The following is a 102,770-nucleotide window of genomic DNA, read 5'->3' on the forward strand; positions in this document are numbered from 1 at the left end:
ATGCGATCTGCCTCCCGTATTGTTTCAGGCTGGCTGTCCAGCCAGGTTTGTCAATGCCCTCATCACTTACTGCACCAGGGTGAATGGATCCAACCCCTCCTGCTGGGAAGGAAGATCAGCATGCAGGTTTTGTGGTGCTTTTGTGAAACAAGCTCAATCCCTGATTGTGTGGTGGAAACTGTGCTGTGCTGATCTGTTAGCAGCCTCTGTCCAGATTTTTTCCTATCAAGGGGGTTCATGTAAGAGCAGAGTTGCTGCCTCTTATCACAGGGTTAGCAAGAACACCTCTGTTGCTTCCCCTGTCGCAGAGATACGGTCGATACAACTGCTCATTACCTTGAAACAGGTATGTACTTAAGTAGCTTGTCGGAGCTCAATGCAAAGTATTTTATATCAATAACATAATTTGTTATAAGTGTGAAAAGCTTTACCAGGATTGAGAACCCCTCTTTTGAGTACTTTATTGCTGCTTGGGAGCAGAACCAGTAGTACTGGTGCCGGGCATAATTTTACTCATATTCCTGGCATGCACGTGACACTCTCAGTTTTATTGAGCCTACTGTCAGAAAAGTGATCAGTTTAGTGCAACAACGGAGTGAACAGGAAAGAAAAGATGCTTTTGGACACGAATTCTAGGCAGGTAAAAGCCCTTCTGAAGGCTTTCTTCATAAACAGGTAAGGCTTTTTTTTTTAAGTTCTCTTCTTACTAGTCTTGGGCTTACTTGAAGAGTTCACTTTGCTATTATGTCCCAAAGATCTACTCTGGGCTGCAGGAGCCCTGGGTACTCCAGCTGGAGATGACAGTATGAGCACAAACCTACTCAGGCTGCGGAGATACACATTGCCCTGGACGTGGCAGTGGGTGCAGTGGATCGACCATGCTTCATGGTCCTCGTGCATGCTGCTCAGGGCTGCGTGGGTCAAAACGCTGCACTCTTTGAAGGTGCTGGGAACCGGTGCTGATGGTGGTCTTTGCCTTGCATGCTTAGGTCTTGGCGGCTTGTTGGTAATGTGTAATTGTGCTCATGATGTTGCCTTTAAGTAGTGGATTTTGTTCGACTAATGAAATATAGTCCTTGAGTAGTGGTGAAGTACTGCTTATTTTGCTACACTGATAAAATGTAAGGAGGGGAGGATGGCTAAGAGGCTGCTTGCTGACCTTCAAAGATAAGGGGATGGTAAAACAAATGGGCAGGCACAAAATAGGAGAACCTGGCTAAGAGGTAATTTGGGCAGGGGGAGATGGTGACCACTGACCTGATAAGGACTGAAGCAAGTACCCCCGCACACGCTCCTCCCGTGCAAGCGCAGTGAGTTAAAAAGACATATGGCTTTGAAGACTGGCTGAGTAAACTTAACCTATGAAGATGAGCGCATGAAGACAAGTTAAGGATTATGTATTAGAAAGGTGTGGAAATTGTAAATTCAATGTATAAATAAGGGAATGGAATCCAAACTCGGTGTGCTTGATTTGTGGAATGGCTCCACCTCACACCCTGTGCAGAATAAAGCAATACCTGCTTTTAACACCATTTTTGGTTTTGGGAGCTTTATCTCCAGGTAGCAAAGGCAGCAAACAAAGCTGTCAAGGGCCAGACCCTACTCCTCAGCAGTGTTGCTGCACTGCTGGCAGCACTTAGCGTTGAGAAGGTGCCTTTTCCCCACCTAACTGGGGGGTGTGATGCAGCTGGGGGGAGCGCGGGGTCACTGTGCTGCAGGGGCACGGTGCAAGTGAGGAGGGGAACGGGATGGGAAAACTGCCGGGAGGAAGCTGTGCTCCCTAACCGCGAGCGGCGCGGTGTGACCGTGGGCAGGGCCCCCGGGGCTCTGTCGGGCACAGGGGGGTGCCCGGCTGCGCCCTCCCCCGCCAGCGAGCAGCGCCAGCAGCCGCCAGGGGGCGCTGCGGGGAGGGCGCGCCTCCGGCAGAAGTTTGTCCCTTGGCGGCGCCCGGCGGGGGCGGGCCAAGATGGCGGCGCCCGGCGGGGGCGGGCCAAGATGGCGGCGCGCAGCCGGTAGCTCACGTGTGGCGGGCGGCGCTGGGTTCGGCTCGGGGCCGCCATGTCGGGCCGGCAGGGAAACAAGCTGCCCAGCAACCTGCCCCAGCTGCAGAACCTCATCAAGCGGGACCCGACCTCCTACACCGAAGAGGTACCGAGCCGAGCGGCCTCAGCCGCGGGGGGCTCGGCGGGGAAGCCGAGGGGGCCCGGGGGCCGGCGGGGCGGGTGTTGCTCGCCCCGCTCGGCAGCCGCCGCCCCCTCTGTGTGCTCAGTTCCTCCAGCAGTACCACCACTACCAGTCCCATGTGGAGATTTTCACCTTCCAGCCGGACAAGCCCAGTAAGGAGCTGGCCGACCTGGTGATGTTCCTGGCCCAGGTAAGGCGCTGCCCTGCTCGGGGGGGCTCTGGCCTGGCCGCGCTGCTGTGGGCCCCCCGACTTGCTGCCAAACTGCGCGCTGACCAACGTTTCTGCGGCAGTGTGGTCCGTTTCCAGCAACACAAGTTTTTCTTTTGAGCATTTGGTGCCATTTTTTAAAAGGATTTTTTTTTTTTAATCACGCCATACCTCTTAGATGTAGGCATCGATAATAACTTATTCTCTATACTCAACAGTTACTATACCAACGGCTACAATTTACGGGTTGCTTGCAATATCTCAGGCCTTCCCAGGGTTTTCAGTAGAGGTTTCAGCTGGGTCTGTCTCTACCCAGGTTGCCCACTGCTACCCCGAGCACATGGCCAGCTTTCCCCAGCAGCTGAAGGAGCTGCTCTCCCACCACCACACCGTCCTGGATGCAGACCTGCGCATGGTAAGACCCACGCCGAAAGGCGTTTTGGGCAGACCGCGTCCTGTGGTGAAAATAGCCTCTTCACCTCTGACAGTAGAGCTTATGGTTTGCTTCTAAATTTTTTTAATTAAAGATGGGAAGTGGATAATATTATGAAACTTTGCTTCTGATTCCCCGATTCTCTCTTACAGACTTTCTGTAAGGCTTTGATCTTGTTAAGAAACAAGAACCTAATAAATCCAACGAGTCTGCTGGAGCTCTTCTTTCAACTGCTGCGGTGTCACGATAAGCTTCTACGAAAAGTAAGCCACGCTTACAAAAAATGATCTTGATTTCCAGTGGGTTCTGACCAACTTGCCAAAAGTAACGCAGCGCTGGCAGGCAGCTGTTCTCCTTCCCTTGATAACAAAGTAAGAAAGTTTAAAACAGCTCTGCTTTTTCTGCAGTTGGCAGTGCCAGAGGCAGGCCTCGATCTATGTGTTTGATTAGTAACGAAGCGTGCTGCTGTAAACATCTTTACTGTGCTTTTGCAGGCTGTAGGCCTGGCCTGCATTTGGAATTGAGCAGCTTGGATGCGTCTGCGGATGAAAAGCATAAATGCGTTGCTGTCGGAGCAGGCCTTACTGAATTCTTTGTGAGAACTTCTGAGTAAAACAACTAAAACCAAACCAGCTGCCAGTTAAAGCTGTATTTCAGGTTTTTGCCATAAAAGCGAAAATACTTGCTTTCTGCCACCAGAATTACTAAATTGGCCATCAGAACATGCCTGAATGAAGCAGGGGTGGGATTTTTTTAAGCATTTCTTCATGTTGTTCATTTTCCTGCCTTACTGTAAATTAAGTATGCTTTTCAAATACATAAAAAAGCATATGTGAGACTTCACAGCATAACTTCTTGTTGTTTTTCCATCTGTAACTTAGAAGAGAATATTCTCAGTGGTGATCAGTTTGGTCTCTCATTTTAGTACTTGGAGATGTTGGGGGAATGGTAATGTATGTGTGTTCTCTGCATGACTTGCGTAGGTAATTCCCTGTGATCTCTCCATTTACAGACTTTGTATACTCACATCGTGACGGACATCAAGAATGTCAATGCTAAACACAAAAACAATAAAGTAAACACAGTAAGTGTTTTAGTTTTCAGATATATTTCCATTGAACCTCTTGATATTGTTGCAGACTTCTAATAATGTTTCCAACCTTTTTCTTAGACACTGCAGAACTTCATGTACACTATGTTGAGAGACAGCAATCCCACTGCTGCCAAGATATCTCTGGATGTGATGATTGAACTTTACAGAAGGAATATTTGGTAGGTCTGGCAGGCTCGTATTGACTTTTGCAGTTTTAAAAAGTAGGTTTGTAACTACATGAGACTTGGTGTAAAATCGAAGGAATTTCTGCAGCCTTATTTCTTACAAGCCCTTATTTTTAGAGCATACTTCCAGCTGCTTTTCTAATATTAGTTAGAATTCTGTGTGAATGTATTTTGGCAAGCATGGGGTTTATTATTTTTTTTAACCAGTGGAAAAAGTGGTTATGTCTTCTGTTACTGGAGCTTATTCTTTCTATCCCTTCAGTCAGTGTGAACTAGATGGAATGCAAGTGTGTCTGTCTATTTAGATGAAGCTCCTGCTATGTTAGAAGAATAAAAGAAAGTGACAGAAGCTTAACTTCTTTGTTTGCAAATTTACTTGGAGCATTGAGAGACTTGATTCTAACAGAGCTTTCTGCTTGTTAGGAGTCTCGTTTCATGAGACTTAATTTTGTGAGAATAACTTGAAATTGCCAAACTTCAAAGTAAAAGGTGATGTTTTGTTTTATTCCAGGAATGATGCCAAAACCGTAAATGTCATTACAACTGCCTGCTTTTCAAAAGTGACAAAGGTGAGAAGAGAAATCACTTATTGAAAATGGATGTTACCAAAGCTACCTTTTTCCTGTGGATGCAACTTGTTATTTTGTAATTGTTACAAGCTTCTCTGATGATTTGTCTCCTGCTTGCTTTATTTTCAAAATACCGCTTGTGTTGTGGGATGAAGTGGCATTTGGCTCTTATGTGCAGAGCAGCAGAATTGGAAGCTTTATCGTATAACAAGTGCAGGGTGGTGTGGGAAGGGTAGGTGTACTTTCCACCTCTACTCAGGAGAGACTGTCAGAATATTGTCTCCTTATGATCCTTATAAGTACTGTAAGGCTTTCATTAGTTAAACATGAAGAGAGCTGCTATCCTGCGTGGGGCTTGAGTGAATCTTGGGCCTTCTGTCATCTGTGTCAGTTCTGCAGTCCTGGAGGTTTTAAAAACTTGTATTATGGTTTGAGGTAAGTTCTTACACTATGATGGTCCAAAAGCTGTTCCATTCAATGACAACCAACCAAAACCAATGAAAAACCCCACCAACAAACCCATGTAAAGTAATAAGTTTGGAGTTCAGCGCTGTCTCAGGTATCAGCTGTGCAGGAGATCCTGATAACGTTGGCATGGAGCTATTAGATTGAAATTGCTTTGCAGAATGCTAGGAAGAGAATTTGCATCTTTAAACTGGCTCCAGGCATTGTGGAAGCCCAGGTGCTTTTTGACTTTTTGTGTGCCTCTGTTGAGGATGGTCAGCAAAGATTTACTGTGTCTGTAAAACAGTGGCTCTCAGCCTTTTGCTTTCTGTTCATATCCATGCCTATAAAAAATTGCGAGAGTCTTTGCATAACCTAAGATGTGGCTGTAGGGCTGTTGTAAATAGTCTTCTCTTTGTCCTGTCCCACAGAAACTTACTTTGCTTTTCAGGTATTAGTCGCTAGTTTGAAGTTCTTTCTTGGGAGAGATGAAGATGAGAAACAAGACAGTGACTCAGAATCTGAGGTGGGTCTTGTGATTAAATCTTCTCCTCTCTGTTCTTCAAACTCTAATAGGTCTGTCACGCTAGTGACCCTGGCTCTGCTAATCTCTCTGCCTCTTAGTTTTCTGTCTTGTTTCCTCCAGATGTTTCTATGCTTCACAAAAAGGTTCGGTGTTTTTGACAGCTGGCCCAAACTGATAGCAGGATGCCTTTGCTGTCAGTCTAAAGACTAATGCTAAGAGCTCCTTTGCTTTCCGCTTCTCCTTGTGAAGGAGCAATTCACTTTGAAGACCTAAGCAGGGGCTGGTTAGTCTGGTTCATGAAAACATGAATTGCTGGTTGCATAGTGTAGAGTTCTAGGAAGAGGCTTTCACTCTAGTCTGGTGGAAGCTGGTTTACTTTTTTAGCTGTCCTTTTTGTCTTCAGTTTTCCCTTTTGTGCTCTGCTTCCTGTTCGTATACAAATGAACATAATTCAGTTAGCTTGAGAAGGCTGATAACCTAACAGGATTTCGGTCTAGAACCTCCTAATACAGGATATCATTATTTGTCTGTGACTGAACAATACTCTCTAATTAACCAGCTGTAAAAACTGCTGTGTTGATGTGCTGTGAAGTGTTTGTGATCTCTCTTGCATGTAAGTACATGGCTAGTTTTATGGAATCAAGATTTTAAATGCTAGAATTCCCATATTATGAAATTTAGGAAGAGGGAGAGTTTTCAAATGTAGTACATGATCCTGAAAAATACTGATACTTTCTGTTTCTGATTGCCATTCAAAGCCTGATGTCACCTGAGTCCTGTTTTTCTTGCATTCTTTCTCAAGGATGATGTTCCTACAGCCAGAGATCTGATGATGCGGTACGCAACTAACAAGAAAACCACCAAGCGCAAGAAGAAACTGGAAAAAGCGATGAAGGTTCTCAAGGTGAGGAGACTGGCGTCTAACTTGCCAGCATTTTAGCTTAATTTTTGAAGTGCAGAGATCTTGTTGTTGCCCCTGTTGACTTAGCTTTTGGCATCTCTTCTAGGTAAAGGTCTTCAAGAGTTCTAGCATCCATTGGCCAGGCATATGCTATGTTTGCCTGGAAGAGAGCTGTTTTGAAACAGACTTAAAATCTAACTTGTGGATTAGTTCTGCTCTGTGTACCCCTTGTGTGGTCCCCACCTGTGCTTTAAAGCATGTGCTGTTCTGATAAGTAACTTTTTAATTCAGCTCCTTGTTGCCTCTTAGGTCAGGTGGCAGAAAACCCTGTGCAGGTGGAAAGAGTGATAGTTTATGTGTTGAAGTGCCCCTTTTTGAAGAGAAAAATGGTAAATGGTGGCTTTTAACAGCAGTCTGAAACTGAAGCACTCACAGCTTTTTCATGGAAAGAAAAAAAAAATGCGTGTATCACTTTTTGCCATGCAGAAACAGAAGAAGAAGAGCAAGCCAGAGGTGTTCAACTTTTCTGCTATTCATTTGATTCATGATCCCCAAGGTAACCATGCATTGTATTTTGGTTTTTTTAAGTTGTGTTAATCCCAGACACTGAAGCTTAGGCACAATTCTGCAAGGAGAATGAAAGTGATAAGTAGGTGCAAGTGTGACTGTGATACTTGTAGTGTGCTTTGTCCTAGTTTCATAGCACTTGAAAAAAGTGAGATCAGTCTTGTGCTTGTTGTAGTGTAATGCTTGTGGGTAGTCAGACAAGGATGGAACTATTACCTCATCTGCTTCAGGTTGCTACAGGTCAGGATGTGGTGCTCTATCTGTTTCTTGTATGTGTAAAGGCCATAATTTGTGTGAACAGGGAGTAGTTTATCTACTATAGCTTCTTTGGCTTACCCCCTTCAAAAATGTATTTCTGTTACTAGTCTGACGTTTGTCTAATAGCACTTTGCTTGGTCTTAGTCTGATCTAGTGAACCTGTGGGGCTTTTGTTTTTCAGATGAACCCAAAATATATCTTAAAAAAAAAAAAAAATATCTAGCTTTCAATACTGACCCTGTGCTTATGATATTGTGGAACCTGCTAGTTTTCCTCTCTGCTGAACCTGTGCACAGCTTTAGACCATCTAGGCATGTGAGAAATAACCCATTGGGAGAAGTGCTCTGGCCACCTGTAATTTCTTCTGTGTGAGGGCACTGGGGCTTAAAAAAACCCCAAACCAAACTGACTGCCTTTTTTAATCTAATCCCAGCTGAATGCTGCATTGTGCTCTTGAAGTCTACCACTAGTCTATTATTGTTTCTTCTAGACTTTGCAGAGAAACTGCTGAAGCAGCTGGAGAACTGTAAGGAACGATTTGAAGTGAAGATGATGCTCATGGACCTAATATCTAGGCTAGTGGGAATACACGAGGTACTTAATCAGATTAATTTTGTAATGGTCTGATGGTAGCCAGCCTGGTTTGGGTGGTGGCATGCTCTGGAAAATGACGTTTCATTTTGCTCTATGTTGAAAAGTGCAGATGTATGGTCAGGTAGTGGCCAGTGGGCCTCATGGAATGGCGTAGTTGCATAGACTTGTGCGGTACTAAGTGAGCTCTGCTAGAGAAAGGTGTTGGTCTGGAATAGCTGAGGTGTCTCTAACAAATGGAGGAGAACATGTCTTCATGACCTGTGTGCTCCTGGGAGGTTCTTCAAGGGAGTCCAGCAATTGCTCACAAACAGTGCTCTCTGAGGTACAGCCAAGATGTGATCAAAATTATTGGAGTCTCTTTCTGTTTTGGGAGAGAAGACTCTGTCCCCGAGGCAAAGGGAAGAGGTGCATTGTAGGATTGTGCACCAGAGTGCCCTAATTTGAGTTCTGTGCAGTCAAACAAAAACCACTCTGGATTTCACAGAGCTTAGGTTTGAGCCTTGTATTTCCTTTGTACAAGTCCTTTCCTCATCTCCACATATATCAAGCTCAAGACAGGAGAATGCATCATGCAATAAAGTCCAAGGTGTTTGGGGAGCAAGCGGTAGAGAATCATTGATTGCGTTACCAGCATATCAGCCTATGAAGGTGATCTCAAGTTAAAAGACAAGAATCTAATTTGTTATAACTTTGTTCTTGCAGCTTTTTCTTTTTAATTTCTACCCCTTCGTTCAGAGATTCCTACAGCCCCATCAGAGAGGTAAGTAGCTACTGGTAGATAACACTGCCGGCCCATCGTGTCATACTTAAAGCCGGTTCTCAGAAGTGGTGCTGTAAATGAATAGGTAGCAGTAGCTTAGTAGGTAGCAGGAGGTAGTAGTAGTTCCGAGAGTGTGGATGAAGGAAGTAAAAGGCTCTGACTGCGAGAAGTGCAAAGCGCTTTGGACTTCTATGGAAGCTGTGTGTGCTCACTGCTCCTTACCTGAGCATTTGAGAAACTCCAGCAATGGAATAGAACTAATCTACTCGCTCCCTAGTTCCTAGCAAATCCTAACTAGCTGAGCAAAGCATGACTGCCTTTTGCTGCTTTGTTTTACTGGTGTTTCACTCTAGTTCTAGAGTATTTTTTTGTCTTAGCTGGCTATTAAGGGCCTGCACTGCTGCTGGGGTGGAGACCACAGGAGTTCCTAATGCTTGGTGGGAGAGGAGAACTGGTTGTTGCAAATAACTTTAGACTGACATGGCTTTGAGGCTTAGACTGAGCAGCTTGAGTTAGCTCTTTTGGTGGATGCATTTATTGGCCAGACTAAGTTGCAGCAATATACTTTAGCATCTTCTTCCCACTTACTTTTTCTTCCAGAAGTTACAAAGATTCTCCTGTTTGCCGCACAAGCTTCACATCAGCTAGTACCACCCGAGGTCAGTACTTCACCTGTCTTTGGTGATGTTAAAAATGGATGACAGGCCAGCACAGAAATATAACTGAGTGCCTTTGTGGGGAGGAGAAAAAGGAAATCTGGTCAGACCTGTTGTCTTGAAAAGCTTGTGTAAATTTTGGGTACTCCTTCAAGTTCTGAGGGATTGTTTTGTATAAAGGTAAAAAAACCCAACCATGTCTGATGCCTTAATTTCTGTAACAGAATTTGTCTAGAAAATATTTGCAGGCTATAGTGACAAGTCCTGAGCTCTGTCTTTCCGTGAAAAGGGCTCTGTTGTCTGTTAATTAGTAATAGGCGATCATTTTCACAGTTTAATATATATGCATTAAGTTTGTTTAACCTTTTTTTCTTATTTTCAGATTATCCAGTCGGTGTTAATGACCATTGCCAACAACTTTGTCACTGACAAGAATTCTGGAGAGGTCATGACTGTAGGGTGCGTACAGAATCTTACAAAAACTGTAAAACTCTCTGAATGTGGAAATTCTTTTCTTTTTTAAAACCACCTGCAACTTATGCCTGTTATTCATATTATGCTTTCAAGAACCTGCTTGAATAAAAACAAGTTAGGACAGTATGTCAGCATAAACTTGCCTTATTTTTGTTGGCAGTGTTTTAAATTCCCCAGAATGATGGGTTTCTGTGCTTAGTGCTGTGACTTAACTTTTCTGGATTTCATGATGGTGCCTTTTTTTGGGGGTTTGTTGTTTTGTCTTGTATTTTTCTTCCTTTCTGGATATTGTTATTTCTACATGGAGGGCAGACCTCTGTGAATTCATATATATGTATATATTCAGTGAGTGCTAGCATCATAGTTCAGGACTCTTACTTGGTGGTTTTGTGGATGAAATTTTGCTCCTGACAAATTGAAATGTTGCTGTTAGTGAAACTTTCTTTGACTGCTCAAGAGAGGTACTTGTGAAAGCTCTAGTGTAAGTGGAGTAGAGAATGATCAGTAAACGTAGGAGAGCGCTGAACTGTGCTTGAAGATGAAACACTCGACAGGGGCAGACTGTGTGTAGACGCTTGTGAATGTTTTGTGAGCTATTCCTTTTCCTCTCGGCATGGTTTTAATCCAGGTATTTAGCGTACTAAGTGTGTGCATGAAGATGGTTTAAAAGGGAACTTGGGTGAGCCCATGGACTTCTGTTTATACTGTCCCTAGCCTGCTCATGGTTGAGTCCAGAAATGTTTCTTGATTATTTTTTCTTCTTGGCCTGTGATTGTCTGACTGGTTTTCCTGTCTGCCTGGACCCAGACTTCACTCGCAGAATCTTGAGGCCTAGGATCAGACAAAATAGTGGCTGGAGAGTAGAGAGTGAGCCAAAGATGGAGGATTTTGGAGAGCCACGGCACAGAGAGCTCCTTCTGATGTTCTCCTCTGTTACACTAAATGTTGTATAAATGCCTTGTGAGGGTCTTAAGTTCCAGCTAATTCAGTCCATTACTGGGCCAGTGGGAGCATCTCCCAACTGTGGTGTTCAGAAAATTATTCACTTCCAATTTTTCAGAATTAATGCGATAAAAGAAATCACTGCGAGATGTCCATTAGCCATGACGGAAGATCTGCTCCAAGACCTCGTTCAGTACAAGACTCATAAAAATAAAAGTAAGTGTATTACATGGATATGACTTTTAGATCTTTCTTCTCCTGTATCATTTGGTCCTCCATTGTCGTAGCCTTCATAATAGTGATGTCTTTTAATTGTTTTTATGTGGGCTGAGAGGTATCATTTTCAACATGTCTGTTGTATTTCTCTGTATTTGAAGTGTATATACATAGGAGACAAAACAGTCAAGGGTAGTAATGGCAGGAGAACTAACTGCCAAAGCTCAAGAAGGGAAATTGCTTGCTAATAAAAATTTAGCCCTAAGGAAGAGCTGGATCCTGCACTGGAGAAATCAGAGGGAGCTACAACTTTGGAAAAGCCATGACCAGGCTGTAAACACTGATGATCTGAGTGGGGTTTTGGTTTGCTCAGAAGTCTGCTTTTCTGTACTTATTCTTGGCTTGCTTTATTTCTTGGGTAGATGTGATGATGTCTGCAAGAACTCTGATACACCTTTTCCGTTCTCTGAATCCGGAGATGCTACAGAAGAAATTCAGGGTAAGTGGTGTTTTATGTGCATTGCGTTCACCATAAATGCAGGCTCGTGCTCAAAAATGATGATGATGACTGGTCTCATGGGCTCTTGAGAAGGAGGTGGAATCACACCTGTGTTCTTCTCTGGCCTGATCCCTTGCTGCATTTTGAAGTGGGTCACTCTTTATTTCGAGATTTCCTTAGTTCGCATATATCAAACTCAGACAGAAGGGATAGTGTTACAGAAGCTTGACTGTCTTCCTAGAGTTTGTTCAGCTTCTTAGTAATTCAAGATCTTTTCTTATTTCACCATGCATAATTTATTTTCCACCTGTACCTTCCTCTCCCTCAGATTTTTTCATGGATTTGTGGGCATTAAGATAGCAGCCTGCTTAACATGTATTTTGTTAACTTACAGGGTAAGCCTACTGAGGCCTCGTTGGAAGCCAGGATTCATGAATATGGAGAATTGGATGCCAAAGACTATATTCCAGGAGCAGAAGTACTAGATGTTGAGAGTCAAAAGGAAAAGGGAGGAACCCAAGAGGAAGGTTGGCCTTTTTTTCTTTACCACTTCTATTTTGAGCATCACTGTCACTAAGATTTTATTGGGACACAAAGCTTGGTGTTCATGCATTTTATTTTATGCTGTCACATGCTGCATGGCTTGCACATCTGTATTTGTCCATTAGGAAGCACTGATACTATCCTGGAGTAAGTGCAATTTATCCAGTGGAGTTTGTTACTGTGTGTTGCTTTTTATGATAGACACTGAGGGATGCAAAAGCAGAGGGATTAGACATTGTACAGCTGTAAAACTGCATATGTTCAGCTCTTCCTAAAGAAGAGTTTTTTGTTGCATATTATAAAACACTGAAACAGTACTTTGAAACAGTAGTTGGCTTGTTTAATTCACGTCCTGTGCAAGCTGCTTTGGGTATTTTCTATGGTTGGGTTGGTTTTGAATGAATGAGGTGTATGCAAATGCATTTCGTCTGAAGGCTCTGATCACCATCATTCCAGGTTTGTTGAAAGCTCCTAATAAATAAATGTATTAAGGTGACTGCAGCTGACAGTAATGACAAAATACACCAGCTGTTTTTAGTCTGTTGTAGGGGTGTGTGCATGTGCTTTCAAAGATCTCACACTGCCATATGCTGTTCACACTATAGAAATTAGTGTCCTTAACTGAATGTGCATGTGATGTGGGTGTGCTAAGAAATGAAAGCTGAGGTTTTTTTTTGCATGGCTCTGAATTAGTTGCAAGCCGGATGGAATTTGCTAGCTGAACTTGCCAGTGGGCAAGTGTGGGAGCTGCTGGTCTGTTCTGCTGTGTCTTCTAAAAATCATTAACAAATAGCTCTCAGGTGTGTGAAGTATTGCGTGTTTTTGTAATGTCCATGTAGTTCTAAGGCTGGGATGCTGAGATCCTACAGCTTGCCTGTGTGGTAAGAATGTCCCTGGGCATACATGCAGTTAGCTGATAGGTAATCAAAGGTGGTGAGAACTTGCGATCCAATCTGAAATTATTACAAACTTAAGCAGTTAAACTGAATCTGTATTAACAACACTGTGTACTTCTTTTCCTGAGCAGATGGATGGGAAAGTGCTAGTCTGAGTGAGGAAGAAGATAATGAAGATGGAGAATGGATTGATGTGCATCACTCCTCAGATGAGGAGCGGCAAGAAGTAGTGAGTTCTAAGTGCCTTCTACCCCAAATACAAATAAGCCTTGTTAATAGCAGACCAGATTCTGTTGCCCTGTACCTTCATGTGGCTGCTCATAACAAAGTATACAGGGCTGTGGAGTAACTTGACCAGAATCAGTGAGGTTGAAGTACTTACTATTTAGCACCTGTGCTGAAGTATGCAGGTTCTTAGGGTGAGGGGGAGAGATGGGGGAGAATTCTGTCTCAGTGCTGAATTCCTTTCAAAGCTGTAATATTTACATGAGTGCTTTTATTCACTCTGAAATACGAAATAGTAGAAGTATTTCTTTCTTTTAATAATACACGTTGAATATACGACTATGAAGAATCCTAACAGCTGGTTATAGCATTTCCCAACAATATTGCCCCTCCATAGGTACTTGGGAGGCAAGGGTCAGGGATTATGGCACAGAAATGGTTTGCAGAGCTCTGGATGATTCTTATTTTGCACTTTTTTTCCAAAAGGCAGAGAAGGTAAAAAGCATGCCCGTAGAGGAACGAAAAGCCAAAGCTGCAGCAGTCAGTACAAGCAGGCTGCTAACCCAAGAAGAATTCCACAAAATACGTCTTGCCCAGCTCTCCAAAGAACTTAATTCTGCACCTGGCAAAGCTGCCAAGAGGAAATATATTGAAATAGAGGATGAAGAGGAGGAGGGCAGGTACTGAGGAGCGCTTTCTCTTCCCTACGAAGTGGTGATACAGCTTTAAATTGCAGAGGGGCACAGAGCTCTGCTGCTGTCACCAGTATCTGCTGGTGGTGGGCGCTGGTGGTGGGCGGCACACAGCCACACAGCCTAGAAGGGCTCCTGGCCCCGGGGGATTTGTTTATACCTGGGAGAAAAGACATGAGGGGCCGACGGGAACTACGGGACTGTTCTGCTTGTTCAGACCAGTAGGCGTGTTTTCTTGTAGTAGCAGCTGTGCGCTTGTATCTCCAGGGTTTCTTAAACTTTGTGGTTAAAACAGTACTTGAAAAACAGTAATGAGTCTTGTGTAAGGGTTCTCCCAAGCCTGAGGATGAGCCTGAGAGAAAGAACAAGTACTTGTGTGGAAGTTTATAGGAAGGCAATGGAAGACAATGGTGCAAGAGACTGGCGAGAGACAAAAGGTGTGGAGGGCATTTTGTTTTTCTGGCCAGGTGAAGTTTTGTGTGTGATGGCCTTTTGTTGGATTTTTGTGTCTGTAGGGGAGAGTTGCTTTCACTCAGAGATATTGAACATCTGCATAAGAAGCCGAAATCGGACAAGGAGACCAGATTGGCAACTGCAATGGTGAGGAACTTGGCTATTTCATATCCTCTGTCTTTTTAGATTTGGGTTTGTGTTTGTCTCCTGCAGGAGGAGGATGTGGTGCGGTTGCATCTGTAAGGAGGGTGCCCAGCTGCCCTCTGCATTTTGAGACGTGTTTTCTATCGTTTTCTGCTGTTGCATTTGGGCAGTGACAGATAAACAGCCTCTTGCTGGTCACAGGTGACAATGAAAACACACACCCAATTTTCACTGTGACTTAATAGAGCCAGCATGGAAGAATGCATATACTGTACACAGAAAGTAATACTCAGCTTGGATTTATTGTTACTGCCACAGACTCTGTCACCTTAGCAGCTGATGTTAACTGTAAGGAAAGGAAAATGACCCCCTGTTATTATATTATGTTGTCTATTCTAGGCTGGAAAAACAGACCGAAAAGAATTTGTGAAAAAGAAAACAAGAATTAACCCATTTGCCAGCTCTTCCAACAAAGAAAAGCAGAAGAACAAGAACTTCATGATGATGAGATATAGCCATAGCGTCCGGACAAAAAATAAGCGTTCTTTCAGGGAAAAACAGGTAATATTTAATGTTGAATATAAATGGGCTGGTCTGAGCAGTAAACTTAGCATTCAGGTGAAGTGCCCTAAGTTGTTGCTGTTTAATTAGATGGTTTAATTGCTGGAAAGGACTGTGGGCTAGGTGGCTTGCCTTGAATGCTGCCCCAGAGGAGGTGTATCAGATTGCAGCGGTGAAGAATTCTTTTGTCACTCTCTTCTCTTTCATATGGATTGAGGACCGAGCCCTGTTGTAAAGTCATGTGTAGGTTAGGAAGCCAATGATAATGTGGTTTGGTTTTTTTATATAAATTTAAGAAGGTCATATTAGAACCCTGACTATAATCCTGTGATAGAAGAAAAGTTTCCCTGATACGGAGGAGTTGTTTTTCAGGACGAGCTTTTCTTCACTCTCCATATTCTTTTTGACCTTTGTCCTGTCACTGTCATGTTATGGACTTGTCTGTCCTGGCCTTGAGGTCATCTAGTAGCTTGTCACAGATGTACTTAAAGCACAGATATAAATGCTATTTATTACCTATTTGACACTGTTTAGGAAAAAAAAAAAAATCACTTCAGCCTGCCACAAGTAGTTTGGCAATATGCTGCTCTCAATGGTGAAGCCCCTGCTCTCTGTTGCTTGCTCAGCTCCAAGCCTGGCTACAGGGCTGACACAGGAGTCAAGACAGCTCTTGTGAAAGGTTACACAAGCTCCAAATGTGCATGTGGCAGTTGAGTTACTGTGTGTTCCTGCAGGCAGCTGTGCCAAGGGGAGCTGAAGGGATAGCTGGAAGGCAAGGCAGAAACTTCTGGGGATGACTTTGCTCCTGAAGGTGTTGGGCAGGGAGCCCACCCAGCTCCCCCAGGTGCCTGGGGTTAGATGAGCTGGCAAGAATGGAGGGTGGACAGGGAGCCCCCCTGCTCCTGTGAAGCACCTCAGCTAGGGACAGCGCCTGGACTGTGGCAGCTGTTGCCAGAGAATTGGTGTAGGCGTATTGCCTTGCCCTGCTGTGTTTCACCTTGGCAGGGTAAGTCTGTGCTGACAACAAAAATCTGCCTTAAAACCCTTTTCTCTAACCTGGCAGACAGCCAGTCTAGGGTTTTTTTCAGGGTGTTATAAAATAGAGCTCCTGTGAATGTGTTCCAAGGAAAACTTCTAGAATAATGCAATTATGCTGGGATCTTGTCTCTGTGTGGTGTTAATTTTTGTGTTTTCTTGCTAGGTTCTGTCTTGTGCTAGTGCATTCAGATGCTTCCTTTACAAACCGTCCTTTGTGAGTTGTTTCCAGGATCGTATCGTTAGGATAATGTATAGTTGTCTGCAACTTCTTGCCTTAAGAGCAGCAAGACTGAAACTGTTACAGACTCGATAGAGGGAATGTCTTAAGTGTTTCAGTTAAACAGGAAGACCAGGCTCTGTGGTCTTTTTGTTTGCTATTGTTCCACTTCACCCCAAATAAGGCTGACCACATTAACCCAAAACACACAAAAAAGCATTGCAAATGAACAGTCTGGCACTTCTAGGAAATTGCTGTTTACAATGATTCTTACACTTGGCTCACTTACTCTAAAAAGTCGTCTTGAATGGTTTCAGTCCTTACTCCCAATTAATGTTTCCAGTTTAAATGTAACAGCTAAACAGTGAAAGAATTTTTTCGTACTTTTTTCACTCAAGTTAGGCCACAGCATCAGTTCTGTTGACCATCATTTGGAAATAATTGTTAAAAGTGGGTTGAAGTACTGTAGTTGTAGGATACTGTGTTCCGCTGCCCTCTTTGGTGGTAGAATAACATGGACTGTTGTCTATAGTCCACAGCTAAATCCCCTTACCAACTAAAACATGTCTGAAATACACAACAAAGTCTCCTTAGAATGATACAGCGCTTGTAAAAATTCTAGCATCCCTCCTTCCCCTTTTGAAAAGAAGCTTTGTAATAGTCTTCCAAAAATGCCATTTTATCCTGCTTACCTCTCAGCTCGACTGAAGTTTTTTCTTGATCTCCTCTACTTGATTATAAGTCAGTGGAAGAACAGTTTGTTACTCTAATCTTTTTCCATCATATAGGGTTTGCTAATGATATACTGAAACATTTTTTTAAGCCCAATTCTTTACTAGTACTATGGCATTCAGATAAACAACAGTGTTTCTGCCACTTTAGCTGTTTGCCAGTTACTGCTCCCAGTTTTAGCTGGTAAGCTATTAGTGTTATCCTCTGAGGTTGAAGGAAGAAATTGAAGAAGGTTGCTGATGTGATCGTGGTGTTGTCTCCTTACTTAGTATTCTCCTTACCTGAATATTCCATTCTTGTTTCATGTTTAGCTGGCTCTTCGAGATGCACTTCTGAAAAAGAGAAAACGGCTGCTGAAATAAAAAGCAGTAATGGAGAGGAGTACTTAATCACCCTTGAAGAAACAGCCCTAGAAATGCTTATTTCCACCCACAGCCACACCAAAGGAAAAAAGACACTGAAATGCCTTATGGATTTATCTCTGTTCTGTTCAGAATTACAGATTGAACACTTCCAAGCTGTTGGATACTGCCTCTATAGGACAGATGGAAGAGGCCTTAATCCTTGTTGCAGGATTTTGATTTTTTCCTGAAAGCATTCTAGGGAAGAATGCAATTATATTTAATTGAATATAATTTACTTACAGCTGGTTTTGTATGTGTAAGTATTAAAACATACAACCTTATTGTAAAAATATTTTACTTGAAGCAATTCTTGAATAGGTAATGGGAAGGAAAAAATATTCTGGCTCAGGCTATAAAGTGTGTGTATATAATGTCTGTGCCTGTCTTAGGGATGTGATTTTACAGACTAAGCGATATTTTTAGCGGCTGTTTTTTACCTGTTTAATAAACTCAAATCCTTGTAATACAGGTAAGTTAAAGTGAACAGTTAGGGGGAAGAACAGTTTCGTGGTTTATGAAGAAAACAAAAGAAAACAAGAATAAAATTAGTATATGGGAGATAGTTTTCATGTTGCCATTTAAATAGAAAGGTATTATCACATGCAGGAGAAGTAAGGAATCTTATTTTCCTGTTATCAGTGCACCTTGTGGTGGGACTTGTTGGTGTCTGATTTTTGAAGTATACATGAGAATAACATGGATCTGTGGATTCTTCGTGAAAGGTTGAACTCCTGCTTCAGCCTTGACCTCTGCTGGCCCCATTAATGGGTTCTTTGTACCTTACCCAGCTGCCTGTTTTAATGGCAGCTTTGAGGGAGGTAGTTATACTGCCCTTTGTCAAATTCTGTTTGAAATGGATTGCCTTGTGGGGCAGAAACAGGTGCCACATGTATGGTATAGTGGAAAGGCATTTGGTGGGGTCTTTTTCCCCTTTCTTCTTAGGAAACCGGGTTAATGGTCATACCCCACATGGGAATTCACTCACCTAGGTATGTTTATGTTGGATATGCTATTGTATTCACTTTAGTTCCTATTATTTGTCTTGTTTATGTAATTTTTTGTTGGTTTGGTTTGTTGTCACATCTTGCTTCCTAAAGCAAAAAAAAGCTTATAGAGGCTTCAGCGAGATAGAGAAGAACAAAGTACAAACTCTCTACAACTTTGAATCTTACATGGAAATTCTCAGTGTTGCTGCTGAGGGAAGGGCAGGGATTGCTACTTGGGAATGATAGCAGTGAGCTGGCCAGGTGCAGGGCATGGAGCTGGGAGCCGGAGAGGGGAAGGGATGCAGAGGAGCTGCAGTGGTATGGAGTGTGGGGCAGGGGCTGGAGAGATGCCAGCAAGGGCAGCAGATGGGGCATATAAATACGTACTTATATAAAACCCCCTTTCACCGTTTCCTTTTTTCCCTTTATGTGCACGTATCTAAAACCTAATGACTTCGGAGGCTGAAAGGGAGAGGCAATTAATTTTTTTGTTTAGGACTAGTGCCTGCTCTCCTCTCTGTTCTCCCCTTCGTTTACAGCCTGGGGTTCAGCAAGCCAAGAGCTATGCCTGGTTGCTATGAAGGGCAGAGGAGACATACCCTGCTTGGAGAAAGAATAGGAGCTTGCTTCTACAAAAGAATTTGCCAAAACATAGGGAAAATGAAACTACATGTTACCTCCCTGCTTTCCTCCCCCTTTTTTGTTTTTGTTGTGTATTTGGGTACTCTGTCCATCATGTCCTGCCTCTGGTAGGGCTGAGGCAGCGATGGGTGGGCTGTGTGGCCGGTGAGGGGATGCTGGCCCCCATCTTGTCCAGTTTTGGGCCCCTCAATACAAGAAAGACATTGAGGGGCTGGAGCATGTCCATGGAAGGGCAGCGGAGCTGGGGCAGGGTCTGGAGCACAGGGCTGGTGGGGAGCGGCTGAGGGAGCTGGGGGTGTTCAGCCTGGAGAAGAGGAGGCTGAGGGGAGACCTGATCGCGCTCTGCAGCTCCTGACAGGAGGGAGCAGGGAGGGGGTGTTGGGCTCTTCTCCCATGTAGTTAGCGATAGGACGAGAGGAAATGGGCTTAAGCTGTGCCAGGGGAGGTTTAGGTTGGAAATTAGGAAAAATTTCTTCACGGAAAGGGTGGTCAAGCATTGGAACAGGCTGCCCAGAGAGGTGGGGGAGTCCCCATCCCTGGAGGGGTTCAAAAAATGGGCAGAGGTGGCACTTGGGGCCATGGTTTAGTCTAGTCTGCCCTTCATTGGTTTAGAGTGGACTTGGTAGTGTAGGCTAATGGTTGGGCTGGATGATCTTAAAGGGCTTTTCCAAGCTAAACGAGTCTGTGATTCTATCTCGGAGGTGCCCGCTCGCTTTCCCTGCGGCGCCGTTCCCCGGGCCCCGTGGAGGCCGCCCCGGGGCGGTGCGCGGGGAGGGCGGGCCCTGGGCCGCCGCCATGTCCCGGCCCTTCCCCTCGGGCCGCCCCGGGCGGGGAGGGCCGGGCCCGGGGTGCCCGCCTGGGCCGGGGGTGCCCGGCGGCGGCCGCGTCCGGTGCCATGGGGCGGGCGGCGGCTCTGGGGTGCCGGCTCTGGGGGCTGCTGGTGCTGCTGTGCGGGGCGGCGGCCGCGGCCCCGGCTGTCCCCGGGGCGGCCCCGCTGCTGTGTAACGTGAGCCTGGACAGCCCCGCCGAGGAGCGCTGGCTGCCGGTGCTGCGACATTTCGATCCCGCCTTCCTGCGCGCCGCCGTCGCACGGGTCATCGAGTGAGTGTGGGGCGGCCGGGGGTGTGAAATGGCGGCGGCCGGGGCGGGGGGGCCGGCAGGCTGGTCAGGCAGCCCTTGCTCCCCGGGAGAGCGGCGGGAGGGGCAGCCCCGCTCCCCGGGGCCGGGCCGGGGCCCGCTTCTGCCTGGCCCCCAGCGCCGTGGAGCCCTTGTAGCCCTCCGGCAGAGCTGCTGCTGTGGAGCCGAAGGGAGAGGCCGAAGGGATGCTGCATGGGGCCGAAGGAAGAGGGCGAAGGGATGCTGCATGGGGCCGAGGGGAGAGGCCGAAGGGATGCTGCATGGGGCCGAAGGGAGAGGCTGAAGGGATGCTGCACGGGGCCGAGGGGAGAGGCCGAAGGGATGCTGCACGGGGCCGAAGGGAGAGGCTGAAGGGATGCTGCACGGGGCCGAGGGGAGAGGCCGAAGGGATGCTGCATGGGGCCGAGGGGAGAGGGCGAAGGGATGCTGCATGGGGCCGAAGGGATGCTGCATGGGGCTGAACGCGCTGAACTCAAAAATTCGGGGTTTTTTTTTTTTTTTGACTGTGAGTCCAGTACTGCTGCATTATGTGTACAGTTACGGGCCTGTCAGAGGATGGACTGGGGAAATCATAGAATCACTGAGGTTGGAAAAGACCTTTAAGGTCATCCAGTCCAACCATTAACCTACATTAACCTACACTACCATGTCCACCACTAAACCAACTAAGCGCAGAGTAAGAATTCATTTCATGTTTCCTGGCTTGGTGGCTGGATTATTTTTTTCATGAAAGTAAAACTAGAATAGAATCATTAAGATTCCAAGATCATCAGCCCAACCATCACCCCAACACCCCCACGCCCAGTAAACCATGTCCCCAAGTGCCACCTCTGCCCTTTTTTTGAATGCCTCCAGGGATGGGGACTCCACCACCTCTCTGGGCAGCCTGTTCCAGTGCTTATTCCCTGGCAGGAATAAAAAAAAAAAAACCCTCCGAAGCAGAAAGCCTGTGCTGAATGTTTTTCTCGGGCTGTGTAAGCTGCTTTTGGGACGTGCAGAAGGCAATGAGATTTGGTGAGGGGTGGGCTGTAGGCATGTCCCATACAGGACGGGAGAGTGCGAAGGGACGGTCAGCATCAGCTGGGACCAGCTGATCTTTGACTATGGGACTGTCAGGCAGATGTTGCAAACGTTTTTGTCTCTTTCTCAGCTAACGCCTTCAGTGTATTTTGCAGTGAAAGAGTACCGAAATGGGTCCACAAAGTTATTCGGCCCATAGCAGCAGAACTGGAATTCTATATGCCGCAACCCTTCACGGGGGAGATTCTGGGAATGTGCAGAGCATTGGGAATAAGTCTGGGAGATGGAGTCCTGCTTAACTTTGCCTATGAATCTACTGCGTAAGTGTCTGGTACTTACAGAATCTGGTAGAAACGGATGTAGAGAGTCGTTTTGGTTCAGCGTGGGAGAATGCACAAACAGGCAGGCGAAGGCGAAGACACGTGGCAGACGGTTTGCGCTGTTCTCGTACCGTTTCATGTGTTCAGCTGGAAGGTTTCCTTCTCATTAGGTGGTTTGCATCCTGAATTGAATGAGAAACGCAGAGCAGTATTTTTGTTAATAAAGGTAACGTGTAGCTGTAACGTTTTTGAGTATCTATATCTGTATAAACATATAAAACCATAAAACCAACTTTCTGCCAATATGGAAGGCCCATCCATTCAAAGCATTTGGGTTCATTTACGTTTGAAGATCAGGTAATGTACTCTTCTGTCATTTAAATTATCGTATTTCATCAAAAAGGAAAACAGAAGTATTAATTGCCATGTAATTATTTTAACCGTTCATCTGAGATCAAGTTGCTTCCAAACCATTTTCTGGATGAGTGTTCACAATGACTGGAAAACGTAATTATTTTTTGATTTGCACAGTGGAAAACGGATGTAGTATTTTTATGACAGCAGACAAAACCTCAGTGGAAAAAAGATTCAGTTTCATTGTCTTTTTTTTTTTGCCCTAGAAGCATGTGCAGGAGAATAATAAAACACTTGGTGTTGCCTGCGAGGATCCTAAAAATATGTGTACATGTAGGTTTTAATAACAAACAGGTGCATACAGCCACTTGTATGCATTTTGACTATTATTTTTCTTAATGTGTGGTATTCAGTTAAAGTGACCTTTCTTTTAAAAAGGATTAATATTGGATAAGAGAGTCATTTAAATGTTGGTTTTCTTAGTATTTCACAGAGGATGCTTCTCATTCTTAGCCCTAGCAAGGCCCATGAAATTTGAAGTTTCTCAGCTCTAATGATACTAAAGAAAAAACATCAACTGGGAAAAAATGACTTGTCTGCAAATTTTTTTACCTTTACAGTTTTGAAAGTTAATGCTATGCATCACTGGAATGACAAACTCATAAGTCTGGAGAAAAGAAATTTTGAATTCCCTGTGAAATCAATGTTCTTCATAAAAAAGCCTTTTTTAATGAAACTGAAACTGTTATTAAAAAAGGAATTTCAGCACACTTGCCATTCTAGAGAAGAGGTTAGACTGTTACTGAAATGGCTGATACTTTAACAACTGATGTTTTCAGTTTGAAAGGACTTTGTTCGACCTTTTAATTTAGCTGTGATGAAAAATATAAACAGGGTCCAAATTGAAGTCAAATAATCCGTAATTGTCAAAATGAAATCCAGAAAGTTTCAGACTGATACTTCGTGGACTTTTTTAGATGTCAGCTTTTCATCTTGATTTAGAGAAGTAGTAAAATGAGATTATGAAATTTTTCCCAAGTGCAAATACTGTTTTGTACCTGGTCTGTAATATCTGTCCTGATGCAGACAGTACTGCGGCTTTTGACTTTGAGCCGGGTGGGACCTGCTAAGTATTGTACAGTTATGTGTGTTAGATTCTGTGGGAAAGGGTTTTCCCTTATGGATATTGTGCATAAGTCATACAGGACATTGCAGTGATGTGTAGTTATGCAGAGCTTCACCAAAACCATTCTGTCCCCTTCTCCCCCCAGTTTGAAATGAAAACCTGTAAGAAATCTTAGCAAAAAGTATGGGATGAGACTATTCTCTTGGGTTGGGAAGCGTAAGTGTTAATGATATAATGCAAACTCCTATCTGTATGCTTACATTAGTAAGATAAACTCGGTTACTGCTTCTGAAATGTTGAGCTAGTTCAACTATAATATTGAAAGCGTTGTCATAACTTTGTCTTAAATCATTCTGTCTCCTTTTTGTTTTTGAAGGTTCTGTACTAGTATTGTCGCTCAGGATGACAAAGGAAACATTTACCATGGTCGGAACCTGGATTACGATTTTGTGGATATATTAAGCAAGATTACAATTGATGTGCAGTTCATAAAATGTGGGCAGGTATGATCTGTGGTTGACATGGCTGGGTGCTATTCCGTGAAGGAACGGGGTACGGTCATGCAGCTGAGTAGACGGTGGGATTTAGTGTAGAAATGTGGTTCCTGTCCCTAGTTTCTTGGATTATTAGAGCAGCACAGTCACTCTCTCTAGGAATGCGGGGTGAATGCTGTTTTTCCTTGCTTTCTGGACATCCAGTTTGTTGTGATAAACTGGAACAAGTAGAACGGCATAATCAAGTATATCAAGATTGTTATTTGGAAGGAGAAACCGAAAGAAGCAAATGTAAAGATATTAAAGAGGAGGAGACATACTAGAGAGTATAGAGGAGAGATCAATTTTGTCAGGGATTGATTGTAAGGCTTTTTTTCTAAGGCCTTGTTAATTTTTGGGGCCAATAAGTGTGTGTTAGATGAAAACTTCCAAAAATGACCCGGTTGTTATTGCAGTCCTTGTTAGTGTGATTTTCTTAATATTCATTAGTCTGTCTTACAAATGGAGAATTCTTTGTTTGTTTCTTGCTTGGGTACTCTGACTTGAGCAAAACTTCTGTAGCAGTCAATGATCATTAACAAATTAAATGCAGTGAATTTTGGTCCTCAGAGTCTTCTTATAATTTACTTTGCAAGTTTTACTGTAATTTAAGGCAAAGTGTTTTATAGCAACGTGTGTTTGAAAGTCACAGGAAAAAGTACAGGATGCTGCTTCAGAATGTTGCCTATATTGTAAGTAGTGTTCTGTTCCAGAATGCTGAAGTACTGCATGTTTCCTGGTTTCAGATAGCGTATCGAGGCACCACATTTCTTGGTTATGTAGGCTTATGGACTGGACAAAGTCCACATAAGTTCACGATCTCCGGTGATGAACGAGGTAAAATCAATCTGTTTTTGACACTTGATGTTATGTACGCTATTTCAGTTGATTGTTGCCTGCTCTGACCCTTCTCTCATGTTCTCCCAGAGGGAAAAATATGATTAAGGTTGCCAGAATGGAGCTGAAATTGGAAGACTTCCCTGGTCCTCAGGGGGTGAAAGCACACATGCTGACAATTACTGGCTGCCGCATAGGAGTAAGGCGGGTGTTTGTCAGCACAGTGTCATGTGAGCTTGAAAAGTGTCAAAGGAGACAGAGAACCTTGGGGGAAGCCTTAAGAGACAAATTAATGTGGTCTGTTCAAGAGACACAATTGGAGATGGCAGAGTAGGGATTGAGAGAAAAAGATGCAGTCGTGTATAGCAAATAAACAGCTGCTTTCCTAGTTCTTTGTCTCTTCCTCTATATTCCATGTTTCTCTGTCCCCATAAGGCAACTTGAAAGACGATGGGAAGAGAAGCATAAGACTGAGATCTAGGGGAAAGGCAGCAGGGCTTGAGAGAACGCACAGAGATTCTGGAAAGGCGGCTGAGGAGAGATCTGGCAGTAGAGGAAAGTTGGGAGATGTCACTACTGAGAACTAAAACTTGGCAATAGAAGGGCTTGTAACAGTCAGGAATGCAGAGCAAGGGTCACTGCCTTTTCCATCAGTCTTGATAGTTATGTCCAACTTGGAGCTTGGGTTTGCCTCTTCCATTCCTTCCCCCCTCTATTTTCTTTTTTTTTTTCTTTTGAAGAAGTAGACACTTTCTGCTTTTCTTTATTAGCTCTTTGTTAGAACTGGAAACAATGTAGTCCTAGTTGGAACCAACATCTGAAATGTTTATTTTTCACTTGTGAATTGTGGTAAGCAATTTCTCTTTTTTTAATCTTCTCTTAATTAAGACAACCTTTTGTTTTTGAACTCTTTTTTTAGATGTTATGCAAACAATATTTGCTGTACATGGTATATACATATTATCTCTTGAGTAGGGATTCTGCTATGGAGCACGTGCACCTTTTGATTCTTGTTTCCCTTGTTGATGCCGCCTTCTTATATTCACTAGATCCCTTCTGCAGTTTACAGTCATTTTTTTTTTTTTAAGAGTCTGCTTCTGATGATAGTGTAGTTCTTTAACCCTTTCAAAACTGGAGTGTCCTGGGCTGATACTGAGAGATGCAAACTGCTTTTAATTCATACTAATATCAGCTTGGAAGTTAAGTCTTAAGCGTATCCAGTCTTTGCAAAAGGCTTGATTTAGAAAATCTTGTGGACCGAAGTCCTATGTCTGTGAACAGGCACAGTCTGGGGACAAAACCCGTGGTGTCCTGTTCTCCCTGCTGTTTCTCAGCAGGGTGCTTCAACCCTCAGTGTAAGGATCATCTGAGACAGCAGTGAGGTGGTTTAGTCGTGCACAACCCTGTTCTGGTCTGATTTTGACAGAGGACTCGAATACTGAAGACTTTTGTGTGCAATGGGCCCCTCTTGTCTGTCAGGAGCTGATGTGCTGTCACCCACCTGTGTGCCTTGACTTCAGTCACTTTAACTACAGGCAGTAGTAATTCACTCAGTGCATGCTGTGCTCCTGTAAATCAGTTGTTGCTGACTGCTTGCTGCTTTGTCACTCTACAACTGAACTAAAAAGTTAGGGAAACCAGCATGTGAGCTATAGCTGCAGTGGGGGATGACTTTAAATTAGGGTGAAGGGCTGTCAAGTGACAAGCATATTGCTTCTGTTGGCTTTTTCTGGTTTTGGCATATGAGTAAATAGAAACTTGAGCTTCTGTTTTTCTTAGTTCCCATCACTTTCTCCAGTAACACAGAAACACCATCACAACTTTTTTAGCTGTTTCATGATTTCTTTGTAATTCTTCCTGTTGTAATACTTTAGTAAGATGACCGGTGAGGTGATTAATACTAATATTTGAGCTGACAGACGCAGACTATTATATCATATGATAGACCTACAGTCCTTTTGGAAACACGTGTTATGAAATGCTAGTCCCTGTTACAGTCATCTTTTGACTCTTCAATGCTTATCATTCAGCTATGAATAAAAACTGTTTAAAAACTGAGCAGCTAGCAAGTTACCAATACCGAAAGGAATGTGATAGTTTTTGATTGAAATTGCTAGCGCTAGCAAGTTCTGAGAGATACTGTGTATTCTCTGTACAGTGCAGAATACGGTTGTCTTTATTGTCCACGGTACCTCGGACTCCCATTTTATGGCACCCTCTTACGGCCCTGGTCACAGGAATATTGTACCTTTCAGGAGACACCAGGAGGCTGAGATAATGATCACTCCTGGTGTTACAGGTCTGAGTTGTTTTCTGGGAAGCAGGGGTGTTAATCCAGCTGCCCTGGTTGAACTTCAGTTGGGATTATCTTGTCTATTTCTATTTCACCTGTAGTTTCATCTGGATGCTATGCTCTTTGTTAGCCCCTCTCCTGAAATGTTGACATTTTATGCTGAGATGCAGCTGCCCTGTTTCACTGAGGGTTTAGCTTTGTGGTACTTCAATATCCAAAGCTAATGATATACAAAACTGAGTTTGAACTCATTTGAAAGAAAACTTTTGTAAAATGAGGGCTTGCCAGGGTATGTTAGCCTGCTTATGCAGCACATACTACATATTTTATGTATAGATATCAGTAAACTAATACAAAAGAAAAGTAGCACCATCAGCATTCAGTGTTCTAAACAGTGTTGATAAACTCAAGATGGTACAGAGGCTCCGATTACTTAAGAGATGGTGTGTGCTTTGTCAGTTCAGCATAAGCTGCCTAACTTTGATGTCTTTATGATAGTGGTATAGTCAGAGAATTAAAGAATTCACTGCACTAATCTTTTGTAATGCAGTAGAGGGAAAGATTGCAGAGCTAGAGATGGGGCATGGAGAAGAAAGGAAGGCCGGAGGATGGATTTCACAGAGCGAATGTAACATGCATGCATAGTAGTTTTTCTTTTTTTTTTTCCAGTGGGTGGTAGATGGTGGGAAAATGCAATAGCTGCTTTTCTGAATCGGAATTACCCCGTCAGCTGGCTTGTCCGAGACGTAAGTGCACAGAGTTATTTCCTCATATTTCACAGTGACGTCTTACAAACTCCCAGTAAATTTCATGTTTTAACTTCTAGTTTCACAGAAAATTCAATAAATTGATAAGTAAAAGCATATCATAAGAGGGGACAGGTATCGTCCCCAAATCATCAGTGATGTATATGAGAGGCAATTCCAGTCCCTCAGGGGGGCAATTATTAATCAATGCCAAAAGTCTTTCAGAAGCTGTGCAAAGACTTCCTTCCCAGGGAGTATTTCGGGTAGCTGTGACTTGTAATTCAACAAATCGAGGTGGCTACACTCTTAGATGGTTAGTGTCTGACCTAGTGGTTATGTTACACTGTTTGGTATGTTACCATATTAAAAATGCAGAGCTCACTGGTGAGTGGCAGGAGTCAGACTGGTATTTTGTATAGCACTTTTGATGAATATTGTGTTAGGGTACTACTAAGATAAAACAGGTCTGCTGCTTCTCAGATTCATGAATTACAGTAAACGTGAATGATATGGTTTGTAGGTAAACTCCCTGCAGAACTGGAATGTCCACTGGAGACTTTATTTGTATTTTTTGAGTTTGATATGTGACTTGAGGCTGTGACTCGAAACTTCTAGCTGCACTGTTGCTGTCAGAAATAATCGATTGTTCTGCAGGGCTTTCCATGTCCTTCTGAACAATTCAGTTAGATGCATGTTCTCCATATTTAGGGGTTTTTTTTTTGTGGCCCTATGCCTGAAAATAGTAGCTTCATTGGCTGTGGTGGAACTGTCAGTTTATGCTAAGTTAGTCACCTGGTTATGGCAGGAGAAGACGGGCTTGCTGTAAGCAACGTCTCTGCCTTATTCACCATTGGTACCCAAGTCCTCTTAAACCACTGGCAAGACAAAGATGTGGAGGGGGTTTTTCCCCCCTTGCATCCACTTTGATCTATCCCACTGTTCACACTGAAGGACTTTGAGGATTGAATTTGCAGAGTATGGACATGCCTCTGTCTTCTGAATGGCAGATTTTTCAGCTTTATTCACTTATCAGCATGTACATCCGTGTGTGTGTATGTATATTTACTGTTTAAGTATTTGCAAAGCTGGGATTGAGTTCATTTACTAGTCATAGGCATTTCATGTTCATATGCAAGTCAGTTTGGAAAACTATTTTCACAGAAATATTTTCAAGTAGCACTTTACAGTTAATGGTCACTTTCAAAAAAGCTGGACCTTTTCTTCTTTTTAAGATGTCCCAGTGCTCATTTTTGTGCTTGACTGTGCTCTGTGATCTCCTTTTTTGCATTAGACCCTGAGCAGAGCAGAGGACTTTCAGTCAGCTGTTCTCAGGCTAGCGGCCGTTCCCATCATTGCTGAAGTTTACTATATTGTAGGAGGTGTATCGCCCAAAGAAGGCATGGTCATAACGAGGAACAGAAGAGGGCCAGCAGATCTCTGGCCTCTCGATCCTTTAGGTGGAGCGTAAGTAGAAAAATATGGCTTATCTTGTTTTTTCATATTTCCTCCTGAGTGATAGGCAGGGTTAGTGACACAACTTCATTGATACCAAGGCTCATCTCGTACTAATGCTTACAGCTGGACAGGGGAAGCTTGAAAGGCTCTGAAAGGAACCCCAGTCCCTCCTCTTTGAGAAGGGATCACACCACCTTGTCAGGTTGGGGCAGTCCAGAGGGTCAAGTGTGGAAAAAGGATCTGTATGTCTTTATTTTTTAGCCAGGTTCCAAAGGAGACAAGACTTTAGGGCTTTTCCCATCTGTCTACCAAGCATCGCCCCAGTAAATCTAGCACTTCCAAATTAATTTTGACCCAATGTGGTAGAAAGGTTGAAGGCTCAGAAATAACTGTTCCTATCAATTTTGTGAAATCAGTAGCTTAATATGTGAATGAGATCCTAAATAGTTGCCCTGTGACGAAAAACAGCACTTAGTGACTACAGTCAGCCCGTAAATACTGGCTTGGCAACAGCCAGAGGGCCTCTTGGCTCTGTGTACTCCAAGCCAAATGCTGCGGGCTGCATCGCACGCGTACCCATTATCTTTTCTCTGATCATCTCTTCAAGGTCAGTAGTAGGTTTGTCACTGAAGCCAGCGGGAGTTCAGAGGTAGCTCCTTTTTTGTTTGTGTTTAGTAGTTTATGGAAAAGGGTGCCATGTGTATCAACATAGGATGCTTTGGGCTTGCAAGAGACACCGTGAAGAGGCTTTTGAGGGAGGTTTTTTCCTTTTGGCAATACACAGGTACTGGTTCTTGGCCTTTATTAATTACCTGCTGATTTGCCTCTTGTTTGCTTTTGTTTGTTGTATTATAGGTGGTTTCGTGTGGAGACAAACTATGACCATTGGACTACCCCTCCTCCTTTTGATGATCGAAGGTAAACTTCATTTGGAGCTCTGTGGTGAGATAATGCTTTTATTTTGAAAAAACTTCAACTTGGGTGTTTTCCGAGCAGGTGTTAGCTCCGTGAGCAGGCACCTTGTTAAGTTTCTGTAATGCCGCTCCAAAAGGAACAGATGAGATCAGGAGCAATATTCACATATGCCAGGGGAAAGTCTGTGTGGCATCTCATCTCATAAAAGATGAGGAAATTGCAAGGATAAGGCATGTACCAAAAATTTCTTTATAAAGCAAAGTTTAGTAAAAGTTAAAGGGTTTACATTGACGGTGAAAAAGTATTTTTCTATTCACCGAGGCACTTGCAGACATCATACAATCTTTAGGCTGTGTAGCATACAAGAAGCTGTTGGCAGACTCCCTGTTGGTCTGTACTCAGTGATGGTGTAGTAGAGTAGCTTCAGCAATGTGAGACTAGGTTCAGTCACACAGAACTTTGCATTATTTTAGGCCAAAGCAAGCATTTCAATGTCAAGGCATTTAGTGAGAAATTTTTCACATGGGTGCTTTGTAGCCTTTGGAACACTAAAGTGTATTTGATACTGCATTGTTTTCCTGCAGAACTCCAGCCATCAAGGCTCTCAATGCTACTGGACAGCATAACATTGATTTTTCTACGCTTTTTAAGGTATTTCTTTTAAATTCACATTGTGACTTTGACTTAAAATTCTTTTTCAAAGCAGAGGTGCAGTTGCATTCTTGTTTGGGATTTAAAAGCTGCGCAAGGAAGGCAAGGTGTACTGCACGACCTTGTCTGGAGAGTTTAAGACTGATAAGTTTGTTAAAATGTTTCTCAACTCCCTCGCGTAGGCATTTCTTAATAGTCTGCCAGTCCAAGTGGAAAGTGCAAGAGGTGAATCCCATCACCATCATCTTGGTGCTTCCTCATGTCAAGCACAATTATAAATACTACAGCAGGCAGATCAAGTTAGACATGAGTAATGTTTTCCAGTTAGTGTTGAGAACTTAAACATTGTATATTTCAAAGGGCTTTTTAGAAATATTTTTGTGAAATGGTCTGATGTCTAAAAAAAAAAAAAACCAGCAAGAGAAATCCTCGACTTTGCATTATTCCTTCATCCTACTGCTGTTTCTAAATAGCCTTTTACTTCTCTCTTCATTTACCAAAATGACAACTCTTCAAACTTTCTGTACAGGTGTTGTCAGTGAAGCCAGTCTTAAACAAGTAAGTATTAGATTCAGAGATGTTAATCGGTGCCTCCTGCCATGCTTCAGGCCACTGAAGTCAGTCAGACTTGCTTAGGAATGTGTCTGAATATCTTGTGGTAGCCCAGCTTAGATTTCTGCTTGAGCACGTTGGCACTATGTTTGCAGTTCCACAGCACTCTTCCTCTTTTGTCTGGCACTCTAGCCAAGAAACCACACCTTGTTAGGCTCAGCCTGGTAAGGGGAAGTTCCTTTGCACTACTGAAACAAATGGCTGCCTAGAGGAGCAGCAGGACGTTCCGCCCGGTCGTTTCTGCCTTTCCCTTTTGGAACCTTTGATTTGTGTTAACACTGCAAATGGCTTCCTCTGGAGTTTCTGATGTGGCTCTGCGTGATGTGTAAAAAGGAAACAAAACAGTCAATGGGAACATGGCTTTTAGGTACCATTTACTGGATTTTTAAGATACTTATTTCAGTATACCATTCTTGTTCTGCATTGTTCCACAAATTGCACCTTTGCAGGTTATCCTCTTATGTTATACTTTGATACGGAGCTCAGTGTATTGTCTGGACCGGTCATTCGCATTAGAGCTTGGCAATGGCTTCTTCAAAGTTAATACCAGGACTTCCTCTCCTCTGTCTTTACAAATGTGAGGAAATTTGGAAAGGAGATCATATCTGTGTGATGGCTAAGATTAGCAATATGGTTTTTTTAATTACAGTGATGAAATGGATGCTGAAGTACAGTCCTTTTGCTGTACTAAGTGGGGGAAAAAATACGAATAAGTTGTGCCGGCAGCCTTCACTTTTGTCAGTCTTTCCCACTTTTTCTAACCCTTCTGTACCTAAGCAGAATGTTTGTTTCCACTAAAATTTGTTCCGCTGCTTTGCTAGCTGTGTAAATTAATCTTCTTGCCTTTGGAATGTCACTCACTCTTTGCCTCTTTCCCTACCAGTAACACGGTGTATACCACAGTAATGAGCGCTGCATTTCCAGATAAGTACCAGACGTGGATCAGAACTGTGAAGTGAAGAGGCGTAAGTAGCATGCTGGTACTCCTAGCTACTTGTACTTGAATAAAAATTTCAGCTGAAGAGTCACTGAGGGACAAAGCACTGCAGTGGCACTCAGGTGACCTAGTCTAAATTCCTGATTTTGCCCTTGGTTTGCTTATTGACCTTGGGTAAATAGCTTCCCTTGCTGTTTTAGAGATAAGAGTTAAGTATTGGCTTTCTTTGGAAAACACTTGGAGATTATCTTAGGAAAAGTGCTTTATCAGAGAGGTAGGGGTGGGTGTTGTTGAGCCCTAACGGCAGAGGTTCCCTCTGTGACTGTTTTGGCTATTATTTCTGCCAGTCCTGCTACTGCGATATGTTTCACATGTCTCTGGGTGGTTGACTATGGCAGGAAGCCCTGCCAGAGTGAGCTGAATGCCAGCAGGAGGGGTTGGTGCACTTGGCACCACAGAAGATCAAGGTTAACTTGTGACAGCTGTTCACAGGTGACTGACCATTAGCATCCTTTGAGGGTTTTGTCTCATGGACCTGGAGAAGGTCCAAGTGCCTGAACTCACAAGGTGCCTCAGGTGGTGGCTTTAGTGTGGTCACAGAAAGATAGGAAGTTATGTGTATTTCTATTCCAAGAAACTCTGGTTGTGTGGACCTGCCAGGAGCACAAGAAGCTGCATTCCAGCTTATTAAACAAATAAGTTTGTTTAAAAACTTGTTAGTATTATATTTATAGCAGTTATATTGGACATTTGATTTTAGCAAGAGTAATTCCTTTCTTTCAGAGATTCTGAAGAGTTTTTTTTTTTTTCTTTTCGCTCTACACAAACATGTGCTCTCTTATTTATCTCTTTATCTTTTTATTTCAACAGACAAAATCAGTGAAAAGCTGAAGCTTTCCAGGACTGGCATATGCTTTAAAATCAGTCTCACAAGCAGTACAGTTGTTTTGGCTTATTAATTATGTGAACTGTTCAGGAAATAATGACTTGTTAATTGTTTCAAGTGTTGCAGATGATACTGTTAATTAACTGTAATGTAAGGTTAATTGATTTTACTGTAATTACATTGATGTTCTAGCAGATGTTGATGGCTAGAACTTGCTTTTATTATTTTTGGACGGTGTTGTGCAACTTGAATGTACTTATGTGCTGACTAATAAAAAAATTAATATGTTGTGTGGCCAGTAGGTCTGAATATAATTAAATAAAAATATGCAGCTGGTAGCTTGATTTATTTATGTTACTCCTGATGTTATCATGCTTTTCCCTGATCCGAGGGGCTTGTTGTCAGGAGCCTAACAGAGTCAGATGCTATCCCCAGAGAGAGCTGGACGGGGGCAGCGGGCAGCCCAAAGAGCTCTGCAGAGCCCTATTACACTTGCAGAACAGGGTCTCCACAAGCCCTGTACTGTTTAAGCCTTTGTTGAACTGCATCAGTTTGGCCCTCCTGCCCTGACGTGCTCTGTGGGACCTTCCTCAACACAAAAATTACTTGGTTAGTGCAAACGCATATGACTTGCCACAGTCAAAATTCCACCGCAGGCAGTCTCTTTCCTCTTCAGCTGTGGCTCCTGGTGCACAGGCTCTTTGGCTGTTGTTTTTAGTATGCTTTTAGTATGTTTTTAGTATAGCTGTTTAGTCACCTTACAGAATATTTCAGTTTAAAGGGATGTACGAAGGTCACCTAGTCCGAGTGCTTGACCAAAAATGACAGCATGTTCTGAAGAGCATTGTCCACGTGCCTCTTGAACGCTGCCAGGCATGGGCCGTTGACCGCCTCTCTTGGAAGCCTGTTCCAGGGTTTGACCACTGCATGCATACCTGTAGATTATGGTGCTCTATTCATCAGAAATCGGGAGCTGTTTTAGGAGGTGTAATAATACAGGCTTTTCCCCCCAGCTGATGAGAGAAGCATGTGATAGGATAGCAGTGAGGTTAGAAAAGGGATGGGTTTGCTTTTATAGAATTGAAAGTTGCCTTCAATAGAAAGTTTACAACTAATTTCTATAGTGTAGAGGAGGGTTTGTTTGTTTGTTTGTTGGGTTGTGCTGCGACTGCATATTAAATTTGGGCACTTCTTGGGAGTGCCCCAGAATTACAGAGGGATTTAAAGAGGCAAGACAGCAGATACCTTCACATAAAGCTTAGAGATCCCATTCTTCACTGGACAAAATTCCCGCTAATGCCAGTGAGAATTTTACGTGGGAGAAGAAGGTATGATGAGTGTGTTAGGTCAGAGCACCGTTTCCCCGATATGTGCAATGTCACCTGCAGTGTGCACCAGTTATGCAAACTGTTCTGATAGAGCTTTCGGGAGCTGTGGGCCCTTTATCTCCTTGCGCTGAGTCTGGCTAAGTGTCATAACCTACTTACCTGCATCCTCTACTTCTGCCTAGATAAATGCGCTGCAAGCTTTGCCTTGACCCAGTTACACAACTGTTGACACCATTGTACAGCCAGGACGATAAATGTGAAAAACAGAGTTCGTTGAGGAAGTTGTAAATAACGGCGGTTACAGTATCTTTTGCGATTTCAGAATGCCATTGCTTTAATTCACAGAGCAGGCACTGACTCCTGATCCCAGGAGGTTTTCTTTATGTAACAGCCACCCACAAGTAAAGACAAAAGGATCCTTACAGGTGTGATTCTGTATAGCCTTCTTGACCTCAGCAGTGTTAGGCTGATTATCTTCTGGCAGTGGTGTGCCCGGGTCCTCAGTGGTATATAAATTTAATCAAATGTATTTGTTTCAATGTGTACAAACAGCTCTGGAGTGTATAATTATTTGCTATCCGTGAATATTCAGGAAACAATTGTCTGCTCTTGTCCTGTTTATGTCTCATCAGCTGCTCAGACCTTGCTCAGGCCCAGCCACAGAGCAGATTATTGAAATGTGTGTGTGTGGGGGGGGGTGTTGAGTTTTAAACAAGAAAAGAAACTAGATTTGAAGAAGTCTAATTTTCTTTTATTTTGCTTTTGTTCTTGTAAATTATTTTCTTTAAAAAGCCTTGTGTTTCATTTGTTTATAAATGTTCAGACATCCTGATTGCAACAAAATAAAGCCTATATGCCAACTTTGCTCTTTTTTTTTGCTAACTGGAAGGATGTGTAACTTTTTGGTCTTAGTTTAATGATGTGCTAAAATTATAAACACTGAGGAAGTGGTAAATGATATGTCTTACAAACTAGATGATTTAATCTGTGAAATATGGTGAGCTGCTTTTGCGTAAGAATTGAAATCTGATGAAAATACAGAGAGGCGGGATTGTTAATACCTTAAATAAAACCATCTTAACAATGCTGGAAAAATTAAAATGTAGTGCTGACTGGTTTTGGAGGGTTTGGGTGTTTTGTGGGATCTTGTTTGTTTTTTTAAGAAAGGAGGATCATTTGTAGTTGTTTGAATTGCTTACTGATCATCCTTCTGTTTGAGATTCCATCTGCTTTGTGTGTCTGCTTTTTAGAGAGCAGGAAGTGAAATAGCTTTTCTGCTTTCTCAAGCCCAGTCAGATTCATGACTTAGAATTGTTAAGTAATTAAATAGAACTAAGTTAAATACATTATCCTTGCTGCTTCCATTTTTTTGTTTCTGCAGTACAGATTCCCTAGCTACAAAGCCCAGAAGATTTTTCAGCCCAATATAGGGAAGGGGTGAAACCTTTAATTCTTCTTTCTCTAGAAGTTTGCATTTAGCAGAAGGCAACTTGAAAGTGTGTAAGAGCTGACTCTTCAGATGAGCGAGGCCAACATACTGTTATTTCTCATTCATAATCCTCTTCAGTAATCCTAATCCATTTCAGAGCTGTAGCTGTTCTTAAGCATCACATGGCAGAGGATTCTTAAGGCTGCTCAAAACAACCGTGCAGTAAATAAATCGCAGGGTCTGCACTTGCTGCAGAACAGCACACGCATTCTATACTGCAGGCGCGGAAAAACATGGCACTTTCTGCTGTGTGCCCAAGGGGGCAGCTTACTTGATTATTTATATTCTGAGGAGGAGTTTCTGAATCTCTAATCAGGCAAATCACTTCAGAGATTATTGATCACTTTGGGTACTAAATAGAAAGAAAAATAAAAAAAGTGGTGAGCCTCTATTGTGTTTGTCTTAATAAACCCAGAAGTTAGAAATTGCTGGCAAGGTAAGTTGCATTTTTCTTTTTATTTCTCTGTAACAACGTTTTGCGTTCCAAAGTAGTTACTCGCACTCGTAGTTTGAGCTGAAATATCCTTTTTATGGGTCAAGCTGTATAAAACTGCATTTGGGAGTTTTCTATCTGAAATTCTCCTTTTTGGTACCACAGTAACTGTGTAGGTGCAGAGGTCAGTGCATGTGTAAAACAAAACAAGCGTCACCATCTTGTTTCCAGCTACGAGATGCACCGAGCCTGATGTACACGTGGGACATACGTAGGTATCTACTCTAGGAGGGGAAGGCAGGATTATCACTTTCCCTAGGGCTAGCTAGCATTTTTATTCTTGGGAGAAGTATTTGAACTTTTTTTTTTTAATTAATCTGTAGCTCTTAAACAAACTGTTGCTGTTTATCTTTTAGCAGAACTTAAAACTTCTGTTTCCCTGTTTTTCAGGTTTTTTTCCTAGTAAACTTTCAGTAAGTCTGCTGTACCCTCTCATTGCCTTCGAGAGTCTGCCCATCTCTTTCTGCAGTTGTCCAAATGTCTATAAAATTGTCAAGTTAGTGGGGGTTCAGTTGTGCACGTGATACGGGAAGTGTGTCATCTTTCCTAGGAGCCCTGTTGTTTTGGAGTTCGCTTTGGTGTTCCTTGCAGGAAGCCGTCGATTCACGTGGGTGGAGCACCAAATTCTGCACAGTCTGTAATGTGGACAAGCTCAGTGATGTGATGGAATGTGTAGGATTTGATTCAAAATGCTGTCACTTGTTTTGGTTTTGAAGGAGTTACAATAATATTTATGGTAAGCCAGGAAATTTATCTAGGCTCTTGTTGTTCTTGTTTTGGGGTGGTTGACGCAAATGGGTTTGTGCAAGTTTTCCTTCAATGAGTTTATGTGGTATTATATGGTAGTATTAAATGAGTCAGCAGCTTGTGTTTTAAGAGTTGCAAAAACGAATATGTTATCCGTTGGCTTGGGAGTCGGACTCTGGCTGTTCCATGTTTCTCCTGCCTTTAGAACACTCACTCTGGTGAACAGGGAACGTGCATCTTCTCTACGTGCCTGCGGTCTTCCACTGAGGCACTGAACTCTGTTGTTCTGTTAGTTGTCTATGTCCATGTGTGGCTCTTGAGTCCATGCTTTTTTTCTGGTGGTGGTTTAGTTCTGCCCTGGTGTAAGTGCATACCGCGGGTTTTATCACCCTGCTTTCCTTAGCACCCATGTTTGCTAGCAGATGCTCTATGCAGCAGCGTATACCAGGGGAGAGCCGCATATGAATGTATTGCAGCTTCTCAGAAGGCGTGGGGAAAGCCTGCTGTAGAGGCCTTCTAGCTGCACCGAGAAAATGTAAACATCTCTGCAGGAGGGGAATGGTGGTCAAGAGCAGGATGAGAAAGGAGCAGTCTGTAGCTGGCTGTTTCCTAGCTGCATCATTTTGTCTCCCCTGGTTTAATACAGCCTGTATTTGAGATGATGCCACTGTTCAACTTCATCAGGTCTTCCAGGCTGTGTCTTTATGGGCCCCTGTTCCTCTTCTTTTTCTTGGGTCCAGGATTTTAGGAAGGGGAGGGGTGTATGCCACTGTTGGGTGGATGAGGAAGGATCAGAGGTGCTGAGCAGTTGGACTGGCTCTATTCTTTTCCTTGCTCCTTCCACCCTTGAAACAGGTTTGATTCCATTGGAGTCTTTGGTTTACTGCTGCGCACTCCTTTGCTCAGGCTGTGGCCCTCAGAAAAATCTAAGGGTAACGAAGTGAAAAAGTTCACAGTTCCAGGAACTGCTTGGGAGAGACCTGTTGACAAAGACTGTTCATGATAAGACAGGCAGGTGCTGCTGCTTGGGCTTGCTCTCTGCAGGTGCTCCTAGGGCACGCTAATACTAGACCATCCCTCAGTATGGATGGCCAAAATTCATGCTTAAAGTAGGGCTGTCTAAATAACAAATGCTTGTTTGTTTTGCAGGGAAGGAGGGAAGTAAGTGTTATTCTGTGTCTCCAAAGGTGCTCCCAGATCCAAGGTCACATTTTATCAAAACAGATAGGCAGTACTCCTGAACACATCCTAAGCAAGCAAAGTACCTAACTCTGTACTTGAGCGCTTGCTCAATGTACTCTCCATTTTTTAAAAGTGATCTGGAAGTGTTTTAGTTCCTGAAAAAGGAATTTTTTTGCTCATGTTTGCATTTTTAAAGGTATCTTTAAAGGCACTCGCCTCTTCCAAAAAGCGGAAGCATCTGTCTTCCTTTGCAGCTGGTACTGTCGGGTTCCTAAGCAGCACTGAAGATACAGCTAGGCACGCAGGCTGTGTTGACTTCCAGTGTGGAGGAACAGTTGTCTACACTAACCATGTTTCAGGGTTTTTTCTTGGGACTGGCTTGTGGACTGAAGTCCCGTTAGTAGCTGGAGCGTGCCTTTTGGTGTCATTTTGTCTGAAAGGAACCTGTTTTGTGCTGTTTCAGACTGCCCTGCCAGGTCATACCGGAATGCCGTAAGCAGAGGTGCTTGGGGATGACTGTTTCTAAAGCAAGCTCCTGATACAGAGCAAATCATTGGTATCATTCCTTCTCTGATAGCTAATGCTTGCTGGAATATTCAGATTTGTGTCTTTGAGTAGAAATTTTTGTTTGGATAGCCAGATGGGAGCTGTAAGTCTGCACTGAGAAATTCTGAGCTTGAAAATTTGTTTTTCCTGAAATGGAATTTGCCTTGTACAGAACGTTAACATAAGAGCCTTAAATGCTAGGGGTTCTGATTTTTGTGTGCAATTATCCATCTGAGTAGTTGACAATCTGAAAACATGTCAGAGTACCTGCATTATTTAAGCACAAAGGCCATACAGCACCGGATGTGATCTGGCACAATTCAGCAGTGATTTCAGGCCATTTTTGACACTGATACGAAACAATAATGTTAGAATAAAACCAGAGTGACTGGTGAGAGCATTGCTACATATCCTCCTGTTGCATCACCCAGTTATTGTGAAGATGCTGTTCTGCCATTTGGGGTCCTGGGCAAGGTAGAGAATTTCAGCATTTCATCTGCCTTAGAAACTTTCCATGCTGAAATGTTGCTTAGCACGGCTCATCTTCCCGAGCAAACGCTGCACACATGCACCTTACACAACACCAGACATGTTCTTTCAATTAGTGTTTGTGCAGATCTGTAGCTATTTTGAGAGGAAAGACGTGGGTTACGTGGAAAGAGATCGAAGGAGGCAAAAGGATTGCGGCAAGTGAGAAAAGGAGAAGGACTTTTCCCTCTGCTGGGGAAAAGTGCCTCTGTAATCACGCTGTCCTGACCCTTCAAAATCCTTTGAGCTGTGGTCTCCTGCCAGCACCAGGCTTAACATTTTTACAGGTGTTTATTTCCTATCCTCCCTTTCTCTGTTTTCTCCTCCCCCAGTTCTGGGTAAATAAAAATCTGTATAATTCTTATGCGGCACAGCCTGGGACCGCTTCGGCAGTAGTACATGGAGTTTTGTTTTTCCTACGTGATTGGGGTTTTTTTCAGAGGAAACATGTCTGACTCTGAACAACATTCTGGTTGTGCTCAAAGAGAGAGATTTCAGAATTTGACCTAATCTTGAAGTAGGATCCATTTGCTCTGACCAGAGCTTTCTGCAGCAGTGAGGTTACAAAATTCTGGCTGTCCTGCCCTTTTATACTGGCCAGGATCTGAGCATATGCTCCCACACTCAGGCAGATCCACGAGGTGAAGGAAAGCAGTGTTTAACAAAGCTGATTATTTTCTTATGATAGCTAATTGTTATTTTAGACTTATCTCCCCTCTAGCTGTGGTACTGCAAATACATTTAAATACCATCTGTGTGTTCATCCCTCATAATGAGTTATCCTTCACAGATGGCTATATGCATGGGTATTTTTCTGCATATACTGATTATTAATGAATCAACTTAATGACTTTTACAGTTTCTGATCAGTATTGAAAACCTTTTTTTTTTCTTCTTCCCCCATACAGTGTACGACTACCTCCCACATGTGTGGTATTTCAGCACTTTCATCCAGATGCTTCAGCTGTGTATAAGGGGGGATGAGGTAGCATGAGGATTTGGAGCTGTAGTCTGCTCTCAGAGCTCAATCAAGATTATTTTATTGCAGCATCTGAAATGAAGGCTCGGGTTAAAAGCTGCCATATTGCTAAGAGATAGGAGCCTAAAATTAGGCATGTGAAGCATTGTGAGAGTACATGAATGACTGATTTATACATCTACTGTACAATTACAGTAGCTAGGTATGCAGTCTCTGCTATTTTGATGCAATTAGGAAAGGTGCTGAAATTATTCCTATTTATATAGCTGACTTGAAATTTGAAACAGTGAGACAGAAATCCTCATCTCAGGTTGTCTAGAAGACAACAATGTAGCTGGAAAAATCTGGCAGTGGAAAATGTACTTGGGCACAAGACAGGCCATCTGCTCGTTGATCTTAACCGTTAATATATTTAATTATAGATTCTCGGCACTGTGGGACACGTTGCAGCTGTTTTGATTCTGACCGAATGGTCTTGCCTGCATCTCCTTCGTGGTTTTGGTGATACTGGGCCAGTCTGCAGCGTTCTAGGAGTGTTGGTTGGAGAACATGGGATCTGGTAGTTCTGTAAATGCCAACTACAAGTACTCCCTGCAGAAGTCTGAAAATGGTGAGTGATTCTTTGAAAAGTAATGTTTTCCTGTCTGCTCCTGCACATGCTGTTGGGAGGCTGTAGTGGATGCATTTCTTTTCTCAGTTACCTGTTTTCTTGGTCGTATTGAGGCAAAGTTACGAGTTTCAGTATCCTGTGACAAGGAGTCTCTGCTGTCAGGCAGAAGACCCAACAGGCTTGAGAAAATAACAGCTATTTAGACCAGGATTAGATTAAAATCAACCAAAACCTGACCAGAAATGAAGCAGCAAAAAGCAGTTTGGTTAGAACTGACATCGGATGGATTAATCAATTGCTGGCAAATGCACATGTTGTCATGTGCTGACAGCAAGATAGATGGTATCACCCTGCCACTTCTGGTGGACTCCATTTTAAAGACTGTGTTAGAGGCACAGGACTGATAAAGCAGAAGCATTAGCAAAGCCAAAATAAATCTGGATCTAAAGAAGGTAAGATGGTGTGGCTAAGAAAAGCTGAAAAGCAAAAAGTGTGCTTTTTTCTAATTATGTCAGCACAATGCTCTTAGTCTCTGCTAATAATCTAGACTTTTTTGTGGCTCTTGAAGCTGTAATGATTTCTTTTTATGAAACCTTCTGTATGATAGTATCAATTTCCTGGGTGTGTGCTTAAGCCTGCTATGGAAGAAAGGGAGCTTATGCATGAGACTTTACACATAAAGACATGCAAAAAGGTAAACAGATTACTTTGTTGTTTGAATCATTCGCTCATCGGCACTGGCAGAACAGCAGTATGGTGCAAATTCGGTGCAAGTGCTTTGAAAAGAAAAATAGTGATTCTATTTAGAAATGAAGAAAGCAGGGATACCATTGTGACTCAGCCTTTTTTGTTTGTAATTTTTCCTTGTTGAAAAACTCCACCTTTTTTTAAGTAAGTGAGACTTGTCTGCTGCCTATAGCACCAGAGAACCATGGACTTTCCCAAAAAGTTCAGGTCTGTTTTATGATAATGGCTTATCTCTAACAAACAAAGTGTAACATAAAACTAGTTACTTATTTGAAACCCTGCATTAGATCTGATACCTCATCAACTGTTTCCCGTGACAGGAAAACCTTTCTGAATTTCTTGCACCTGGTTCTCAAAATCCTTCAGATCTGCTGATCTGCAGGTGTGGAGCTGCTTAGGACTTTCCACCCAAGTATAAGGTGCCAGACGGTGTCCTGTCCCCCTTGTACGAGGCCCGGAGGCTGTTCCCTATGGAAAGTGTGGCTCTGTTAAACCGGCATTGCGTTTGAGTGAAGAAGGGAATGGGGAACCCGAGAGAGGGTGTAGATGCCCTCCCTGTAAGCTGATTTGTGAACTACGCTGCTAGCATGAATGGGCACGTTTTAGTTTGAGTGCTGCCACTTTGGCACGCGTTCAGTAGCTTATATGATGATTTATGAATCAGTTTACTGCTTGGATCCTCAAAAAATGTGGATAAATCTCTTTCTCTTCCTTTTTTATTATTTTTTTTTTCTAAACTAGTACAAACACTGCCAGATGAAACTCACCCAGGTAAGCTGGTAAATTAGAATGCCTGGCTTTTTCAGTTGCAGAGTCAGTGTCTGTAAAAGTAGCGTAAGAAAAACAGTGCCTTGCCCATCTGGAGCTTAAAATGCTGTGGATGGTGGTATAGATGCTCACTGTGCACTTGATAATGAGTCTTTTATAGATTTTATTTTTAACGTTTCAAAGCATCTAGTTTTCATTGGTATACGTGGAGTCGTAACTATGAATTTCTACTCAGGATTCAGTTGAAATACTTCTGACTCCTGCCGTGGTAATTGGGCATTTATCCACTCTTAGGGCAATGCAAGATATCTACAAGTTGTTTATTTTAGAGGGTGATTGTGACTGTGATTCTGGTTACATGCCAGCCAAATTGCTGTACAGGGAGTAAGGCAGCTAGTGTTGGGTGTGTTATAAAGGAGCCTTGAAGAGGTAGCATGAGGAGCACCAAACTGCAGAAAAAAAAGTTAGCCTTTTTTATTTTTTAATGGCCCAGCAAATCAGTAAGCATATTCTCAACAAGATATAAGGCTCAGGCAAAGAATACATAAGTTATCCTTGAATTAAGGCTAGCCAAGTCTTACCTTCTTGCCCACGACTTCGCCGTGACTCTGTTCCGCAGCTGCACAACAGCGATAGCTCTTCCCTTTTTGTGCTCTGCAGCTCCTAGTGCTGTAACAGTAACATAATTTAGAAGGATTATTATTTTCAACACATAAGCCATCAGGATATCTTCTTTCGGTAAAGGTCAATGCTTCCTGCTTAAGTACATGGAGGGTGGTTTATGTTGTATAATTAATGCGAGCTATTGAATTCATGTGATCGCTTTGTCTCTTGCCAGCACTTAGCAGCCTTTGGGGTAGCGGTAGGAGGATTTCGTTCTTTTTAAGAAAGTTTTTCCACCCCCCACCCCTGCCTGCTCTCCTTGCTTTGGTGAACAAGGCAGTGCTCTCTCGCAAACCAGACGCCAAGGGAATACAAGCCTCTGCAGCAGGGCTAGCTCTGTAACTGTCGTCTCCATTTGATTTTGGGGCCAGCCTGTAGATAGAGCAGTCATCCCTCCCTCCCTCAGCTAAGGATGACACAGAGGAGCATTGTTAGAAAATGTTTTAAACGTAGGGCTCTAGGGTAGGGCTCCAGAAATGAACAGGAAGGGACACAGAGTGTAATCAAAAGAGAGATGCCAAGTAGCAGAGCTGGATGGCAAGGTGCTGTAAAGTAACCAGGTGGTGCAAACGTGGTCAAGACCAGCTAAGGAGGATGGAATTGTTTCTAGAGGTACATAAAGTTCTGTGGCAGAACTTGAAAAGGGAAATGAGAAACCGCACCAATGTACTTCACTTTAAATATCCACACACCCATCTGAAATAATCTTTTAATGAAAAACACTGGAATTGGGGAAACGCAGAGGAATGGTAATGTTTTAAAGATCAGGGTAAAGAGCTGTCATTTGGAGGGAAGAACCTGGTGCCAGTGCTGGCTGTGGATTGAACCACGACCAGGCACCTGGAAATTCCTGGCATTTCATTCCTTCTGTGTCATTAAGCGGACAAAGATCTGTCTCCCTCTTTTCAGTGTGGGTGTTAATTTTGTCTTTATTCCAAGGTAATGGTATGTTAACATTTATGCTAGAATAGATGCCTTCTGAAGTTTGTCCAGAACTGCAAAAGCTGAGGTATTTATTTGGCTTAAAGGAAAGTAGACAAACCCTGTATTTTCAAGGCTCTGGAAGGGGACTCGGTGTCTTGTTTTCCCCCTACTCCTTGTGTGGCCTCAGTCAAATCTCTGGTTTCCTGAAGCCCCAGTACCTAGACTGTAAGATGGACATGAAAATGATCAAGGTAGGAAGGGAGGAAATCGTCTATTAATACTGAAGAGCGTGTTTGGATCTTTAGGCCCTAATAAGTTGTTGTTAACGCTGGTGCTGAGGAGCCCGCAGCGATGGTTAGAATTGCTTCAGAGGTCTCTGCTCAGGCAGGCTCAGATCAACCTCTTGCAATATGGTGAAAAGAAGTGGGTGTTTTGTTATCCTTAATATTTAGGCATCAGAACACCTCTCCTGAACACTTGCTCCTGAAAAAGAAAGGTCCCTCTTCAGTTTTCAGGGTCGGGAAAGGAGCGGTAGCAGCAAGGTACCTCAGCTGCAGCCACTGTAGCTCAGCAGGTTGGTCCTGTTTTTGTCCCCTAGCTTTCAAGGCAGCCGTCTTGATCCAGCAGTGGTATCGGCGCTACGTTGCTCGGCTGGAAATGCGCCGACGTTGCACCTGGAGAATCTTTCAATCCATTGAGTACGCTTGCGAGCAGGATCAGATCAAGGTAAGGTGCCAAGGAAGAGAGTATGGAGGAGAATACATAGGAGGGTGGTTTCTGGGCCACTTACTTTCTTGGCTACTGGCTGGTAACCCTTTAGGTGCTTCAGTGGGCCAAGGACTGGGTTTCCTGCCCCTTTTTAACCTATTGATTTCCTGCCTGCTTACGTCTGATGAAACCCTAAGTAATGAATCTTGAAAGAAAGCCGTAAGGACCATTTAATACTGTTTTTCCTGAGTCTGAACACAATTGGCAAGCTTCATTGGTTTGTTGTACTTAAACTTTGATTAATATTCTCTTATATGGTTGCCTTGCTGTCAGGGAGGGAGAGGGAGGGCTTATAGGTGTACTTCTGTCTGTATGGCTGAAGGTAAAGCTACTTTTTTGACTTCATCGCAAGATATTCAAAACTAGAATTGGTACAGTATGATTTGTTGTGCATACCAGACAACACAAGAAGGGCACAGATAAGACTTCCAGAAAGAAGATCACGGTAAGTTGCCACTCCGCAGAATTTCATTCCAGGGTGAATGATGATGGGCGCTCTCTCTTCTTGCAGCTTCACAACTTCTTCAGTTACCTCATGGACCACTTCACGCCAAGCAGCAGTAAAGAGAGTAAGTTTTTATGTGCCATTTGTAGATGGGGCACCAGCAGCTCAGAAGGCTGCACCCTGTATTGATTCGTTGCCCGATGCTGGCCCTTCAGGATGGCAAAGGGGGCCAAGAGAGTCTAAAGAGCGATAGCATCGGGAATTCGGATAGGGAGCGAATTGTCTGGAGACTGTCAGAGCTGTGTGAGGGATGTGGGGCAATTCCTGCTCCTTAGGAGCTGGAGGGGGAATAAAAGCTCAGCATGTTTTTGAAGAGCAGTATTAGAAATCTGACTCTTTTCCAGTGATCCCTGGTAACCAGGGCTTTGCAGAGTCTATTTGTGAAGCGAAAGAATCCATCTTTAGGGAACTCTGCTCTAGGGTATCTACTTCATTTGTATTTGGTCGCTCACTTACAGGTGGGGCGGGGTGGGGAGAAGTGCTGCGGGAACCAATGCAGTATCTTCCCAACTCTGCAGAGAGCTTTATATGTTATTTCTTAGTGCTGGGAGCTTGCTAATGAGCTAAGCTCTGAAATTTGATGGTAGTAAGTGAAAATTAACTATTTACTTTTCTGACCATAACCTGCTGAAGTCCTCGCTCCTTCCTTTCAAACTGCCACCCTTTTTCTCACAACCACCCCACGTATTTTACAGCAAAGCTCTGTTGAGGAAGATTTTTTTTTCAGTGTCTATATAAAACAGGACAATAATATCCAGTTCCTTGAGTTGGGCTCTGAGATATTACAGCAATAAAAAAACCAATGCGTATCTATACAATTTTTGTGCAACACTTGAGAATGTAGGTGCAAGCTTAGAAAAAACAGTGGGATGTAGGAGACAGTTCCTTCTTATACAGTTTGCTTTTGCATGTCATAGAAAATATTATTTCAGTTAGCCATGGCAACCAATGTCCATCTGGCTCTACCCGAGTTTTGCATAAACTAGCGTAGCTGCCAGCATGGCCTGACACATAGCACACGGACGCTCGTCACTGCAGATTCTGTAGCGGTGTCAGACTAGGAGCTAGCCTCCGCCGCTGCCACTGCTCATGAGCTCTAGCCTAACCAAATGGTTTTTCTTTAGCAAATTGCTAGAACGGTGTATTGAGCCAACTTCACTTTTTCTTGTCTCTTTCTCTTTTTTAAAAAAAACAATCAAACCAACCAATCTGCCACCCAGGGGATTTTATCAGCCGCATGTTCGTAAGTGGAGAAAGCTTCAAAGAGGCAGAGCTGGAAAGATACTGTGACTATGAATCCATGGAGGTGCCAGACTCCTACACTGGACCCCGTCTCTCTTTCCCACTCCTTCCTGACCATGCGACTGCCTTGCTGGAAGCTTTCAAACAGAAACAAGTAAGGATCACAAAAGGAACCACGCTTTCCCCTTCTCGACGCAGGGGTGTAGGATAGGTAACTTGGTTTCAGCCTTCCTAACAAGCTAAGCTGATTGGAGTATAACGAGCTGGCAGGCTGTTAAGCAAAGGGGGATGGAAATGACAGGGTGTTTCTCCCTGCCATAGGAACTTTTTTCCTTTCTGAAAATGCAGTCCTGACAAAATTGTAAACTTATTGCAGGTGTGCGCCAATATTAACCTGAATTTCATTTTAAAAGGAAAAAGCCCCACAACATCCTATGTTGAAACATCCTGTCATTTTTTTGTTGCAGTTCCTCAATTTGTAAAAAAGTATAGGATGGCCCAGATGGAAACAGCTGATTACAATTATGTTTTGTGCCATGCAATTTTGAGTCATATTTCAAATGTAAAATGTGAGTTTTTTGATGAGGAAGTCCAGTACCAGTTCAGCAGTGCTAACAAGACAGGCGCTCATACAATTGCAGTGTTCTGCTGCCATCCCTCAGTCAAGGTGCTGAACTGCAAAATGAGCCAAAACATCCCTTCTCCCAGCCAAACGACTTCTAAACCAAAGGTCTCTAGTGTCTTGACTGATATTAAATGCCTACACCCTGGCTTTGAGCGAACATAGTTCTGCAGGACACATGGCATCTCACGGCCTGGTTTAATGTGGAAAAGGCTAAGAAAGATCTAGAGGAGCAGCTTCTTACCTGTGATACTGGGTTGGAGTTTCTGCTGCTCTAGGAGGTGGTGGATATAGCCTTGACCACAGGGTGCTAGGGCTTTTGGGTTCTCTTGCCAGCCCTGCCAGTGCCGAGGCTGGGCTCATTTGGGCGAGTCTCTTCCATCCTGCTGTTGTCCAGTATTTGCCTCGTCTTGTTTGTAAGTCCGTAGGTCAGCACCGAGTGTCGTCCCAGTGAGAGTTTCTGCCATCCAGGCTATGGTGGTGGGTCCTTGAGGCCTTTGCAGAAGGAGCTGCGTTGCTGCTCAGAGGTCACTCATTTCCTGCTTTAATCCCTTCGCTTTCTCCTAGTAGCAGCTCCACGCTCGCTATGTCTTAAACCTTCTGCATGAGACCAGGAAGCACCTCAAGCAGTTGCCAAACATCAGTCACGTCTCCACCTGCTATAGCGAGGAGGTCACCGTGTGTGGTACGTCTGGGTGGGAGGGCACTGCGCAGTCTCTGGGGCAGTACGCTCACATGGAAGGGGTGGGAAAGATATCAAATGGTAGTGTGAGCATGATGGTCTCCTCTGCACTGAGCGTGGAACACAAATGCAGTCCCTAAGCAAAATGCATGTTGTATTGAGAGGCAACTGGGGCTGTCTAAAATATCCGGGTTTACCCTACGATGCTGTGTTTGAGCTGCTGCGAAGGCTAGCCGCAAGGCTGGAGGGAGCTCTGCATCATGGCCCTATTTCTGCTTGATCTGGAATGGGATGGGGGTGTTGAGGGAAGGATGTTTGTCTATTTGTAGCCTGCGTTTGGCTTCCATGTGAGATTCTGGGATATGTTATTAACAAATCCTGCCCCTAGATGGTAGCATTCAGCTTGCCTAGCCTACTGTAGTACTGGTGCTGTTGTGGCGATTATAAAAATGCAAGGAGAGGAGGAGGTATGGACAGAAAATGTTATGATATCCATTTGTCTAAGGGAAGATGAAGGGGGATAATGATAGTCTGTGGCTCTTAAAATTACATGACAGCAAAGATTTAAAGAATTTTTCAACTGGAATCAAATTTGTCTTTGTTCTGTCACCCTAAACTTGGGAGTAGTTTTACTAAACCACAGAAACTGCACCCAGTTGAGGACTGGCCTCAAAACTCATTTCTGTGCTGTTCTCTGGCCTGGGATTATTTAAACAACCAAGTCCTGGAGCTGTTTTGGCCGAGTCTTCATTAGCAGCAGCGTGTGCATTCAGGTCCAGAATACTAACACATCTTTAAGTCCCATCAAGTAAATTTGAAAGAGACAAAGCTTTTCACCATTATTTCCCTACTCCAGGACTAATGTTTAAACTTTGAGATACTCCTGAGAAGTATGTATTTAGCACAGACTTTTGCGTGCAGTTTCTGGAAAACAAACCTCTCTCCAATGTCATGTTACATGAGAATTTAGTTTGATTGTTACTTTGTATGCAAAGCTTTCTCCTGTGTAATGATCAGTCAAACGGTTTCTTGTGCCATGTTGTGTCATCGTAAGAGAGAAACGAACAAAGCTTGTGAATCAGAGTCTTCAGAAGCTGGTGCAGGTTTTGTTTGCTGACTTTCTCAGGCTTCAGCTCAAGCCTTTACATCATGTCCCTTTCCTTGGGGCACGTTGCCTCAGTATAAGGAAATGTGTACCTCGAACTTCCCAAAATATTTCAGTGGTCATCAATTTATAGAGGAGATACTTCATAGGAAGTTATTTATTGGTGTCTTTTTAAGTTCAAGGTAAATGTACTGTGACTTGTCTTTTTGTGCCTGTTAGGAGACTTGCACGGCCAGCTGGATGACCTGTTCCTCATATTTTATAAGGTAGGCACCGTATTTGGAGAGGGAGGCTGGCCAGGCACTGTGAGAGGTATCGCATGGGTCATGCTGAGAAGCGTTTGCAAAATTGGGCCCTTCATGTGCAATTCTCCGGGTCAGTTTCATGGGTTTTAAATGGCTTCACAAAGCAGCAGCTTATGCCCTTGCTGAATTTGAAATCTGACACACTTGTACATTTGGGAAGTGCCAGTGGATGTTTTTGTAAGCGCCGATACCAATGGCAACCCTTCCTGACTGCCAGCTTACGCTTTTCAGTGCATTTGCCACTGGGAGCCTACCGGGTAAAAATAAGAGTCAGGATCTATTGTATAAGGAAACCTGGGGCAGGAGTGAGAGAATGTGCAGCTGCAGGGGGAAGCTATATGGAGATCATGGGGAGGCCTCTCTTGTAACATCTGCCTGTTCCTTGCTTTTACAGAATGGCCTTCCTTCGCCTTCCAAGTCCTACGTGTTCAATGGGGACTTTGTAGACAGAGGCAAACAGTCCCTTGAGATCCTCATCGTCCTCTTTACCTTCCTCTTGATCTATCCAAAGGAGGTTCATCTCAACCGCGGGAACCATGAGGACCACATGGTCAACTTACGGTACGGGTTCTGTGCGGGGCTGATCGCGATGTCAAGGGTGTCGCTGCGGAATCCCGCTGAACTTCCTTTTTCCTGTTCCTTTAGCTACGGTTTTGCCAAGGAAGTAATGCAGAAGTACAAGGTAGGCCTAAGTTCACGTCTCCTTGACCACGTGAAATGTGGACTTTGAAGGCTTGATGCTTTGTCTTTTCCTTTCGGACCTGTCCTCTTAGGTGCATGGGAAAAAAATCTTGAAGATGATTCAGAATGTCTTCTGCTGGCTGCCCCTGGCCACCCTGATTGATCAGAAAGTCCTCGTTATACACGGGGGCATCTCTGACACCACTGACCTGGACATGCTTGAGAAAATTCAAAGGAACAAAGTAGGTTGTGTTTCATAGATATTGCAAGAGACAACACTTGTTGCTGATTTGTGGTGAGGAGCTTATTTCTACATGTCAACTTGGCTGTTGACAAGACAAATCTAAAGGATGGTCTACCTAGACAAACTGCGTTTAGGTACAGGCTTGGAGTGGATTGCTTTGGTTTAACAGTGTGTGTGCAGGAGGTGTGAAGGGAAGAAGCATTCTTCGCTTCTGGAAGATGTAAGGATCGTAGCAAGGGAAGTGGCGGGTAATGGCATGAGTAAATAGGTGTGCTGGTGCTGACTGTAAAAACACAGTGATGAGGAGACTTTGCCCCATGGTTTCTTAGCCTGTTTTTCCCCCTTGATTTCCAGAAGGATTTTGATAAGTCGTTCAACTTGTCTCTGCCTCACTTTCTGGTTGAGGAATACTACTTCCCTTCTCCAAATGCAGTGACAAGCACTTGCATTAGTTATTAGTCCTTCCCTCATTCTGCCACCTAGTTCCTCTTGCAGATTAAATCCATGTACTCTGCCTTTTGTGAAATGTCTGAGCAGCATAAAGTCAATGGAGACAGATCTGTAGTCAGGATGGATGTGGGGCCCCAGCTGTAAACCAAGAATGGCACATCTGAGAGGATAGCAGTAGTAATCTCCCACAGTTAATCAGCATTTGATGGCAGCAAAGTCAATTGAGGCTCGGAGGTTTGGGTTACTTGACAGTCTGCCAATGGAAGATGTTGGAGCCGGAGATGTAGGTTTCCAAGCGGTGTGACCATCTCTTTTTGCTCTCTTACCTCTTTCAGTTTATTTCTGTATTAAGAGGGAAGAAAAGAAAGGAGTCCAATAGAAATGTGGAAATACAGGAAATAAACGGGGAGAGCAAAGTAGAGGCTGACCCGGCAGGCAACGAGGCAGCCCCCAGTTTATCTCCGCAGCCTCGGCCAGCGCAGGCTCCCAGCATGGCCAACAGGCTGGAGTTCTCCAGGTGGGTCCGTCAGACGGTGCAGGAGCAAATCGAGTGGTGCCGCCGGCTGGTGGACATCAGCGAGTCGGAGGAGGAGGAGCTCACCTATTCCAGCGTGGTCTCCTTGACGGATCTGGATGGGCCGTGCTGGACTCGCCAGGAGGAGTGGAAGCAGGCGAGTAGTCTAAGCGGGGCCCTGAGCTCGGTGGGCTGTGGGTGCCTCCTGCAGTTTTATTCTTTGTTGAGGAATCTCCGGACAAAACATGTGGGTCAGTGCACAGAACTCTCTGCAGAGAGAGGTTTTTGCTGCTTCGTATAGCGGAGTTGAGGAGCAACTTGGTGTTGAAGTGCCAGGGGGTAGGCTAATGGGGTTTGTGCTATTTTGTACCTACTGCTCTGTACCCTGAGACAGCCTGGCGTTGATCGTTCAGTGGTAAGAGGTCAGGAAGGGCTGTACTGTGAGCATGTGATCTCTGCTGCTTGGGGATGTTTCGTTAGATACCTGAGCTACATCCAGCCCATCCTGTCGCGTGGTTCCCCAGCAACTGAAGAGCTGTGCACGAGAGTCACATAGGAGAACGTAGGCTGTGTGCAAGACTGGTGGTAGCTGCGGTTCTGCTGGTGCTTTGCTCTTCCCTTGCGAGTCAGCCTCTTCACCGGGCTTTCGGCTTTCTGTGATCAAGGCTCTGTCCCAGCGTTTGCCCCTAGCACAACACTCATCCCTTGTTGTATAAATAAAACCACTGCTCAGACACAGAGTGGGTCAACAGGTTTTCTTGATTCGCTGCAGGGGAGAGGAAAAATAGACGAGACTGATTGTAGAGCCCAGTGGTTATATCGCTTACTGTGTACGTGGGGTATCTGAAGTCAGCTCTGTAGGTAATGAATGAGCACGTCATTTGCTGATGAGTGAGTCGTGATCTTGGGTACTAAGAGCAGGCTGAGTTTGTGGTTTTAGCTGGGCTGCACTGCGAGTAGACTGCTAGGCAGGTCAGAGCCTGGGAACTTGGTCTCCTGTTTGTGTTAGGCCAGTCTGACTGTAAGCCCCTTCTGTGCGCTCTGAAATCGTGGCTTACTTCACGTTACATATGACATCCTGGTATTGCATACCTTATCAGCATAAAGCTATATATTGAGGTCAGGGTTAAAGAGATTAAACTTAAATCCAAATAGCGGTTACTGAGTCAGCACTTACATTTCTGGAGGCTGTGGAATGTCCTGGCTAGAGAGCAAAGGAGTTTAGTATTAAGCCTGCTCGTGGCCTCAGGATCTGCTGGGTGTTCTTGCCCTGGGACCTGTGTTTTGGGATGGAGGAGGACAGGCAAGGCTCTTTGAAATCTTCGAGGCAGCAAAGGGAAAGCTTCTGTCAGGCCTGATTTATGGACACCCCTCTTCCCCCAGGCTCTTTGAGTGTGCTTGTAGCTCCAGGCCAACAATCTCGTCCCCTCTGTGGTGGACCAGGTCTGTGACAGTCCTGCAGAGCAGTACGGTGGTTCGGCTGGGATGCAGGAAACACCTCTGTCTGCCTGCACTATGGTAAATAGCAGCAGTCCAGGGAGGGATTCAGAGAGCGAGCTGTATTTGCGTAGTAAACTTTGACCTGTGGTATCTGCTGGGTACACTTTATTCAGCGAACTTTTCCAATCTTCTCAGATTTTAGACATTCTCTGGAGTGACCCCATGCCTCAGGAGGGCTGCAGAGTAAATACAGTGCGAGGTGGTGGCTGCTACTTTGGGCCTGACGTGACGGGGAAGATTCTCGAGAAGTACAATTTGCAGTTCCTCATCCGCTCCCACGAGTGCAAGCAAGAGGGCTATGAGTTCTGTCACAATCGGAAGGTCGGTGAGGGGGGCGGTGTGAAGGATACTTGGGTTTCCATCTTGCCAGGGTGGGATTTCTGTGGTGGCTTGTCTCAGCTCTGTATTTCTTCCAGTGGGGCTTTAAGTACATACAAAATCATTCAACAGCCTTATTGGGAGTTACCGAAGTGCCTTCCCAGCCGAGGTCTTAGGTCAGGACAGTCTGGAGCCACCTTCTGTTGTGCAGGCAAAGCACATCCTTCTGTGTGGTAGCTGAGAAAAGATCTGAGCCCGTTTGTGCCGCTGCCCCCATTTAATGCAGCTGTTTCTGAAGATGACGTACAAAAGGGCGTTACTAAGCTGCTGCAGCAAAGTTTTGCTCTCAGAAGATTCAGGGTCACTTCAGTGACTTCAACAGGGGCACTTCTGACTCCACTCGCTGCCTGGAGAGTGGAAGTTTGTCAGGAGAGTACAGTGAAATCGTAGAAGCCCAGCGTGTGGCCAGGTCCACAGGAGACCAGTGCTGCCCTCGAGGAACTCACACCTGTAGGGCTTCCAGGCCAGCTGCCACCTTGTTCTTCTTTTTCACATAAAATACGGTGCTTTCACAGTCTGTTGACTCCAGATGGGATCGATGGTGGTGTTGTCACTGATATATGTCTATATAATAGATGATGTATGTACTGACGATAAATGCCTCTCTTTTTTGGGGGTTAGGTGCTGACCATATTTTCAGCCTCAAACTACTACGAGATTGGCAGCAACAGGGGAGCCTATGTGAAGCTGGGACCGGACCTCGTCCCCCATTTTGTTCAGTACCAAGCGAACAAGACAGCCCATACTCTCACTATGACCCAAAGGCAAGGCTTTCCAGTTGCTCTGTATTCACCAAAATTCACCAATTCTGAAAGGGAAAACTTTAGGAGCTTTGAGAAAGTTTGACTCTGGAGCTGAACTTTGACAGCTTGATTTACTAAATAATAGCACTGGAGGAGGATTGAAGCTTTGTGCAGAAATTACTGAGGGAGGTTCAAGGGTTGAGGAGGGAGTATTACACGATCAGAAGGGGACTCTTTTTTACAGACTGCTGATTTTCTAGCTTATCTTTTCAATGTCGAGTTTTAACTTTTGACCCTTGCTGAGGTTCCCTTCTGCTTTACTACTTCACAAATTGACGCAGGGATTCAGTGCATCAGCTGCGGGGAACCGTGCTCCAGGCGTGCGGTGCCTTGTCACGAGCATCGAGATGCAGCTGTAGCTGTGCAGAGCAGTTATGCGAGGGTCTGGGCAATCCATGGACAGGCCAGAGGACTGGGAAAGTGCAGCTTCTCTCGTGCTTCGTGGCAAGTCCTAAATGTGCTTCTTTCTTTTCTGCATCCTCCAGAATCAGCAGAGTAGAGGAGTCAGCCTTTCGAGCCTTGCGGGAAAAGCTCTTTGCTCACACCTCAGCCCTCATCAGCGCGTTCAAGGCCTACGATAAGGACAATTCGGGTAAAGCTGAGCCGAGGGACGCTCAGGTTAATTCCCTGGTAGGACAGGGTTGAAGCAGCCAAGTTGAGTGTGCGGCTGGTTGGGAGGCTCCGCACTGATAGCTGTCAGTGACTGTCACAGGAGGAGGCTGCGTCAGACCTTGCCACGTTGGTCTCAGTTGCTGTTACTCGGTGTCTCTGCTGGGAACCTGTTAGTGCCTCAGAGTGGCGTTATAATGAGGGGGTGTCGGAGAAGCAAGAGCTGATTAGCCTGATGTGTAGCAATTTAGGAGAACCTTTGGATCAGGAGTATCGATGAAGCATTGGAGAAGATGACCTGGAACATGTCTGTCGCGTGTCACTTGGGAATGGCTGGGCGGTCTCTAGAGCCCCTTCATCCCTGGAGTCTAAAATCACTGGGAAGAGGAAAGCAAGAGATGTCCTCTGTGGCAGCTGCCTTTGTCAGAGCCTTAAGGAAGGAGCTGAGAGTTCATAATCTTCTGGTTGCCAGGAGCGCTCTGCTGGTGCAGCGACCGAGACATGTTGCTGAGATCTGTCCGTTTGTCAGCTGGGGAGAAAAGGGACACAGTGGTTGGCAGAACTGCTTTCTTACGAGTAGAACTGCTTTCTTGCTTTCTTCCCTGGCAGCAAAATTGTTCACAAAAGTCCAGTTCAGCTGTTACAGCAGCTGCTAAACTAGGGGCTCTTCCATGTTCCCGGGTCACTGAGGAAGTACTACTGCAGTTGTGTAGGCTGTGATCTGCAGGGTGAGCCTGGCTGTAGCCCAAAAATTTATAATGAAATATCCAAAGTTAGCGTCTTCCCCTTGCTCAGACGTTTGCAGCCCCACGGCCCTGATTTCTTGCAATGATCAAAAGCTTGCTGAGGCTGGGGGGAGCAGCGAGTGCGCTTGTGCCTGCGGCAGCTGATGTCCATACAGCCATGCAGGGATTTTTCCTGTTCCAAAGTGCTCAAGTGTGCCGTGGAGAAATGTCACTGTTGCTGTCAGCAGCATGGTAGACTGGGTATGCGTACTGCTCTAGGGTTTTTACTTTGCCTTCATATGCTTTCAGCTGCCCATCTCTCGGAGGTCTCTCCCTTTTCCTTACAGGAAGGATCACGCTGAGCAACTGGGCGACGGCAGTGGAGTCAGTCTTGCACCTGGGATTGCCCTGGCGAATGCTGAGACCGCAGCTGGTGCGCAGCACAGCGGACGGCATGCTGGAGTACAAGTCCTGGCTCGACGACTTAGCCATGGAGCAGCGGAGCCAAGAGGTAAGGACTCGCCCCCTTCCATTGAGCACGATGCAAAGCAGCTCGTAAGATCCCCAGCACGTGGAACCAAGTATGGTACGAAAGGAGAGTGGATGGTTCTGGTTCCTGTATAATCCAAAATCACACTGAAGTCGATGGAAAAGCTTGCATGAATTCAAGTATTCCTGAGGCATTCAGTCCATTGTAGAAATAGGTGATGCATGTGAAATCAAAACCTAGTTTGGGATGCAGGCTTTTAAGTAGAAAAACTATATTCCATTTTCTGAGTTGCAGTTTCTTTATCACACCCAGCAAAACCAACTCTGCAATGGGTAAAAAATGTAGCCCAAGTCACTGTCTTCTGTTAGCCCGGAAAAGCTCTGTTTGGAAGCGATAGGTTGCTGAAGTGCTATAATGCAGAGCTGCACAGAGGGTCCAGTCTTCACAAAACTGTTTCCTAAGTCACAGATGATGCAAAGTGCATTGCTGGCAAACTCTTTAGAGCAGTAAACATTTTTATTTATGGGAGCATCGGCAATAACTGCTCAGAGAAAGGAGACAGCTGTCAGAAAGGGTAGGAGTGTGCCCATGTTGTCTTTCAGCACATCCAGTCGAGCTTGCTGGAAGTCATTTATCGAAACAGATCCAACTTGGAGACCATATTCAGGATCATCGACAGAGATCATTCAGGTAAGCGGGTGTGCAGGGGGTGTTGGTCACTGCACTGTATTCCATTGTACTTTTGGGCTCCCTTTAGTATGTACGAAGGCATTTTTATTTAATGGTTTATGGCTTGGGTCTTCCTCCTCTCTCAGTTGGGGTTATTGTCTCAAGAGCTTCTGAAAAGTCATTGTATGTTTCCACAAACACAGTGCATTTTGAAGGACTGTGTGCAGTCCAGGTAGAGAATTAATAATTATTTATTCTGGCGGAGTTCAGCAGAACAAAAATTGCGATGAGAGCACTGACAATAATGCAGCATACTCGGGATCTTGAGAGTTACCTGCTTTCCAGTGGTCATCTCCAACAAATTACTTTGGGAAAGAGAAAATACAACAGTCTTTGCCTTCTTTTGTTCTCCCAAATTGTATTATGTCTCTTTACTGCTCTAAGTTCTATTTTAGCCAGTGTTCTGCACACAGGAAATTTAGTTGCACCACGCAAAACGTAGATGATGAGTGATTTCTTTCTGTCCTTTAGGGTATGCAGGCAGCAGGGGCGGGGTGAGAGATTGAACCTGAGCAGGGGTCCCTCTTCGCACGCTGAGCGGGGACTGACTGGCAGCAGTCCCCGTGACCTTGTGCTGAGGCGGCTGCACCTTCCTTCTCCACAGGTCTCATCTCATTTGAGGAATTCCACCAAACCTGGAAGCTGTTCAGCTCCCACATGAACATCGAACTCACGGATGACAGCATCAACGACTTGGTTCGCAGCATTGATTTCAATAAGGATGGAAACATCGACTTCAACGAGTTCCTAGAAGCCTTCCGCCTTGTCAAACAGTCACAATAGTGAGAACCTGGTGAGGGTTGCCACGTCCAATGCCTTGACTGTCTGCGAAGCCAGGGGGACCGCTTCCTACCTAACCACAGAGCGTGCCTGCAGATGTGAAGCAGGGAAAGGGAAGGCAGCAGGTATCTTTAGCACTTATTGGTTAAAACCAGTGACTGCCGTAGCCAACAGCTGTGATCCACTTTGGGAAGGTAATGTGTAAAATAGGTAAGCTGCCCTTCAGTTCTGAGCATTTTTAAAAAGGAGCCATGTTTTAGGTAGAAATTCCTGCTCAAAGGCAAGATGCAACTTCGTTTCTCTAGTCAATGCATGTGATGAAATGTTACAGGTCTATTCAAGTGTAGTAAAATGGAGGTAAAGGTATTTCTTGTAGGCAGTGTTTTAACCACCTCGCAACTGCTAGAGCCCAGCTTTCCTTTCAATAAATAGTTTTTTCTAGGCTGCTGGTTCTCAGCTGTTCATGCCTTCTCTAGTTCGTCAACTCTGTTAGCAGCAGTGCTGTTTCTGGGATACTACCTACTTCCCCTCTGTTCTTCCTTTGCTGTTGTAAGTTTCTTCTCTAAGTTTGAAGGTACTAAGTATGTGCAGTGGAGCAACACTTTGAAAAAAACTCTCTCAAACATGCAAAACTGTCTCTTAGCAGGGGGCTTTTTTAAGAAACGTTTTGAGACCAGTTCTTCTTCAAAGGCCATGGTAGTAGATCAAGTCACCTCCTGCTACAGTGCCTATGCTGCACATTCAAGACATTTTCAAAACATGGTACAATTGCAATTTAAAAAGGGGCGGGGAGGGGTTGAAGTGTTTGCAAAAAAACCCAGCCTATTTATCTTGAACATGCAGCATAGTTGCTGTAGCAGGGGTGCTATGGTAAAAGACTTCACTTAGCTTGCTACCCTGGGCCTTGAAAAAGAGCGTTCTAGCCTCATACAACTTCTCAGCAGAGCCCCTCCTAGAGCCTGTATTGCACATTCGAGATACTTTATTAACTGGAACCACACTTCCAAAAATAAACTAAGCCTTTTCCCCCTTAATTGCAGTTCCACATATGTTTTTTTTTTCAACTGTAATGGAACCATGCTTCTAAAAATAAACTCTCTCAAATGCATAATACAGGCTTTAGCATGCTGAGGCCGTGTTTCTATTTTTTGATGTTTCAAATGTTATGAATGGAATTTTTTTTTTTGGTGGCTAATTAACAAAATGATTCTGTCTCTACTGTGTGTGAGTTATTTCTACTATACAAACTCCTATTGCAGAGAATAATGTAGGGGTTTTCCAGTTATTTTCAGTGACTTTTTTAATGAGGGGAAAAAAAGGCAACCTGGCGGGGGAAGCTGTCTCTCCAATGCATGGAGTAGGCACCTGCTGTGCAGTACTCGGTACGAGGTAGGACCTAAGGGACTTGACCTTGTATTTTAGTTTGGGGACTGAGGCTGCCACGCAGCTCAGTGGCATGGGGTTTGACAGCCTCGTACCTGCAGTGCCTGGAGGAGAGTGAAGTGCATTAACCTGGAGCTGTTAGCAGTTTCACGGCTTTGCTGATGTAGCTGAGAAAGAGCCAACACCATGCACAACTTATTACAAAGTCAGACTGAATTTATTACTCTCTGTCAATTAAAAAAAGGCAGAAGACAACATCTAGACATTCTGTTGTTATTTTAGGGGCAGCAAAGCTTTGTGTAATTCACATACGTAAAGTGATAAAAACATAACCTTCAGAGCCTTGAAGTCCAAAGGAAGGACAGAAACTGGAAACATCAACTTCCTGCAGCTTGCCCCAGTAATCCACTGGTATTGCAGAGACCGACATAGTTACAGCAACATACACATCTGTAATGATTTAAATTAGCTGTTTACATAATGATGTTACTTGATTGTTTTGACAAAAACACTGAAGTGGGCTAAGCTTTCCACAAACCAAGTCACAAGTGGAACAATTCCCTCGGCACTGCATTTCTAGGACAATGCTGTTGTAAAAAAAGGAAAAAAAAAAAAACAGAAAAATGTACAATAGTACATATAGTTTTATAGTAAAACAGTATCTGAACAAATTCAGTTTTCCTTCTTTTATTAAAGCATATACAGCTTTATAAAATATAAACCTTCCAAAGGTCAAGTTCAAAAGCTTAGAAGAGGCTTTGCTAATTCTAAAGATAACAGCCAAAATACCATTTGCTCCTAGAAGATGCGTGTTTTATTTTACCTCAACAGTTTTAGCCTTGGAAGGTGAACCATGAACTCGAGTAACATGTCCCGTGTAAGCGCAACAGCATCCACCACGTCAACTGAAGACTCCTCCTCTGATGGGAATGCTCTCGTTCAGCCCATGTTCTATAAGTTTGATGTCCTCCAAGTCATCCTTTATAATGCTAATTAGGTGACTCAGGCCTTCTTGCTGCTGCTTCAGATGCTGCAGATAGTTTAGAAACCAGCATGAGCGTAGCTCCACTTCACAGATTTTAAGTAATAGTTCTCAAAGGTGCCATGTCTGGTGGCCTTGGCACACGGAAAAGCCTGGCATAATTTCCTTGGAAGAAGGAAAACCAGCATTTTCTGCACTAATAGCCTAACTGCACAGAGTGGCTTCGTGCAACACCTTGATGCACTGTCACTGAGAACAGTAAAAAATTACTTCATCATCAAACAACTACAAAAACATGACATTCTAGATACGTCTCCCAAGTTAGTGTATAGCTGGCTTAAATTATAAAGTTCAAAAAGTATCCCAGGAATCTACCCCGTAACACTTACTTGCTTGATTTCCCTTAAGAGGTCTGCATCTATGTAATAGCGCTCTTCAGCTCGCACTGCTCCAAAGTGGTTTTGCATCCTGATTTGGGACATGAGCTCATTCAGTCTGCCCTGGGAAGAGAAACACGCTTAAATCAAAACGCAATTCATGTACATCTGTCAGAGCTCCAGCATGTAGCACTCTTTGAGTCACCAGGGCAGGAAGTGTTGCCGCTCGTTCCATTTTTAATTTTTGGTTTTGGAAGACATGCAAAGGGGAAGCAACTCCAATAGTTCTAAGAATTCAAAAACACTTAAATACCTATCAGTCATGCAGCAAAGAAGTTGATGCTACAACCTAGTAACACTGCTGGACTTCTCTTCTGAAAGCTTTCCGCAACATATATGCATGGTTTGGAAAACTACATTCTCTTGTGAGGAAAAAACAGAGTTGTTGGCAAAGGTCTATTAACTACCCACCTTGAACTGCGTAGGTGCGTTAAGTTCACACTGAATTGTATCTAACTGTACGCGAAGCTGCTCTTCGTCTGCTTGAATGGCATAACCGCTTTTCCTTTGGATCTCCTGCTTTATTAACACCTACAAAAGAAGCCTTTGAGGTTCATTAGAGAAGACTTCGCCCACCTCTTTCCCCACTCGCCCATCCCGGTGTCTTTTTGCCCTTCCTCCCGTATATGATTTGTTCTGTCATTTAAGCTGCTGCTCCGAGACCTCAGGGCAGTCCCATGGATTCTGAGTAAGCGAGAGACAAGGTTCCCAAAGCAGTAAGACGTGCTGCCCACCTGAAGCTTTCCCTGACAGCTCTGCCTGTTGCTTGAAGCAATAGCATTTAGATGAAGTCAGGATTTCATTTTCCACATGGACCATGCACAAGACTGCGCAGGTCATCCTTCCCCCTCTCAGTTTGCCTTCTGCCACTAGACCGTGTGTCAGAACAAGTTATTTAGACTATCCATGTTACCTGTAACGTTCTGTGAGAAAGCGCCATCAGTTTCCTTTTGTACTGTGCAATTTTTGCCATAGTTGTCGTTTGGTTTTTCTGCAGCTCACTGATATCTTCTGATATTATCTGCAGAGGAAATGGAGTCAGCTGGAAGCCATAAGAGTTTCTGGTAACAGAACACATCAGTTCTGATTTGAAACCAGGAGTTTCAAAACAGTACTCAGTCCAGCAACTTAACGTCCTTGCCAAAGACGCTTTCAGAAAGCTTTTCGCTAGACCTCTACTGTTCCGGTTTCTATTTATTTTCATATCCAACTAGGGTTTCCAGAAGGCATCAGAAAACTGGGTGCCCAAATTAAAAGTCCTTGCCAGTGCAACTTAATTCAGCTGGTTTGAATTAGCCTATAACACAGCAGGCTTGAACCTGACAAATACAAAAGCCCAAACGTACTGCTCAGGTTTTGGCCACAAGATATAATTAAGGAACGTATTATGAAATAGTGATAAAGAGTTACAGCCCCATGCACATGGTTCCAGTTTTCAAGACACAGGAGGCACAGGGGGAGGCTCATTTAACAGCACATCCTTTGTCAACCACAAGCAGTCATGGTAAAGATGAGAAACCTTACATCTAATCGAGTTTGATGCTGTTTGGTCATCTGATCTTGGACCTTCAATCTTCTCAACAGTTCCTTGAAACCCACCATTGGCACAGGAATAAGCCTACAAGAATACAAATATTTCTTACAACACATTTTTCTATTAGACATGTGGTATGGATTAATAATGATTGGTATAATCTAAAGTTACAGATTATCTTAGCCTATTATAAATTAGGATAATACATAAACTTATCTTGTTTTGCTAAGTTCTGCAGTCCTCACTATTCCTAACAACCTGTTCCTTTTTCATAAAGAAATCAGCCTAAGTTATCTGTAACCACTGGAAGGTACAAATGTACATCACTTTCAGCTGCAGGAATGAAGAGAAAAAAACATAATGGTTGCAAAAAAAAAAAAAAAAAAAAAAAAAAAAAGTCACAATAACTAGTCCATATAATGGAGGACACCACAACTCGAAGTAATGCAAGTAAGGCCCTTTATCCTGACAACTGTTAAGCGCCTAAATGGGTAAAGGGATTAGACAGGCATTTTGAGTAATCCTCACTGCTTCAAATGAGATCAGCACTTGACAAAGTTATTCTCTAGTAAGTGTCTTACAAGTTACTTGAAGGGTACTACACAATATTAGATATTTCTCCCCTTTCCAAGTCTTTCTGTAATATTCAGACAGACTATTGGACTTACTTGTCAGGATCAGGATTATCAACTTTAGCTTGTTCCCATATAATAGGATCAACACCTTAAAAAAACCAAACAAACAAGTTTTTACTATGGATAGATCTGAATAGATATCACAATCTTACAGCTGTTAAGCAGGAAAAATACTAGGAAATACACAAACCCTATGAACTATGCTAACCTGAATGACTGTTATACAAATTAAGGTTAATTAAACAAGGGCAGTTCTTAAAAGTCATGGTCTGGACTGTGGCAGTAAGTTCAGCCCAAAAGGCTGCCAAGCACCTCTACTGGTTTGAAAGGAACAACCCACAGGTGATCCAATCGGACAATCCATACTTCAAGGGGAAAAATTCCTATCGTTTCCACTGTATGCTACACTTGGGTCATCTTTCCTCTTCAAGTTGCTTATTGTATTTAAAAAAAAAAAATTTTTTTTTGAATCAGTAATTAAGCGATCAAAGTACCAAACTTTGGCAAAATAATCCCAGTAGGAATCTGGTTTGTACAGGATTTGTCTAAGGATTTTATCTGTTGACAGACAAGTTGCTTGTTTTGCCATGAACTGCTTCATCGGGTAAATGTGTAAAATAAAAGCAGCCTAATTGTACATATACATCAACATCACAATGCAACTTATTACGTTCTCCAAACCTTGCTGCAAATCTGATCAGCGTATAAAATGCACACACCTAGGCATGCTAGGAAAAAACCAAGACAACACTGATAGGGAAGCAATTGACCTTCTGACCAGAGACATACAAAAAAGAAAAAAAAAAATGCTGGTAATTTAACAATTGCAGGCCAGCTTAAAGAGGAGACCAGAACCATCAGCTAGTATAACATTCTTCACTGCACATCACTCCAGGTGACTCCTCATAAAACATACTATCTTTATACCAGAACTCCTCTCTCGAGGTGTGACTGCTTCTCTAGAGCTCAGCACTAGCACCTCTTCTCGCACATCTTACTGCTTGATTAGCCAGCCTGCCAACTCGACTTCCTTCTCCGTCATGGACTAACAAGCTGCGCCCAACCATCGTTACGCAGGCCTTGTGATACACCTCCAATATTTAAGAAAGCCAACTTGCTTGTGCACACAGCAGCTACTTCTCCCCAGTGCTGCAGCAGTTGCAAAACGCTGCTGCCTGTCTCTCTCTGACTTTTCTGCAAGGAGTAGGCCATGTTCTTTTTGCAATCCAGATATCATACCCTTTGCTGTGTTTTTAAACACTATGGTCTTATTGAACATGCTACATATTGCCTGCTGGAAACCACAGGCTGCTTTCCTTGACCCACTGCAAGTACTACACAGGATGCTGTACAGACATAGAGAATTAGCTACAATTATGCTATGAAATGGCATGAACAGCACTTAACTACTCTAAAACAAAGCTGTATATGTACTATCTGTGGCCACATATACAGGCTAAGCGACCCTTCCTGAAAACTAGGAAGTGAATATAGGACATCATTATTCTGATATTTAACTTTTTTTTTTTTAATTGGACAAGTTGAAGTGATTTATTTTTGGCTAAATCATATAGTAAGGTGTTGGTGTGGCATATTACTGATCAAACTGTCTTGGTGGACTACACTGCACTTCAGTGAGAAAACTGGCTGTAATTAAAACCACTATGTGTTTTAAAACCACTAAGCTGTTTTCCAGTGGGCCAACACCTGCATTTTTCCCCAGAGACCCAACTGTGCAATTGCGCAGCCCCAGACCGCGTACCGGCAGGAGGGTTCTGCAGGAGCTGTTTGACTTGTGCCGGGGAAAGCTCCGTTCTGGCCATGGAGAGGCTGACCCCCAGCTGCTGCAGGGACGATTTTATGTTGGCTTGTTCAAAGTGGGCGTAGAGCGTCGTTGCGGGAACTCTCCTCGAAGTGCCGTTGGGCGAGCGCTCAACAACGTAGATGATCACTTCTGTCCTGAGCAAGACAAAATGCTAACTGTCAGAAAAAGGCCAGCAGCGTATAGAAACTAACACAATAAAGGACAACCCTAAATCAAAGTTACTGCTTCTCCCAGGTGACTGTTAACTTCCTTTAGCTAACTGAGATAGAACACAGGGTTTAACACAGCAAGGCAGAAAGAGAAAAGCTGTAAATACCCTACAAAATGACATTCTCCTGCCCTAGTTTTAAGAACCATATTATATGGTGATACTAGTACTACATTAAGAACAATCTAAAACCTTCGGTCTTTAAAACAGAATGACTAAACTATGGGAAAGTAAGAAGCAGAAATGTCAGTGTGCTGAAGTACTCCAGGCAGACTCGCCTGAGGCCCCCAGACAAAACAAAGCAGACGGCACTCTGACATAAAACATGCAGAACGAGCCAGCTCAACTAGCCTTGGAACAGATTTCCCACCGAAACAATAGTTGCGATATGAGACACTGAACAAACATTTGCGATATGAAACACTGCAAAGACCCTATTACTATACACCTTACGCATGACCGAGTGAAGAATACCTCATAGCTCCTAAAATACTAAGTAATTATCACGGTTAGCATCCTCATCTCCAATTTTTGCTGCTGAGCAAGGTCTGGAGAAGCCTATTTCCTGAACTGACCAAGGTTCTCAGCTGTGCACTCCAGCAAAAGCAAGTAACATGCACAGGAAAGATACTGGACTTAACGCCTTAAGAAAAAGCAACATGAAGGAATGAGACACACGAAATCAAACTCAGGACGAACAGATCTAAAATCAAGGAGAAATGGAGACAGAGTGCTAACCCTTTATAACACGCAATACCGGATAAAAACACAAAATTGCATAAAGTTCACATACTGGTCATCTGGCATTGTTTTAACACCTTCTACGTTGACAGTGAGGGTCTGGTTTCCTCCCAGAATTTTGTGTAGGGATTCTACAAGCTGCTGCTGCTGGCTTCGAATATCTATTTCTTTTCTGTTAAAGACCAAGACCACGAGGCCATCTTCATCTTTGTTGTTGGGCATTAAACTGTAACCCACAGCCTGCAAATGAACAAACAAAAACCGAGGATATATTACTTAGCAAAAGCATATCTGTGTAGCATGAAGTGGAGGGGCTAAATCCCTCAATTTTTAAAGCAACTGGTCCAAAATTTAAGTTACAACATATTCAGAGATGCAGAAACATAAAATCAATCCCCCTTTAAAACGTTCTCTCACAAGGCCACCAGTAGAGTAGCTTTTGAAACAGTTCAGATTCTTACAAAAAATTTGTAAGTATCCATTTGCCATCTTAAAGAAAAAAAAAAAAGCTATGGATTGGGAGATGCCAACTCAGCAGGGTATTTATGTTACTTCAGAGCTGATATCAATCAGGAATATTTTACAAATGTACACTTTTTCTAAGTTGCAAAAGGAACCAGAGGAGCAGCCTTTAATACAGAAAAATTACTAGAGCTCCAGAAGAGTTTTACATCATTACATTTCCAGATGTCTGAATGAAAAACAGTTACTGACATAAAATAATTGAAAGCTAAGCCAACCATAAATCTTAATGGATTTCTTCGCATTTTCCCACTGTAGATCCGGACAGTTTGCCTGACAGTACAAGTCAAAACATGGACACGGAATATTACTAGCTGCTAAGATACGCATCAAATAAGGTTCTCACACAAGAATTTGGGACAGCCAATTTTCCCTATGTTAGCAAGTGTCATGGGTTTTTTGTACAATTGCTTATAAAGTTTAATGTTATCTTTACCCTTGCTGTATAAAGCTGTAGTAGGGTTAAATGTTTAATTCAACATCATAATCTAATACAGGAACGCTTGTTGCCAAGTGCGCTAAGTAACAGCGTGCTTTCCCCATTTCAGAAAAACCCTGTTGGCTCCAGTAAACTCCACATGACTTGTAAGAAAGACCTAAACAGTTAACTCATTATAAGCAAAAGCAGAGCAGTAGTTTTCATCTCATCTTGCCTATGAACCATCACACCAACGTATCACTGGTGACATGTTGTGCAGCTGGTGCTTTTTAAGGCCCTGATACTGCATGTGGGTGGGTGACTTGCACTTTTCCCCTTGTGCAAGTTCAGCTGAAGAGAGAAATGAGCCGGGGATGTGCCCAAGAGCCTGGCCTTTGTCAGCAGAGGGTAATTCCCTGCGACGGTGACCCTCGCAGAATCAGCCTTCTTCAGTTGGGCTGCCCTGTCATGGAGCACAACAGTGACAGCAAAGGAAAAACTTGGTGTTAGGCACATCCCTTTCACTTTCATAGCTGTGAAAGAGGCCCACACTGTGGGGAAAGACTTGCCAGTACACAGAAAACTAAATTTCATTATGTGCAAAGTAGTACTAAGACCACACATACATGACTCCTCTGGTATTTCTGTTTTAAATAAATCAATAAAGCTTTCACTATTTCTTTATGCAATTAAGTAATTTCAAACTGTAACAGATTTTTCTGCTTCATTGTGGTCCTTCAAATGGTGGCCTGTATCACATGCCTTAGAAGCACACTTCTCTTGGTTAAGAGCTACATGCTTCTCATTTTTCTAGAGCTGGAATTGTGTACAAGTGGATTCCCTGAACACCTTCAGGTAATGCTTCGTTCTTATCAGATGTCTGATGCTTACAGAGCCAGTAAACCGAACTAGCTTACAACATCTTGCTCGATACCTGTTGTCCTGGTTTCAGCTGGAATAGAGTTAGTTTTCTTCCTAGTAGCAGGCACAGTGCTGTGTTTCGGATTTAGGATAAGAATAATGCTGATAACACACTGATGGTTTAGTTGTTGCTCAGCACTGCTTATGCCAGTCAAGGGCTTTTCAGCTTCCCATGCTCTGCCAGGGGCACAAGAAGCTGGGAGGGGGCACAGCCAGAAGAGTTGATACACAGTGGCTGAAGGGCTATTCCATACCATACGGCGTCATGGGCAGTATAGGAACTGGGCGGGGGTTGGCCGGGGAGCAGCGATCGCTGCTCGGGAACTGGCTGGGTATCGGTTGGTGGGTGCTGGAGCGTGTTCAGAGAAGGGCAACAGAGCTGGGGAAGGGTCTGGAGCACAGGCCTTATGAGGAGCGGCTGAGGGAACTGGGATTGTTTAGCCTAGAGAAGAGGAGGCTGAGGGGAGACCTTATCGCTCTCTACAACTACCTGACAGGAGGTTGTAGTGAGGGGGGTGTTGGTCTCTTCTCCCATGTAGTTAGCGATAGGACGAGAGGAAATGGGCTCAAGCTGCGCCAGGGGAGGTTTAGGTTGGATATTAGGAAAAATTTCTTCACGGAAAGGGTAGTCAAGCATTGGAACAGGCTGCCCAGAGAGGTGGTGGAGTCCCCATCCCTGGAAGCGTTCAACAAGCGGGTAGATGTGGCACTTTGGGACATGGTTTAGTCTAGTCTACCCTTGATTGGTTTAGTGTGGACTTGGTAGTGTAGGTTAGTGGTTGGGCTGGATGATCTTAAAGGTCTTTTCCAACCTAAACGATTCAATGATTCTATGATTCTATCCCCTGTCATGCACCAGCCTCTGGGAAAGCCAAACGATACAATGGATTGTTAAAGCCTACCCTGAGATCAATGGGTGGTGGGACGTTTAAACATTGGGATACACATTTAGCAAAAGCCACCTGGGTAGTCAACACCAGGGGATCTGCCAATCGAGCTGGCCCTGCCCAATCAAAACTTTTACGTACTGTAGAAGGAGATAAAGTCCCTGTAGTGCACATAAAAAATATGCTGGGGAAGACAGTCTGGGTTACTTCCCCCTCTGGCAAAGGCAAACCCATTCGTGGGATTGCTTTTGCTCAAGGACCTGGGTGCACTTGGTGGGTGATGCGAAAGGATGGGTAAGTCCAATGTGTACCTCAAGGGAATCTGATTTTGGGTGAAAATAGCCAATGAACTGAATTGTATGATGTTAATTGCTATATAATACTGTATGTTATCTCTTAACTGTATGTTATTTCTTACTGTATGTTAATATAATAGTATAGTATAATGTTAATATAATAATATAGTATGTTAATGTTAAGTATATAATACTGTATGTTATGATTGCTATATGCCACATCAATGGTATTACAGTAAGAATTGCCCAGCTTAATGAAAATGAACTTTGATGAAACCGTGTTGGAATGAGAACTGACTTCAGCATGCAACAGTCCAACACTGCACACAACCTCTCCTGCTCTGAAAGACTGTGATGACAGATGGAACCCAAAGTCATGGGCTAAATGAACTCAATGGACATTTTAGAGGGATGGGCCATAGACGAAGGGAATGATATCTGTGTGTATATATCAAGGTAGGGAAAGCGGTGGTGATTAATTAGAACACATGGAAAGGGGAGGGCCTGTGCATGATGTAAATGGTATAGAATAAGGGGCGGATACTGTCCTGGTTTCAGCTGGAATAGTTAGTTTTCTTCCTAGTAGCCAGCATAGTGCTGTGTTTTGGATTTAGTAGGAGGAGAATGCTGATAACACGCTGATGTTTTAGTTGTTGCTGAGTACTGCTCATGCTAGTCAAGGACTTTTCAGCTTCCCATGCTCTGCCAGGGGCACAAGAAGCTGGGAGGGGGCACAGCCAGAAGAGTTGATCCCAACTGCCCCAAGGGCTATTCCATACCATACGGCATCATGGGCAGTATAGGAACTGGGGGGGGTTGGCCGGGGAGCAGCGATCGCTGCTCGGGAACTGGCTGGGTATCGGTCGGCGGGTGGGGAGCAACTGCATTGGGCATCACTTGCTTTGGATATTATTATTATATTGTTATTATTACCATTACCATTTTACTTTATTTCAATTATTAAACTGTTCTTATCTCAACACAGGAGTATTTCTCACTCTTACTCCTCCAATTCTCTCCCCCATCCCATTGGGGCAGGGGCAGCGAGCGAGCGGCTGCGTGGTGCTGAGTTGCTGGCTGGGGCTAAACCACGACACTGCGCTACCAACTTCTCCACTGTTCTTCTTAGGCATCCGCCATTGCTAGCATACACTGAACTTTTCAGTATTTCAGTTATGGTACATGAATTCATAATGGCATTAGTAATACTCAAGCCACAAGGACAAAAGCACTCCTGCTGACTACGCCAAATTATCACGAATGCAGGTTTGTGAATCCTGCCGATTATGTCAATTTATTGTGAACGAGTAACTTCGCACAGTTTGATTTAGTAGCAGTTTAGAATTTACGTGTAGCAAATCGCAGGATTTGACTGTAATATTTTAATAGCACTCAGTCATCAGTGATTAACAAAGTGATTAGACAAAATTGATCAAAACAGTGACTTAGGTACAGATTCGAAGATGGGAAGGTTCACTCTATTACTACATGGAAGTGCATAAAGGAAAATTAAATTACACCGAGTTGGAATCATTCACAAAGGGATTGCGTATGTAGGGGATAAGGAGGACCCTCCCGTTGAGTCACGAGGTTCAGAACAGACCCCCTTGCTTTCTAAACTCCTTCTCAGAGAGGAGTCTAGGTGCGGCTAGGCCCACTCTTAGTCTCAGACTTGGTCAACGGTTTATGTGAATAAGGATAATATATATATATGTATATCTAGTACATAGAAGTGCATAACATAAAATTAGGTTACATTCAGGTGAGAGAGATGGTGGATGCAGGGGATAAGGAGGACCCTCCTGTTGAGTCACGAGGTTCAGAACGGGCCCCCCTGTGGCATTATCTAACTTGAAAGGAAAACTTCTCCTTTTGGTAAATGAAACTTGAACTGCTTTTGCATCATACAACTTACACTTCACAATTTTTCAAAGCCCAGAAAACTCTACAGCCATTTCAGGCAACAACTGACAAGAAAGTAAGCTTTCAGGTGCATTGTCAACAAAATATTCAAGGTAACACCTAAAAAGGTAATGCAACAGAAGCCAAACATTTGTTATGCAGGCACTCAGTTGCTGCAAAGATTTTGTAAAAGTGTCATCATGCGCATAAACAAAACTAGTCTTAATTAGGTATTAACCTACATTCAGGTTAGAAAGTTTGCAGTTCAAAGAATCAGCTTTGGAAAGGAGGCTACCACCATGCCTGACCCAAACCCACTTTCGAGTCTGAAGCTTAGCAAGAAAGTCAGCAGGCACGAGATTTGCAGAGGATGCAGAGTTACATATTCTCTGTTGACACAAGAAGCAAGATCTGGAAATGCTGGTGATATAATACAAGGAATGGAGTCAGCTTTAGCACTGCAAGGATAAAGGCAGAAGAAAGCCGAAGGCTGGTGTATTTAAAATGGTGTGTGGAGGCCAGGTTCATAGAGGGTTTTTCTGATGTAGGCAAAGCAATGAAGAAAGACCCTGAAGTTCTTATTCCAGATGTTAACAGCTTCTTTCAGATGTGAAGGTTGTTTTAAATAGTTTCTCTAATATTGTAACCTAAACAAATACACGTCAGAATTCATTTCCAGAGATCTGCTCCGACCACACGTGCACTCATCTAAATGCTATCTACAAAAAGGATAGTTTAATGATCCACATCTGCACTCACTATCTAGTACCTCAACAACACCCAGGTTTCCAGCACCTATACATCTTCAAACCTTTTAATTAGCCTGCATCAGAATTGTGTACATTACCTGGAAAAATACTGTTTCAGAATATGCTTAACAGTAACAAAATCTGATTTAACACTCACGAGACACTCAGATGTTCAGCAAGCAGAGTAACTGCATCAGAACTCTGTGAGCAGTTGAACGATTCCATACCTTAAACCTGCAAAAGGGGTTTTCCTGCGTGAACTCCACCGGAGCGATGTTATTGTTGAAGTACCCTTTGCCTGTTCCCCAGAAGGCCTGAAGCTGGTTCCATTTTGCCAAAATAGCATCTCTCTCGTCTCCTAAGAGTGTCGGAGCCGAGAGGGCACTGGCTGTATTGATGAGCTGGTTCGACTGGGCAGGTGTCTGAGCAGGCTGGCTGAACAGGCCGCCTCCCAACGCTGCATTGGATGAAGAAGAACAAATTAACTCCTCTACCAACCAAGACAGACCCGCTTGCTAACATGCACCATCTGCGGGTCATTGGTATCACGTCTCTTCACATTTTGAGAAGCAAAAGAAATGCACAGAATAAATAAATCACTATCAGATAATGATTTTTTAAACTGCCTTTTTACACCCCATCTTCATCAGCAACAGAAGTTCCTGAATGCCGAGTTAGAAGAAAAGATTTATTATTTTTTCTTTCAATCAGACATCTCTATTCACCCATGACATTGTCTGGCACCTTTGGTATCTAAATCTGAAGGGTAGATTTCTTATTATAAATTCAGGGGACTCAGAGCCTGGAGCACTAGCTGGTCATTATCCAACTCACATTTAAACTAAACTCAACACTGTTTTTCTTCCCTTTCTAATAATGCCATGACTGCCAACATCAATCCCGTAACTACTCTTTCTACCACTGCCAAACCAAAGGGGTGAATATTGTTGTCGGAAACTCAAGGGTGAATCTTAGAAACTTGCTTGACCTCTTGTTTAAGACAAAGGCAAGGGCTGCAAATGGAGGCATTTCAAAACCCAAATTTCTGAGAAGCCTCCATCAGTCAAGAAATAAGTGTAACAGCCTCCTTTTATAACATACTTCTGTCACACTACTTGTGCGCCTGTTGGAGTCTTTTGTTGCTGAGGAAGGGATAAATCAAGAGAAGGCCATACTTACTGGTCTGTTGCTGCTGGGTACCGAAGCCTCCAAAGCCTAGCCCAGTTCCCAACCCACTACCCAAGCCAGTTCCAGTTCCTGTGCCAAAACTAGTACCAAATCCAAAGCCTTTGTTCTGGGTAGCACCAAAGAGTCCTGGGGAAATAAGCAAAGAATTATTGAGAAAAAGAGATTAGTACCTGTGAAACGCAAAACGTTACTGTGAAGGGCTAATGCCCTACTGTTCAATCTATGGCAAATACTTTCAGACTTTTGCTCTCTTACCGCTGGTGCCTGTATTGGTGGGAGCAGAAAAACTAAATGCTGGTGCCGCAGTGGTGGTAGTTGTCCCAAATCCTCCGAACGCACCTAATAAACAAAGTTTGTAAGTAAGGCAGATGGCACGTGGTGAGCAGCAGCTGTGCATAACATGACAATAAACTGCACGCTTCAAAGGGTGTTATGAGAAGAGATGTTGACAGATGGATGTATTATGTTACAAGCATGTAGTTCACATTCATCATGGGTATCGAGTTCATTGTCCGAGGAAATGGGGGAGAAAACATGAACCAGAAAGCCAATACATCTATGGTGTGTCAAGAAAGCAAATAAAAAAGCAGCGGATAACAAACATCCTATTCCTTTACCAGCAGGATGTGCTTTCCTTAGTGACAGACACAACTAAGAATAGTATTTCTTAGATTCATTCTGAGGAATACTTCTAGTCAATGTTGTTGCTAAGTGTTTAGTAAATGCTCTGATGTTTTTTAAACATTCCTAACCTCTTCAGAGCAAAACCAGAAAGGAATCAAGTAAAGCCTGAGGCTAGGGTGCACACAATTGCTGTGCTTACATGGGAATGCTGTCACAGCATCGATTCCTTTCTACACATGGGTAAAATTCTACAAGGTCTTTTTTTTTTTTTTTTTCCCCAAGCCTAGTTTTCCTGTCATCATCCCCATTAAATCTAATCTGGAGGTTCAGCCACTATCAGAGGAAGACGGATGCAAAAGCAATCAGCCTTCCACAGATTTTCAGGATAACCACTCACTGGCTAGCAGGAGGAGACCTAAGTGAGGGCCTGAGCTCCAGCGTGCCAGAGAATGCCCCGAGAACCCCATCTTCCTATTTGCCCCCTTAGAAGAGGTGCCCCGATACCGGGTGGCTGTGCTGAAACAGGTGCCACCGGCCCGGACAGCCTCCTAGCGCATGGGGCTGCACAGGTGCTGGATGCCACCACACCATCTCTTTGCTACGGTGCTGCAAATGCACCATCGGCCTGAGGTGCAGCCCGTGGACATCTGACTAGCCCTGGAGAACCAAGTGTCTCCATTTCAACTTGGTTTTACATGTATTCAAAGGACGAAAGACAGTCTGCTACAAAGGATTTGTCAAGAAGATGCTGCCACTGCTCACTCACATGTCAATAGCAAAAAAACAACAACAAAAAAGTCTTTAGACCTACTACGCTTACCGTCCTCTTGTATACATACAAAATAAAAAGCTTAAACCAAAGCTGACATGCAATCGCGTTTTATTTTCATTCCGCAAACACCTTAATGTGAGTGGATATAAGAAGTTGTTCCCTGTAACGTTCAAGTTTCAGTCCTACCAGTGAGTGAGAAACCCTAGCGGGAGCACCATCAGATGACACAATTTTTAGGTAATTTTGTATTCATGGCAAATTTAGTCATTCTTTCTTGAAAAAGGATCTAAGAGTGCAAACTGCTAAGCAAAATTAAGTATCCAAGTTCTCTTTTGGAGCAGTTCAAACTCAGCTAAAGAAATACAGTCCAATAGTGTTCACACCAAATAAAAACAAGATCAGGTCCCCCGAGTGCACAAAACAGGTAAGAGTACGCTAACACGGGGAGCAATGACACTGTGGAATGAATATAATTCCTATACGAGCAGCGGCAACGAGACCCCACGGGCTAATTCTACACGAGTGAAAGCGTTAGAAATCCATACAGTTAAGCATTTTTATACAAAATGGAAAAGATTTAACTTGAAATTGTATCAGCTGATCGCTCAGAACTGATGGATCTACGTGAGGCCATGAATGGTTTTCTTAATCAATACCCAGCGCACACATCACGCACGAGACCCTCCCAGAAGCGCAGAGAATCTCTTAATGAATGCTGGGGATGTGTGCTATTTCAGGGTGCGGAACGGCGTTTAGGAAACAGAGATCGCAGCGAGGGCTGTCCATTTTGTGCTGATCGTATAAAATTTGTTTCTCCACAGAAACTATTGAGGTGTGGTGCATTCATGACAGTCAACGGAAGGCCAATGAGGAGACACAGGGGAAGATGAAAAACATGACTGCAGTAGTCCAAGAATCTCATGTCAGGAAACATGGCCTTGGGGACCAGCTCTGCAACTGTTCGTGATCGCCTGGATCTGAACGGAGAATTGACATTCCCGTTTTGGCTAGGTAATCAAGGCTCAATTTTAGATTGGGTCAGACTGGCAGGTTACCGCAATTCATTTCCATTTCAGAGACTGAGTATTTGGTACGTGGCTATTTTTCCTCAACAGCTATTTCTTGAGAATTTAATTGGCAAAAAACCCTACAAGCCTATGGCTCTCAAACATGTTCCACTTTCAGGGCTTTTATCTCCAGTCTTCACTGGACACGAAGAGTCGTACTAATTATGGATTCTCAGTTAGGAATGTAATTCTTGGACACCTGCTATTAACATTTATTACAGAACAAGTATTTATGCATTATCTACCTGCACTTGCCAGACTGTTACCAAAATTGAATGGTGGAGTTGAGGTAGTGGAAACACCGAAATTCCCAATATTAAAATTCACTGCAGGATTAGCAGTTAATCCGAAACCCCCAAAATTAAACCCACTGGCAGTGGAGTTTGTAGTTTCAAGCCCACCAAATCCTGACAAGCGGGAAGCAGAAAAAGAGCAAGGTAACATTAGTTCTAAGTAAAAGGTAGGTGCAGGAAAGAAAAGCTAAAATATTTTTCCATCACCACGGACAAGACAAGCATAGTTAAAAACAAGAGTAAGATATTAACTGGCATTAAACGTTATTTATTGAACACAAGGAGGACAGTTACAAGCTTGTTTAACCTAGTCTCCCTACATCACTGCTGTACGCATGTTATTTTTCAACTATACTGCATATAAAGCAGCTAACATCCTTCCCATCTTACTTCCAAGCTATACATAAAAACATGCATGTGATTCAACATTCCTGTTACGAGTAACTTTTAACCGCCTAAAATTGTTTGATACAGCTGCAGGTGTACTAGCATAACCGATAGTAGCATCATTATTTCATAAGCTATCAGGAAGGCAAGAATAAACCATCTTCATGCTAACACCATACCCACATATGAGCAGCGACAGCAGAATAACCACAAAATGCGACTCCAGAAGCTGAGGCACCACATGTGCCTCAAATACTCCAGACTTATTCATGTTATATTTGCAAAATCTGTCCACTCCAGCCCTTGCTGGTGACTTACCTGATGCATCCAGGCTAAGAGAAACGGGCTACTACAGCGGCTCCCCGATTCCCTCCCCAGGAATAGCTAAGAACAGGTTCATGCTAGACAGACAGACAACGGCAAGTCCTGGGGTGTGATCCCAGAATGCCCTCTAATATTGGTCTGCGAGCACAATAAACCTTGTAACAGTCTGCAAGCAGTACAAGATTATCTTTAAGATAGGGCGGGAAAGCCTGTATCTAAAGCAGCCAGGGTCCGAGTGAAAGCCCACACTATACAGCCCAGACTAACTGCGGCGAGCGTGAGCCCTGTCCAAAAGACTTATTCAGCGTCTACTCTAAGAGCCAACAAAGAACTATTTTACGAAGTGAGAATAAGGAAGGCTCTGGCTTACATTTCACCAGGACTGACAGTCAATTGACAGCAGCAAAACAAGAAAGAAGGAAAAAGTCTTTCTTCTTTTACAAGCGAAACACTTCTACATCGCTCGAAAATTAACTTCCAAGAGCACCTCCTCCAAACAGGAAGACTACTGCAGTCAACAGCGACGAGCCCAGTGCCCTGACAGCATTAACCAGGCTCCACCGTCCACCACCACAGCCCGAGCGCCCCAATTGCAACCGATTTTTCCTTCGGCAGGACCAAGCCCCGGCCCCGCCACCACTGCGCAGGGCTGTTCACGCGGGACGAAGAAGAAAAAACGAAAAAAAACCGGGAAAAAAAAAAAAAAACCCCGGCCGGTACGGTGGGGAGAGACCGAAGGCGGGCGAAAGAAAGCAACGGGGGAGCTCGCTCGCATCTCACCGGCTCCGCCGAGGAGAAGGGAGAGGAGACGGCCACGGCTCCGCCGTGGGCAGCCCCGCCGAGGGCAGCCCCGCAGGGCCGTGCCCACCGCGCTCCGGAGGCAGCGGGGAGCGGGCGCCCGGCCACCGCTGAGGGGATGCGGATGGCGCTGAGGGGGAGCCCGCGCGCCCCGCCGCCCCTGAGGGGGCCGCGGATCTCATTGGTGGGGGGGCACGCGCGCCCTGCGACCGTTGGCAGCTGCGCGTCGCGCGCAGGAGTACTCCTCCCCCTCCCCTCACAAACCCGCCCGGCTCCCGCTGCCGCCGCCCCGGCCCCTCCGCGCTCACCGGTCGGGTTGGCGGCACCGGCGCCCGCCGTCGCCCCGAAATTGAAGGCCATGAGCTGCTCGTTGGCGGCGGCGGCGGGAAGCGCGTGCAGCCCCGGCGGGTCCGACCAGAAACAAACCGCCGCTACTTCCGGTCGCCCCCGCCAAGTACTTCCGGGTGGCGCGGCCTCCCGCCCGCAGGCGAGCGTCGCGGGCTGTACCACTACGGGCGGGGGGGGGGGGGGGGGGAACGCCCAGCAGCGAGTCCGCACCCACAGTTAAAAAAAAAAAATTGGGTGAGGAGCCTGAAGGGATCTTCCCCTCGTATGGGGAGAGGCAAAGGTCCTGCTGTTGGTTAAATGGAGACTTAAGAGCATCCCGCGGGGAAAAATATTCTCAGAACCAGGTGGCAGCAGGCGCGAGCGCGGCTTGCGCTGCTGTGTCGTGTTAGAGAAGCGCAAAAACCCCAAAAGCTTTGGAAAAAGAACAGCTCTGAAGGGCAAAGGCCCAGGTATGGGGGCTAGGGCCAGCTCTATCAGGAGAGCAAGGCAGCTCCTTCACCCCAACGCATGACGGAAATTCATCGCAGCCCAAGGAACATCATGGTATATCCACTCAAGAAAGAGATCTCCGTGTACATCAACTCAAGAAAGAGATCTCCATGTACATCAACTCAAGAAAGAGATTTCGGTGTGCATCGCCTCTTAAGAACGGGATCCACACGGATTTCCGTACCCATGGAGCCTGGGCTCGCTCCCTACCTGCAGGGTCCCTGGCTGGGAAAGACCCCTTCCATGTTGGGGATCCGCCTTACAATGGCAGCAGCGCTCTCCCCTCGTCCCCTTCCTGACATCAGTAATTTGGAATCAGGTTTTTTCCTGCTGTAGGACGTGGCAGGCAGCTAGGAAGGAAAATCCACTCGACTTTCCCTACGTGACAGGTTTTCTGGCAACTGGTCAGGGAAGGACAGAAGTGGGACAAAAGCACGGAGGTGGCAGTAACTCAACAACATATCTAGCACCCAGAACACGGGAAGAGCAGCAGCGTCTGGGTAAAAGCAGAACAAAGAAAGTTCCCAAGGTGTTTCCACAGAGTGTTATTTTCAGCCTGGCCACCCAGAAAACAACATTTTGGGGGTGGGGGGGGCAGAGAGAAGAGGTGAGTTTGAGCCCATGCTGTCGAATAGAGAGGTTGCTCCAGACCAACTCCTTTCAGGCGACCCGCTGTAGAAAGTCACGATGAGTTTTTCATTCCCTGGGCGTACGCTTGCAGTTCTCAAGGCAACGGGCAGGCGAATGTCCGACCGGAGTCCTGCTCCTTGGCTGAGGTCGAGGATACCAGCTCTGGCCTTCTGCCAAGGCAAGCGCACGGAAGAGGCAAAGCTGCAGCGCAACAGTGTGAGGACCCTGGGTTGCGGCAGGTGTTTTTAGCTAATACAGATAATAAATAATTGCAGTCACCATGAAACTTCCTGGTTGGAACTGGCTCCAGACAAACAAAACTGTTGAACAAAATCACTAGCTAGGAAAAAAAAAACCCCAAACCCGAACAATGCAAAAACCAATGCCTCTATTTAGAAGACAATAACACTTTTTTAAAATACGTTTCACTATCTAGATCTAATGGAAGTACTTCTAAATGAGAATATTCCTTTAATTGAGGGAAAAAATACTTTTGTGATTTTTAAAACAAGTTTCCACTTGACAAGTAAAAAAAGTGCTACTTCTCAAGGCCCTATACATACCTTAATATGGAGGTGTGCTTTTATCCTCAACAGTAAATGTAACTGCCAAGTCTGCATTCACATTAAACCACACAGCTGGTAACTGTGACACAAATACCAGAGCAAAAAGAACACCATTTTTGTACCCTCCACCGTCAAGAACAATGTTGTGTTGTGTTTCGTTAAGTTCAAGAAAAAACCCAAAACCTTAAGGATAAATTGCATCGCTAACATGCAATGGCTTCCTGTGCAGTGAGAACAGTTAAGAGATCTGTAAGGAAAAGCATTTCAAATCACCGGCTGCTTTTTACCTGGTAACTACAGACGCTTAACAAAGTTTCGCTCAGTGTTTCGGATTAGTTGTACAAATCAGTTTTGTGAAAGGACCAATTACATTAATAATAAACAGTCAGTGCATACTGGTAGTAGGTAGCGCGCAACACTTTACAGAAAAGACAATACTAGGCCTACAGCAAAATTGTCCGTTGTTCCTGGGCGATACGGGAGCCTGCTCTGTTTCTAGAAGAGTACTTCGCAGCCCACACTCCTAAGGCCATTTGCAAATTTTACCCGTGTCGTTCCTGTAATGAATCAGGCTGTTTTATTTTCGCTGACGCAGTGGTTATGATCGTCTATGGCTGTCAGTGCAGGTACAAAGAGAGTGCGGGGTTGAAAAAAGCAGGATCTCAAGCAGTTTTAAAATGTAGTTTTGAAGATGTAACTTAGCTGGTAAGAAAAGTCTCCTTCCTTGATGATAGTGCAGATTCTCTTCCATCTCTATACCACAAAAAATTATACTTGACACGACCGTTTCTCCACAGTGGACAACGCTGCGTAGTGGCAGTTGGTATTAGGTCAGCTCTAATAGTTTATTCTCCAAGCTCACATGTTAAAGAAAATCTACTAAGACGTCCTGATGAGTGGGGACCTTTCATCTTCAGTACTCTGAAAGAAAGAAATCGCAACACAGCAAAGTTAAATGGGGCACGAGAGAGCTTCCACGGTGGGGAAGCTGGATTGCCGAGACTCCAAACAGGAAAGGAAAAAGCTCTTGGCTCCTACTTCTAAGCACAATTTCCTGTAAGAGAACCAGCACTGCACTAAAAAAGCGCCAGAGGGTGGATGGCAGCTTGGGCAGGGACCTCGGGCTCCTGTAGCACCTTACAGATGATGGAAGGCCGTAACTACCCTGCTGGGAGGGGGTTCACAGGGAGAGCTATAACTAGCTGAATTACTTTTGTTCGCAGGAAAAGCAACAAAAGCAATGTACAGAAAACAGGGAATTTAGGTGTCCTTTTAACCCCTCTGTCGTATTCAAGAACATCCAAGAGAGCTGGTACAAAGCTATACATCTAAGGTGGGGCAGGAACGCAGAGGACAGGGCCCTCCAGCAATGGGACAGTTTTGACTCTCTAGTTGAGCCTGCCAGTAACACAGGCGGGCTCAAAAGCTCACAGGAAAAAGTACCAGCCTCCCTTGTAAAGGAACCTGAAGTACAGTCCTGAGAGCATCTGCTCATGAAACGCTTCCTGGGCACCCAGAGGGAAAATCAGGAATGAAGCCACGAGAGCCAAAGATCAGCTGCTCAAAGCCGCTGCTCGAGGAAAGGAGGCTGCAGACATCACCGCCAAAGTGCTGCCGCTGCTGCCACCACCATCACACCCCAAGTCCCACTGGAGACGTGATGGGAGTGGGACCCACTGACCCAGATGGGTCCCACTGACTAAGACAAAACATACGCGCGGTGTGGCTGGGTGCTCTGGAGGTAGGCGTGAGGGTGCTTTCTCACACTGTTAGAAAGTATTTAGGAAACATCACACAAGCGAGACCACGCTAAGACCACAGCAACTACAAGGAGAAAACAGCCTACTAGAGTACCCACTCCGTATCTCCAACACCAAAGGATCCATAGTTTGTCTCATCTGAACCCGACTGCTTGCCTATTGGGGTGAAATTTTGGCATCAGCTTTCAACAGGACTAGCAACCTTAATGCCAGCATGTCGTTTTGTGACAGAATTTTTCATAAGTAGATGCAGAAGCTAGTACTGTCTGGATAAAACCTCTGCATGCTGCTCTATGTAAAATTAATCTCTTCTTTGGTCATAATTTTGCGTTATGATTATGAAAAATAATCAACTGGCACGACACAATTGTTTCTAGTGAGAAGACTGACAGATTGTCGCTGACTAAATCTGTCCAAAATATGGCCAACTTTCGCATCTTATCCTCCGGGGTCCTCTAGACAGGCTGTTTTTTAAAAATTTTTTTACTACTGTTGGTAAGGGAATTAGGCACAGAAGATACGACCTGCCTTACCATGTTTCTTATATTAGCTCCATGCCTTTCTTTTGGTGCATTTATTCTGAGTCTATTAAAACTTCCCTTCCCTAGAAAGGTCATTTTAAACAAAAACAACATATAAAAATGTGTGTGTACTGAACAGGTAAAATCAACGAAAAGAAAATCAAATACAAGCAGATGTCCAGTAAGCAAGGTCCAATTCAAATGCTACTTACCTCTTCACTTATTCCCCGGGACCTGCACACGAGCACAATAAAAACAATCCCAAAAATGATTCCTAGAGCCATGATTACAAAGGGGATTCCAGTTACAACACTGGCTTCCAGCAGGACGTGCTTGAGTTTGTTGGCAGATACTTCATCAATCAGAACACTCTGGAGCAGAGAGAGATGAAGAGGAAAGAAGAGCTTTATTTCTGTTCCTCCTTTATATTAGACTGCTTTACTTTTGTGAAGGGTAGGGAAACAACGGTCCCACAACTCTCCACCTCTGCTTCACTGCTTCTTGATATACTTTCCCTCTAAGAATTCCGAGCTCTCCTTGTGTGGCCAGAAGGATCATCTAGTCTGTTTTTCAAAAGAAAGCAGGGATTTTTGATTCTCAGTTTAGGAATGGAATAATATAGGCCTGGAATAATGGAGTACGTCATCGAAACTAGTCCCCTAGAGTCCTCCCTGAATCCAATGAATTCAGCGATCCAACCACAGCCCAGGAACATTCACAAAAGACTACTCAAAAAACCCGTGATCCTGTAAACTCTCACCTCCTCATCTGAGCAGCCCTTCTCACAGCCAATGCCTTTGAAATTAAAGGGACCGTCTGACTGAGAGTGTTTTGCAGGTCTGAGCTTAATGCTATGGTCAACAAGCAGCAGGAGGATGTTAGTTAAGAAACAGCTACAGCTTCCTACCTATCACTGTATAAAACAACAAGAAAAACAGAGTTTTCTTTCCTGGCTAGCTCAAAGACAGTATTTTTGCAAGCATAAACATACCAGAATGCTGCAAAGAAATAACAAAAATATTTACCTCGTTTATATACATCACTGGAAAAACTAGTGTTTGGATGTTGCCAGTTTCACTGTGTGAAAAAAACAAAATTAAAAATCAGGGTTTTGCAACTTTTCAACTTGAGGTTTGGAAGACAGATTATAATAGCGCAATGAACGAGGAAACCGTCCCTAAAAAACCTCTGGGCTGTTCCTTTTTATGGTCAGTTTTCACCCCCTAATGGAACAGAACAATCTCCATCTCCAAGATGAATAATCAAGTCTGTTCTGGGAGCGATGGCATATTTTGGGACTTGGTGGGGACAGAAAGAGAGGGATCCGCAAGAGGCTCATGAATAACCAACTGAATGACAGATTTGTGCCAGTCAGCAGGAATGCTATGCTAAGCTGATGTTGAAGGTTACTCATATTTGTACAACACAGAAACTATTGTCCAAGCAACATGCGCATAGCAGCAAAAAACCCCCAACATTTGGCACACGCTAAATAACGGCTTACCCATAAGTTGTGTTAATGTAACAGCTCCTGGGTGCTAGAAAACAACGTGGTGCTATTCTGAAGAAATATCACTGACTCTCCCAAGAGGATCAAGCAGATAAATACTTCTTTTTTAGTTATAATATATAGCAAAGCTGTGCCAATAAACATCAGCTCAGCTGAGTAGGGAGAATAGCTATCACACACCACTGGTGAGGCGTCAATCAACATCAGAAAGACACAAGATGAAGGGAAAGGTATTTCTGCACAACTGAGCTGCACTTTGGGGACATGCCCTCAAACTGGAACACCCAGAAAACCAGGCAGAATCCACTTGCAACAGAGAAGAAATGGGGCATTTTACTCGCACATTACTTGGGATTGTACACTGTTCCCTCTTGCAGGGTTGTACTGACTGCCAAAGTTGCAGTACAAAGACTTCCCTTTACCACACCAGTGCAGTCACAGGCAAGGTACTTCCCTCCAGCTGGTAAGTGAGCCCTCCCTCCTGAATTTTAGATAGTACTCGCCTGCTGTTGTGAGACATACCACTTGGTTTACTTTTTGTGCTTGTCAGGGAAAGGCACGGGCAGCTCTGCCTGGGGTCACGCCTTCTCATTTGGTTTTCATGTCACCACTGCTGGGAAATGATGGTACCTACAGTATTTTTGTCTCCTAAAAGCTGTGAAGAGTAGGATAACGCGTCCTCACCGCAGTGAGTAGCCACTCTCCGAGTTCTAGCTGCACGCCACTGTGGCAGACCTTCTCTCTGAGCAAACAAACCGGTGTGATACGACTGATGCGATCACAAGCACCACGTGGAACCTGCCCATAACATCTTGCTTTTCTTGAATACTGTCTTTACTCTGCAAATGGAACTGCAAAATCTACTTGATCTGTGAGAGAATACTGCCACTTGCAATTCAGATTTGACAGGATTTTTCTCTCTCTCTCACTTGCTCTCTCCAACCAATATTCCACCTGAACACTGCAGACAAATTAATTTTGAGTATCAAATCGGATCTGAGATACCCACCCAGCAGCAGAGAACACTTACAAAAATTCAGATAATTTTCTGACGTGAACATTGATTTGCATCCGCTTGGCTGCTTGCAGGACAAGCCCCGTCAGCTGGGGAATAAAAGAAATCAGAGTGTCAGAAAAAAAGAAAAAAAAAAAAAAAAAGAGTAAATGTGAAAAAAATAGGAACTGGGAGAATACAACCTAATATTTACACTGGTGCGGACTGGACAAGGCAAGACAAGACCCACTTAGCGTTATTATTTATTCTCCTTCACCAAGATGCTCTCATAACTCATATAGCTACATTCCAGTCTGCCTCTTAATTAAGGAGATGTGAAGAGCTGCAACAGAGATAAGCGTGCCATCGTGCTGTGCTGTGCCAACTTACACTTGGGCTACAGAGAGATCCCCTTCCTCCAGACCCAGCTGTAGTTTTGGAAAAGCCCACCACCTACAGCTGTTTGTTCTGCTTTCTGAGTCCTGTTGCAGAGACTCTGCAATCTTAGCCACAAGACAAACCTTTATTTCTAAAGGGTGAAAAACAGATACTGACCACAGTCAATGGCAGTGTACAGCCACAGAGATAATGAGCATGAAACACTTCTCACAGTAACGCCCCCACTACAGCAAGAGTTGCAATCGGATGCGCAGGAATGTTTTCCTCATTCAAGCAGCAAAACTCAGTCTGGAGAGTGGGTGGGAGAGGGGAGGTGCAGAGCTCATTTTACAGTAGTACAAAAAAAATGGGTAAGTAGGAGCAGGGCAACAGGAAGAACCTGGCACCAAACCAGATACCAAGCAGAATCTGCACTAGACCTTAAGAGAGGAACTATGCAATTTGCTCCTGCTTTAGCTACACATAACAGCTTGGTAAGTCAGAGTACTCTGCTTCTGTAAGCCAGGCAGGTCATGATTTTGCTCTTTCCCTCAACCTACCTTTGCATGTGTGGATGTAGAGATCGGTGTTGTACTGGTTTTAGCTGGGTTAGAATTACTTTTCTTCAGAGTAGTTGGTATCAGGCTATGTTTTGGAATTGTGATGAAAACAGCATTGCTAACACAGGGATGTTTTACTTATTGCCGAACAGTGCTTACACACAACCGTAAGGCCTTTTCTGTTTCTCACGCTGCCCTACCAGTGAGTAGGCTGGGGGTGGGCAAGAAGCTGGGAGGGGACACAGCTGGGACAGCTGACCCAAACCGGCCAAAGGGATATCCCATACCATACGGCATCATGCTCAGCAATGAAAAACTGGGGGGGGGGGGAGTTTGCCAGGGCTGCTGTTGCCTGAGGACTGGCTGGTGGTGACCAACTGGGATTTTTCTGCATCACTGGTTTTTATTGGTTCTGTTTCTTTTTTTTTTTTTTTAAGTTATTAAAGCATCTTTATCTCAACCTGACTTTTCTCACTTCTACCCTCCTGATTATCTCCCTCATGATGCTCGGGGGGAAGCGAGTGAGTGGCTGCGTGGTGCTTACCTGCCTACCGCGTTAAACCACGAGTGCAAAACCACGGATCAACACCTGCAAGCTCCTTTATTTCTGACATTCCACAGTAAGAATACCAACAACTCTGTCAACTTCCATGAAAGACATAATCACCACGCTTCTGTATCTCTCCTCTCATGACTCCATGCTATCTAAATTGGGTCCAACATCCACTGAATCTTTATTGATTTGCTCTCTTCGTCCACATACCTAACTTCTTCACCCTGGGGAAAACGCAGTCAAGGTAATACCCAAACGGCTGGGATGGCAGGGTGAACAGGAAAAGTAGCCTCATCTGCTTGTAAGAAATATTTTACCCACTTCATCCCATCATTACCAGTCTGATGGCATCTCTAATTGCACAGGCACAAGGGGAAAAGTATTTTAATTCTTGCTATCCAGGAAAGTTTGCTCTATACAAGCAAATACAAACAGATCAGTTCCACATAAACTAGTACAGCTTCCCTCAGGTCAATGGGACTACGTCGATACACACCATCCAAGAAGGTGACCTAAACCCACGTGCTTGGATTCACCTATATAACCCTTTAAAAAAGGCTGCACTTACAGGGTTGATGTCCAGAAATGTCTCATGATACTCCTTTTTTGGATGCATGCCCTCTATGTCCTTTATAAACTTTTGATCTGCTTGGTAAAAATGTGGAGCTGATAGAAATATTGGAGCACCTGGAATGTGAAAACATAGAAAGTCACCACCTAAAAAAGGCAGAGCAGGATTCGAGGAAGTCTTTGAGGACCTCAAAACTCTTCCCACTGTGCCATTTACAGTGAAAGGAAAAGCCCATTCTGGAGCTACAGAATCAATGCTCTGACTCCCTGTCTTCAGAACAAGCAAATTTTCCCTTGTGCAGCATCAGCACGGCTTTATGTCGCGAGCTTGCATGTCAGTCTTTTGCACCATTTTCATTCAACTACTCAGATGTGACAGCTACCTGGCTAAGAGCAGAGGATAAATGGCCAAACTGGTCAGTATGGATCCTGGTACTTCCTTCGGATTCCCTGATTTACATCTTTGCTGGAGCAGACAGCATCTGACAGGAACATCCCCTGAGATCACTCCTCCATTTTACAACCAAATGATGACTTGTCAGTGGCAGATTTCACTGAGCACGGTCATAACCCTACAGGCCTCACCAAACTGCCTCATTTATTTCAGACAGAAAGGAGAAATATGCTCCCCACTGATGTCCTTCCAGTCTGCTTCCACTGCCTGGTAACATACCTTGCTTGCAGACGCTGACGTTGAGGACGCCAGTGCCAACGCAGTTTCCTGGTGGCACGCAGAATCCAGCATTGTCTGGGTTAACCGTCGTGTTGGCAAATACCATAGGAGAGGGCACAAAGCGGTAGGTCGGGATGCCTGCAACAGCTCCAGAGCTGTCGTACACCAGGTAAAAAGATCTGCAAGGAAGAAAAGCCAGACCCAGATTTGTTAGTCTTGAGCACGCGCTGACACCTGCTGCAGATGTCTCTTTGCCGATGCCTGTGTATCAACTTAAGTTTACAGTAAGGTAGAGGTTTGGTTTAAGCCCATTCCAACGATCTTCCGTATTAAATTTAATATGCTTTTGATCAGCAAATACACATCTCGTCATTCTGCTGCTGCGCAAAATAGACAATCCTGTGCCAACTGTGCTGCTGCAGGGACACAGATGCCTGCCTTCAGCATTTCAGGGTCTCACTCTGGTCCCCATGTTGCTATTGCGTGTTGTGTCAGACAGTGCTGGTACATGCTACTGAGAGGGACAAGGAAACGAACACAGTCGTGGAAGAAAGAACAATTTGGCAAGTCCTAAATTTTGTGTAACACGCATCTGTATTGATTTAAATAGAGAATTTCAGATCGCTTTTGTTCTTCACAGACAGGGAAATGGGCAAGGGAGGAGACAAGGTGGAACATAAGGAAGGAAACACCAAGATTTTCTGCATCTTGTTGCATTTCAAACAGCACTATGTCAAGTCATGAATCTCTGAAGAGGGCAATCTGGGTTCTCTAAAAAAGCAGGGCATGGAGGAAGATTTTGGAGGAAAGAAGCTTCAGGCAAGGTTCATATAAATCCTTCCATTCCCCTCATTACTAGCCTTGCAAGGCAGTCCAGTCTGTCTTTCCAGTCAACTTCCAAGTTTTCACTTTATTTTGAAACAGCATGTCCTTAAGTTGAGGCAGATTGGGGTTTTTTTTGGTGTAACTCTCTCATCCTTCATACCGTGAATAAATATAGAACGCTCATACTGTTAAATAAAATCACGGGAAGAAAAACACCAGCCTAGCATGAATTCTCAAGAGGAATGGACGTAAATGCTCTGCTTTAAAGTCTGAGTGACATTTTCTTCTCCTTACCTGCAGAAATCAGAAGAAAAGATATAAATGTTCTCATCTTTGCTAATCAGCGGATGAAAGGATGTCCCATCTGTTCCATTAATCATGTTACACGTCTCCGTTGTCCACCAGCTCAATGACCTGAAGAAAACGAAGCAAAGAGAGTAAGGGTTAAGAGATCTTTGAGTGGTGGTCAGGCAATGCCAGCTCACGGTCTAAGCAAACGAGATTCAGACCTGTACAGTGCGAAGTCCTCTTGCCTCAGCTCCGCTAACAAAAAAGGGGATTAAAATGGGTTTAAATTGCATCTGTAGTCTCTCAAGCATCTATATCTCTCAAGAATACGTCTGCAAGAGTTCCTACCATATACGTAACTGCTGGCAGATGTTTTGTTTAATGGGAGAGGGATGCTTCAGGTAGTTCATCTTTGTAACATGCGCTGCCTGCTGAAGAAGTGTTAGATAACCAGGCACGAGATGCCCCAGCCTTGGCTCTCGGTACAGAGCAGCAAGGAAGGGTGGTGCCTGGGAAGACTGGCTGTGTAAGTGTGGGAACACTGTCCCCGCAGGTGGCTGGGACGGGTGTCCTACAGGAGGGAGAGGAGAGAGGGTCACGTCTGCCAAGGGCAGTCAGGGATGCAAGGGTGAGTATTCACAGCGGTCTGCTCTCAGAGGGCCGGGGCTGTCTTCCTTTCAGTTATATGGCACATAGCAAAACACTGGGGGGCTGGTCTGAAGCTACAGCTGCCAAGAGCTACGGCCACCCTCAGAATAAAAGGACTCCCTCCCTTTTTTTTTTAAACAATACTTATGTTTCACTAAAAGGTGAAAAGGGGCACATTTTGACAGAGGCCACACCACACTGAAAAACTTACTCTTTTCCTTTCCATTCCACAATCCTTGAGAAGTTAAGGTAGTTCGTTTCCCCACTTAGGAAAACATATTCCCCGTCATCGGTTCCATTCATCTGCAAACAGATACATGAGTGTCGTGGTTTAGCCCCAGCCAGCAACTCAGCACCACGCAGCCGCTCGCTCACTGCCCCTGCCCCGGTGGGATGGGGGAGAGAATCGGAGCAGTGAGAGTGAGAAACACTCCTGGGCTGAGATAAGAACAGTTTAATAATGGAAATAAAATAAGGTAAAATAATAACAATATAATAATAACAGTAATAATAATATCCAAAGCAAGTGATGCCCAATGCAATTGCTCACCCCCCGCCGACCGATGCCCAGCCAGTTCCCGAGCAGCGATCGCTGCTCCCCGGCCAACCCCCCCAGTTTCTATACTGCCCATGACGCCGTATGGTATGGAATGGCCCTTGGGGCAGTTGGGATCAACTCTCCTGGCTGTGCCCCCTCCCAGCTTCTTGTGCCCCTGGCAGAGCATGGGAAGCTGAAAAGTCCTTGACTGGCATAAGCAGTGCTGAGCAACAACTAAACCATCAGCGTGTTATCAGCATTCTCCTCCTCCTAAATCCAAAACACAGCACTATGCCAGCTACTAGGAAGAAAATGAACTCTATCCCAGCCGAAACCAGGACAATGAGCTTTTAATCGCTCCACTCATTCTGTAACACCTGGCTGCTAACTACAATGGGGTGGCAGGAGTTTAAGCTGTCATCACATCAAATGCACCCCACGAGTGATGGACTCCCCCTGAGGTAAGTGTGATTCATTAAACTCCACCTTGAATATAAATGAGGTGGAAGTGACTGGGCTAGATTCCTACACCTCCCAAGTGAAGGGAATATAACATTAGATTAGCCTTTTTTTTCCTTTGAAATCTGCCACTGAAAAAACAGCTCTTAGCAAAAAAATAAACCCACAGAAAATCACCTGAGCCCTGCAGGTGATCTCCAAGAAACAAGGAGTCCCCGCAGCCCAAAATGATGTACAACCAGGAACACTGTGGAAGCCAGCAATGGCTCCAACACAGAAATAACATGCAATTTCAACCAGTTACTAAGGAAATCGGTCAGGAGATTTTTCTAGTAGTTTGCACAACCGGCCCCACAAAGGCCATGTTATTCAAGTGTGCACAGGCAATAGAGGAGCGGTTTACATCCACCCTTGGAAAGCCTCTATCCCTACCTGAGCAAGGGAAGTCAGCTAAAACACTCACAGCTATGCTACCAGCCAGTGGCTAGCTACAGCCAAACTGAAAAGGGAACATCCTTCTGCCATCCCTGCAGCCTACCTCCTGGCCTCAGTCCAGGCACATCCTTCTCAACTGGCTGGCGATGACAGTCCAAACTCTGCAGCAATGACATCATTCCTCACTAAAGCATCAGGAAGTCTTGCATACCAGTTACCTTATTAAAGAGACCAAATACTGGATCGATCTCAGGATGCAGAAGATGAATGGTCGACAGGAGCCTGTCTTTGTAGCCCCACAGTAATTCATGAACGGTGTGAACGGTGAACAGGGATTCTTGGTACAGAAGCAGCAGCACCTCCGTGGCAAACTGAAGAGGGGTTGACCTGGTCCACTCCATCGCAGTCTGCCAGGGGATTGGAATAAGGGAACGATGGTCAGATTTATTCTAGAACAAATAATACCAGCTGCGTACAAGCACAGACACACAGACACGTTTCAGCATTGCACACGTTTCAACTGTATTTTCAGTTTCATTATTTCTACTCGTGGCAAGTAATGTGCTGGCTAACAGGTTCTTCAGCTTTTCTCCCACAGGGATGTGCTCTTGCAGATTCCCATTCAGCCTGGCACCAGGCACACAACCAGCTCAGTTCTGCGCCATTAACTCCCACACTCCAAAGAATGGATTTTAAGTGAAATGTGCGAAACCGCTTTCTAAACAGCCTGAATTTCACAAGTATGTTACAGCTGGAGACGTGCTTTGAATGTCACCCTTCGGAAATTACAGTTTACATTTTTAAAAGCCATTTATAAAAGACAGCCATTTCTCCAAAATGCAAACAATACGAAAATTTATTTCCTTTCTAGCTGACAAGTGATTTTACAACATGTCTTTAAAAAAGCAAAAACCAAAGAAGGGACTATTCCTTGGGCGAACCAATGTGTAGTTCTTCTAGCTGCCTGTTGCAGTACGTCACAGCCAAAAATCCAAACAAGAGAGAATACTTACCACCACGCAGATGCCTGGGAGGAATTGTAAATACAGGGACTGTATTGTTTGCAACTTTTAGTAAGCTGACTCCTATCTACTACTATGTACAGTGCATTTATGTATTCATTCATCAAATCAGACAAGACATTTTTGAAAATGCTGGGGAAAAAGTAGAAATGAAGGTACCCTGTAATTAAAGACAATTCAACTAGTACGGGGAGTAAAGGCTTGGTTACACAACCAACAAGTACTTTAGTACAGTCTAATTTCCTTTGGAAGGGGTGACAGCTTTAGATCTGCTTGTTCTCATACTATCCCTGTACGAGACCAAAAATCATGGTCTGCCTCTGATAACCAAAATCAGACTTTCTTCGCAGAGTACTTTCACCTAACAGTTTGGAGGTGCGTGTTTTAACTTTAATTTTATTCTGAGAGCACCCTTCCATTCAGCTGTATCTGAAACCCCTCTAATTTTTTTTTTTTTTTATCAGTTTGAGATGCAGACTTGGAGGCAATTTTTGCAATTTTGACAAAAATAACCCCAAGCATTCCAAACTTTCTCATTCAGAAGTCAGAGTTCCTCCTATGCATTTCACATCACTAATTCCCTAGTTTCACTTACTCATGGAAACCCAACAAGCCTGATTTCTGCTCATCTCTGAAGCGCGTGTCAGCTCTCGGCGCAAGAGTGAGGCACTAACACTACAGAGGCGTATGGTGAGGGAGGAACGTAATAAAAAACCCCCACAACAGTCCAAACCAAGACTGAGTGCAGTATCTGCCCTAGACATAAGCTGCCACTCTCGTTCTTCCGTCATGTTTATCTACCACAAAGGGCGAGACAGCATGAAGCAACAACCTGCTAGTTATAAATCACGTGCTATGTGTTGGGATGATTTGCAAGCAGAAATGAAAGAGAACTCACCACTGCAGGAATATTAACTGTTCTAATCAGGTCCACTTTAGCGTCTCCAACTGATTTCTCAGGTTCAAATACATACGTCTTTGGATTCAGAGCAGATACTTTGGTACCATTGTCCAAAAACTGAACGTGCACTCTTGGCCTATATTCTCTGAAAAACAAGAGACTCTGTTCTCTAATCAAGTTAAACAAGTACACATAACATTAATTGCAATTAACTTATGGCTGTTCTACTGCTTTAAGTACATCAAGGGTGGGATTCTGAGTTCATTAGGAGTAGATTAATTTTTGCTACTGCTGCTGTCAGCAACAGAACGCCCTTTTGTGGCGGTGCAAGCCGAATCAGACCTCACCGGGTGCTTCCAAAAATGCCACCCTGCATGTTAATTGCACTTCGTATTTTTGCCTCCTCTCTAAAAACCTCCAAGGAAAGAGAACAATTTCAGACGGCACAGAAGGATTTAGAGGCAGTATATATGGGACTGCCCTTGGAGCACAATTTGAAAACAAAACTTTTGCCTCTTTGCTGCAGGCAAAATTCACTCCCAGAGAGAACAAGATGTAGGCTTCATGTAAGCCTCATCAACCTGACCTAAGAACCTACCAGAATCTTTCTGCTGGCTTCAAAGTACTATGTACTAGGAATTCTGGGCTTACATGTGACATGACCACAGAACAAGCCTCATTTTAGCTCCTCTCCTTTAATTCTCAGGCAGGAATCCTGGACACGACAGAAATTGAACTGAATTTTTGCCATGAACAACTCATGGCCCGGGAGGTGGCTTCTGTTACTGTCTAAGCGCTCAGACAAGCGGCATAAAACTCAGGACTGCTGACAAACAGGTGCAATGGGAAGAAACATCAAATGCTACCTGCTGGCCTGATGAGGAGGTCGGATCTTAATTGCATGTCATAGCCCTAATTCAGTCCGTTGCCACTACCATTTTACAAACAAGAAACATACAATTCTGCAGAACTGGCTGGCTCAGGCTCAAAATGAGCTATACATGTGTCTTCAGCAAACCTGGAAAGGGAAATGGCAGGTTGTCTGCTCATGGCATGGTCCCTTTGGCGTACACATGAGGTGAAATGCACTGTATTTCGTTAGTCTACATTCACTCAAGAGTTTGTTGACTTTTAGGTTGCTTTGCTTCCTGTGTAAATTTGAAGTCCCAAGACGTGAACGTGAATTATTCTGCAGGACCCTGTGCTACGATGTTTTTAATTCATTTCAGATCCTAGATCCTATCCCGGCTGCCCTCAATGCAGCTTCATGACAGGCTGTATTACTCTGGTTCAGTTTTTCAAATTCAAAGCAAACTGGAAACGTCAGTGAAACTCTTCCTGTTAAGAACCCACCCTTTTCCTTACACAAACAGTGTAGCTACCGCTCTTCAGCATCCCTACCACCTACGAACATTTTGGTCTGGCAACAATTCCAGCTTGATTTGGCAAGAGCCTCTTGTACAGCAATCTACTTTATACCCTAGGGCTTGAACTGAGGGGATGGGAAGGGACAGGTGTGAAGTGCCTTCCCTAAAATAGGCCAGAGTTAACCTGAGAAGCGTCTCCAACTCTAAAAAGGCCGGAGAGGAAAATAATACTCCCTGTTTAGGAATACAAGTAGGAGGATCTCAGATGTTAAAGACAAAAAGCTGTAAATGTGTGCAAGACCAGACAATATTAAAGTATTCTTTGGGACTCAGCAGGCTTGGGCAGATAAGCAGCTTGCACTTTATAATTAATTATTTTATATGCTGCAAATTCAACTTGCAGGATTTAAAAACACAAGCACCGCTGCATTTTTCTTACAGAATCTACCTCTGCGCTAACTGGGTTTACAATGTACATTGGTTAAAACTATGAATTGCAGGAAGAATATGCAGGAAGAGATTCTGTTTAGCTGTCCCACCTCCTCTCTGTGACGCATTAGATTTTTTTTCTCTGCTGGTCTGGGCCAATTCGCTTCCTGCCTTTCTCCCCAGTATCCTGTTTTTTTATAAAACACTGAGCCATGCACTTCATGTTAGGGCCTTTTAGGTGTTCTGCCACATGCTAAACCTAAATGAGCCTTTAACGTTTTGCTACCTGGGGCCTGTGAGACAAACTATTTATTTATTTCTTCTCTAGCTGGAGCATGCAGTATGTCTGCAACATCCCTCCCTTCTCCCTTCTCCTCCCACATGCCTCCTCCTCTTTTCCCCACCCACCGCTGACAGCCTGGTACAGTCGGCAGCAACAGCTAGGCAAGGATTAAAGAATCTGCTGGAAAAGAGCACTCCGCTTTCTCACTTTCCTCTTTCTTCTATCAGAAAGAGCACAGCACAATCGAATCCTGTTCAGACATGTCAAAATCAGGCTAACCAAACAAGCCAGAAGTAATCACAACGCGCAGCGCTGCAACGCGCAGCCTCCCTCGCACCACAATAAACAATTCAGGGAGAGCCTGCGTCTCCCGACCCGCTCGCAGCCAGCCTGTGGCGCGCGTTGCAGGGGAAGGCTCTCCCAGCAAACCGCAAACCAGCGGCTCAGGCTGGGCCTCCCCTCGGGCACAGGCCAACCCAGCCAGCTACACCGCCAGCCCTGTCCATCCCACCGAACTCTGTCACAGATAAGGTGCAGCTTCACAAACCGGGCTGTGCGCGACACCCAGAACACACTCGGAGCTAAGCAAAGTGAAAACAAGAAGCTAGCAAAGGGGATTGAGTACCGGGGTGCAGAAGAGCATGGGCCTATGTGGTTTCATGTAGCTCTATTACACCTAGAGCTGGCCCTATTTATCTTCCTGACAGGGAAGGCGCTGTTGACTAACTGTCAGCATTATACCACAGAGACCTGAAGAAAAGCTTGGGAACTTGAAACCTTATGTATCTTTTCTCCAGCTCTCTACTGGTTTATCTAATACAAGGTATCTTGCTAAAGTACCATGTGTAACAGAGATATGGGAAAAGATTGATGGCAGAGGGTGAAGCAAAGCTGAGGCGTGGGAGGAAAGAAACAGAAAGGCAAGACATACTGCAGAGACCAAGGCTACCACAAAGGCTCTTCCTTTTAGTCTATAATATTTGTTTCAAATACTAACAACCAGATTCTGATCATTTTGCAGCTTTAGGTAAAGACAACTCCTTCTGGCACTGAGCCGGCGCCCGGTCTCAATGAGCATGTGTGACCAGAAGCGTGTGGTTCTCGTACCTCCATGACTTCAAAGATCCTAATGCTTCCTGCCACAGCACTGCTCCTGCTTTACACTGCTGCATGCAGCAAAGCAGAATGAAGGTCTAAAGGAAAACTCATTTGTAAGGTGACTTTAAAGCCTCTCCACGTGCAGCAGAGTCGGACTATTCAGTGTGTAGCTGTACAACGCAGGAAGAGAGCTCAAGAGGCTGGATAAGCTCCAACGCTGCACGTTTTAAGTGCGGACTTACCTTAGTAAGTCCGGCTGTCTGTAAAAATGGTAGGTATGTCTGAATCTAAGTAGGTTTTATAGCGAGGGTTGGCTGCGGAAGATGCCTGTAGTACCACTCTCTAACTGGTTTTCTGGCCACATTTTTACTGATGTGAATTGTACAACTTCAGCTAGGAACTAATTTCTGACTGAACACATGAATCACGCTTTTATGCAACACTCCTCTCCCCAGACTCAAACATCACCCAACCAGTCACTGGTTTTTCTCTCATAAGACAGGAGGCCAGGATGCAAACAACTTCCTCTGTGTTCAGCAGCTAAGGAACAGCAGCACACAAGCAAAATCTAGCCCCAAATCTGACAGAAGTCACTGGCTTAATCTGAAACTGATTGCAGGTTCTCCAAGTGTCGGTCTAGTTGTACCATCTGGGTGGTGTATAACCACGCTCCCTTGAATAAACTTTTACTTGCACGTTAACAGCTAGGTTTTCCCCTAGAATGGGATCCCAAGCATTCTGGATCCCACTTTGTGGCTTCCTCACACACAACAGGTTTAGGGAAATGTGAAAATAGCGAAATGGTCCTACCGGTAGGTGTACGGCCCTATTTCCTCTACAAGAGGAGTATCGCCTTGAAGCACTTCTAAAGGATTTGTCACGTTAAAAAAGTAGAACTGCATGTAGACTGGTGGAGGAGGATCCTCCCAGGCTTCAAAGGTTTCCGTGCCATTTTTCAATACTGTTCCCTGAAACAAGAGAAAGACACATTAACTGTTAATGATAGACGCTGTATGATATTTAAAGGAAAGCGAGGAATTCTATGCCCTCAGAACAAGCACAGGCAATAGGATTCGAGACCCCAATTCTACAAATGTTTATAGGTATGTTTTACTTTGAAACATCTCAGTAAATATCAACAAGATCAGAGGCACGCTACAATGGCTCGCAGGCTAGGGGCATACTTTTGTTGGGTTTGTTGTTCCACTTCTTCCCATAAACACTTCTGCCTGACATTTTTCAGAACGAAGACTTACCAGCTATTACACAGCGAACCTGTTGCATTTCCCGTGTCATCAAAAACCTAACCTGGTGTAAGATACTACGAAGCATGCCAACATTACAGACAGAAGTGGAACTCAACAGTGTTCCTAAGAAAGTCCTCTTATGAGTAACAAGGCCAGAAAAGCAGCTTAGATTCTTTGTATTTATGATTTCTTTGCCTAAGAACGTCAGATTCCAGTATGGCTGTGAGATTCTGTCTCCAAAGCAATTAGACTTTCTTTTTCAGTGGCCTGTGAGGAAAACCTGCAAGTGACAGAAATTTCTTTCATGTAGGCATACGGGGATTCGTGCCTTTCTGAGGTCTCTGAATAGGGCAGAGATTCTTCACCCTCTGTCTTTAATTACTTTCCTACAGCAATGAGAGCGCGTGCGTTTCCAGACCCATGGACTGTCAGTCTATTTTGTAACCAATAAAAGGTGGACCTACAAAAGAAAAGCTGTAAATCATTAATTTATGACAGAAGCACTTAAGTAATGAATCAGTAATTGCTTTACCTACCAGCATACAAGTTGTAAGTAAAGTCACGACTGTAGCTGTACGTAGCTGCATTAGAAACATAATATAGGTCTCAACCCCTCATCTTATTACCATTCCATTTTAGGTAAAATTCACCCCAACTATAAAAGCACCACCACCACCACCACCAAAATCAAGGCTTTTCATATAGTTATAACACTGGTACTGCTACTGTGGTAGTAAAGAGAAATTTGGCTTGCAGAGTGGAATTTTCAGAGATAAGCAGAAAGAAAACTGTATCTTTGAACACCTTATCACCTGTAGGTGGAAGAAGGGTAAATAACTTGCAATTAATTGGGTCTCATCAACACTTGCTCCTTCTATTCTTCTGAGAAAACAAGTCAAATAATGTAAATGCAAGCTCAAAAGCAGGGAAGATTGGACAGCTGCTATTTCTTGGTTACTGTTTGTGGGGTCTTAACTTTCTCAGCCACAGTTGCCTTAGGACTCATTCTTGGCCTTCCCACTTAAGGAGCTGTTTTCTCTCCATGTAGATTTTAATTTTGAATGATTAGATAAAGACAGGACTGTTTCAAAGAAAAACTTATTGGCAGGAGCCTGGAATGGCAGCAGTATTGCTGAAGAGCAATGAAAGCCAACCCAGCTGGTAGCACTTTGCAGTTGCAGACTGCTTTCCACAGAGATTTTCAAACCATGTATTCTGTGCACACCACAAACAATAATACAAAAATTAATACATTTCAGACATGCTTTAGGAGCTTTGTGCATTTCTTTGGAACTACCAGCACCTCATATGTACCACTTCCTACACAGCTTGATGCTTTTGATCCTGTTCTCTTGCAATCTATGCCAAGGAGGCTCATCCCTGTATTCAGACAGAGCCCTCCTGAAGTTGGTTTGTAGGATCTGGAACAGAAAATCCCCCCAGATCAGGCATACTGTTTCCACAATGCCACCGTAAAGGGCTGAGAGCGAGACAGCGATGTATTTAAGACACCTACAGATGACCGTGATAGCTGTTCTCCATACACACATTAATAACCACATTACAAAGTCAATTATTTCAGAGGTGGTGGCGTAGTGAACTGCTGATGTCTGCTCCCTTCCTAAGTTGTATAAAGCTCACATCTCTCACGTGCATGAAACACAACGAGTATAAGCTTGACACTGATAAACTATTGCCTGTCTTGACCTTAACCATCCATATCTAGGAATTTGAACTGTTCCCTAACAACTACTAAGCATATTCAGGGCACCTGTCTATTGCTCAAATGTCTCTCGGATGAGGCAATTAAACGAGAGAATATTCCTCAGTCTAAATGTGCAATGTTTAAAAAAACCAAGTGCATTCTGGTCATATTTATCCCAGTTTTAGGCTCCGGTCTATCCTTTATGACAGAGGGATCACATTTATGATGTACAGGGAGGCCACATCCCCTGTCCCCCTCTGCTGAGCTAGACTGAAAACAAGAAGCTCCCCAACTCGATGTAGCATCGCTAAATGTAACACGAGTTTCTACCACGCTCTCTGTATATACACATACGCACCAGATTACACGCAAAGAGCACTAATAAGAAGGAAATGAAAGAGCTCCTCTTTGACAGGTTGGTTTAAATACAGGCTCTTCGGATTTTGAAATTGTAAGTGATCCCCTGGTAGATGGGCTATAGAGCAAAAGGGCAGTGAAACAAAGTCATCTGGTGATTTTTCTTCCTGGATCTGCATGACACCGTTTGGATCCCCCCCAGAAATGATGAGCCTATTTATAGCTCTGTACAGTGACAGCCCCAGCTGTAAACCCAGATTCACAAACTTCTGAGCTGGATTCAGACAGACTCCCGTGAAACTCTCAAATAATAAAACACGGTAAGGTCTCTCCTTCTATTTTTCACCAAATGTTGCCAGGGATATTTGGGTCTAGCACATGATTTTACAAAGCCTGGACCTGAGAAAAATATGAGCATATATTTTCAGGCAAAACATATGTCCGCGTCCCTCAGCTGATGGCATTCAAGTTTAGCTCTGATGACTTTGCTCCACACCAGAGTAGGATCTGATGTTACATGACTGGGATTGCTTGTTTTTTTGTCAGAGCTTGTGTTCGCTACTAGGTTGGGCAGGCTGTGAGATATTAGATCACAGGACTGCTCTTTAAAATACGTGAAAGATACAGCTCCACTGTACTTATTATTGCTGTACTGCATAAGCCCAGAGAATCAGACCTTTCCTCTTGATGTATTTATATGCAAGAACAAGAGAAACAACTTAAAGTATTCAGGAACCTCAAGTCAGACACTAGTCCTGCAGGCAGTAGCCTAACGAGGCCTCAGACTCAGAGAGCCTGTCCCAGAAAGATGCAGGGGTGTACCTGCTGCAAGACCACAACCTAAAACCAGTGGACAATATGATCTGTCTTTACTCAGAAGCACAGCAGGGGTGCTCCTTCCCAAGAGGAGTCCACACTCATTTCAAGTGTACCAAAGCATCCTTCCCACTGACTTTATTTATCATGCCAATCCTGAATTTGCAGCTATCTCGTTCTTCAGTGTTTCCTTGTCTTGACCATGCTTCACAGAAAGGAAGTAAAAAGCGAGCTTCCCTTCCCAAATGTAACTGTTACTGGCAGTGACAGTGGGGGTGCGAAATGGTACTGAACATTTTTGGAACCTCCACAGAAAATTAAATTTCATTTTTTTTCCTGGAACTGCAAAATGTTCTAATTTCAAGACATCGTTTTATGTGTTCATCTAACAGAGAATTTAATTGCAACTTTTAAGACAAGTGATAGGGTAAGCTTTCAGACCAACATGAGCAGACTTCTCTGACCCTGCACCTTGGGAATGGTCTGCTCAAAAGGAGCATCTCAGCTGATCCTTCATCTAAGCCTCCACACTAAACTGTGCTGAGAGCTCTAGTATTTCACATTAAACAACAATAACAACAAAAAAAGATCAACACATAAACTAAATCAAGGGACAAAATATCTTCCCTGTCCTTTTGGGTCCTAAACACTCCAGACAATCCAGCTCTAGAGATGGCTGGCAACAAAAGTCCAGCGAAATTTCAAGGGGTTAGAAGACTACATGCTTTCTAAAATTATCAGTGTAAGGTATGGGGCATAAAGAAAATACTTGAGGGAAAGGACTGATTGCCAGAGTTTGGAAATAGGTGCATAGATCAACGGCTATTATATTCATAAACAGCACGCTTATGGCAATAAAATACATAACCATATAACCAACATATAGCATAAGGCAAACACTGCCAGCAGCTAGGGAGTCCCTTCTCCTGTGGGCAGCTAATTTAATACTGTTCATTACAGGTTTTTTGCCCTTATTCGACGGAATTTCAGGTGCTAGCCCCAGACAACAAACAGATATTGGCCAAGTTAGACATCTGATCTGGCACGGCACTCTCATTCACAAAAAGCCAGTAAGACTAGCAAATTGGGTTTGGACACACAGGTGGCTTCAGCTGCTCCAAAACGTGGTCTTCCATTTCAGCTGTAGTTGATACTGCAAAGACAGCTCTTGGCTGCAAGTCAGCGCTGTTTCAGGACTGCTGGGAAGCCCTCAAAGGAATATGAACTACCTGTCATAAGGGCAACCTCTTGCCCCTTCTGCAACTCCTCCGACGACAGAGAGGTTGAGGGGGCTAAGAAGGCCCAGAGCGCACAGATAACATTTTATGTCCAATGCCCTGGACTGCAGAGAGATGGGAAAGCTCGAGTCTTGCCACATTTCAAAGGTAAGTTGAGATTTGTCTATTTGCACAAGATTTTCTAAGCTGCATACATGGTTACACAAGAGACAGCAACTTCCTAGACTGCACACGAATGAGAAAAAGCTCGTGTGGGATAAAGCACACGTGGAAAGCAGCCGAATCAGCGGAGTTATTGGGAGCACACCGCTTTGGGGCTGAAAGCTGTACTTCCAGTCTGTGTGCGCGGCTCCAGGAGAAGGCCAGGAGGGAGTCAGTGGCTAGCGCAGGGAGCCGGACGCTCGATTCGGTGCGATCCAGAGGTACGCTAGCACGAGCTGAAGAGCGGTAAGCAGGGAAAGACTGAGCTCTGGAAACTTGATCCTGCATTACTGAAAGCCCTGCTGAGCGAATACCAACTTACTCTTACATAATCAACCATTAAGGGTAAGGAGCATGTAGCTAAGAGATAATACGCATAAGGAGGATCACGTCTAATTCCTGACAGTCCTGCACTCTCCCACCAAACCGTTTTTTTTTTTACCCCACTGCTCTTTTGATAAGAGCATGAAATAGACTTGAAACTAGAACTTCTGCTGGGATGCAGAGGATGACAGACTCCTTTCCAAAGAGGCTGAAGAGCTGGGAGATGGAACTGCACGGGCCTATGCGAAGCTGTACTGACTTGGCTTGGTTTGCATACAACTTTGCATACATTAACACTCACATCACCTCACACGTGGCTTTCAGACTGCCTAGAAGAGCTACGGGCTGACAACCGAATGACTTCAGCACGGCAGAGGCACGTACCTGAGAACAAACACTGTAGGAGTAGCTGTATGAGCAGTTCTTCAAGAGCAGCTGACACACCGGCAGGCTGCACGACAGCTACCCTATGGTAGCCTTTTTTTTTGGCTCTCCCCTGAAGTTTACAGGCACACGTCAAAGTGCCACAACTTGCTTTAAGCTGACTGCCAACCTGAAATTGCACTTGCTAAACCAAACTGATTTAAGTTAAGAGAATACAGCTTCTATGTTATTGCTCCCTGTCAATATCCTGAAGAAAAGAACAGTACATCGGTTAGGACATCACAGGGGATCAGCAGACTTGGGTCACCAGTTAGACAATAGCACTGGTCAAATCCCTTCATTTGTTAGCACTCTTCGTTTCTCTGTCAGAATAACAGAGAGGATGGTATTCCTCAGACTAGGTGGATAAGTAATTATTCATTTACATGCTTCACGGGTATTTTAAGGGAGTTAGTAACACTAACACAGTTGATCCTTCTCACTGAACCACCAGATAAATGCAAAAAGCCAGTATGAGAGAGAAACAAAAGCTTAGGCAGACCACGAACAGTGAAGGGCTCTGTATTCCCAACAATGTCAGGATGGGTGTCCCCAAAGTGTGCTACAAGCAGCCTTTAACAACAGGGCGAAATGCCTCGCTGTCAGCACCCAGCCTGGGAAACTACCACAGGTTTCAGCCCCACAGCACCTCTGGCTGTGCTCCAGAGGCAGCAGTAAGTGGAGCAGCAAAACAAGCTACTGTAGGAAAGCTGCAAGGAATCTGTGACAGGGATGGCAAAACAGGAGGGGTGCTTGGGGTGTCCCCTGCTCACCTCATGTGCTGCTGCTGCTCTGGAGAGGGCTCCTCGCTACAGCTGTAAAGCAGAGCCAGTAAAGCAGCCTCAAGAGACCTGATTTTTATTTGTATTTACTCAATTTTTAGCCAGCCCAGGCCCAGGGCAGCCTGAGCCCCATCCTGAGCCCCCGGCTAGCCGGGTGGTGCAGAGCAGGGGGGGTTCACTGCCCAGGGATGCTCCTGCCCTCGCCCAACCACGGCTGGTGCAAGGAGGGAGCCAGGCAACGCCACCCGCCAGCCCCCACCCCCCTGCCCTGTCCCTCCCTCTCCTCCCAGGGTTATTTTGAGAGGGACTAAACCGGTCAGGAGGGATTGGGGTGGGAATCGCGTCGTGCTCTCACCTGCTTCACCTGCTGATCCACCACCGTCTGGAAGACGTGTGCTACCAGCAAGGAGATGCTGGCGATGAGCAGCGTCATGGCCAGGACCCCCACGGTGACGAGGCAGAGCGACTTCATGGCTGCTGCCGAGGAGGGACGGAGGCGCGGCCGCCGCTGCCACAGCCGTCGCCAGGCTCCGGAGCCGGGCGCAGGGGGCGGGCGGCTGCCTCGCCCCGCCTGCCGCTGGGCCGGGAGGACCCGCCGCCGCCGCCCCGCAAGGCGAGGGGGGTCCCGGTACCGGGGAGCGGCTTCTCCCCAGCCGCTGGCGAGCGAGGGGAGGGACGCAGCTCGCCCGGGGGGGTTGGTTTTGTGAGCCGGCTCTGGTAGGCCTTTGCTCAATGCAGCAGGTTGGTCGCCGTACCCCGCTTACCAGGAAAGAGAAAAACGCATCCGAAAATAATTTGGGTTTGTTTCTGTTGGCGAGGCGAGCTCCTACGGGCACGGCCGAAGTCTTCCTGTCTGCTGTGCATGGGTCTGCTAGTGCGCGTCTCTCGATGCAGCTGGCATCTTGAAAAGGTTTTCTGGAAAACAAGCAGAAACCCAGCTGTTCTTCAGCAAGATGATGAGGGAAACACTTGCAGGGAACATGAACTGCCTCCAGACTGAATTAAGCTTCACAGGGATCAGGTTCTACCGTAATTCAATACAGTTCAGCTCCCACTAACGCAGTTAAGCCACTCGTAAGAAATAAATCCATCTACCCATTTCTCCTTTAAAAGACAGTAGGCAAGATTGCTCCCCCTTCCCACCCATGTCACCTCCTGGTGCACTGCTAGCAGGAGGGAAAGATACCTGCAGCAGGGGCTTTCCCAGCAATGGATGGTGTGCTAACTGCTTTCCATGGTGGCCTTCGTATTGCACAAAAGGAAGGAAAGCCTCTGCGATACAGGGCTCCTGTCCCATAACCGTACTCAAGCTGCCAGCAGCACTAGGGTTGTGAAAGTCATGAGTCAGTTCCCTCTCCTCTTGCCCTTCCAAATCATGAGGCTGGCAGCTTGCCGCCACCAGCCTGATCCAAAGGATGCCTTCCCTAGAAGAGAGCAAGCAGACCATCAGGTGGATTAGATGCTAAGATGGACTGAAGCATTTTCCTTTAGAAATACGACTTCCTATAACTGCAACTGCGGTGACAGTATTACATTACTATGTGCATTTTTGTTTTGCTTATGAAAGGTTATGAGGTCACATTTCACAGTTGTTTGGAAAACTAGGATTTTTGTGGTTCCACCCATGAAGTAAAAAAAAAAGATTGTTCTGGCAGCTTGTTTTCATTCAGATTCCCGCTCCGAAGTGGTGTTCTTAGCTCCCTTTCATCATCATCTCACCAAAAAGCAGGCAAGAGAATAAATAATTAGAATCTGTTTTTGAAGTCTAATTTAACTACAGCAATAAAATTCTCCCCCTGGAAAAAAATCTTCCACAGGAATTCTCCCTCTGAAACCATAAACCTTCCCATACACCATAAAATATTTGCCTTTGCTGGGGACCAGCTGTAGTGACAATTTTTACAAGCAGATGCCTCCTCCTGCAGCACATTAAGCATAT

At 44.4% G+C, this 102,770-nt stretch overlaps 5 protein-coding genes across 9 annotated transcripts; 3 read left to right on the top strand and 2 right to left on the bottom strand.

The window, feature by feature from the left end:
• The first annotated feature begins 2,058 nt into the window (after nt 1-2,058).
• Nucleotides 2,059-17,397, top strand: SDAD1 (SDA1 domain containing 1). Of its 2 annotated transcripts, XM_075708981.1 has the most exons (22): nt 2,059-2,148; nt 2,270-2,374; nt 2,709-2,807; nt 2,978-3,088; nt 3,838-3,909; nt 3,997-4,097; nt 4,615-4,672; nt 5,568-5,642; nt 6,445-6,546; nt 7,030-7,099; nt 7,859-7,962; nt 8,665-8,722; nt 9,323-9,381; nt 9,761-9,837; nt 10,913-11,010; nt 11,433-11,509; nt 11,904-12,036; nt 13,080-13,181; nt 13,664-13,853; nt 14,381-14,465; nt 14,862-15,023; nt 17,322-17,397. In XM_075708981.1, exons 1-22 carry the CDS (start codon nt 2,059-2,061, stop codon nt 17,370-17,372), a joined length of 2,079 nt encoding a protein of 692 aa, XP_075565096.1. In that variant the 3' UTR covers nt 17,373-17,397. The 2 variants fall into 2 exon arrangements, with proteins under 2 accessions (XP_075565096.1, XP_075565097.1); XM_075708982.1 differs by lacking the exon at nt 2,978-3,088.
• Nucleotides 17,398-19,937: 2,540 nt separating this feature from the next.
• Nucleotides 19,938-33,334, top strand: NAAA (N-acylethanolamine acid amidase). The gene is made up of 11 exons (XM_075709284.1): nt 19,938-20,143; nt 21,355-21,519; nt 23,376-23,502; nt 24,279-24,369; nt 27,332-27,408; nt 28,700-28,872; nt 29,719-29,781; nt 30,363-30,429; nt 30,959-30,987; nt 31,925-32,006; nt 32,849-33,334. Exons 1-10 carry the CDS (start codon nt 19,938-19,940, stop codon nt 31,998-32,000), a joined length of 1,074 nt encoding a protein of 357 aa, XP_075565399.1. The 3' UTR covers nt 32,001-32,006; nt 32,849-33,334.
• A 7,354-nt stretch (nt 33,335-40,688) lies between these two features.
• PPEF2 (protein phosphatase with EF-hand domain 2) lies at nt 40,689-57,003 on the top strand. The gene is made up of 15 exons (XM_075709306.1): nt 40,689-40,766; nt 44,467-44,594; nt 45,148-45,205; nt 46,362-46,537; nt 47,576-47,690; nt 49,012-49,058; nt 49,492-49,779; nt 49,871-50,020; nt 50,808-51,143; nt 52,622-52,807; nt 53,486-53,628; nt 54,153-54,259; nt 55,349-55,512; nt 56,094-56,181; nt 56,825-57,003. The coding sequence occupies exons 1-15, from the start codon at nt 40,706-40,708 to the stop codon at nt 57,001-57,003; spliced, it is 2,226 nt and encodes a 741-aa protein (XP_075565421.1). The 5' UTR covers nt 40,689-40,705.
• Nucleotides 57,004-58,617: 1,614 nt separating this feature from the next.
• NUP54 (nucleoporin 54) lies at nt 58,618-76,253 on the bottom strand. Of its 3 annotated transcripts, XM_075708746.1 has the most exons (13): nt 76,202-76,253; nt 72,246-72,257; nt 71,884-71,967; nt 71,620-71,754; nt 70,668-70,897; nt 64,798-64,985; nt 63,734-63,930; nt 62,005-62,059; nt 61,327-61,420; nt 60,716-60,823; nt 60,214-60,333; nt 59,755-59,865; nt 58,618-59,413 (listed from the first exon to the last, which is right to left on the bottom strand). In XM_075708746.1, the coding sequence occupies exons 1-13, from the start codon at nt 76,251-76,253 to the stop codon at nt 59,285-59,287; spliced, it is 1,515 nt and encodes a 504-aa protein (XP_075564861.1). In that variant the 3' UTR covers nt 58,618-59,284. The 3 variants fall into 3 exon arrangements, with proteins under 3 accessions (XP_075564861.1, XP_075564860.1, XP_075564862.1); XM_075708745.1 differs by lacking the exon at nt 72,246-72,257; XM_075708747.1 differs by lacking the exon at nt 71,620-71,754.
• A 2,121-nt stretch (nt 76,254-78,374) lies between these two features.
• On the bottom strand, nt 78,375-101,303 carry SCARB2 (scavenger receptor class B member 2). 2 transcript variants are annotated; one of them, XM_075709095.1, is made up of 13 exons: nt 101,187-101,303; nt 94,549-94,706; nt 90,559-90,706; nt 88,857-89,045; nt 87,418-87,509; nt 86,565-86,684; nt 85,446-85,624; nt 84,771-84,889; nt 82,748-82,821; nt 81,233-81,284; nt 80,420-80,578; nt 80,220-80,290; nt 78,831-78,847 (listed from the first exon to the last, which is right to left on the bottom strand). In XM_075709095.1, exons 1-12 carry the CDS (start codon nt 101,301-101,303, stop codon nt 80,261-80,263), a joined length of 1,437 nt encoding a protein of 478 aa, XP_075565210.1. In that variant the 3' UTR covers nt 78,831-78,847; nt 80,220-80,260. The 2 variants fall into 2 exon arrangements, with proteins under 2 accessions (XP_075565209.1, XP_075565210.1); XM_075709094.1 differs by lacking the exon at nt 80,220-80,290 and having other exon boundaries at nt 78,375-78,847.
• Between the last annotated feature and the right edge of the window lie 1,467 nt (nt 101,304-102,770).

Source organism: Pelecanus crispus, chromosome 4 (genome assembly GCF_030463565.1).
Source record: "Pelecanus crispus isolate bPelCri1 chromosome 4, bPelCri1.pri, whole genome shotgun sequence".
Lineage (NCBI taxonomy): Eukaryota > Metazoa > Chordata > Aves > Pelecaniformes > Pelecanidae > Pelecanus > Pelecanus crispus.

What these genes read in the sequence shown, in the direction of transcription:
- NUP54 (XM_075708746.1), bottom strand. Translation starts at nt 76,253, where the DNA reads ATGGCCTTCAATTTCGGGGCGACGGCGGGCGCCGGTGCCGCCAACCCG. An exon ending in AAAACAATGCCAGATGACCA is followed by an intron (nt 63,931 to 64,797) that starts GTATGTGAACTT and finishes TGTCTTGCTCAG; the next exon opens with GACAGAAGTGATCATCTACG. An exon ending in CCTGCAGAACCCTCCTGCCG is followed by an intron (nt 62,060 to 63,733) that starts GTACGCGGTCTG and finishes GGTTTTTTTAAG; the next exon opens with GTGTTGATCCTATTATATGG.
- NAAA (XM_075709284.1), top strand. Translation starts at nt 19,938, where the DNA reads ATGGGGCGGGCGGCGGCTCTGGGGTGCCGGCTCTGGGGGCTGCTGGTG. An exon ending in GATCTCCGGTGATGAACGAG is followed by an intron (nt 24,370 to 27,331) that starts GTAAAATCAATC and finishes TTTTTTTTCCAG; the next exon opens with TGGGTGGTAGATGGTGGGAA. An exon ending in ATTTTTCTACGCTTTTTAAG is followed by an intron (nt 30,430 to 30,958) that starts GTATTTCTTTTA and finishes CTTTCTGTACAG; the next exon opens with GTGTTGTCAGTGAAGCCAGT.
- SDAD1 (XM_075708981.1), top strand. Translation starts at nt 2,059, where the DNA reads ATGTCGGGCCGGCAGGGAAACAAGCTGCCCAGCAACCTGCCCCAGCTG. An exon ending in GCTTTTCAAAAGTGACAAAG is followed by an intron (nt 4,673 to 5,567) that starts GTGAGAAGAGAA and finishes TTTGCTTTTCAG; the next exon opens with GTATTAGTCGCTAGTTTGAA. An exon ending in GGGAGGAACCCAAGAGGAAG is followed by an intron (nt 12,037 to 13,079) that starts GTTGGCCTTTTT and finishes TTTCCTGAGCAG; the next exon opens with ATGGATGGGAAAGTGCTAGT.
- SCARB2 (XM_075709094.1), bottom strand. Translation starts at nt 101,303, where the DNA reads ATGAAGTCGCTCTGCCTCGTCACCGTGGGGGTCCTGGCCATGACGCTG. An exon ending in CAGTTAATATTCCTGCAGTG is followed by an intron (nt 89,046 to 90,558) that starts GTGAGTTCTCTT and finishes ATCCCCTGGCAG; the next exon opens with ACTGCGATGGAGTGGACCAG. An exon ending in CATTTCTGGACATCAACCCT is followed by an intron (nt 82,822 to 84,770) that starts GTAAGTGCAGCC and finishes TTTATTCCCCAG; the next exon opens with CTGACGGGGCTTGTCCTGCA.
- PPEF2 (XM_075709306.1), top strand. Translation starts at nt 40,706, where the DNA reads ATGGGATCTGGTAGTTCTGTAAATGCCAACTACAAGTACTCCCTGCAG. An exon ending in AAGCTTTCAAACAGAAACAA is followed by an intron (nt 46,538 to 47,575) that starts GTAAGGATCACA and finishes TTCTCCTAGTAG; the next exon opens with CAGCTCCACGCTCGCTATGT. An exon ending in AGTTCTGTCACAATCGGAAG is followed by an intron (nt 52,808 to 53,485) that starts GTCGGTGAGGGG and finishes TTTGGGGGTTAG; the next exon opens with GTGCTGACCATATTTTCAGC.